Genomic DNA, 141,173 nt, shown 5'->3' with positions numbered 1-141,173 from the left:
TCACAGCACCCTGTATGTTAATGTTAATGCCTCCTCTTATCAGTTAACCAATAGCTTGATATATGAATTTATCGTATCCAAAGTAGGTTTGTTTTCCAGATAAGTAAATTAGTGGTTTATGAGCTGAAGTGAATTGTTGGCATGTCCTTTGCATCTGTACTTGCGTGCTGGACTCTGTGGTTGTGTCTTTCAGGGCATCAGTTGAAGAGAGGTACGCCAAGGATCTGCTTGGCTTGTCCAAGAAGGTGTGTGGACACAATGAGATGAAGTAAGCAACCTCTGTGCTGCGATGCTGTTATTATGTGTTTGAACAGCTCTATTTCCACAAGGCCCCTGCTAATTAAATGCATGAGTGTGTTTTAGCAGAGCTGACGTGGTGCCTCGTAGTCTGGATTCAGGTGCAATGCAGACAGCTCCACCAAACGTGGGATTATTTTGACTGTCATGTTCCCAAATCAAAAGTGAAAATGATGGTTAACACTGTTACATAGTCTACTGTGTCCTAATGATGCGACTCTAGTCTGTCGTATTAAATGTGTCAGTACATAGTTGTTTCTTCCCCAGCAAATTTAGTTCCTGTTTAGTCAATGATCACACGATCAGGTATTTGATTGCGTCCTATGCCAGGAATCGCCTGTGTGCGTTTTTCGCCTCTAATTGTATCACAGACCCTCACTGGTAAACCTCACAGGGTACTTGTACTGTTAACCGTCCTCTTTTGGGACGTCTTGACTCACAGAAAGGCGCTTTAGTTTTTGTTCATCCACAAGTTCATGAACTAAATGTGTTGCAGCAAACTGACCCACCGTGATTGTTGCTCCAGTTCAAAGTTTAGCCATCAAGGTTCAACTAAAATTCAACAGATTAGGCAATGGTAGTTCAGTTTCTTCGGATTAGCAGGCAACACACTTCTCTTTTTTGCTTTGCACATGGCTACTTCATATTTAGAATGGATTTAGAATCAACTGGCATTTGGTTCATGCTCTGGATCATGTATTTTAGGCTTTGAAGCAACCTGTTTTTGCGTGTTGTTTATTTCTTAACAAAATGCCGACTTATTCCCCCTTACTGCTATGCATTTTAGAGCCCTTGATGAGCTCTACCTTTCTGCAAATGTTTGTGTGTAAAATAATTGGTAATCAACTGGTCTTCTTTTTTTCTTCAAGCACATTAAAAAGATCCCTGGACGTGCTCAAATTACGTAAGAACATAACATCTTTTGTTCTATTACTGCCATATTTACTTGTGAGCTCATAATTTCATCGTAGGTTGCTAATTTTACCCTCCAGAGACTGAACAGGTGAGTCTATCACACTTGCAACTGGCACAGAGCATGAGGGAGGAGGCCAAGAAACTGGAAGAATTCAAAGAAAAACAGAAAGAAGCTAGGAAAAAGGTTTGTGTTTTCACCACCGCTGTGATGCGCTGAAGTTACGACACCATCTTTTTAACATAATAATTTGATAACGACACACTCTGCATTTTTAGATAGAACAACACATGGACGCCGTCCACAAACAGAAGTCCTCGCAGTTCAAGAAGACAATGGATGTAAGGAGAGATTTTTCCTGCAATGTGTTAATTAAAAGCTGAGCCAATTAGTATGTGTAATCATATGCATATCAAAGCCAAAATTATCCTTTATCTACATATAAGGACACAAAAGTTGCAGTCCTCTGCTTGTTTTCTAACTCATGTTGTTCTACCTCTAAAGTGAAATGGAAAACAGAAGTATTTGCACGAGGCACCTATCCATTTTTGAGTCATGTCAGCGGAGTTTCAGTTAAATGCCATTCGAATCCTATCTGTTCTTCCTCTTTGCTGGAGGAAGTTGTGTTGACCAGTCTTAGAAGTAAATTAGAGCGTGGAAATCTTCACCAAAAGAAGAAGTCGCGCATAGATGAGATGACTTAGAAATAAGAACAATGGCACAATCCCAGTAAACGGATATCTTCTGTTTTTTAAATGGTTTCCTTTTTCACAGTAACACACCGTTTATAATGACGTACCAGAATGAATGGTTGCTCACTGTGTTCCCCCCCCCCCAAGTCCAAGAAGACGTACGAGCAGAAGTGTCGAGACAAAGAAGAAGCAGAGCAGAACATGAACCGAAACACCAATACCAACAACACCAAGCACATGGATAAGGTACAGACAAAACAGGGCCCTCTCCACATGTCAAAGCTTAATGTTTTACCGACAATGTTAAACCTTGGAGCGTTTACTTTCCCTAACTTTGAACCAAGAACTGTTCGCGATTCATTTTGGTGTAGAGTTAACACATGTCAATCCACAAACATGAGAAGCGGAAACGTAAAAATTTCACTGGCTTGAGGATCTTACATTTTGTCCCAATTTGATTGACCTGAATGATCTATTCCTTTTTCAAAACATAATGAAATGTGTTAGCGTCAGCCCTGAAGAAAGCGTAAATCCTGTGACGTCTAAAAACAAGAACATGATAGGTTTGGCAAAAATGTACCCCCTGATGTTGTACAGAGTACAGAAAGTTGGATATCCAAATACATTTTCATGAGAGTCATGGATCTTTTCCTGTCTTGTTTGTCTAACACAGATTTGATCTGACGCTCATTCAACTTTTGTTGTATTAGCCAAGTAAAAGTATAACCCCCATTTCCACAGAAGTTGGGAAGTTTAATAAAATGCAACAAAATCTAAAATCTGCAATTTGTTTATTTGTTTCAACCTTTATGTGACTTTGTATCATACATCATAAAGAGAAGAATTTGTGGACTGGCCGATCATGCACACATATTCTGTGTCTAAGAACCCAGGCTGCTAGAAGTTGGGCAAAACAACGTCTGGCACTGCCCAGCTGAAATAACCACTTACTTCCCTGTAAAAATGCTCTGCCTTCATTCAAATGTAGCAAATGTCTTCTAAAAGTCCAGAAATATACTTCTTGATTAATGGTACCTTCACACATTTGCAAGCCACCCATGACATACTGTGGCATGACATTTTTTGTTGTACAAAGTTCATCCAAGTGTGGTTTCAGTCCTTGACCTTTAACAACTTAAAAGCCTTTTTAAACATACCTCTCAAGCTGGGCCTGGTGCAGCTTCACTGCACATCAGTGTCATGTGTGAAAGTGGCGAGGTGAAGTGTGAAAGACAGAGCATTATGTAACACACCATTCTAACCAACGACGCTGTCGCCACGAGGCTCTTCGATTCTGCACTGAGTCGGCTCTGTTAAGCATGTGTGAGTTAAACATGTGAGGAGTAACAGCGGCGGGTTAATGAGGACATCTTTTTTGATTTGTGAAAAGGGCTTCAGATTTCTCCCCACTCTCAGGATCTCTGCACTGCAGATGTTAAAAGACTTTAAAAGTTCTTTGCATTTCTGCATTTGGCACAAAGGGAATGCTCATTTCCCAATCCTGACATCCCCAGAGGTCACCAATTTATCTGCTGATTGTAGAAACTCAGAGAGCAGTGTGACTTGTATATTGCATTTTCTTTCTTTCTTTGCCCCATCTCCTAACTCTTTTTTTTTGTGTGTTGCTGACATCAAATTCTATATTTGTTTATATTTTCCAAACACAATTAATTTGGTCAGTAAAAACATTCAAAATGCTTCTTACATGCTTGTGTCAGTTAAACAAAGGTTCAGACAAATGAGCAAATAACAGCTTTAGATTGTTGTTGCATTTTGGAGAACTTGCCTCTTGCTCTGAAAATTGGGTTTGAAAATAAATTGTTACCCATCCCCCCCCCCCCCCGACTGCCATGTGTTTAAACTCATTTCAGAGAGGTACCAGAGAAACCATATTGAGAAAACATAGTTTATTTTGTGTGATGTGTTTTCTCATGTGAGCGTTATTTTCTTTCAGTTACACTCAAAAGCACAGCAGGCAAAGCAGAATGCAGAAGAAGCAGGTAAATAACCAACAATGCACTGCTTTGCTGCTTTCGAGCCTCTACACACAGACAGCATGCTATTGTACAGTGCAACTATTGCCTGTAAGCAAGAGATGGATGCAGCCTCTGGATCTGACAAGTAAATCCAAAGTGACTTTCTAATGGCCAAGATTTCTGTATGTGAAAAAGAATTACACTCATTCTCGCTTGATTTATTACCATATACAGTTTCCTATTAAGTATATGGTATTATTAACTAAGGTAAAGTCTTTTTTTCAATAAACAATTATGTTGTTTCTGTAAATTAGGAACAGATTTAGAGTAAAATAGAGAAATGAATGACAAGTTGCCACTGTATGGCTGTGCATTGTGTCCATACAGGTCCTCAATCAGATCACCTGCTGATCACTTGTCATATGGAAGTAAACGAACCATTTAATGTCATTGTGGCGACAATAACTTTTAGTTCAATGTTTTCCCCACTGACACTTCAGTATGTCTTGTTCATTCTAGCCATTTACTTTGGATGGAAATATTTCTATACCCTCTGAATTTGTAACACGTGTAGATGCACCTTACATCCAATCCGTCTCATTGTTGGTTGAATTAATTCTCTCGTTTGGTTTACAACCAAATATATTTAAAACTAAAGTCCTTGTTAGCATGCATGGTGGGAAATACAGTTATTGTATCTGCTAAGCAGCATGGACATCCTTGTGAGAACGTTAGCGTCCAGACAAGTTTAAAAATGTGCGGCTGATTTATTTATTTTAATGACTTGTATAATGTTTTTAAAATGTTTTAATCTTTTTATGCTGTTTATCCTGTGTGCCATTTGCAGACAGATTATACCAGCAGAATGTGACGACACTGACCAAGATTAGCGAAGACTGGCTGAACGAGCATGTCAATGTGTGCGAGGTGAGACTGCGAATGACTCGTCGAGTCGTTTGAACAAAACACACATCATGTAAATGAGTTGATTGTCTTTATTATGTTTTGAACTAGGTGTTTGAGAAACAGTCAGTGGAGCGCATTAACTTCCTGAGGAACACTGTCTGGACTCATCTTAACCAGCTCTCCCAGCAATGCGTTAGCAGTGATGAGGTACATTTCCAAAACACCACACTGAAAAACGGGCTTTTCTTCTGTTTCTTGTCAACATCACTATGAAACACGTTTGCAAAATGCCCGACTAGTTATTCGTTTGGTTAGCCTGAAACAATCGACGAGCAGCTATCTGCACCCAAAGGGGCTTAAATGATTATGAGCTAAAATGGATTGTTTCAGATAGAAGTGGACTAGGGATGCTTCAGCAGTATACAGCATGAGAAAAATATTTGATGTTTTGAATTCAAAGCATGCAAACCTCTTCTTGCAGACTCCTAAAATGAAATTATGAAGATGTAAATGAGCACAATATTGGCTCTTTAAAGCTGGTATGGTCAATATTTTTTATGTTGATAATGGATCAAATGAGTTTGAATAATGAGAGTCACTTCTAACTTTCGTCCTTTTTGTTCTACTGCATTTCCATTGCCTGAAAAACTTGCAGTGGTGACATTTCTGGTCAATGGACAAAAATGTTCCTCGCCTGTACGTCTTCACCTCTGTCGACCTAGTACAGTCCGGACAGTGCTGGAAGAGTTCCATGAGGTTCTTCTCAAAAACAATGTATTTTTTGTCCGTGTGTCCAGTTGGAGATGATGAGTTGTCACTATTACAGATAAAATGACAAATCAAAAGATATATATATATATAGAGAGAGAGAGACAAGATTAGTTTGACAATAAATCGATCAAAACAAATGTGAGTATTAATATTTGATGAGATAACATGCCGAAGCACATACGAAAGCTGTGATGATTCTGTTAGCGTGGTCCTCGACTGTGCAGGGTCATATGTGGAGTCAAGAGGATCAGGTATTGAGAGGGTGTCAGTGACGTTGGCGGCGGATGTGGATGCGGCGGCGGTAGCCTCCTCCTCTAACCGAGGTCTTTTAGATGGCCGATGGTGAACGGGCCTGATGGGTGTGGAGGACTGAGAGCCCCATGGTGCATCAGAAGTGCCTACTCTTCTACTTTCATACATTTTTGTGTCTCTGACACAATCAAATTGGACACCTAAAGTCAATAAAATGTGTGTTACTGTCAGTAGACACTACACAATTTCACCTAATGCAATGACACAACATACAGAAAGGAGAGGCATGTAGCATAGCAAGTACAAGTGGCCACAAATTCTGGAATAGCATTTTTGCTTCACTACATAATGATCTGTCTCACAAGAAATGAAATATCCAGTAACTGGCACAAAAGAAATGTAATGTATAAACTACAAACCTTTGCTTCTCATGTGAGGACCTAATGTACCCATGGAAACCTGTGTGGTTCGAGTTGAACATCGAGGTGGGTCTGTCTGAGTGGCAACATGGTTTAAGGGTAGTGTCAATAGCGCCTGGGATGTGCTCTGGAAGACAGAAAGAAAACAAGTAGGGCCTACACATGAATAGGAATAACAATGTAGAGTGTAAACGGCAATAACAACACCTAGATGAGCTGTAGTGGTCGTTTTGGAACAGTTCAAACACAGGTTTAGAAAGGGTACACGTGTGTTATTTGGAAATGACCATCCTTGAGATGAAAACCACCGCGTCCGTCTCTGAGGCGGTAGTGCTATGCGGCCATGTTGAAAGCATTGGCCTTCTAAAGTGCATCAGTTAATGTTCTGTCGTTGTACAGCAGACTAAAGCCAATCACCCAAGTAGCCCAAATGCCCACACTAACCAAAGCTTTGCCACTATTTTGTTAAATCGAACCATAAACGAAAGGAGGGGGTAAACATTCTAAGTAAGTAAGTAAGACATGTTAGAGAGAGCAAGCAACACTTGCAAAGACAAAGTGAATAACAATAAGACGAAAAATAAACCTAATTGTTGTATTTGAAAAGACCATTAGCCTAATAGACTAGTGCATGGAGTTATCGGGGTGCAGTTGCACAAAGTTCGGTAAAGTTGGAAAGATATTGGAAGATTCGGACTTCCGGGATCAATAACTCAGAAGTGAGACGTTGTTAAAACACAAAACAAGAATATTTTCAACCGTAGTAAGACAGACAAGGAGCTACAACCTAACTTTCATCAAAACGAGCCATCCTCGGAGCCACACCAATAACATTAAGGGACACTCCACCCATTTGCATTAGGCTTTGCATTGTTAGAAACCCAGTCATACTTTTGAATGGTCATGCAACACTCTCTCATTTCCCCCTGAGACGGGAGAAATCCGTATTCACCTCTTTACACTTCCTCCTACAATGACGCAAAAATCGTCATTTTGCGTCATTGCAGGAGGAAGAGGTTGGACCTAATGCACTAACAGACCTATCACAGATCAGTGCCAGTGCTTTAGAAGTCACTGGCAGAGAGCTGCAGCTAACATGGTCGAAGGTACCGAATACTCAGACGGATGCCATGCGGAGGACTGGGATTTTGAAGATGATATGGTAGAAACGGATGTTCGTGGCTATCTTTTTGAGCCACAATATAGCGACGTCGTTTTAGTCTGAAATGTCATACGTTCAATAACGTTAAAAACATTTGAATAACGTCAGACTAACACAGTAAAACATGGTGGATTTACATCGCTAACAACGAACTTATTTAGATCTACATAGCAAAGTGTCTAACGTTACATTGCTAACTTTGCTGACGAGTGGAGTTAGCGAGGCAGACACACTAGACAACAAGCGACCAAAACATACAAGATATTTACTTTGTAAACAGCCAAATCATAAGAGATGTGCTGCTTTACAGCAGACGACTATATCAGTGTGTGTTCTCAGTAGCCGCTAGAGTCGAGTTAGAAAAAAAACCTTACCTCCAGGCAAATGCGTTTAGCACTGCTAGCAGTTCCAGAAGTTCCTGGCTGTTCGTCGACATCATCTGGCAATATCGACGGAATTGCGGTTTTCACAAGCGCGGGCCTCTTCACTCCTAAGGGGTTGGGTTCGAAGTCTTCTGGCTTGAAATGTAGACTGCACACCGTCAGATTTTTTAGTGCTTCAATGGCCGTGTCCTCTGCGAACTTCGGGTTATTGATGGCCCGTAGCCACTTTTTGCACAAGTCCAACTCTTTGGGTAATCTATGAAAACTTACTCCGTGTATTTTCCTTGTGCTGGCTGAACATCCCGGTACCATGCAAGTGCACACCATTTCGAAACACAAACGAGGAGTAATTCACTAATGATTTCGCAAAATAACTCCTCACTAGACTGTGACATGATTCCAGGTAGCGTAGAGTACACTCTCGGGGGAGTGGCCTGCGGATCTTGAGCATTGCAATGCACTGTGGGGATTGTTGTCTGCAATCCACAAGCACAAAAAAGTCATTTTCTGCCTTTTCTCGGTCAATAAGGCACCAAATTATACATTTATGCTACTATTCTACTACATATATGGCCCACTTTCAATACATATTCATGTCTCCACTGGTGGAATGTCCCTCTTAGTGTTTATGTGCAGCCGGCTGTGAGAGCAGCGATCAGGGACCGTCTACAAAGTGCAACCGAAGAGAGACATTACAAATTATGATAACTGAATTTCTTTCAAACCAAGAGTTGTAGTGTAATCTGTAGGAGACCAGTGAAGCGTGTAATGAGTTTGGTGACACTACACTGTATCCTAGTGAAGTTATTGAATATTTATTGATTCTTTTTTGTAATGTCTCTCTTCGGTTGCACTTTGTAGACGGTCCCTGCTCGCTGCCCTCACAGCCGGCTGCACATAAACACTAATGTTGGTGTGGCTCCGAGGATGGCTCGTTTTGATGAAAGTTAGGTTGTAGCTCCTTGTCTGTCTTACTACGGTTGAAAATATTCTTGTTTTGTGTTTTAACAACGTCTCACTTCTAAGTTATTGATCCCGGAAGTCCGAATCTACCAATATCTTTCCAACTTTACCGAACTGTTGCACAAAAACACTCGTTTTTTTCTCTTTTTTTTCTTAACCTAGCTTTGTAAAACAACTAGCAGGCTGGTGTAAACATACACACCAGTCACTGTGGCTGTGATAGCCATCTGTACCCATAACACTGGCTGCCACGGAATGAAATTAACATGCTGTGTTTGTAACAAAAACTTGGATGCAAAAGTTAACAACCAACGACTTACCGCCTGTGGGCTGGGGCCTGTTCTTTGTGATGGTACAGACCCAGGTCGTAGAAACAGCTTTGTAGCAAAACCCCTGCTGTACTCGCCCAAGTTTGTGAAGTCGCTGTCCAGGAAATGTGTGGAACACAACACTAGCGTCTTGTTATACTTCGCTAGTTGTGATCTTCCGTAGATGAACTCCAGCCATCTCTTCCTATCATCCTCATTCTTGGGCAACATATGCATCGACGATGCTTTATTGCCACAGATCCCACACGAACGAGTATGTTCCGCCATGCTAATAAACAGTTAGCTGATTAGCTTCTCAACTCGGCAGGCAGCGGAGGGGGGCGGGTTTCCCATGGGCGGGCATAATCCCAAATGGGCAACGCCTTTTTTCAGAGTGACGTAAATTGTACAGGCTCTTTCTGATTCGCTCCTGGCTCTGCATTGCTGAGGTGAGCCTGTGGAGGTGACGCACCACTTGGAATCCTGGTATGTGTATGTAACTAGGGGTGACCCTCCCTTTTTCAGAAGGAGCGAGTAAAACCGGTTTTTAGTGAAAGTTGGCCTTTAAGAGTCAGACATTTCCAAACAAGAGATTAAAGATACACTTCCATCGTTATTTCATTTACAAATATACATATTACTGTGGTCACAATTGTGATTGAATGCATTGTGCATCGTTTCTGTCAAAAATATCGTCCTTGTCTCCTTGTTTCAAGCTGTTTTGTGTGAGCTAGAATTGGCCTGTGTGGCAAACGACTGGCTTTTCCGTTTTTCCTCATGAATATCCGCGACGTGACAATAAGGCACCTCTGATTGGTTTCTAAAAAGAAAAGAAAAAACGTCACGGAGCACACCCCCTAGACCTCCAGCTGAGCTGCGCCACTGCCAGCCGCAGCGCGCTATGTTTGAACTGTGCCCGGAGTTTCTTGCTGCACTGCAACGATTGGCAATCATTGCTGTGAATTTGTGAAAGTTGGCGGATAAAATGATGACTTCGGAGATACAATCCTACATTTACGACCCTGAATCGGACGAGCATGAAATTGCAATTAATTAATTGTAACGATCACATTTCACTTACCGCTTGTGAAGTGGTGGTTGATCTTACAGACGGTGATGATCCAGACTTTATCAACAGCTTCGCCGCAAAACCACTGTTGTAAGCACCCAGATTGGCGAAGTCGCTGTCCTGGAAATGTTTGGCACACACAACTAATGACTTGGGGTATGAGGCTGGTTGTGACCCAAAGATAAATCCCAGCCATTTCTTCTTCAGGTCTTCATCCTTGGGCAAGTGGTACATCGAAGATGTTTTACCTCCACAAATAAAACACGAGCGTGCTTGTTCTGCCATGGTTTCTTCTTCGCTAAGTTGTTAGCCTTTGGTAGCAAAAAATCTCTCAGCTGGCTTTCTCAAGTTCTTGTTGGCCGTTGTGTGGGCGGGTGTGAGCCAGTGGGCGGAGATTAGCTGTGGCCATGCCATACAAGGCTATGGGCGAGGCTTACGACCGAGGCTTACGACCGAGTGACGAATCAAAGTTTCGCCTTCTCTCACGCGCTCATTTGTCTGTGTCTGGGTTGACCCTTCAATGACCAGTGCAGCCCAAGTAGATCGAATTACACTTTGGCGCGGCGCATACTCATATGAGTGACTTGTTGTGACCTCACCTACCACATTTTAAAATGAGTGACACAAAAGTGGTTTCCAGCGAAAGAGGCTGGTCTTATTGGCCCTGCAAATGGCCAGAAAAACCATAGGTTCAAAGTTGTCACCAGTCTCACCGTTCTAATCTTGTGCCAAGCAGGGATTTCTTTTGGACTCTGTTTACTTTGTGTGTGTTTTGCGAATAGCTGTATGAGGAAGTGAGGAAGTCACTAGAGCAGTGCGACATCCAGGAGGACATTGAACACTTTGTAAACCTCAGACGGACCGGAGGCAAACCACCAGGTATTAATGCAGTTGTCACTGACAATACTGAGTCATTAACAATTAACCAGTGTTGGATTGGAAATAAAGGGAACCAGTAATAACGTCTTTGGTTCCACATTTTGAACTGTGTCTGTATCTAAAACAGCTCCAGTTGTGTATGAGAACTTCTACAATGGTCAGAAGTCTCCAACTGCAACTCCAACTGCAGCGTCAACCTATCGAGTGCCTCCACCGCCCAGGTAAAAAAGTCCAGAGATGCTGCCGCTTGTTCGGTCGCTTCTCTTCTCTTTGTTTTGATTTGATTTGATGTCTCAAACCTGTTTCTAGTTGTAAAAAAAAAAGACGCCCGCATGGCCCTTGTGGTTTATCTTGTGTTTTGTGAATTTGCAGGAGAGGGCCATTGCCTGAGCCGACAAATAAAAGTAGGGGTATGTTTTATTTTTTCTTAAAGTCTACACTCATTGCAGGATTATCAAATAGTAAAGGCAGGAATAAAACAGCAAATCACCCATGTCAGTATGACTCAACCAAAATAAAATGTAGACTGACCTTATTTATTTATTTTTTTTATCCATATAAGAAAAAAGGTTTTTTTTTTTAAACAAAAAATATTCATCTACTTACCCAAAAAACTGAAACATGCAGCTAAACATGCTGCTTTTGTGATGTAATAAGGCAGCAACAAAGTATCATTTCCATTATAAGTAACTTAATTGTTTGTTTGTTTTTATTTATTGCTTGGTCTTTTGAATACTTTAGCACAAATGTGATCAAGTAAAACAACCCCTTCCAGGTTCAGTTTTGCCCCACATTTGGAAAGTTTTTTTGTCCAAACCCGTACTTTATTTTTTTAATAATCCTCCTAACAAATAAGCAATCATGAGCGCTCCTTGAGCGCATTCCTCCACAAAGGCCAATAGTGAGTTGAAAACTAACCTCTTATTTCTTCCCCCACGCTCCAATAATTGCTTCATTCTCATCTTGTTTATTTGAAATGAAAGTAATGTGGCTTTATGATAAAGTAAATATATACTCTTTTCCTACTTTAATTGCAGATGATTCACACTACTCTGTGGTGCAGGATGAAGGATACAGCGTTATCCAATACTAACACACAGACCTCCTGCAGCTTCATGATGGGCATCTTCCTCTCATGTCTCATCTCTTCCTCTCTTGTGACTTCCTGTGATCACACCCTCATGCCACGTGAAAAGTTGATGTCAGCTGTGTGGCAAACAAAGTTTCAGCTTGGGTTGTATGTTTCCTTTTTTTTTGCCCTTATCGTTTTGTCATTAAAAAAAAAAAGTTAAAAATCTTTATTTGATTTTAGGGTTCTGTTTTATTTAACATTATTCAGGCGGATTTTTATTGTGCCGTATTTGACGTAAGTTGACAGAGGTGATGCGTCAAAACACATAAACAGTGACATATATGGGGAGTAATTACAGCATAAACTGAAAATAGTACCCAGCGTCAAGACATAAAGCCTTTGGTGATAAAATGAGGTTGTCACGCAGGGCTCTTTCTCCTACATAACTGCAACGTAGTTTATCGTCTGCTTTATATTTATTTGTAAATGTTTCAATGCTTCGAACAGAGATTATTACAGAGATCACGTGTCATTTGTTTACTTGTTTTCATTTCCTCTTGGATGTGAAAGTAGGTAACGGCTACTTATAGACAGGAAAGGCTTTTGCTCTCATAAAACACCCTGATTTTAAAACCTTTCAAAGCCCTTTCCTTTGTTACACACCTGCACATGGCGTCCATTGTTTTATACTCTATAATCAACATTCCTGCAATTAAATTCCAAGTGTGATGATGAATATGTTCTGCATACTGGAGCTGGATTGTTTTTGCACTTCGATTGTGCTTTATTTTTTCCTGAAAACACATTGCTGGCTCAAAATGCTACAAAATGTGCCTGATTGTGAGATGAGCAGGGGAAAAAAATGGATTAAATGGCATTTCATTCACAAACTTATCGGGTTGCTGGTTTTCTTTTGAAAATATTGTCCTTCACTGCACTTCTTCAGACCTTTCTTTCCACATTTTACCGAGCGTTATTGGCAGAATTACCCCGTTTACGCACAGCATAAACCTTTGTTGACACCAGTACAATGGAAGGTTTCCTTTTTCAGTCCTCTTAGGGGTAATATTTACAGAAACATAAGGAAAATTGATTTTTTCAGTCATTTATTCACAAAAATGAAATTGAAGTTAGAATCTATTTTTTTGGAAATGTAAACAAACCCTTGGCCTCAGAAGCCAGTTTTGTCCAGGTTTGCAGTAATAACGTCTTGTACTTGTTTTAAACCAGATCAGAAATCAGATCTGGACTTCGACTTTCCATAACCCTTCATTCTTCTTTCAAATAAATTTCCTAATGAATCGGCTCGTGTGCTGAAAGGCCCACTTCCTGGTCCTCCCCGGGCTGATGGCCTCTCTTTACTTTCACACCGATTTGACAGTATCAAATCAATCACAAGCCATTCAGTTTCTGATGCGGCGAAGCGATCCCAAGCCATAACAGTTACACCTCCATGCTTTATGGTTGGCATCAGATTCCTACTATTAAAGGCTCAAAGTCTCAAAGATCCTCATTTTTTCTTGCCAGACTCACGGGAATCTAGAGTATTTTTTTCTGGAGCCTTTTTTTTTTTTAGAAAACTTTTTAGATTATAGGATAATGACACCAGGTCTTAAAAATACATGTTCCCCTTTTCAGTCTCCGGATACATTTTAAATCACTGGCACTTAGAGCGGGACTCCTGATGGATAGGAGCTACTGACTTTTGCTATGTGCCGCTTAACAAAAATCCTTTTACAAAAGCTAAAACCAAAGAGGATGTGTTTTCATTTCTTTCAGTGAAATGTTAATAAACATTTTATTTTGATGGTCAACCATGATACAACAAGCATCTAAAATAAAAACTGCTCTATTTCAATAAATGTGGAAAAGAACTATTGTTCAAATTTCTGCACGTCTTTCTGCATTTCATATTGTACAGTCCTCCTCAATGTGAGTCGAGCATTCTGGGTAACCGTCTCATGTTATATACCCCCAAATCTGGTCAGAAGATGGCATGTGTGTGTGTACGGGGTTCGTCCCGGATAATGAAGATCTTCGGGACGACTAGAGCTTGAGGCCTGATGGTGTCAGAAGAGGTGCGCAAGTTGTCCAGAGGCAACCGGTTTGAAGCTACATGGTGTGCTCTGACTTGATCAGATCCAGAATCACCTGGATGGTTGTTTCACCTAAATAAAGACAGACAGGAACAAATCACATACAGCAGACTATAAGTACGGTATCTGTTCTTACCTAATCTGCTGATCTTAAACTGGATCTTAGGAATGGCTGGCGTTGTACCACAAATCCAATAAAGAGATCAAAGCATTTATTTTATGAAAAGCCTAAAACAGCAGCAAGACTGCCTAGATAGTGAGCAGAAATGTGTGATCTAATTTTATTTAGCTTTAAGAGAAAACAGTCAATGTTGTACTGTGGTGCCTGGGTTTACCTTCAAGATTCATTCTGGGGTTGCCCAGCTTCTTTTCAAGCAAAGAATCCATCAGTTTTCTCAGATGTTTGAAGATCACACCGATGCGTACCGGAGCCTTAATGGTGGAAAAGGCAGCTTTTAATTAAAAGCAGCGACACACGCAAAAACAAAAGAGTTTTCTGAAAGTCTGTTTCAGATATAGCTATGATAAAAAAAACCAGGTCCTTCTCTGTGTTCAATGATGGGGACTAAACCGTTTAGTGCTTTAATAAACTAACAGCAGTATTTTAACATCAGTTTCTTTGCAGTTAAAAGAAGAGAAAACTGAACAGATGTGATCTTCCCATCTCACAGATGAAGAATTATTTCATTCATGATATAATCTAAAGAAGAACGCAGATAAAATTCAGCAAACATTTAAGACTTTGCAATCTGTTACCCTACAAAAGGGAGATTTCTACACTAACAACTGCACCAATCCCCGAGCAAACCCTGTGACCTCTGACCTGAAAGTGGATCCATCCATCTAAAGTGATGAGCTTCTCTCTGTGCTGAATGTCGATGTCGCCTCCGAACAGCAGCATGGGGAAAGGAGATATCAGAGTGGTGTCTCGCAGGTAGATCTTGGCGTATTTCACCTACGGAGGAACGTTTATGAAGTTAACTGTATATTACTGATGAAAAAAAAAAAAAAACAACACATAGGACACACACGTCATGCATACCTTCTCCTGGTACAGCAGCCAGCCGTGCGTCTGCAGGCTGCGGTTAACAGATGATGGGTGGACCTGAGCTTTGCCCTGAGGCGTCTCCACTGTGCAGGCCACTCGCTCCAACACATCCACGGAAGGGGTGCACAGGACCCGGGCCACGTTGTCGTACAGCCCTGCCGTCAGTGCCGCGTTCAAGACGGGGATCTGTTGCTTGGACAGCGATGTCACCTGCTGCTTCAGACGAGACGACGCTGGGGAGCGAGATGACCAGAAACCGACCTGCTCCATCATCTTCATCAGCTCGTGCTTCACATCCTGCAAGGAGGATAGAGAGAGGCGCGTGGGATCAAGCAGGAGCAGGGACTGGACGCGTGAGCAGAAATACGTGAAGGGAAGCCCTCACGTTACCTCTATTGTAATGAGGGCCGTTCGATTGAGAAAGTTTTTCCTGCAGTAGGACATCTCTCCTCTCAGTCCCTCACTCTGGGAGTTTTTCCACCTAACACCGTTAAAGATGAGAGAAGAGGTCACAAGAATGAAAAAAATGAAAACAATCATTTCTATTCACCACGGAAGTTTTTTCAAGCGCTGCTGCAGGATTAATGGCCTTGTCCTTCCTCTCCTCTTATTATAACCAACAAAAAATTATTTGTCTATCGTCGTGGTAACCATGATAGAGATCGTGACGGACAAGTTTTTTTTTTTTTTTTTCACAACAGAATGCTGATAAATTATTTTGCCATCATTCACAATGACGCTGCTCAACTGAGCAGAACAATGAGTCCTGCTATTAAATGAAATAAATGAGAGGGAAGTAGTAGATAATAGATTTGCATAGCAGCCGATATAGAAAAAAAAAAATAAAAAAATCAAGTTCCCCAGCTGCTGTGACCGTCAGGAGTAACAGTGTGTGCTACAGAAGCAGGGAGCAGCTTCTGTAAGCTATGCTGAACTTTTGGAAAGATCCAAATTCAGCGCTTGGAATGATTAACCTGGGCCAAGAGAAACTTATTCTCCTCACCCTCCATTACAGAGCACTATGTTTAAGATGGCAGGATACTGAGAGCAAATATTGCTTTCGGTCACCACATTAAAAACATCTCTGCGGCAAATCTGAAAAGGCTCTAAATAGTCTCAGCAGACCTCGTTAAGGGGGAGTTATTGAATCATCCAAAAGTGTGTTTTATACATTTCCCTTCATGCTCTTCCATTAGTATATAGTAGAATGTCCTCAAGTCAAAGAAAGAAAAGATAAAGATGTAAAGGAGATTCCCGAGGAAAAGACAACTGCACTGCACAGAGAAACCAGTCTAATAATGCAAATACAGCTCAAAAGCCTATGAAAAAAAACACTACTTCATTAGAAAAGTTTGAATTTTTATTAAAAAAAAAAAAAAGATGGACATTACTGTGAAAAATTAGCCAGGAAATCTTGTCATCTATCTTAAAGTGGTCTTAAAAAACACCCAACTCAAGAAATGTTGTGTCTACACCTAACAGACAACTACACAAAAAAACTATATCAAATTGTATCTTTAGGCACTTTGTTACTAGCCACCCATTGTGATGACACATAACTTGTTCCCATTACTTGAGCTGCACCTAGCGAAAATGCAAAAGACTTAGTGATTTGATAAATCTTAGTTTAGTGTGCAGTGCGCCCTAAAAGTTTTGTGAAAACTGGAAAAGTGAAAGACAAAAGAAGAATTAGCAGGTCTAAAAGAACCATCTCCAGCAGATGAGCAGTATCTGTAAGTGATGTCCTTTAGAAATAGGAAGAAATCCAACGAGAGACCCGACACAGCTCCTGAGAGATGCATCTGGACCTTCAGCTGACGCATCAACTGTTCACCAAAGCCTCAAGAGAAAAGGTCTACATGGAAGGGTGGCTGTCAAGAAGCCGTTCTTGAAAAGGACAAACGGGGAGAAAAAGCTGAGGTATGTCAAATGACACAAGAACTGGACTGAAATCAGTGGCAACAGGTCTTATGGAGGAATAAATCCTCCCTAAAGCCCAGACTTCAACATTACTGAAGCGGTGTGGGATCATCTTTTAAAGGGAACGGGACAAAAGGCAGCCAACATCCAAAGAAGAGCTTTGGGATGTGCTTCAAGCTCGCTGGAATTGTACAAATGCTGTTATTTACAAACTGTATTTCCATTTATGTTTGCACATGTTTCAATAAACTGTTGTACCCATCTCCTATTTTCTTAGGAAAATATACAGAGGAAAGAATTTAGCACAGAACTGTATAATCAAATCAATCAATAGGAATGTAGAAAAAAATAACAGTAGTGCAACATTATTGTCCTAGCCTACGTCTTTTCACAGCATTAAGGAAAATCTATCAGATGATGGTCGACATGATGCCGCAAACGTTATTAGTCTTTTTCCTGTAAGAAAAAGAAATGTTCAAACTAGTCCATACCCCAGATATGCATTGTATATCGTCAGGTGATCAGAGTTGACTAATGCCAGTGCAGCTTTGGCCAGGTTGGCTTCATCTTTTCTGTTCATTGGTGTGGAGAAAGGAGACTTCTCTGTGATAGCTGCCGCGATAGTTGCCTGAAACAAATCTTTTGTTAATAAACCCCAAATAGAAAAAATATGAATAAATAAATAAATAAATATGGTGCTATCATTCGAAGATATATAAGGGGTTTAGTTGACATACTATGGGCTCCAAGCAGCCGAGAATGGCTCCATAGATGAGCATCTTGCCGATCTTCACGTTGACCGGCAGACTTGCCAAGTGGTGTCCCAGAGGGGTGAGAGCGTGATCATTGAGGTGACACGCACCGATCTTCCTCAGCAGATTGACGGCGTTACTGACCGACTGGGGCAGAGGAGGATCCAGGGCCCGGCTCAGAAAGTCTTCCGGGGAGCCGTACTGACATTTCTACCAGAGAAGACAAAAGCTGGGTTATTTCTTTGAGATCTTCTGTTTCTAAGGGACAGAGAATGATTCCTTTTACCATTATGTGAAGACACAGCTCCTCCAGTGGGACTCGCAAGATCTCTGGAATGGAGTAATCCATGAAAGCATCGAACCTGAGGTCAAACAGGTCAAATAAGAGCATAAAAAAAAAAAAAAAAAAAAAAAAAAAAAAAAAAAAAAAAAAAAATCAGAACATGACCTAAAACAGTCAAAAGAGTTTGGTTTTTAGTCTTTTTTTTTTTCTTAAACAGAAATAGAAAAAAGAAATCTGACATATTTTATGAGGTCTAATATTCAAAATCATTTGCAGTATGCCTTAATTTCATCCACATTTCTAATTTGGGAATTAAAGGTGCACTCTGAAAGCACAAGTCTTACATTCAATTCAATTACATTTATTCAATTACCCCATCTCAAACTTATAAGGAAGATGCTCCTGATCCCTTCCATCAATGTGAGAGCCAAGGACTGATATCCTCCGTACCTGAATTTGGGGTAGAGTCTGAAGCAGAAGCCGTTTCGGACACGTCCTGCTCTCCCCTGCCTCTGGAGGGCGCTGGCTTTGGAAACAAATGTTTCCACCAGAGAACTCATCTGGCTGCTCTCGTGGTACCTGAACAACACAGCGGAGTACATTTACATCTGTCTGACGTTGTGCTTCTCGATCATATGACAGAAGACGCAAGCAGCCTGATCAATTCTGAAGAGCAGGGGGATAAACTGTTTGCGCAGATTCAGCCAAATGCAGCAAAGCTGGTCGCACCCTGCTCTGAAGTCCAGATGAACACTGACCGAGAACATACTGCAAAAGAATCTAACTCGCTGAAGATGTAAATAAAGAGTCACAAAGAACAACTGTAGGCAGCTGCTGTAAAGGTCGTTTTACTGCAAAGGATTCTCATAAAAGAACATTTTGTTTATGGTCGGGTTTATTTTTATCCAAATACATGCGAGTCCCTGTAAATAAGGTGCCATTTATACTAATCTGTTTCTATATCGTTTCTATCGCGGATGCACTGTCCATTTACATTAAAATACTGGAATACGACTTCATAGGTGGAAGGATTCAAAGACGCCGGAGTCCACGTAAGCATTCGCATATGATGCTGATTTTAGCAGTTGTAAACGGCGAGAAACGAGGATCCGCAGTGCTGAGCTCTAGCTACTGCGGACGTACTCCTCCCTGATTCGCTAGGCTGGTATCGTTGGTCATGTGACTTGAGTGCTGGGAAACTAAAAACAAACAGGCGTGCTTCACTTCAGTTACACACTTCCTTTCTATTCGTGTCATCGAGAAGAATATGGAAATCATGGACAACCACGATCAGCATGGGAGCCTGCTCCATGTCCTACTGCTGGTAGTACGCTGCGCACAACAATACGTGGCAAGGAGGCACCAGATTCAACAAGCTTTTATAATGAGAACCCAGCCACTGCAGCAACGCAAGCCGTACATGGAGCGCCACTTTTGGGTTAGACCGGGAAGAAGCAGCGCATGGTGGGACAATTTCTAGGACCAAGTTGTTGTCAAGAATAAATAATAAAGAATAAATAATAAAGCATAATAAATAATAAAGCGAGGGCGATCATGTGATGTGATGGCTGATTAGTCATGTGACTAGCGAATCAGCCGATCCCCGTTTCAGAGTAAACAGTTAGGCTTTTATTGAGAGGACAGCAACTTTGTGTGTAAATGTAAATAGTTTGCAAGACGCCGACACGAAGAAATGGTGAAATGAATTAATGTAAACAGAGCCTCATCAGTTCCTCATATCAGCAACAGCTCGTCTCTTAACACCTCTACCCCGCTGTTTCACACCTACTTCCAACTTCAACCGTTCTTCTGACACTTTTTTTAGAATCTTGAACGTTGTTTCTCACTTGTAAGTGAGCTTGAACAAAACCATACCATAAAAGACTAAATGCAAAGTAATGAGCTGTAATTCACCAAACTTCCTCAATTTAAATGTAAAAATAACTTCATTAAAGCTGAGTCTGCACTTTAAGCTCAGAATTATAATTTGACTGACTCAGCAAACGGCTAAAATAGCAAGAACTGTCACAAATCTCACTCTGCAACATTGTCCGGGTGAGTTGTAACAGCTGTAGTAATGATGCCATCTGACGGCACCACTGGGTATAACTTTTTTTATAAATACCCACAAAACTAAACTAAAATCAAGTTCTTGTTGCTTCTTAGTATCCAAACCAAGATGCCAAACAGGTCAAACTTAAACCTGAAGACATTCAGTCAAATCCCTCTTCAATCAATTTACCTGGCAAACATAAGGATAAAGCAACACCTGAAGCAACAAATTCGATCCAATAAGAACAGAAGATAATTAAGTGACAATTTAACAATATTGTTCATAATCGCTTACTTATTTTCTTTGGTCTTCCCAGTGTCAATCACAAACACAACGTCAGGGATCGTAACACCAGTCTCAGCGATGTTGGTTGACAACACAATCTAAAAAAGGCACATGTGCATGGCGTGGGTCAGTTTAAATTGGAGATACAGAAACACAACTTCAGTTCAAGCAAAAGTACCTTTCTAACTCCAGTAGGGGGCACTGTGAAGGCAGCAGCCTGGTCTTTTGATGAAAGAGTTGAATGTAGGGCAACAGTCCTGTACCTTTTAGACAAAACAAAAAGAGACAGATGGTACAGGTAAAGTTAAAAGTGATCACTGAGGTGTTTTGATAAGTTCTCCTGATGCGAAACTGTTTTAATACTGATTTGAAGTGTAGTATAGCACCTGTTTTTGTCCCTGAACCTCTTGTCCGAGGAGATGAGATCGTACAGCTGCTGGATGTGAGCCAGACCGGGAAGGAAGACGAGAATGGCTCCAACCGCATCTGCAAATTGAGGGGATTTGTCTGGCAGAGAAAACAAAAACCACATAAGTTTAATTCACACAACAAGACCAAAAAAAAAAAAAAAAAAAAAAAAAACTATGATCACAGTGTTGCCCGCGACAATGCAGTTGATGTGCCGCACCTAAGTAGTCCACGAGATCCATGAGCAAGTCCATGTTGATCTTATTAGGGTTCATAAACTGCAGCACCTGCCGAGTCCTGGTGCTGAAGTGGTCGAGGTCCGGGCCCAGGTCCCAGCCAGAGGAGGAGTCCCTCAATATGAACTCCTGGAACAATGAGGACCACACAGACTAACTCACCAGAAACAAAGTCAGGTCAGACGTGAAGCCCATGTATCAACCAAACAATAAGCACTCAAGTACATTAGTAACTGTGTAATTTGGAACTGAGCATGTCATCTAAAGTAGCCATAAAGAATATTCTAAAGATTTAAAGGACGTTGGACAGATGCAGTGGCAGTAGGGTGACCAACCGTCCCACGTAGCGCGTGCGCGTACAGCGTTCGAGGCCAAAATAGTCCGTCCCGCAAATTCAGAGTTTGTCCCGCATAATTGATTCTTGCTGGGGTTGTCACTTTCCCCGCGCCACCCAGATAGCGAAACGAGCGTTACTTGACATTTCAGAACAGCACAGTCGCCGCAGACTGTAGAGCTACAACAGATCCACACAGGCGCGCACACACACACCCCTTGCAGTCGCATCTGACAGGCTGGCTGTTATCAAATATTTGTTGTTGCCATGACAATTGACTCAACGTTCGCAGTGATGATGAACGTCAATTCACGCGCCTCATCACTAGGCACTTCAGTCAGTCAGTTGGCGCGGCATACTTGGCTAGAACTAGTTGTGGATTGTGGTTTGTGGATAAAAAAAAAAAAAAACACAGGGGAAAATGGCAGTGTAGATGGTAGTGTGTGTCATTGAATGTTCAAAATATTGTTATCATTATTATTGTTATATATTACATCACCAATAACAGAGGAATCACTATATATATATATATATATATATATATATATATATATATATATATATATATATATAAAAAAAATTGATATACCATGTAAGGTAGTATGTGCTAGAAATGGGTAAACCACTAAGAGTCTGGCGGCGGGGCGGCGTCCCCCCTTGTCCCCCATAAACATACCCCTTGTCCCCCCTTGTCCCCCATAAACATACCCCTTGTCCCCCCTTTGGCTTATGAGCAGGTGGTCACCCTAAGTGGCAGAGCAGAGACTAACCACCTGAGTCACAATCATCCTTTGACTTCAGCGAAGATAAAAACAAAAGGAGAAAGTATGGGCCTGTGCTCAAAGGCAAAATCTAGGGCTGAGTGAAATAAATTCAGGTTTAATCCAGGGGTTTTATTTGATGGGTTTCAATTCACTGATTAAATCTATAGCATCTTTTTTTTTTTTTTAAAACGCTGCAAAAAAGAAATGTGAATCTGACAAGTTTTGAAGAAAATGAAGAAGGCTGCGTTCACAAAGATGGTTCACTACTTAATTTAATTCTGCTTATTTATATTACGCCAATTCACAACATATGCCATCTCAAGGCACTTTAAATATAATGCAAACAAGTTAAATATAGTTCCACTTACATCCAATAATAATCCAGTTCACTTTAACTGCATTTCTTACTATCATACGCGGTAATGGACATTAACGAAATATAAGATGAACAAGAATAAAATAAAAAAAAATCATGCTATTTGGTCAGAACCAGTCAGATCTGTTTGTTTCCTTAAAGGATAAGACCGGTTTTTTGACATTGGGCCCTTGATTTCACATTATAGCATGATGTTCTACTCACCCCTGCTTGTTGTTTGTCATTTGGAGCTGTTCCGAAGATATTCGCGAGGCGTCTGGCTGCTCTCTTGAGATATTCGGCCATGAAACGGTTTCCTATGGGCAAGCTCATACAGGCACAAACTATGCTGTTTATAATTTATTAATTACTCTACACTAGCACTGATAACGTGGAGGTGCGTCGCTTACTTAAAAAAATCCGGGTTATTGTAATTTTGATTTTTTTGTCGTAAAGTGGGTGTTACTGACGTCATCGTCGTGCTACTGCCACAGGCAGCCCACAGACCTGCTGCCTATTTATTCATTCGGCTAAAATTCAAAATTAGTAACCCGGATTTTTTTAAGTAAGCGACGCACCTCCACGTTATCAGTGCTGGTGTAGAGTAATTAATAAATTATAAACAGCATAGTTTGTACCTGTATAAGCTTGCCCATAGGAAACCGTTTCATGGCCGAATATCTCAAGAGAGCAGCCGGACGCCTCGCGAATATCTTCGGAACAGCTCCAAATGACCAACAACAAGCAGGGGTGAGTAGAACATCATGTTATAATGTGAAATCAAGGGCCCAATGTCAAAAAACCGGTCTTATCCTTTAACTATCAACTTACACATAAACAATGTGAATACATTTAAACAAACAAAAAAAAAAAAACTTAGTACATATTTTAAACATTACTTCAAATGAATTTGTTCCTCTGTTAACAAATCTTCCTCTCAAGAGCTGATCATGTTTGTATCTGGTCATCTGATGTCAACAAAGCCCCATTTTACACGATCAGAGTTGGGAAACCTGGGTTGAGTTACTATCCATGTGACACCTCTCAGTGCGATTTCAATCACTGGAGTTTACCAGATCCAGATAACACAGAGATACACTGAGTATGCTGAACATGCTTCACAGTACAGGCCTGTGTTACCAGCAGACATAGAACTACTAAAAGAGAGCCAACATTACCTGGTGCTGCGTTGTTTTGCCACCTTTCTGTGTGACAGAGACGGAAACTTCCTCTTCTTCTTCTAGAATTTTCTGGCAGTACTCCGAGTCCTTCTCCAGGATGTAACCTGTCTGCTCCACTATGTCCTCTAAATGATACACCTATAAACAAAACCACAGAGGCTTGAAAAAAAAAAAATGTCCACTTTAAAAACCATTTAAAGTGAGACGGATTACATTCCGTGTACAACAAACTACTACTCTTACCTCCACTGGAAACGTCCTGCCTGGAATGCTGATCACAGGGCAGCGGTTGAAGTAGTTGGAGAACTTGCCACAGTCCACTGTGGCACTCATGAGGATCAGTTGCAGGTCGGACCTCCTCATCACCACATCTTTCAGGATGGTTAGCAGGAAGTCTGACTGGACGCTGCGCTCATGGACCTGAGAGAATGGAGGCAAAGTGACAGGGACGGAGTTTAATATTCTAGCCTGAAGGTAGAAAAGATAATAATCGAACAGCGTGTTTAATGAGGATCTGCTAGTACCTCATCCACTATGATGTGCGTCAGCGAGCTGAGGTGTCTGTCATGTTGGAGCTTTCTGAGCAGAACTCCAGTTGTGCAGTACAACAGGCGGGTCCACTCCCCGGACTGATTTTCCATCCGGATCTGATACCCGCACAGCGATGACTGAATTCAACAAGAAACAATAGCCATTAAAGTGGTTAACAGTGCAACTGATCTGCCTACACCGACACGCATAAAAGAGATCAAAGTGTTTAACCCCGCAGGCCCGAACATGCAGAAAATGTAAAGTCACCTTGGATCCTGGTCCGTCCTCGCAGCCCAGCTCCTGGCTGACTCTGCTGGCCAGGCTCATGGCTGATATCCTGCGCGGCTGAGTCACCACGATGTTGCAGGACTGAGCAGCTTTGCCCCCAGTCAACAGCTCTTCCAGGAGGAACTGAGGGATCTGAGTGCTCTTGCCACTGCCCGTCTCACCAGCCACTACCACCACAGGGTGGCGCTGAAGAGCCTCCAGGACTCGGTGCCGGTGTTGAAAGACTGGAAGCTGCTCTCGCTCTGCCTTGGAGGTCGGACACTCGTTGAATTACATGGATTTATGTCGTGTGAAAATGACCAATGTAGAAAAGTTCGGGTGTATTTACCTTCAGTTTTTGGGCGAGAGGAGACTTTTTCAGCTTTAGTAGGAGCTCTCTGGCCGCCTCAAGTGCTGCTGCTCCTTCTCTCCTCCCTCCGCTTATCTCACTCTTGTCTTTCGCATCTTCTCCTCTTTCTCCAATATCAAGACCAGCCAAGTTCTCCCAGGATTCTTCAGGCTCCTCTTTGTCAGCACTGCTCAGCTCCGGCTGGCTTTGGGATGAATGCTGTTGCTCTTGACTCTGGTTCTGCTGCTGCTGTTTGAGTCTGGTCAGGAGTCGGGAGATGAACTGGTCTCGAGGTTTATTGGCAGCGGTGCGGCTCTCTTCCTGCTGCTGCTGCTCGCTGTCCCTCCACTCCAGCCACACATCTCTGTAGGTTGGAGGAAGGAGCTGATGCACTGACTGACAGAATGAGAGGAGAAAAAAAAAGAAAAATAATTCACTGCAGGCAGAAAGACGGATGAAGCCAAAAAATTCACAGAAAAAATGTGACATCAAAAGACAAAACCATTGCATTCTGGACTTGCTGAAAGATATCACCTGTCCTTTAACTAGGATGTACAGTGCCTGTGTGGCAGCCAGATGCTGAGCCTGCATGCTGTCCTCAGTAAGTATGGTTGGACAAACTTCCAGGACATCATCTGCTCTCTGAACACGCACCCTAATGCATACAAAAACATCATGGGAATAAAACAAACATCTAACTGTACTTACATGACTCTCAAGTATCCCTACAATCTATCGATGCTAATATCAGCAGTCAAAGTGGAATTTTACGATGTAAAAACTATCTTTTTTTTTTTTTAAACTTACAAATGTACCTCTATGTCTTCATAGATGGGGACCAGACATACACACTCACTTGGATCTCCAGTATCTACCAGCAGGAACCTTGTGAAAAGCCGGCGGTGGACTTTTAGGAATGTTCTTTCGGACCCAGTCGATGAGGAACTGCTTGGGAGACTTTCCTGTCCAGCTGCGAGCTGTGTAGTCAAAGTTACGAATGTCCTTGGGCTCATTTTTTTTCACAACTGCAAAGAAAAAGGGAACAAAAGGTCAGCATTTCGGACTCTTACAGAGGCCTCCGATGTCCTCGAAGGGTTCGGAAAACATGGCTGGGTCTTAAATGGTTTTTCCAGCTATAAGATCCGTTAATGTTGCACACCTTTGTGATGCATGACAGTTGTTAAGTTTATAGTTCTCATTTAATTTTCTCAGATGAGCACATTGGCCCACACGAGTCTAGTTGAGCACATACAAGCAGGAATGATCCCTCCCCAAACTGATTATCAGGGTGTGTTAGTCCAGAATTGAGAAGCTCGATTTTGTACAGTTTCAGTCAGACTAACGTGTTAACATGCATTTTTAAAAACCTTATTTTTGCTGGACGAACACAATAATTCTTTTTTTCCGTTGTCTAGGACCATATGTGCACTTTTACTCTGGATTTACTCTGGATTTACTCTGGAAATGTTATGGATTAGGCCCGAACACGTGAGGGAAGGCTATAAAGCGCATTTTAAGCAGCATTTCAGAGTAGCACAAAAAGGAGCTCTGGAAATGCCTGCATTCCTATAATGTAGATAAGCTGCCATTTCTGTGTTTCGTGGATGTGACTTTTGATGCGCATAGTATCACAGCGGTACCATAACGTATAAAGAACTTGAACCATATTGTTAGAACCGAAGGCGACAGTTTCTTTGAACTTGCAGTAGATTAATGAATGTCCCTTTGCTGAGAAGGTGTCAGATGTACCTTTCTCTGTTGGAGGCTCCTTCTCTGCTTGTTCAAACAAATGGAAGCTGAGGTCTCCTTTGTCCTCACTTACAGGAAGCGTCTTCTTTGCCTTCTGAGGTGCATCCACCACTTTTAGGGCTGGATTGAATACGGGGTGAGATTCCAGTTGTTTCATTTCTGTGAAGAAAAAACACTGTTGCTTTCAGAACTCTCTTGAAACTTCCTTTAATTTTGTTCGGTTTAAATGTAATGCTGTTGTAAGGGCTGGCTGCTGAAATTTTGCAAAAATCAAAAGAAAAGTAAAGGGAAGCACATTTGACGAATATGAATCAAAAGTCACGCTCACCTTGCTGTATGATACGTATTCTGTCCTGCGCCATCCTCTGACCCGCCTTGTCTCCTTTGGTCTTAGCAACAGCTGCCATTTCTTTAGCGTCATACAGTTGAGCAGTAAGGATCAAATATCTGTCATTCTACGAAAAAAGAAAAAGATAATTCGGTTTATTTGAGGGCAACTATAGACATTCATCATTGTAGGACTGAGCAGTCGTAACTGTTTCATGTGGGAGAAAATGATGCCATAATGCCGGGCTGTGCATAAACATGGAAAAATATGCTTTTGTTCAGTATCAGTTTATTACAGAAGATTAGAGCATTAGTTGCTCACGAGTTGCACCGTAAAACACGACTGGATGTTGCTGGGCTGCAGGCTGGATAAATCAAGTCAAACTTGCAGTGAAATTTGTTAAATCTTTTTACACTTCCTTAACATCTTTAAAAGTACCATTCTGACCTCACTATTCCCAGTACAGAAGAGGCTCTAGTTAAGATAGTGATAGGTGTGATACGTGTATGAATTAGCTTTCTGTTTAGGTATAACTCGACTGAAGTGCAGCATTTGAAATAGTCGAGGCCTCTATTCATCTTTTCTGCCTCTAGTGTCTCCTCATTCCACAGATTTATTAGATCTAAATATGGCAGCATTTCCACGGGCTGGTGATGAGGTAGGATGATGGTGGGAGCTGGGAGGTTTTGGATTTGATGTTGATTTCAATTTAACTTTTGAACTCAGTACGTAAATCACAAAAAGTAAAGTGCAAAGCAAATAAAGAATAACTCATTGAGGAGACTTTGAGATACCTTTTCACTTATATGTCAAGGACAGTACATTTCCCATGACTGCGTTATTCATTAGGCAGCAGCAATTCGTGTGTTAGCTCCGTTTAGCTTACGGTGAAGACTGGGGGACAAAAGCTCACCATTTAATAACACATTATTTCAACAAAAGCCAAAAAAAGCAACTCTAATCTCAGAGCTGATAAACAACTGTCCCCCAAACAGGAGTTAAATTACTTTAAGTCTACTTACTGGATCAAACTTTTCATCCAGTTCAGCATTGCGTGTCTTCTTCCCTCCTTCTTCTTCCTCCTCCTCCTCCTCTTCATCCTCACTGCTTTGCTCAGCGTACCTTAAGATCCAATCCTTCATGCTTGCAGCCTCATCCTTCTCTGTGACCTGACAGACACCACACACAAACTTAAAGCTTCGTTACGGAACACATCTCGCCTCGCCAACTCGTCCCAAAGTGAACTCAACACACAAACCTTGGTGGTCTCTTTGGGGGTGTTGTCGGGCACTTTGGGGCTCTGAGCTGCAGGCTTCGGCAGGGGAGGAGGCTGAAATTTAGGCCGACTCTTTTGGCTCTCCTCCTGCAGCTGCTGGCTGAAACCATCTGGCAGCTCCTCTGGTTAAATAGATAGCAGATACAGAGACTCAGGTACAGGAATTCTTTCAGAAGTTTTGCTCGAATGACTACCGATGGTCTATTACCATCTTGAAGGTTGAGACAAAGCCAGTCGAGAGCAGAGTGGAGATCGCCTCCATACAAGACACTACTCTTCATTGCTTCTTCGATGTGTTCTCTCTTGAAGTTGAACTTCTCCAGAGCTGTGTACAGGTCCTGCAAGCACATGAGAATAGAATTAATCTAAACACCAAATCTGTATATGCATTAAAAAAAAAAAAAAAAAAAAAGTGTCAGAGGGATAGTTTTGTTTTTACCAACAATTTCTTGCTTGTAAGTCTGCCTGATATGGGCCCTTTGTCTCCATTTTCCTGTCTGAAGTCATTGATCAGCTTGATGATCTTCCTCTCCAGGTCAGCTTGGATATACACCTTTTTTCACAGGTTAAATATAATCGGTTATCTGCATTTTTCAGTGTGAACACATTTGAAAATGAACAACGTTTATCAGACACAGATATACTAGACTTACTTTAAGAATTGACTTGTCTGAAACCCCACCTGTGTCCACCTGGGCTGTATTAGTAAGACTGTAGGTCTTTGGAGCTGTGGGTGGACAAACAGAAACATACACCTTGTCACTGCTGGGCTACTCTTCATCTAAGTCCAGTTATCACCTTCTCTTACACAGATTTGAGAACAAACACTGTCTAATCAGCTTGTCTGGATAATGTTCAACTCACACAAATATCAAGGACGATACTAAATGATGTTTAAAAAAATCTGTAAAGCTTCCTTATGGGAAATGTGAGGAAGTACAAAAAAGACAACAAATGGACATGTTCTAGCAGGGATCATCAGAAAGTAAATATACTAATGCCAAAGCATAATGCCGGCCTCCCAACAACAGACTGGAAAAGGCCATGTGAATTCCATAGGAGGTTTTTTTAACAACTGAGACGTCAGACGTACAGAAGTATTCTTCAGTCTTTGACACGAAATACCATGAAAAGAAACATGAGTGACATGACACTTCAGCGTTGTCAGATGTTATCACCTTTAGACTTGCTCTCTTTGGCTGGTTTGGTCGGTTTGTTGCTGGCTGCCTGTTTCTTCGATTCCTCCGCCGCACCGGTCCCTGCTGCAGCGGCACCACTCCTGCCCGCTGCTGCCGTGACTACCGGAGCAGCTTGAGCTGCCGATTTCTTCTTCTTTCCACCCATTAGATCGAAACCCTTAGCTGGCTGTGACTCCTACTAGTAAAATAGGTTGAAAGACATCAGAGAAGGTTTGAATAGACGAGTAACGACCCTGCTGAGACGTGTTTCTTCTACTTATGGACCAAACGGCTTCCGTAGCGGAACTGTCGACACAACCTCGTGCTGTATTGTGGGAAATTTGCCCCTAACAAACATGGCAGACCCTTTTGGAGACGGATTGTTCAGCGTGTTTGACGATGAACAACAAAGTTCTGTCAGCAAAAAGATACCCACAGGTGTGGCTACAGAAACAGGGTAAGTGAATTTTGTGAAGCAAATTCTTCTATGTGAAATTAGCTGGTTATCTTGTCTAGGAAGTGTAAACGTAGCCCCACGCGTCCTCCAGCAAGCGAGAAACTGTCCAAACCGGTCAATAAGCTAGCTGTTTGGCTCCTCAAATTAAACACGAATAAAGTGTCCAGTTGTGCTTATACGTGTTAAATGTTATCTTTGTTGCACTATACTAAGATTATAAGACCCTTTCAGCAAGACTGTGCAGTTTTTAACCGTGTGAATTACACTACGTTTTTATCTCAACTCCCAACGTGTTTATCTGTTTTACAGGAAATCCGCAGGTAAAAACGGCACTGACAAGGATGCAGGTCCGTCTGTTCGGGTCAAGAGAGAGGCTGACGGTGACGGCGGGGAGGAGGTGGTATTTGGGAAGAAACCTCGACATGAGACAGTCTCGGCTAATGACCTAAAGTAAGAGAAGTTACAGATTTTTGAAGTGCATAATGCAAACGACACCTGATGATACGCAGCACACTTACAAGTTTAATGAGCAAAAACAGTTTAAATTAATTTCCATTTTATGCTGCTGTATCACCTCCTTTCAAAGGAAAATGCTGTACATCTTTAAACCATATTTATTTTAGAGCTTCAGTTTCAAGAGACCTATCACAGGTGTTGTTATTATACGTCATACATGTTATTATTCATCCAGTCATCACGTTGGACACATTTTGATTTTGAGCCAAATGAAAGTGGAGATGACAAACTTGCAGGAGACTATTTCTTGGTTGTTTGACAAGAAGGTGGGAGTCAAATGCACTACCACAAATCTAAAAACTAAACCTGGCATAAGATAAAGGGCCAATCCAATTCACAGAAGAAGACAGTCCTAAGCATTCTTCAGTACACAGTGCAGTTAAAACTGCTTCTTCATTTGCTGTTATAGTTGGCTGTTAATACTTGTATACTCTCTTGGGCTATTATTATAGTTTCTCACAGCTCACAGTTACATCACTGATTGCAGTCTTGTTTTGTCTGAAGAAATGTTCAGAAGGAAAGAAATGGTCATCAAGTGTGAAGGATCTGTGTGCTCTTTACCCCACATGGTGATCACAAAGTTTGATATAACCAATCTTAACCTCGTGATGGTTCACCTTTATTAACATTCAGTGTTTGTTCATATTGGGGAGCGGGGGGCTGTGGTTTGTGATGTTTTTAAATAGTGTATTGTTCGAGAGGTCTTTCTCATGGTGAGACTCTCTATGCCCTCAATATCATGTATTGTTTTGGCTGGAATTATGTTTAAAAAAAAAAACAACAGGTTCTCAACCTTTACATGTCTGCTTTCAATAAGTTCTAGTAATGTGAATTTGAATGAATGAGTGTTGGCTTGTGAACTAACATGTGAGATACTACAGATTGTGTTGTAGAATTACATTTTCCTTTGTTTACTTCAGTGTTGCAGAATTCATGCCTCAAGTGAAGGTGGAGCAGGTGGAAACAGTGGAAGGATGCTCACATGAGGTGAGTTATACAAACTTGTGTTTTCTGCATCAATTTTCTTTCTTAAATATGTCATCTGTCTGATTTCTATGATTTGAAATGTCCAAACCTTTAATTGTCAAAAATTGTGTCCTCACCCAACAGGTTGCACTACCCTCTGATGAAGAATATAACCCCCTGAAACCAAGAGTGGGAAAAGCAGCTAAGGTATAACGCAATGTCTCGAGTACAGTATGTGGACCTAATCTCACCTGTAAAACGGCGTCCTTTGTTAATTCCTGGGGAGATTATTGAATTGTGTTTTTCACATTTATCTTTTTTTTTTTGTCCTTTTCGGTCATACGTCTTAATTGTGTTGCAGGAGTACCCTTTTATACTCGATCCTTTCCAGCGTGAGGCCATCTTATGTATCGACAACAACCAGTCTGTGCTAGTGTCTGCACACACCTCTGCTGGCAAGACTGTTTGTGCTGAGTGAGTATAATCAGTGCAGAGTACTGTTTAAGAACTCACTTTTACCAAGATACTAAGCACCTTAAGCTCCAGAGTTGAATTGGGAGTGCGCTTTTCATCTTGTCAAAAACATAAATCTGAGGTACAGGGGGACAGCAATTGCAATTATTTAGTTGAATCGTGGAATTATTTAATCTGTCTGATGTGGTTTCACTTAATTGATTATAGTGCTAACAGATTTAAACTGTTGAACTCCTCGTGTAGATATGCCATTGCGCTCGCTCTCAGAGAGAAGCAGAGGGTCATCTTCACCAGTCCCATCAAGGCCCTCTCCAACCAGAAGTACAGAGAGATGTATGAAGAGTTCCAGGATGTGGGACTCATGACTGGTGACGTCACCATCAACCCCACTGCCTCCTGCCTCGTCATGACAACGGAGGTTGGAATCACTTTTTTGTCTGGACTGGAGGCATAATCGCAGATGTCAAATCTCACCTTTGCTAGAAGGTGGTCTCAAAGAAGTGTGTTGCAGTGTGACTTTGGTTTGACATGACAAACTTACTTTCTCTCCTAGATCCTGAGGAGCATGCTGTACCGGGGCTCTGAGATCATGAGGGAAGTAGCGTGGGTCGTCTTTGATGAGATCCATTACATGAGAGATGCAGGTGTGTATGATACTTTAGAAAAAAGGAAAAAAAGGAATGGTAAAGACAAGCTGTTGAGTAATTCATGTTCAGCCTCATGCAAGAATCACTCAAATAAACACTTTTTTTTATTTTTTGGAGATTGAACAAATGCGTGTGCAGAGCTAAACAACAGGTTAACTATACGGTGTTGGAAATGTTCTTGCATTTGGCCCAATGTTGGCAATCGAGCTTCTGCTTTCTGTGTATTTCAGAGCGTGGTGTGGTTTGGGAGGAGACAATCATCCTTCTTCCTGACAATGTGCATTATGTATTTCTGTCTGCCACCATCCCCAATGCCAAACAGTTCGCTGAGTGGATCTGCCACTTACACAAGCAGGTGGGAAACTGTCAGGGCTTATATTTATTAGGAATGCTTACTTCGTCTGTCCTTATGTATGTGAACTGAAGAGGCGTCAGCTTTCCAGCTTCCAGTATTAGGAAGTCAGCCTAATGCTTCTTTTAGTTTTTCTATTTAATTTGCATTTTAATCAAGTTTGTCTAATGTTCCTTCAGCCATGCCATGTGGTCTACACGGAGTACCGCCCCACTCCTCTGCAACACTACGTCTTTCCAGCAGGGGGTGATGGACTCCACCTTGTGGTTGATGAGAATGTAAGGACATAAGTAAATTACGATGAAAATTCTGTCATCAGTTTATTTTTGTGGTCTCATTAGGCCAATGAATGTGAATACATCTTTAAGTAGTCTTTACGTAGAATTTGACATCTATATATATATTGATATATATCTATATATACATATATGTGTGTGTGTGCTGTCCCTCAGGGGGACTTCAGAGAAGACAATTTCAACACAGCCATGCAGGTGCTGAGAGATATTGGGGATTCTGGGGGCAGCAGTGGAGGTGGCAAGTGGGACCCAAGGCGAAAAGGAGGCACTAGAGGTCTGTATTTAAAGTAAAAAGCTTTAAATCCCTTTTAAAAAAAAAAGTAACACGCCTCATAACTTGTGTTTATATACTCCTGTTAGGGCCATCTAGTGTCTTCAAGATAGTGAAGATGATCATGGAGAGGAACTTTCAGCCAGTCATCATTTTCAGCTTCAGTAAGAAGGAGTGTGAGGCCTACGCCCTGCAGGTGGCCAAACTGGACTTCAATGGTGGTATGTGCATTCGTGGTGATTCCGTTTACATTTTCACTTTTTCTCTACCTTTTATTAGGTTAAGTTATTTAGTTGGATATCTCCAGTCTTTGACACGCTTACACATAGCACAATGCCAGCCACTCAAACCCCTTTTTGGTCAGACTAACGTGTTTACATGTTTTTGAAAAGGTCTAATTAGTTCGAATGACATGAAAATGTGATGACACGTTGAGAACAGCAACATGAGTAATAATTTAGACTGTTTTAAATACTTGAATGCAGTTTTTCTAGAGAAGATAATTGTTTTGTATATGGGATTATCGTCCATCGACTCTTTTGGGCTTTCACATGCGCAAGCATACAACCAGCCGGTGAGTTACATGCTGTTTATAAAGTTGTTTTGTAACGTCCCCATGCCAGTAATGTGAGAACCATGCATATGGTTTTGATGGTAAGGCTTGTGACTTTATTGTCGGATGGTTTATAAAGTGGTGTGACGTTTCTGCAGTGTGCAAGTTGTTGTTTTACGTGGAAGGGTTAGCATTTGCCCCTTAGCCACCACGTATTAGCCTCGCATGACACGCTGTGCGAACAGCGCGATCTCCACACAGGGAGCGCAGATTTGCACCGGTCTGTGTCCTACTATCAGTATTTGACAACCTCTAGCAATGGAAACGCGCTTCAAATGCCCCGGAGTTCCCCTTTAAGATGCAGTCAAACAAAGTACGGCTTCTGGTGATTTAACTGCAACAAGATCGTTTAAAACATTCTTTTATTTATTTATTTTTGAGAATTCTATGATTGAATACATTCTGGCACTGACGTTCACCCAATACAGTAAGATTTATTTCTGCTTTATAATAATAAAACAGGTGCTTGACTTAAGATGACTCTATCTAAGAGCATCTGTTCAACACTCTTACTATCCAAGTGTATCTTTGAGCATCATCTGGTTTAATAGGTCTTGGTTTAATCGATAATTGGCACATTTTGAGTTAGTTGTCCAGTTGGTGAACAGATTGTCTCTTCACACTTAAATGTCATAACAAATATTTTTGAGACAAACTGGGGAGGGAGTTGAAATGAAGTAATCGGAGCCGTTCACCAAAATGCCAAATTGTTGGCAAGCTGAGCTGTTTGAACCGTCCCCACTGAATGAGTGCCAGGAATATGGCTTATTGTTCTTGCACACTTGGACCTGGCTCAGTGGATAAGCAGAGGAGTTGTTTCATGAAGATAAATTCTGTTTGGAGATGATCCAGCTGTAGAGTGAGCTTAGCTCGGATTCACTTGCTTCAGGCTTTTTGCCATGAAGTAAAAACATTCCTATGAAGTGTTATCAGGAAATAATGTCCTTCCTTGTCTTGATTTGTTTTTCCTGGATTGTGACATTATTATGGATGAGGTTTGTTTGAATGCTGAGCTCCTTCAGCACTGAAAACCGTCACTCTGTGAAAGCTGCCAGTTTTTTTTTTTATTTTTTAATCAACATTGGAAAAAAAAAAACTAAAACAAATGGGAAAAATTCTGCCAAAGAAAATTCCAAGAGTTTCGTGTGTTTTGATAACTTTCTTGGAATAGAAGACTTTCTTAGAAAACTATTAAATAGTTCCAACAAAAATAGGCAGGTAATTTCATTACACCGAAAGATATTCCTTTTGATCCAGAAGATTGAGAAAAAGAATAAATACATTATTTACATTAAATGATCCTGTGTGTTGGTGTTTTTAGAGTTGAAGCAATAATTAGCTTTCACTACTTTATAATTAGCTATTATAAACTCCTAATGACCATTTCTCTTGAACAAACATTAGAGAAGCAGCGTTGTTTGAGCGGTGTGTGGACTGTATGCACTCAGATTCTTCTGTTTGTGTGTGGAGGTGAGTTATGATGAGGAGATGGAGCCACGTGGCTGTTCTGCTTTAATCTCTCCCAGTCAGCTGCTCCCCTTCCTCTCCTTAAGTTTCTTACTCTGAGTTTTCTTTTCTCCCTGCACACATCTGCCTCCTTCTCTTTAAACCCGGAAGGCGCTGCACTGTGCTGTGTAACAGGGTTTCTGATCAGTGTTGGTGGAGTGAAAGGGTTGCGTTGGAGTTACAGGACCAGCCGGTGCAGAAACAAATACCAGCTGACCCCTTTCAGACAAGTTACAGAAGTTTTTTGCTGGCTTATTTAAAGACAGATAGACTTAGATATAAATCTGCTCCAGGGTGTTGTGATGCTGCGCTCTTGGCTGTACGGCAGCAGTACAGATATTTTTGCTACTTCTGGCTCAGGTAGATGAAGTCTCCAAATCCAGCTTTTTCATCCAAGATCAAATATTTCAGAAGGTGATAGTCGCATAGCTGTCAGTTTAAAAAAATTCTTGGTCCGCAGAGGACGATTCTTCTGAGTTTTGTTGTTTCCACTGAAATTTTGCTCACAGTTGTGCAGCTTCTGAGGGATTGGTTCTGAAATGGCCGATTAGAACTGGTGCACACTGGTTTGGTTCTCTGCTGCTATGAATTAAACCTTTTGGTAGCATTTTTTATTTTTTTTTATCCTTTCACTTTTAAATTTGACAACTGTGCAGATTGGCGTGATAAAAGTGGAGCCTGTACTGCACAAATGTATGTATCTGAGTATGAACAAGGTTTCTAAAGCCTGAGCAGCGTTTGAAAACGGCTTACAAATGTCTTCATAAAGAAACTATAGCTATGAAATAAAGGGAACAAATAAATACATTTGAAGGGTTAGACTTTGACCTTTTAGATTATTGCTCCCTCTGTTTATCGGTATTTTAAAAATGACAAATGATAAACTGACACATGGCTTCAAGCATGTAAGGTAAAAGGTCACAAAGATTGTTTATTGTATGTACATACTTTATTGTATGTATGCATACCTACTGTGTGTACATACTGTAGATGTTGAGTAAATCCAGAGCTACCCCTAAAATTTGATATTTTGCTTCCAAACAGTCAGACTTTCTTGTGACCTTTTTTAAAGTGGAGCGATAGTTCTCCAGGCTCTCTGAAGGTCTTTTTCTTTTGGACATCAGCTTTTTGTATTTTCAATTCAGTCCCTCTACATGACCAGTTTCAGAAAGATGTGTTTTTTTTTCTGAAGCCACTTAAACTGACCTATGAATCATTCAAGCATAAAAATGGCACCTAACTCAATGAATGAACCAGCGTTGTCTACACATAACAGACAGCATGGCAAAGAAGATTTTCTTGGCAGTATATGAAGAAATGAGGGATGTCACAGTACTGTTTGATGCATCAGGCCTGAATGGATAAAGATGAATCAAGATATTTTGGTTGCAGGTGACCCCCCCCCCCTTTTTTTTAATTTATTTATTTAATTTAATTTTTTTTTTTTTTGTATTAGTCTGTATTTCAGGGTGTAAGGAACTCTGCAGCCTGCAGAACACTGATTAGATCTCAAGCAAAGAAGATTAAGCCCTTGTTGAATGACTCTATAACCCTGTTTTGTAGATAAAAGATTTTCTTTTTTCCCCCTTATCAGATTGCTCTACTAAATCAGAGACTTTTTGGGGGCTTACATTGATTTTTATTTTGGCGCACCCGTGTGTTTGCCTGTGGCGTTGTTTTGTTATTAAACACATCAAATAAGGCTCAGTCACACCAAATCATCAGACTTTATGGAACTCCAATTTCCCAGAATGGATTAGATTCAACAAGGTTGGACATGGACAAAGACTGTCGGCATGCCACTGCAATACGAGTTACATTATAAGGTACTGGTTGCAGTGGCATGTCCATAACAGATCTGACATCAGCTGGTCATTTTCCAGATGACGTTTATTTTTGTAATGAAGTTTTAATCCGTGGCAAAAAAAACACAATCATCAGTTGGACAGTGTTAGCATTCTTAAATATTTCTGCAGAATGACACAAGTTTCAAAATAATTTGTTAGAATATATTACAGCAAATCAGATAAAATCCAGACTTGAGACTTACTCAACTCTTAAAGGTTAATGTTTCCCAGGGGACAACCCCACGCATTGTTCCACTTTAACGACACATGGCAAGAGAAAGTGAATGACATTTTAAAATGAGCCAAAATTGGAATGGTCGAGGATGTGAGAATGCTTTTGTGTTAACATTTAGAAAACTGAGATGCCGTGAGAGGATTCTAAGAAGTGCACATTTTGTTTGTTCCAGATGATGAGAAACGTCTGGTGGAAGAAGTATTCAGCAATGCTGTGGACTGTCTTTCAGATGAGGATAAGAAACTGCCTCAGGTAAGCCGGACTGGTGCGTCCCACATGTGCTCTCAAACTGTTTCCTCACATGCTGGGATGCTTCCTTGACTCTTTTTCTATACAGATGGTACAGAACACAGAGCTTAATGATACAAACTCTGAGTTCCTGATGTTTTTTTATTTATTTTTTATCTCTGTTGAGTTATGGTATAAAAGCCATCCATGTTGCGGTTGTAGCCAAGACCGCTACAGCCCGAGCACTGGCAAAGCCAACCATACTATTTTCCACTGCGAGGGTTGCTTTTCCACTCCCTTCTTCTTAGGTTTTAATGGCTGGATTCAAACTGTCACTAATCGAGTGGTTCAACATTAAAGGTTCTCTGGTGTCTTGCAGGTCGAGCATGTGCTGCCACTGTTGAAGAGGGGGATAGGAATCCATCATGGAGGCCTGCTGCCCATCCTGAAAGAGACCATAGAGATTCTTTTCTCTGAGGGCCTGCTCAAGGTACCTCCATCTGCGTGATGAGATGCTCCTCCAACCACACTGACCAGTTTCTGACTGCATTTGTTTACATATAATTACTCTTAAGTGAAGAGGCCCCCTGCTGGGTCTTTTCATAGCACCAGCATCTGGGCAAACAAAATGGCACATGAGCACACAGCAGAAACGACTAACTGCTGGCTAATAGAAACTGGAAGGCCATCTATTTAAAAAGAAAATGGAAAGAGAGAGAGAAAAAGCAAACCTAATGGTGTGTGCTTTGTGTTTTTTGATAATGTCTTGCAGAGCTGGTCTCTTTTGAATGATGATTACTGGCCGGTGTTCAGTTTCTTCTCTCCATTTGGTCATGCTGTTTTGAAAGTGTTGTTTTTCCCTAAAAAAAACAGAGCCAGTCAAGAAATCAAGATAAGAGCTTGTGTGTATTATGTCAAGTTAGCCGCTGGCTTTCTTTCATCACTGGCACCTACTTTCTTGAGCACTAATTTTTCATCCTGAATAGCCAATTAGATTGAACTCTCTCACTGACAGATGAGACGCAGATAGTCGACCCCTACGTAGTCCGGCAATGGCACGCACCAAAAATGCGTGATCCAGACATTCACTGATGCTCCAGATGTGGCTGAAATTCTGCTTAGTGTATCAGTCCCCCAAATCATGAAGAAGTTGACTTTGCCATTAAGAATACATACACAAATTTACTTGAATAATTGGAAATGTAATGTTAGACCCTTTACTAATTGCAGGACTTAATAACAGGCCCATATACCTCATCTATTTGCACACAAAAACATTTGGAAAGCCAAATCTGGAAGGAAAGAAACCTCAAGGACACGCACACAAACGCTGTGTTTTGCTGAGTAACCGCATATTTTCTGTTAAAAAGAAAACAGAAATCCATGGGCAGCTTGGTTGTTGAATTGAAAATGAAATTGTTATTAACTCTTTCGGTGCCATTGACGTCTATAGACGTCAATTTTAAAAAAAAAGTTCACTGCCAAAGACGTCTATAGACGTCAATTGCATTTTTAACGGAGCGGGCTGGGGGACAATCTAGCGGAGTTTGTCACTAAATCTTAGGCTTGTAAACACTAAACAGAGAATATACTGGCAAAATTACCCGCTAGGTGGCAGCAGTGCCACTATGCACAAAAAAAAGAGCTCGTTTTCTCAATTTTTTTGGGTCAAACAGCTGTTTTTGGTGAAACCAACCTATGTTCTACTGTCTATTACTAAAAGACTGAAAATGGTAGAAACAAACTTTTTTTTCCTGATCAAAGAAGAGAGTCTACTCTTTCTTTTGGTAATTTCGGTGTGTACATAGTCATAAGACACACTTTTCTCTGGGTCTTGGAAAATCAGTCAAAATACTGAAAAACACTTGGCAGTATGGGTGGCTCTGAACTGAAAATGGCTGGCAGCCAATGAGTTAAGATGACAGCATGTTAATGCCTTGCTTTTTCATTCCAGGCCTTGTTTGCCACAGAGACATTCGCCATGGGCATCAACATGCCAGCTCGGACTGTGCTTTTCACCAGTGCACGCAAGTTTGATGGCAAGAGTCACCGCTTTGTAAGAGAACTCACAGCCGCACTTACTTCCTTTCTGCATATGACCTTTTCAAGAGGAAATTATCTGTGCTGCTTCACCTGATTTGTTCCGCAAATAATATTTTTGTACTCCAGTTTTTGTAGCTGAGGCCTCGCATAAGCAGGAAAATGAGCTTATAAAAACACTGTATGTAATGTTAACCAGGCATTCGTCTTTGGAAAAGTCAAACATCCTGAAAGAAAGTGATCTGTACCTTCACTAAGAGGTTGGATAAAAGTGAACCTTCCCATAAACAGGGCTGCACTGTAAAACAGCCCTGGCCTGTGTTTGGTGTGCAGTTGTTACACAGCGTGTTGCTCTGAAAGCCTTTATAAGGTCTTCAAGCACTGCAGCTCACATCGCCACATAAACAGCCACGTATTGTTTATAAGAGCTGGGGGCCGTGTGTGAAGCTGCCGTCACACATGCACACACGGCAAGGCTAGAGGAGAATGAGAGGGAGAGGAAAACTGCCCTCCAAGAAGTTCATCAGGAACATCTGGTGCCTCTGACGGAGCCAAAGCTCCACGCAGGCACTCGCACTTCAAAACACACAAGTCGCTTTCATGAAAAAACACATTGTTTCAGATCAAAATCTATCACTGTGTCTGCAATGAAGATCAGATCATTGCAGCTCTAGATAATCTTTTCTACCTTTCTTTGCAAAAAAACCCCGATCATTGATACATAGGTTTTCAACAGAATAGATGCATTATCTATATTCCTTATTCTCTGCTTGTCTGTATTTGTCAGACAAATACAGTTTATATTGCTGGTACAAAGACAAATTCTTCAACTTTCCTTAAGATATTGATTCCTTTCTCACTGTCTAGATTACATCAGGTGAGTACATCCAGATGTCTGGACGTGCTGGGAGGAGAGGAATGGACGACAGGGGAATTGTCATTTTCATGGTGGACGAGAAAATGAGTCCAGCTGTGGGCAAACAGCTACTGAAGGTACTGCTAGTCTGGCTCCTACAAAGCTTCACTCTTATCATTGCGAATATCTTGACAGTGGCCTACATGTTATTTGAAAAATCGTCCCATTATGCCATCAGTTAAAGACACTTCCCTGCCGTTCTGCTAAGATTCTTGAGACTTTAGAAAATTGAGAATCATCTGGCCATTTAGTGCTCTTTCAAACTAAAAAACACCATCATAAAGAAGCCAGAGTCTTAGTCATTTGCCTTCCATTTGACTTATTTATAGCCACACTGCCATTAATGTACATGTTTGTGGGTTTGAAACAGGTTATGTTATTGTATAACTGTTTAAGTCACTGCCCTAGGACTCATTTCCTAGGGCAGTCTTGTACAAAAGTCGTCGCACATAATCAGTGGTTGTGATAATGAAATCTTCCTCAGGGTTTTATATCTTAAGAAAATAACTTAAGCCAGCATTTATTTCTTGGAACCTTAAGTAGAATATTGAAATGTTAATGAAAACTTTTGTACGTTTTATTTTTACAGTAAAACCATAGTTTTGTTTTTTTGTGCTGTGCAGGGCTCAGCGGACCCTTTGAACAGCGCCTTCCACCTGACCTACAACATGGTTCTCAACCTGTTGCGCGTGGAGGAAATCAACCCAGAATACATGCTGGAGAAGTCATTCTATCAGTTCCAACACTACAGGGCTTTGCCTGGTGTGGTGGAGAGTAAGCTGTCTCCATATGTGACCTCTGCACACTCCTGACTGGATTACATTAAATAGTAGCAGGTGGACAAACCCCACTGGCTGTTGTAGGTTGAATTAAATCAAATTTCTTATTATTTGTGTGCAGAAATAACGAAGTTGGAGGAGCAGTACCACACCATTGAGATTCCCAATGAAGAGAGTGTGGTAACCTATTTTAAGATAAGGCAGCAGTTGGCCAAACTGGGTAAAGAGATACAAGAGTTCATCCACAAACCCAAATACTGCCTCCCCTTCTTGCAGCCTGGGCGCCTTGTCAGGGTATGTCCTCACTCACTCCCAGTTTGGCAAGAATTATAGAAATTCACATGTCACAAAGACTGACCTCTTTGTTTTGATGCAACAGGTAAAAAATGAGGATGCGGACTTTGGCTGGGGAGTTGTTGTAAACTTTTGCAAGAAGTCTAATGTGAAGGTAGGTTTCTTTGATTTTGTCAGACGTACAGTAATTCATTAACATGTTGCTGTGAATAATTCCCTTTCCCCCACTTAGGCCAGCACAGAGTTTGAGCCGCTGTATGTGGTGGAAGTTTTGCTCCATTGTAGTAAAGACAGTGTAAAAAACTCTGCAACTGAGGCTGCCAAACCTGCCACACCAGGGGAGACTGGAGAGATGCAGGTTGGTCAAACAAGCATCAAAACACATTTGCATCCCTGCCATAAATGTAACTGTAATCCCAATGAGTGTGATGGGTCTTTCTGTCCAGGTGGTCCCAATAATGCTCCATCTACTCACTTCAATCAGCTCAGTTCGTCTTTACATCCCCAAAGACCTGAGGCCTTTTGATAACAGACAGCTCATGCTCAAGTCCATACAGGTACAAACAGCCGCCATCTAGGAGAAAAAGAAGATATCGAACCGCTAACAGAAATTCTCACGGAATCTTTTTTGCCTCCCCACCAATGACTTTGTCCTCAGGAGGTGCAGAAACGTTTCCCAGATGGCGTGCCTCTGCTCGACCCCGTTGATGACATGGGCATCAAAGACTCCGGACTGAAGAAGGTTATTCAGAAGGTGGAGGCCTTCGAACACCGAATGTACACCCACTCGCTGCACAGTGACCCCAACTTGGAATCTGTCTATTCGCTCTGTGAGAAGAAGGCTCTGGTGAGAAACTGTTCTTGAGAATTAAATGTCAAACCTCAGGCAGCCCTGTTTAAAGGCTGTAAGCCAGCCTTTAAACGGCAGTCGGGTATTGTTGCTCCTAAAATATATTTAAGCGTACCTATTTGTACACATGAGGTATGTTTTGTTGATTACAATCAATGACCTTTTTTTGTCTTCAGGTTTCCACTTCTGCGTATATATTGTATAGTCATACAGACAAAGACGGGGAGTTTTGTGCGTTTCCTTTCTTGACTGCATTGAACAATGATGCAGGCAATTTATATAGATGGACTTCTGAATAGTAAAGGAAAGTAGCAGGATAAAAGCAAAGATTGCCGTTCATAATATATTTCATAATGAACAATTTCAGAAAGCAAAGCTTGCAGAAATGCTTCATATATAGTTGCTTTGTGTCACAACGCCAATAATGAAAGGGAACACCAGCTCTAGAACAAACGCAGTCATACAAAAATGTGTCAGCAAATTTGGTCTGAACACCAATACACGTGTCTCCGTGTTTTAGATCGCGGCAGATGTTCGAACTGCCAAACAAGAGCTGAAGAAAGCTCGGACCATCCTGCAGATGGACGAGCTGAAGTGCCGCAAGAGAGTTCTGCGCAGACTCGGCTTCGCCAGTCCCTCGGATGTCATCGAGATGAAAGGGCGAGTCGCTTGTGAAATCAGCAGGTAAGGGTGACATTGCGCTCTTGAGCGACTTTGCAGTCATTGCTCCCCCGAACATCTCCGAGTGAAATCTGATTAGTAACCACACAGACCTACAACACGAGGGAATGTGTGCGAAATGTGGAAGTTGAACTGTTTCTAAACATTGGTGCAACCACTACGGAGGTTGTGGAGCACAGGAAATCAACAGAAACTAGCTTGTGTTTTGACAAGTTTCACAAGCTCTCCCCTTATAACCATAATAATGTCATTTTTAGAAATAATAGTGTCATTTTTTTAAATAATCTCTAATTGGCGGTTCTTTGTTTGTGCGCTGCTCAGGATGCGATCAAAACCAAGATTTAATGATACTGCAGACAACAGCTTTTAATGTTGGGGTTTTTTTATGTTGTTTTTCTTATTTTATTGTCGTAACACCTGATTACAGACGTAATTCCGTCGTGCCACAGATGTCTCAAAATCCTCACTTTTATCCAACTTTTATTGCACGCTTATGGAAGGGTTTACAAGTGCGGTTTCACCACAGTAATGACAGCTCGTCTGGCACTGACGCTGACAGCCTGGCTTCTTGCATTTCTTGCATCGGTTGAAATACTCAACTTTGAGTTTCTGTGTTCTGTTTTCGGTGTAGTTTTGAGCAGGTCAGGGCGGTCAGGGCCAGCAGCACAAAGTTTCATAATTTAAATACAGTTTGATTACAATGTTGATTACAATTACAATTTGTTGTTGCTTCTCTGCTGGTTCCACTTCCTCCAGTGCAGCAAAAATAGATTACAGCTTTTGTCCGATCAGATTTTTACCTGCGCTGTGTCCAAAATAAAATGATCTGCCCTGAGGCCTGCAGAAGTTCTGTAGAAACAAGTGTTAACAACATTCTTTAGTGTTTAAACCAGTCAGATTTTAAATTGGTCATATTAGGTGTATTCTTAAACTGCTTCCATCTGTTTATTATCTAATGGATTAGCCAGCAACCTAAAAAGAGTATTATTACTCCTTAGATTTTTCTTTTTAAATTTTCATTTAGCTTTTTCATGTGAACACTCAGCGACTGATGGAGGAAAAGAAATGGGAGCACATGTTCTCACTTTAAATCTTCGTGTAGCGGAACGCCAGGTCCCATGTATCTGCAGTTGCTCCAACGCTCACACCACATTTCCTCGGGTTACTGTTTCAATACAACAATAAATAAGTGTGTATCCTGTCTGATAAAGTTTTAACGATGTGCACAAATCTTTCCAGTGCTGATGAGCTCCTGCTGACGGATATGGTTTTTAACGGTCTCTTCAACAACCTGACGGTTGAACAAGCCACCGCCCTGCTGTCCTGCTTCGTCTTCCAGGAGAATGTATGAAGAAAAACACACAAACACTCATGAGTCCTTTAATTCTTTGTACAAACATTAACATGAACATCTGATTCTCATTCACACACATTTGAGTTTAAATAGCTTCTTTTTTTTTTATTTTTGGGGCTCTTTGCCTGCTTTGAAAGCTAAACAGTAACTTGAGGTCAGTGTGAGTTTGTCTTGTATATGGAAGCCTGTTGGTACAGTGAGGCAGTCCAGCATCAGAGGTTTGACAGTTTCTCCGGCTTTCCCTCAGCTCAGACCTCTCAACGGGGGGGGGGGGGATAACGGCCTAAACTCAGTCGTGTCTCCCATCTTCTCTGACTTCCTCAAATGCTTCTTCAGTGGAACGATGGCGAGCAGCTGTCCTGTTTGTTACACAAGAGCCGTGTGTGTGTGTGTGTGTGTGTGTGTGTGTGTGTGTGTGTGTGTGTGTGTGTGTGTGTGTGTGTGTGTGTGTGTGTGTGTGTGTGTGTGTGTGTGTGTGTGTGTGCGTGCACAGCTGTCGTCTGTCATTAAGGACCACCTGCTGCTAGTTTATTCTGAGATGATGGCACACCATTCAATCTGTGTGCTTCTCATTTGCACATATATTCTCCAACTCTTATGATGATTACGTTCTCTGTAAGTAACTCATCCTGTGGTCTAATTGAGGACCGAGAGGGAATAATTAAGCTTTTATTGTTTCTGGTCTTAATTTTGCAGTAAATTTCATTAGTTTGCATTAAATCAATGAAATGCTGTTCGGTGCCCGTCTTTGTGACAGAGGCCTGTTTTGATCAGTCAAATCTTGCATGACGCAGAACAGTCTGCGGCGCGCCGTGGGTCAAACACACGGTGGGATCATTTGTTCTGTGGCTCCAAAATCAAGGTTGTGGCGAGTAGTGACAGTTTTGTCTATTTATTTATTTTTTTAAATATTTTTGGGGGCTTTTTTTATGCCTTAAATCGATAGACAGTGTGAGAGAGACAGGAAGCAGGGGGCAGAGAGATGGGGAAGACATGCAGCAAAGGGCTGTCCGGTGCGGGACTCGAACCGGGGCCCGCTGCAACAAAGACTGTAGCCTCTGTACATGGGGCGGCTGCTTAACCCACTACGCCACCGACCGCCCCAGTTTTGTCTATTTTTAAAAAATCTTAATTTTTTTTTAGAAAAGTCAGAGGTTTTATGACTTTAAAGCAATGTTTTGACTTTAGGACACATTTTTAAAGAAAGCTAGAGGTCCAAGTGGGTCAAAGGCTCAGAGTGGAACTGACGAGAGGAAGCTCGAGGCTGTGAAAATATTTCTCAGCAAAATCTTCCCTTTCACAGTCAGCTAGCTGTTAATGTAAAAACAACTGACTGCTGGAGTGGCTGCATGTAACCAGGAGCTTTTGAAGCAGACTCAAACAAGTGACAGTCAATCCACGCTGGTCTCATTCCACCTTTTTAATTTCGTGTTCAGAAACATATGCAAAAGGAGCAGCGTCAGTTGTTCCTAAAACACTCATAAAAGGCCGATAACGGCAGCAAATTTAGTTTGTGCTTACGTTGTGCTTTCTGACTGTTAATGAAGTCATTCCAACCTCCAGGCCAGCGAGATGCCCAAACTAACTGAACAGCTGGCTGCACCGCTCAGACAGATGCAGGTGAGGTGATGGAATCCCAAACTGTCATGAGTAGTTTGAATAGTGGTGGACAATGTGAATAATTCTGTTGTTGTTGTTGCATTCAGGAGTGTGCGAAGCGCATTGCCAAAGTGTCTGCAGATGCCAAGCTGGAGGTGGACGAGGAGACGTATCTTAACCAGTTTAAACCCCACCTGATGGATGTGGTGTTTGCCTGGGCCAACGGGGCCACGTTTGCTCAGATCTGCAAAATGACTGATGTCTTTGAAGGTTCGTTGTTGATGTGTATCAACTTAAGGTTTCTTCACTATCTGTATGCAGATCACAATCTGATTTGTGTCTATTCATTCTCCAAATAGTTTGTGTGTGCCGTCAGTGATATCGGATGATGTCATGGCAAGGAAGTAAATCTGAGCTGGGGAAACTTGAGGGAGGATTATGAGCTTGTGTGCGTTTTGTCAACAGTGACAGAATTGAGAAGCTTCCAAAATGTTTCAGTTGTGCTGATTTGACCTGCAAATGACCCTTAATTCTGTGTTTTCATTCAAATGTCGCACATACCGCACTGTCTTTGTCTGTTTGTGTAGGAAGCATCATCCGCTGCATGCGTCGTCTGGAGGAAGTACTGCGACAGATGTGCTCTGCAGCCAAAGCCATCGGCAACACTGAGCTGGAGAACAAGTTTGCAGAAGGTAAAAAACATATATTGTTGCGTTATTGAAGCTGCGATGATTAGTTGTCTGATCTTTCTTGGATTTAGATAGAATGACAGCAGAGATAAGTAAATTATCAGCTCACAAAACCAGTAAATCTTTGCTAATGTTATTCTCACCTTATTTAGAACTACAAATCAAAGAAAAAAAGGGGGTAGAGGTTCAGTTTTAATACAGATGTGAGCCTCTATTGAGGTGCACATAATTTAGACTTTAATCCCCTCAAAATACAGATGTGTAAAACTTCTACATTTAGAAAATAATATACATCAGATATTAAAGTCCAGGTTTATACGGGGACATTCATTTAATAATTGACATCAAGTGCTACGTACACATTTTGAAAAGGTTATTTCCCCAGATAGATAACAGAGAAAGTCATGCTTATTTATGATGATTCAATAAGATTATATTAGAAAGTTGATCTACAGGACTATAAATGAGCAGAATTCCTGAGAGATTGAATGTATACCATTTTGAAAACATTTCCACCATAAAGTGATACAACATGGTGCATAAAAACTATCCAAAGCCTTTATCAGTCTCAAACATTTTAACTTCACTTGGCCTTTCTCTCCATTTGTAACCTAATCATTATACCATCTGAGGATATCTTTTCGCACTTTAAACCCACAGCATGTAGCTTTATAACAGCTCATTGTCTTTGCATCATCTACCGGGGCTTTATTTGGACGGCAAAGTATTTCAGGATGACGCCCTGAGCCCAGCATGCCTGTTTAGAAATGTGCGACAGTATCTTTCTGTGAATAATTTCCTTATTTATATTTTGTCTGCAGGTATAACAAAGATCAAGAGAGACATCATCTTTGCTGCTAGTCTCTATTTATAGTGTCTTGTGGGTATTGTGGCGCTTTTTTTTTTTTCCTCACTCAGAACGTTTTGTCGTTTATTCCCAGATTGACTGAGTTTGAAAAATTCACTTTTTTTTCTTAATCTTATCTAAACTTTAATGTCCTGTTTATTTTAAATATGTTGAATGCATAAATGTGGCAAGAAAACAGTGAACATTTGGGTTTTATTTAGCGTTTTGCTTACATAGGCAAAGTGGTGCATAATACGATTATACAAACATGTTTCATTCATGGTAATGAGTAAAATGGCTTTATTTTTCCTTATTTTAGACATTTGTACATATTTGTTACATTGTTTTTCAATAAACTTTTTTTTTTTTTTTAAACATACAGATTATACAAAAGCACACAGTTGTCTATTCTTTTGTTTACATTAGAAACACAGGGAGCTGGTATAGCAGCTGCAGCGGTCCACCAAAGGCAACACAGGACTTAAACTGACTACTCTGCAACACTAACCAAACATGATGGGTCAGGCAGCTGGAGAGGAAGACAGCAATGGCCTGGAGTCAGCAGTTACAGATGTGCAGTATCGCTGCCCTCTGCTTTAGGATCAGCTTTATTCTCCAGCACGTTTGAGCCAAGAGACGGTCCTTCCTGTTTTACCTAGCCCTTTGATGAACACTGGCCCTGAGGCAGCAAAGTTTAAAGGCTCACCTCTGAGTGCTGGAGACAGAAAACTGACACCAAATCAGATCCTGGAGCATGCCGACTCCAGGCCAGGAGAAGCAATAAGCAGGGTTACATTCACAGGTTTCTAACCTTCTTTCCCAGCAGTGGTCAGACCCTTAAGTGTGTGCATGCCGGTAAGTCTTCCCACCGCCTCAGTAGATCATGCTAAATGATTACAGTCCTTTCAGAATTTGTAGCTCCTAACTTCGATCTTTGTCAGTCTCTTCAGTTGTCTCACCACTTTCCCCTCCACATGGAGGTTTTGGTCGACAGGACAGCAACTTATATATCGTCTTGAAATCTGGATAGGCCTTATGTGGTTTAAAGAGTTCCTTTAGTTCAGCTTACTTTAAGTATAATCAGGTAGTTCACACTGGATGTCCATGCAGGGTATCAAAAGAGAAATTTGCACGAGATGAAAGGTTTGAGAGCTTGGATCCTGGGTGGCGTTTGGACAGGGCATCGGCCTCTGCCGCTTCGCTTAGTTGGGACTCTCAAAGTGGTTTCCATTTGTGGGCGTGTCTTGCAGAGTCGTGTGAGGGATGTCTACCTCTTTACGGGAATCTTCATGTGGCTTGAAAAAGTCAGACACAAAGAAGACCTGCAGGACACACAATTTAAAAAAAAAAAAAAAACACGATTTATAGTGTACTCCCATACAACCACTGAAAGTTAGCAGCCTTATTTCGGGTTATGTTTGTAAGCGATTTCTAGGAAACCAACTAATCAACCTGCTCAGTAAGAAATTATTTTAGGTCAAGTTCAGTTTACTTTAAGTGAAAGCATGATGAGCACAGCACTTACCACCAGCAGAGCCATCAGCGCACCCTGCAGCAGACCCATCAGCACATCGCTCCAGTGATGTTTGTAATCCGACACCCTTGACAATCCTGTATACACTGAGGCAGCGATCAGGAAAAACTGACTGGTTGGCCTCAGCAGCCGCGCCCACTTTACCTGAAGTCGAGCCTGCAGGTAGAGCTGAGAAACGCACAAAATGTGCTTTTAAAAACATAGATCAGCAGTATGAACATAATCATTACTGTGGCAGGCAGAACTCCTTCCTGAGAGGTGGGAAAAAAGGCTGCAGATAACTCGGCACAACAGAGCCAAAACTATCATCAAGGAAAGTGTTTGGCACCCTTCCCTTAGTACTTCTGCAGGTTAGAAAAACTTACCTTTTAATAGAATATGTTAACTGATTAAAATAATCAGTGACGCAGGCTGTTAAAGGTATTACATACCACACTACCTCTGAAGCAGGATGACCTGCTGAACATTGTGTTTTACATCATAAACCAGACGTCTTTTGTGTTGAAAACAGGGCGAGTCCCTCTTTCATTATTTGTATCAAGGATACAAAGCTTAACCTTTACCCACTCTCGTGGTTTGTCCCTTTTTGCGCTTAGTCTTTAATGCTAAAGTTTAAAAAGGTAGTCGTTACTCATGTTTTAAGTTCCACTCCTCTCAGGGGGAATGGTTCTTATTGCTGGAACGAGGACTTTGTCCCCATGTCTATTTATAGCTGCTTGTACCGAATGAATCAGCAGCTCAAAGTTTATCCGGGCTGCGCAGTAAAACGGCTCAGAACAATCAAAACAAAGTGCTACTGATGCCAATCAAAGGTTACCAAAAAGGTGCACCTAGGTGATCTTGAAGCACTATAGATTAAGACTTTAGTCAATAATATCTCCTGTATGTTCACAGCCAGGAAACCACTAAATCAGCATTGATAATAATTAGCATTATTACCTCTATTCTATTAGATGAACAGTCAATAAGTCGCAATGTAGTTAAAATGATTGGAACCCAATGTGTCATTATTAGTCATGTAATGTATATCTGATTGGTCCTTTTCAATTTAAAACCCTGTTTCATTGACCCTGCCCAAACAAATTAAATGGAAATGTAACCCTGCCCAAATTCAACTTCAAAGCAATCATGATGGCTGGAATTCAATATAGGCTACACCATTTGAACATAAGACTTAGACTGTCGTTTTGTATTGGCCACAGTGTACAACGGAACAAAATTGTTTCAGTGGCTCCGGGAACAGTGCAATGAAAATCAAAATATATAGCGATCGGACAGGATAACCCTGTTCTGCAGGCTGTGGCAAGGCAAACAATCAGCACATCTAAAAGACTACTTCCATTGCTTGTGTTGATTTTAGCAGATTGACTGGTAGCCTCATATTTACTGGCTTTAAATGCAAAAACCAACAAGCCATAGCTTTAAATGGAGTTATAGGAATGTTAATGCACCGCCCTGAAACGTTCCAAAGTGAAACGTCTCATAAACCACTGAATTTACATTTCAGGTTTTGGTTTCTAGATTAAACACTGGACAGAGTCAGGGCAGCACTTCCCCATTTTTATTCTTAACAATAAGCTAACTTGATCTATCTAAATCTTGATGATGCACAAACTTTTTTTTTTTGGGAACACTGTTCCAGTATAAATGGAAAAGCTCAGTATGAAGTTGGTCGAGGTACTTACAGCGAGGAACAGCATGCAGTACATGGAGAAAGACGAGTGGCCGGAGTAGAAGGACAGCCTGCAACAGAGGGAGACGGGAGCGAGACTCAACACTTTCCTTTGTGCTTTATCAGTTCACAAAAAGTTTTTAAACAAATGAGAGGACAAATAGACATTCTGTTGTTATCAGGATCAGTCAGTGAGTTCTGGCACACCTCTACCTGTTTGTTGCTTCATTTTTTTTTTTAGGAGAAGCGACACCTGAGAGGGATGTTGAGGTCAACAGCAGCCGGCTGCTCTCCCCAACAGCCCCGCACCCCACCTGCTTTACTTCCCCTTTAGAACTAGAATCCAAACTGGGTGGATACAGTCATGTGCTATTCCGCTCCTCTAGCGCTTTGGGAAGTGTTGGCAATTCAGAAGTCTGAACAGAAAAGTGGACTAACAACTGGCTCCTTGACCCAAGAGGCACATTAGCTTTTGTACATTTGCGGCCAACTCAAAGAAGCATCTTCACCGTACAAAGACACAGAACAGTAAATGTGCTGATAGAGCTTGTTTAACCATAGCATCAGACAGTTTCTGTCGACAATCCACCGCCAAAAGACATTGAATTAAAACAAGAGTTGAGCAAACAATCCTCGATCTATCACCAACACTTAATCAACTACCACTGTTTTCAGCAGTGATTTTGAGTCAACACCTCAGGTGACAAAACTGGCCTCTGCAACAAAACCCAGCTGGAAAATGCAATAACAATGCTGACCTGAACGTGGCATTAAAACTGCATGGCTGAAGAGCCCTGCGAGTCACGCTTGTTGGTCATTAGAGGTATCCCCCAGGATGCAGACCGTTTCTGGAAGAAACACCCTCTATGAAATAAACCCTTTTCATTTAGCCATACTGCGAACAAAGCGCTTTGACTGTAGACCTCATCTCTCCTGGTGACGTTAAACTAAGCTGAAGTGGAGTCCTGTTACTGATGCTGGGCAGGCCACCCTGACCTGCTCTCTCCTCTCCTGCTGGACTTTATTAGGTCTATTAGCATTTAGCAGACCATCTCAAACACACACACCAGCTGGAAATATGCATCCTGACATCAATCTTAAAAGCTTTGGTTATCTGCCTCAAATCACCAGATCTTTCTTTTGGACCACTGATAAAGGTTTGCTGCCTCAAAAAAAATATTTTTAAAAAAAAAGCAGTCTGCAGATAAGTAATGGGGTTCCAGGAAATGTCAACAATCGTATACCACACCCCTGTAAGTGTAGTGAGCACATGTGCATTCGACTTCTAACACCAAATAGGCCTAATCGACAAAGCAAAGGGAGTGTTAAGGTTAAGCGTAAATAGACCAAAGCAAAAAGGCCTTCGCGTCCCGTATTAAAACCTACACTCTTATTACTCCTCTGTGGTTATGCCTACATCAGAATGAGAAGAGGAAATCCTCTCCTCCCATCATTCTCCCCTCTGCTATGAGCTGATAACGGACACAGACCTAAATGAAAACATGCTTTACATTCTTGCGATATTACTCAATCCGAGTATCTCTGCTCGTGTGCTGGAACTGGTTTGCACTGCCACACATAATGCATCCATTACCGACTGGAAAGTAAATGTTGCACCGAAACGTCATTTAAAAACTCTCCCCACGCCCACAGATCTTTCATAAAGTTTAGCTCATAATTTTGAAGACGCTTCCGTTAATAATGTGAAGGAGATGTGGCGATTCTTTACTAAGTAACACCTCGGCCCTGGGAGTTTAGATCATGTGCTCACTGAGACCATTCTGTTCGCCCCTGTCGTACAGTCAGTCCTAACATGTTTGTCTCTTACAGGAGAAAATTAAAACTTGATTTATTGTGATCAGACTGAACAAAGGAAATAATGAGACCATTGTTCAAAAGGTTGCTTAGTGACACACATGACCCTTTGTACTTGCAACATGGAGCAGGTTACAAAACAGCCCAGAGGTTCAGGGATTTTATTTATTTATTTATTTCCAGATTTAAGTAATCGCCAGGGGAAAACTCTTATTCTCTCTCACTCTTACTCATAATATGGCGTGTGATCTTCAGCTAAGTCCCAACTCTGACCTAACACTTTTCCTCATACTTTCCTTGTCTGTACTGAACATGTTGAGGAATCAAAGTCCAGACAAGACAAATGAAGAAAATTCTTGAATTAAGAAACTCATCTAACCTCATTTCCTGTCGCTGATCGTGAGACTTAACCAATGATGTTGGAAGTCAGGAGTTTAGAGCCAGGCGTCTTACGCAACACCTAACCAGGGTCCTTTTTATAATGAACACATGAACAAAAAGTCGAGATCATCCTTGACCTCTTTCAGGAATCTCTTGAAGTGATCTTTGCAGGATGCCCACTCCAAGCAGCAGTCCTGAATTCCCTCCATTTAGAGGTGGTAACTCCTATTTTGGTTTGATGAACATAAAGATTCTTCAGAAATGTTTTAGTAGCATTTTCAAGCTTTGTTTGTCTCTGTAATTCTTTCAAAAAGCTCCGTTGACAGTTGTGATCGAGGCATTTCTCGCACGTTTCCTGAACTGAGCAGGCTTTGCATGCTGACGGTTTAGACAGACTTCGATGATAAGACCACATACCATCTAAAGGGTTCACAAGCCTTATCATGCAACTGTATATCATGCAAGGCTGCAACAAACCACAGAATTTCCTGTTGGATCAATTGGCCGAATATAAATAATGATACATATCTGATCTGAACACATACCTGCCCTCATTGACCATCGTTGGGTCTCCACTGCAAGTAAAGTCCTCGATATAACCCCCTGTTGAGCAGTTGATTTGGTCCCAGTCAGGTTTGCACACATCCAGGAAGTGGGGCCTGAGCCGGCCGATTGAATACTTGGCGATGTCCGTCAGAGACTGACTCATCGTTGCACCAAAAAGAAAGGTACCGACGGCTTTGTAAACACAGGCAACATAGCTGCCGAAGGACGACTTGGATTTGAGGCGGTTCAGATAAACTAAAAGGCACTCGCCAAAAATCATCTGCAAGGGGAGGAAAGGATAGAGTTAAAGGTTTGTATGGGAATATAAGAAAATGGTCAAATTCCAATTAAAGATGAATAACAGAAAGATCCCTAATCTTAATATCACACACACAGGGACAAAAATAATCAATCGTATACAGAGAAGTGATGAGAAAAGTCATTGCTCTGCACAGTCAATAACCAGATCAGCAGCTTTCTTATCATGAAGACTGAAAATAACCAGCTTGGTTCTGATGTGATGCAAAAGTGATTTTTAAGATAGTTTTTGTATTGATTAACAGGGAGGCTGTTTTACTTCTTCCACGTCATAATCAAGCTAAATCTTCATATTTAATGTAATGAAATGAGGGTGGTATGGATTTTCACATGCAATTCTCTATTATAAAGCAAATACTACCAAGAATCTAATCAGAGCAAAGCTCATTCAATAACACAGGCACAGTTCCAGGGTTTCATCGTTTTAAGGAATAATCTTGAACAAAGGAGGAATGTCCACTTGTATAATAAACGGTTTAAATTAAAACATGCTCCTGCGTCATATGTGTGTGCATTTCAGCTTGTGAGGACAAGTTCACACATCAAATCGACACTGAATGTGTGACTCATGTTGTGGTTTAAGTGTTTGAATGTGTTTTGCAACATCGGGAGAAGGTTACAGGCCCAGAGGGCTTGAACTCTTAAAATACAAGAGGACAGGTTTATATTAATATCCATCTCATAATGTTGAGAATTTCAAAGGAGGAACTTAAATAGATGTGTTGTTATCATTACAAAGTATAGAATATAAGTTGGTTCTCAGCTTTATGAAGAAAAGAAATCTAGACTAGAAGCTTGTTTTTTTTTCCTTTTAATAAAAAAAGTACAGCATCTTTTTTCAGTCCATTCAGTAGCAACTGGCTAAAATTCTTGTGAAGAGTTTCACATCTGCCATCCATATCTGATGTCTTTCTGTAAACCGTTGCTGCAAATTCAGTTAGGACGGATACGATTCTCAATAAAAGTCTTAGTCCTTCCGTTTTATCTGCATCAGCTGGAGGTGAAACATTTCCTGCACGACTTGCTGTTAGTTGATTAGTGGTCGTTAATGAAAAAAATAAATAAATAAAAACAGACATGCTTACAACATTAAAAAAAATAATAATAGACATGAACGAAGGTAAATGTAAAAGTGGATGAGGGTAAACGGAAAGTATAAAATGGAAGTCGAGTTGAATATCAAAAGTATAGAAGGGAACCATTAGCAGAAACATAAAAAAAGCAGATGCACTTACAATGAGTACTGTGAAGGGAATCATAACGCCTCCTAACAACTGATAGGAAATGGTCTCCTCTTTAAGGGGGAACTTGATTGTATCATCATTACAGAAAAAGCCTCGGCGGAAAGGCCGGTGCTGCAAATTGAGTATTGCAAATGGGAGTCCAGCTAGCAGAGAAGCAACGAGAGAGAAAGAAAATACAGGTTATAAGTGGGATCCAGACCCATCTTCCCATCATGCAACAGTGTGCGCCTGTGTAAAGCAGGAGACGGCAGCCAGGTGAGAGGCTCTCACAAAACGCTGCATCCTCTGAAGGCAGGCAGGGTCCTCGCCAACTTTCAGGAACAATATTAATGGTTAAAGTATTGGCATGGCAACAGACACTTAAATGCTGTTAAAAGAGCGTGTGTTAATGGAAAAATAAAGTGTCAAACTAAAAGCAAAAAGAAGAAAAGAACCACCGACGAGTGCATCTATTGGTTTCTTCTTTGAGCTGTGTCCTGAGCAGTGGGGAGGATTGTGTTTCTAGACACTCACATTACACCTACTCTTCAGCTCCAGTAAAAATACACCAACTGTTACTTTTCTGTCCATCGGTAGTGCAAGTACCTCTCATTCAGAGCTAATTTTTTCTCACATACTCCACCCCCACAGCTTCTATTAACAGACACAAAACAATGAAGTAAACCGCTGAAAATCACTAGAAGATAAAGCAAATAAAAAGTATTCAGGTTATGATTACTCATCATTATATATCAGAGACTTAAAGAATTAAATCACCAACACCACTAAAGTAGCAACACACACACACACGGCCCTTCCTGCTTCCGTAAGTCTTCATAAACAACCGCTCTGTTCCAGGAAGCATTCCAGCTATTTTGAGGAAGAGAGAACGTAGCCTCCATGTCTGTCGCGCTGATTAACAACAGCAATGGAAAGTTCCCCCAACAGATGGACTTTGAAATAAAACAATTGAATGAAAAGCCCAAAAACGTTTGGCCTTCACTTGTGTTCCACACTCAGAATTGTAGATTTATTTGTGGTTTGGGCCTGTTCTACTAGCTGTAAGTTTGTGTGATTTGCCGGGCCAAATGTTTATAACTTTTCTTTGACAATTAAAAATAACTTAGAAAAAAAAAACTAAACACCAACTTACTGGATGACTAGAATAACTATGAACATTTTAAAATGCAAGCTTCGTAATTACTGCTGCTGTCACATTGTGAGAAAAATCCTTCTTAGACAGAACTAATTTAGAATCTACCTCTAATGGATTAGATTTGGAATCTGCTGTTTGTAAGTGGACATCCTCCTTTGCTTTTAGCTCTCTGTGGAGCACAGTCAGCCATCTATTTGAAATGCACCGTACATTTAGGCTGCGGACATCTGTACTTAAACCCGCTGCTTTATCAGTTCCCACAGACCTCTCTCACAGTGGATATTTTGACTTGCCAGTGCAGGAACAGGACAAGTGTACCTGATAACGATAGCAATGGAAACTCTCCATTCAGGTGTGGCAGGAAAACAGCATGCATCATACCAGAGACAACGCCCCCTGGCACACCTTTGGAAATCATGTGCTATACCAGTTTTTGACAAGTCAACATATGTGCCATGAGACAGGCTGCGTTAGTATAAACCTGCCATGAGTAACCCCTACTTACGCAGCTAATGGGCAGGGTGAAGCCCACTGTGTAGAGCACCGTGGAGGTGACCGTACTGTGATGAAAAGGGTACTTGATGCTGTCGTCATTACAGAAAAAGCCCCTTTGGTAAGGGCGGATTTTACCCAGGTTAAAGGCTGCCAGAGGCAGACCTCCTGTGAAGGAAGAGATCAGGATGAGTACCCACAGGAAGAAGACAGTGGTTTAGGAAAAAAAAAAAAAAAAAAAAAAAAAAGTGGACACACAGCAGGCTTTGGGTCTTTCAAGGGACAAGCTAATGTTGCTATTTGCATAAAACAAAATGCAGAAATGTAAAGACATGCTGCGATTTAATACAAACTAAAAATAAAAGCTATCTAGCAGTCCAAACAGATGATTCTGTGGTCATCAATTTAACAAAAACAAAACAATGTGTTTTCCTTTTTCCTGACACAAAGCCCTCTGAATTGCCATTAAATAAATAATGCGATGAGCTTGTCTTAAAACCTGCTCACTTTATTTTCCAACCTGGGTGATAAGATGACCGTTTGTGGCGACACATGCTGAGTATCAGTATCTCTAATAGTGAACAGACGCATTTCAGAGACCAACTTCTGCCACAGATTATTACAAATTAGGACTATTAGCGACCATTCAGGAGGGGGTAAAGTATGTCAGGCTTTGGCAACACAAGAAATGCTAATCGGATCACTTCATTGCTAGTTGTTCTTTTCATGAGCTTACTTCTTTATGAGGAAATGTCTTTCAAGTTAAAACCACAGAAACGGTTCATTATTGAGCTCACTCAAAGAAAACACAACCAGTGAAATAAGCCCCATAAACGTGTATTCTAAAAGTAGATATCTGAAAAGCCTGAGAGACTTTTGTCTCAGCTGCACTAGTGTGAAAAAAGATGAGGACATAGCACAAGCTTTTATCGTGTTTTATCTATAGGGAGTGCTTGGCTAATTGCTTTTGACAGTCCAAAGTCTGCTTGTAATGCTGCTGTCATCTCTCTGGCTGCAAGGCCTGTTTAACCCATTGTGTAGCAGAGAAAAGACAGTCACTCATTCATTCAGCTGAAAGTCAGGGTCAGTTACTGAGCTGCAATAATGCACAATAACAAGGCAAAAGCAAGAGAACACACACACGGACTTAAAACGTCACATGAAGATACAAATCCATTCCCAAACCTCTTTATTTCTGCTTTGTGTTGCGTTTCTGCAGCTGTTGACACCCTGAGCTGTGCCATACTAAGCTGAAGGGCTACAACAGCTGGAAGTGCAAGACACTCTGAAGCCTTTGACATGGCCCACAAAGTCAGCAATGTGTTCTCGTCAGTGTAAATCTGAAGCCAAAGAGCTTCCCAACACAACCACACAAAGAAAGAAAAATTCTATTATGAATACACACGTATCCTTTGATCATTAATCTCACCGCCAACTTGCAGTAACTGCAACATAACCAAATAAAATGAACCATGAAGGCTAAACAAGATAAGCTCCTGCTCCTTGCTAATCAAATACTTAAAGAAACCCTCGTCTTAAACTTGCATTTATCATGCTAAACTCTGATCCTTCCTACATTTGTGCCCTTGTTTGGCAGCATGCAGCGGTGCTGCAACAGCCTCAAAACAGGTGCTCACAGATGCCTGGTTATAATCCAATAGGATGGTTCACTTGTAGGAATAAATCCAATCCGCACACCAAGATTGTTGTGTACAGTTTAACTGTTAAGACTCCCACAGATTGAAAGGGAGTGAAATAAACATGTAGCCTTGTTAGAAATAAACATAAAAAAACAACAAAGAGACATTTTAACCAGAAGACTTAGCAGTTATTACCAATCAAAATGCAATTGACATGGGTTGAAGGTAAATATTAAAAGATGGACCATTACATCCACCCTGACCTGGGTTATAATCAAGTTGCACTTTCACGGATTTCTTTTTTTTTTTTTTTTTCAGTGAGGCAGAATGTGCCGTTTAACTAAATAAACTGACTTTTTAAAATTGAAAAGCTACATCACTCAGTGTTTGGGGCCAACCAGAGTAAGTCTACACAATTACAGCAAGCATCCATAAAACAAATGGCCCTAAGAAGTCTATGAGTCATGGTTCAAATCAATCATAATCAGATTTTAGAGGCACAAAACCCCCCAGAGACGATATCCGTCCCAGTGAAACGCTGCAGTATTGAAGGCGCATTCATTCCTATATGCAAAAACTCGTTAGCAATGCAACGTGAGAAGTGAGCATTCAAATATCTGGCTGTGGGTGGAACATAATGACTGTACATACAGTCAACATTCAGATGCGTGACATTCATTTCAGAGCCTCAACAAAGACTTGTGTGGTCAGATCTGCCAGGAAACTTGAGTCCAAAGGCAGTAAAGCACTCAGTGACAACTCCTCAGCAGCACCTCAGTTGAACTGTCAAACAAATGCACGTGTTATTAGAGGCTATGATACAGTTCATAGACATTCAAACTGTATCAGGCAATGAGCCACAGGTTATGGAACAATCAGCTATGGAAATATGGTATAAAGGGGAAATATATGCCATGTTACAAGTTTAGTGTCATTCTGCATCTCGAGACCCATTTCATGCTGTTGGATTTGAAAGAACACCAGTTAATAATTGTCTGAGACTCCAACAAAAGGAAAACAACCGTTTTATATGTGACATAAATCTGTTACTTGATCAGAAGTAAGTATCAACGCGGGTTAAAATAAAGTCTCAGTGAGGCACGCTGTCCTGGACATTCACCACTCCCTTCACGTGATGGCAAGCAACTAAATACCCCAACAGGAGGATTACATCAGCTCACAAATCGGATTTTAATCAGCAAAGCGACGGACAGTCCACAGCAGTGAGTTGAAGGTATTTAAACACGTACCCAGAATCAGGCAGGCTATGTCCAGCAGGACAAAGGGGATTCCTCTCGCCTCAAACATGTTGACTCCTCTCTGTCTCAGTCCCGATCTGCTGGGGCGTAATAAACCTCAGGGGGATGCTCCTCCTCGGAACGCCGTGGCTGATTCCGACTGAATCAGAGCCGAAATTCACCGTAGCAGCAAATGAGGGGTGGGGGCGAGCACAATAAACGACAACGCCTAAATAGGAGAGCAGCTACTTATCAAGAGGATGCGTCTTGCTGTTGTTGGTCGTGTTGGGCGGCGGTGAACAACAGCAAAGCGTGTGAGCTTCATGTTTAATTCACAGCTATTCGAGGCTTCTAAGCGAAACAAACGCTCACTCCCGCCGTGACCCGGTTATTTGGACGGACACCTGTGCCCTGTAGGTGTTTGCAGGCGGTGAAACACGAGCCGAAACACGAGCCGAAAGCGGAGCCGAAAAACTCCGAAGCTGCAGGCCTCGTGTTGCTTTCAGTGCCAACAGAAATGTCGTAAATGAGACATAGTTTTTGGGTGCATTCGCGTAATGGCGGCGGAGTATGGAAAATACAACTGTTCAAATGTGGTTAGCACCAGGACTCACCTCGTAATCACCAGGTGAAAAACCTCAACTGGATTTTTTTTTTTTTGTGCTACATGTTGCGGCAGTTAATGTGGTGCACAGCATCGGTTTCTGCATAAATTAGCAAATTCAATTTACAGATGTGTAGCCTAAATTGAAGCAAACACACCGTTTTTAAATCTGGCTTTTATATTTAATAAATAAAATAATTTCAAAAAGACACCTATTGGCCAGAGCAAGCTAGTTTTAATTGCATTTCTAGTCTATATAGTGCATGAATTATTTTTCAGACTTTTGACAAAGCAAATTTGTTTTTTTGAAAAAAATATCAGGATTTTTACATGGTAATTGTAAGATTTTAAACTTAGAATTCCCACGCAGTAGTACCAAGTGCTGATTTATGGGAAATATCAAAGCATTCTGCCAAAGATCAATCATCAAATCTAAGGAAAATTTGCAGAACAAATAGGCAATTTTGAAAACTACCCACAGATCGGACAGGACGCAGCCAAATGAGGGTGCTTTTTACCTGCCGCTTACACACCATTCTCAGCAACATTTTTGAGATATGCTGGTGTTTTAAGGATTTTGAGTGATCTCCACTTGATGAGTTGTTACATAGAGTTAGTATTTTGTTCTAGAATTGCAAATAGCTGTAATATGTTCAGGGTAATTGTCAGAAATCGACTGAACAAAATTACAGGATTTGTCACATAACTGCTCCCATCAAAATTAAATTTATTCTACATCTTAGAGCAGGGATGTCCAAAGTCGGTCCTCGAGGGCCACTGTTCTGCAGGTTTTAGATGTTTCCCTGCTTCAACACACCAATTCAGGTGAAACGGATCTCTTCAAAAGATTATTAAGTTCTGCACAAGCCGTTTAATGATGCATTGATCTGATTCAGGATTAATATATCTTTGCTATATTCATTTCAGGAACAGAGTATACTAAGCTCACTGACCCCATCTAGAGCCCTGAAGGTAAAGATACACTCACAGTACACATCACAGAAACAGAAGAAAACAAAATGTGCATATAGGTCCAGGCCTCCAGTGAAATTTCTCTTTAAAGCCCATCGCTGTTCACATCACATTTAATCATGTTTTAGCTTGAGTCGTTACACTACTGACAGATTACAAATGGAATCAAAATCTTTTAAACAGAATTTACTGATTTAAACTTCTGTTCAGCACTAATCAAACTTATTCCACATGAATTACCCTCTTCACCAAGTGCCCTCAGAGAGACTGACTGTGTGGTGGATTAATGACCTCTGTGGCTGATTTACTCGCTCACATTGTGGCCTTTTATCTTATAACTGAAATATAATAAAATCACTGACATTTTACATGTTAATCTTGAATCTGTCTTGAGTGCCAAAGAGAAACAACTACGGGGGAGCTGGCGGTTAATTGCAGGTGAAATTCATTTACATTTATTCTGACTGATGATTCAGCTTGAGTTCACAAAAGGCACATTAAAACTTGGTGGTCTTACCTTAACAAGTAAAGATAAGCTGCCTCTAGAATTCCATAGTACTCCTACGGTGGCATTTGAGGCTAACATTAGAGGATGAATTATAAAGGTGCTAAGCTTTGACAGACTTTAAAAAAAATAAATAATAATAATAATTTAGATATTTTTAAAGTTGTGTCAGGAGTCAAATATGAAAACAAACTAGTTTTGTCTTCAAACTTGTGAGAGTTAGACATCAGATGCAGCCCCCGCAGCTTAGAGAAAATCTAATTAGAAAGTGAAAACACCTGTGGATGAACCCACCTCAAAAGCCTAAACATACAGTAAGTGTTTGGACTTCAGCTATACGGTTACACCAGCAACTACTTTCACTAGTTCCAAAAGTATCTTCTGCTACTGCAAAAAGAAAAAAAAACTTTCTTGGTATTTCTTAATGTTGCCGCAATAGTGTCACATGACCTGGTGTTATGGCTTCAAATTCCAATCAGTTTCCAATGGTAACGACTTGATTTCCTTCCTCATCAGACCCCTTTGCACACGGTACCCGTTCCAAATTTTGCATCATCCATCTTTAAATAAAATCTGGGCCCTGACAACATCACAAAGCCCAACAAGAGCTTACATTTAGTTTTCAGACAAACTCAGTTTTGGTAGAAAAACTCAGCTTTGAACGATGCTCAGGAACCAGACCTGAACTTATCCTACGCTGCAAGAAAAATAATCAATGAGAACATTTGAGAAAAATTTTACTTGTAAAATGAGATATTGTGTGTATAAATTAGTCATATTTGTAATTCCATTAGTTTCATACTTACTAAAACTATTCGATGTCCAGATGATTGCTATTTAAAGCGTTGCTAACAGTAAAGCTAAGCTAAATGACAACACACTTTATCATAGTTCTGAGTTAATGTATCAAAATGGGCAAAAGTAACTAATTCTGTTCAGTTCTGTTCAAAGTCCACCTTTTAGTTGAATGAGATCATAATCAGAAAACATCTCCTTTCAATATATTCAGAATGCACAAATATGTTTATTTAACACACAAAAGTAAAAAAGACAAATAGACATTCATCTTATGTTTACAGGGATGCTTTCATGGCTAACATTAAAAACACAAGTAAATAAGTGCCTCGGTCATCCACCATCAACAGCTCACTTAGATCTCATCTAAGTACTGAAGAAGTGCTGGAATGAGAATTCAAGACAGAGAAAAATCTTTTTGGGCAGTCATCTACAGCATTTTTAAACACAATGACTGCTCACAAATACACGTCACAGTTTTTCCTTCATTATTGCACAAAGGATCATTTTGTCTGCATATTTTAGGAGTCACACTTGATTGCCTTGAGATATATAAAAAAAACAAAAAAATAAGATCTGGTTCGGACTTGTTAAGTCGTCGTTAGTTTCAATAATTTTACTGAATTTTATCCATATCACTATATGTCAACGAATTAGCTAAGAGAAAAAGAAAACAAAGCAGTGTACCTGTTCACCGGTATTACAATAAGTCTTTAAAAAAATTTAACTTACCTTTCGTGAGATTGTAACCATAAACACAAATGTTTTAAATTGAAAGACTTTTAGGAAAAAGCCGTGAAGATAATTTAAAATTTGACACTACATTCTTTTCTTCAACAACTCTCACTTCATTGCCCAGTTGTGATGAATGTCCTGCTCATAATACTGTCCAGGCAATAAGTGAAATAAAAATCCTAAAACTGGTAGAAAGGTAATAAAACATAAATAAAGCAACGACTTCTGATTAATAATTTATGTAAAAAAAAGTTTTACAAGACAGTTCAGGGCTTTGAAAGGGTCCTTCACGATTGTTCACCAGCATGCTATTCACTCTCCTTCCACCAGATGGCTCCGTTTCCCTACATATAAAACCTGTTGGGAGGTCCAGTTTTCACCTGCCATCCAAATAAAACAGCGCTTGGGTTTTATTCACGTAAGGCACATTGTTCGAAGATGCGTTGTAGCTCAAAATTAGGCAACAAGTTTTCATTTTGAAAAGCCTTAAAAGGACCATAGTTACCGGCACATCTGCTGAATAATAATTTCCACCACAGTTGTTTGGATCCGTCCTCAGGCAGCTCTCTTCTTTTTTTTTTTTTTAAACAATTTGTGTCCTTAAAAAAGTAAAAAAGTCCTTACTTTTTAGTCACTCAACAGATCTCACATCTTGGGAACTACATCACTACATTTAGCCGAGAGTTAGATGAGAAGACTGACACCAGTCTTACATGTGTAAGCCAAATGTGAAGCCATAGTGAGGAGACAGCTGTTTTTTTCTTCTTCTGTCAAGTACCCTAACCATCCTCTGCCTGTAGCTTCAGTTTAGTGTGCGGATACGAGAGGGAGATCTGTGCATCTGGTTCTGAGCAGCAAGGCCAATAAAGCCTGCTTTCCGACATATTCATTAAAAATATGATGGACTTAAGACAGACTGAATTCCCCTGCTCTGTTTTAAGCAGTTGCTTTGTCCTCAGTCAATAATAATCCAACTAGCTCTGAGTCTTCATGTCTTTTTGGAGTTCTGCTGTTGTTTCTGCTTGCGGAGATGGGCTTCGATCTCAGGCCTGAAGAAGAGCATCCCCAGCTGGCCATGTGAGGCCTCGTTCATGGCCTTTGACTGCATGCACATGCGGTACTGGTCCGGAGGGAGCTCGTCGGCGCAGTGCTTCTCATGCCACAGGTGGAATAAGCCACGCGACGGGGCTCGAACCACCAGAAGGTTGCTGTGGAGGTACTTTCTGTAGAGGTGGACATCTTCGCCTCCCCAGCCTTTAATGTCGATGTCAAAACCTCCTGAGAGAAATAAAATTGAGGATATCATGTCAATCATTTCTAACTGTATATCACCACAGGATGTGTTATTTTCAGCTGTGTGCCTACTTATTCAGAGGGTTTGAGGTATATGATTATAATCACTTTTGCTTTTTCTCTATTCAAACTAACGAGAAAAAAACGGAAATTTGAGCACAAGAGATGAATTGCTATTTGTTTTTGTACGTGCAGTCATAACAGAAAACACATTTCAAGTGTGGAGCGAGAAATGAAGGAACTCGTTTAAAGAATCATTTTGAGACAAGCAAGCCTCCGTGCCTCAAAAATAAAGCCTACGCTGATGTACTGGGAACCAGACTACTCTTGTAAAAGTCTGTGAGAAAATGCCCCGGATACTCACATAATTTTTTTTAACCCAGTAAGAACTTTGCCAGTTAGTTTATGATCTAAATCTGTTTAAATTCTTTTCAATACACGGCCATTTTGGTAGTTTTTGGTCTCACTCTAAGTAAAATAGGCAATAAAGATGAGTATACTTTAGGGTTGAGCTATGTTGTGATTGACTTATCTTTGCTGTATGGGTGTTTGTAGTTTCCACAGTTCTTAGTCAGATCTACTGCTGACTTGTAATTCCTTTTTCAATAGACCAAGATGTAGAAATGCTGAACTCCATGCCTCACGACAAGAATTCACAAAGCTATGGTTGCATCATGGTGGCTACACCTCCGTATTTTGGTAAAACCTGTTGTCTCTTCAAGCTAAACAATTTCTGCACAGGAATATGGGTGGAATCAACATTCTATTCATTTAGTAATATGGATTTATCAAATACTCCTGGGGCCTGTGCTTTGAAGTAGAATTAGCGACTTTGCGAGATAACTTCAGGTTGGGCTCCTGATTTTCAGTGTATTGAAGCTACTTACACTGGAAAACTAACCTGCTCAGGAGGTCGGTTTCGAGGTAAGAGATCGACATAGGTAAAAGCACCGCCTCCTGACCAATCAATTCTCTTAGAAAATGAAAAAAAAAACCTCAGATATGTGCATGGACATTGAACTTAAGCATTCAAGGGTTAGTTAAGCCAGACAACCAGAGTCGAACCGGCTTCATAGTACAGGCCCCTGGAATCTAATTATGCAGACATATGCAGACACATGTTCTAACATAGGGGTTTTAGAACATGTCTTTATGATGTTTTGGGTGTTTTATTTGGATCTTAACGCATAACCACTGTGAAAATATTTGAGATTAAGATTTCATTGCTCTGATTGCACTGGTTTTATGCCACAATCGGAGCAATTCTTCACATTCTGGAGCTGGCTCCAGCAGCTGAACCGCTGCGTCCTCTTGGCAGTGTCTCACTCTGCAGTGGAAACACGAGGAAGTGCTTATCAGCTTCATTCACTTAAAACCTCTCAACATTATACATGTCAGCAGGTTCTTAGATGTATTTATTTGTGCCTTAAAGCAGAACTGCAGTGAAAAACAAAAAAAAATAAAATAAAAATCAGAGATTAGAATTCCTTTGTTTTATTGTCACAATCTAAGATCTGCCTCCTCATTCACTCTGGAGCTCCCAAAATGAATGTCTGAGTTTCAGTGCTGTGTTTACCACGAGGAATTACTGAGAATATTCAACCAAACACAAATATTTAGAACTGTAAGCCCTACCAAACAGGTTCAGTGTAATTAGTGTAAGTTCTACTCTACATCAGGGAGCTTTTAGGGGCAGAGATTTCTGCCCCAGAAAACTCTTCAGCCCCATGTATCTGAAACCAGGGTGAAACTAGGTGGCTGAGGAAAGAGCCCCTTAAAAGATCCTGGTTCCTGGAAAAGGTGCCTGTGGTGCGCTTGCACACATATGGCTTGAAACCGACTAAGAATATGTGCATGCCTGTGAGTTTGCACGTGTTCGTGCGAATGTGTTTGGGTCGAACACAATAAAAGGCATAGCTGAATTCCACTGCAGCCTCTAATTGATTTCACTTTGGAGGGAAACAAAACTGATATAAATCTGTCTGGAGAGCCAATATTCCTCGCCCAGCGTACAGATGGGGATGGAGATGCAGGGAGATGCTAATATATGCTGCTGCTGCTGCTGCTGCTCTGAGCCATTTTCATGCAGAGTGATATAATAAAATCTCTTCCCTGTTAGGAACAGTAATGTAATACTGAGTCAGTTGTGGCCTGATGAGTTTCACGTCCATTAAGCTGCAGCACCATTAGCACTGTGCATTTTTTTGTTTCAATTTGGGAAGCCCATTTTACAGTGTTATGTTACGCCTTTACACAGATAATCAACCCTACGGATCAAATGTTCATGAATTCCTGCAGTGCTGCGATGTTACAATGAGTATGGCTGCAGTGCATGTCCTCCTTTGCCAGTGTTGTTGGTGTGTATACCTATGTTGATGAAGTCAGATCTGTATTGGCAAGTCATGCCGAAACCAAAGTCCCTCCAGAAGCCAGTGTCCTTCTTTATCACCTACAGGAAAAAGTGGATTATTTCAACACACACACACATACAAATGGGATTTGTGAAACATATTTCTAAACCTCTCAGTGTAAAAGTGCCTCAACAATTTTCAACAAGTGGCTTGTGCAGTGAGGAGGAAGACAGATTTGATTGTTGCGCGTTACCAGTTGTTGTTCCACTGGTGGAATGTGCTCAGGACTTCCATAAATCAGAGTTGGGTTGTACTGGCTGAATAAAACTGGGTAGAACACCTTTTTACCTGTGGAGACACAGCATTCAGTATTTAATCATCTCACATCACATTTTAGACATCTATAAATACAGCTTGATTAGTCATCTTAATGATATGATCACAATTTTATATATTTGGTGATGTAGGAATCATTGTAAAGTTAAATATAATTATTGATGGGATTCTATAATTACTGCAATGCAAATTTTAATCTATTATCTCTCTGATCACGCTTTAACATATCAAAACTCAAATTTCAGATATCTACAAACCTTTTTTACAGCACTGCTTTTATCTAAAGCAACTTAGCTTGAATGTTGCTCCTCACCTTTAGTACAGTAAAAAAAAAAACCTGGTGGAACCATAAAGATCGACGTCTGTTTCTAATGACAAACATGCAGAACAGGTGCAGAAGTGTGAAGTAACCGCCAATTAGGCATGTTGGCGTGTTAGAGGTGTCAGAAGAGGAGGTGTTCTCTGAGGAGATGAGTCACTTCACCTCTGATGTACAGCACAGCAACAGCATCACTAAAAAGGGGCCCCTGACCTACAGGCCTTCGTAAAGTTCTATTTTCTCATCACATGAAGAAGACTTTAAGACGGCTGAATACGCCTCCATTAAGAACAGACTCTCCCGCTCAACCGAAAAAGAGCATGTCATTCTTTTCCAGCAGAAAGCCATCGCATATTGGGATACGTTGATTTAAATTTGAGCCGCATCATTTTCAGACACAAACCATTTAAGTGAGCATAGGGGGGCTTCGTGCAATAGTGGCAGAAGAACACCGTTTAAAAAAATTAGAGATATGGCCTCTAAAGTCCTTTGTTAATTTAGCACATTTAAAGGATCTCGGTAACTTTTTGTCTTATGTGTAGTCCTATGAATATATAAACATACATTTTTATATATCCAGTGTCAGTCATTACTCTTATGTATGGACTGAGAGGCATCTTAATCTAAAGTTTTGTCCAATCGTTAATGCATTCCACAATTCTTTAAACGTAAATGCTCGTTCTTTTATACCTTAAAGGTGTTTGTGCTTGTGTGTGCAGCGTCTCACCAGGCTGTGTGTTGAGTCGGCAGGTGCTGAGGAAGTCAGCTGTGAAGTAGATGTCCACGTCGCAGAAGAAAAGCAGCACGTTGCCTCCCTTCCAAGCTCGAGCCCCGACGTCTAGACCCCGTCCCCGCGAAAACTCCTCGTCTAGTTGAAGCAGGGTGTAGTTCCTAAAATTCCCCTCCCTGTAAATGCAAAAATGGCCATGAGAGGGAATGAAAAGCCTGAAACTTTGGCTTTGATAGTAGAATACCCAACTCGTTTTGGTTAAACTATGACAATACAAAACTGTTTAAACAGATGAATAATGAATAATAAAAAAAAATGACAAATTATCTTCCCAGTACTTGATGAATTTGATTCAATTAGTGTATATCACTCCTGTTTACATTTACATTGTGTGTAGAATTGATTGTCTCTTCTGTTCCTTTGCTTGATTAATATCTAAACTGAATAGAAATGCCCTCACTGATCTTCTGACAGCTTATCATAGCAACATGACAGTGTCTATGTGCACAAATGGGCAATATAATGTGAACGGAAAATATGAGGGCCAGAAGTGGTTGAATGTTGAAGTCAACAAAACTCTTTTTTTGGGTCTTCTGTTTCTCAGCCAAACATTAAAACATAATGCACAAATATTCATCCGAGAGTTAAAAAGTCAGTCCAAACTCTCACAGTTCCCACTCCAACTCTGGTCTAGATTGAAGAGGAACCGCAAATTAGGAACACAGGAAAACAAAGTTTCCCTCTATCCCATGCTTTTCAGGGCTGTGGTTTAAATAAAGAGAAACATCTGGATCCAGATCTACACAGCTGTGGCTTTTTCATCAGCCATAACAATTCACACGGTTAGTGACTAATCCTTTACTCATGCACGGGCCTGCATAGAAACATGCATGTTTTAAGGCACACATCAAGGAAAAACTGGTTGACATGTCTCAACATGAGACAGAACAAACAGGATAACACTTCATGACTCACTGATGTGAGTGTGGGTGACACGACTCATGGAAAACAGCAGGTAGAGAGCAGGTAGACAGAGGCGGACACATAGTTTTGTTGGAGGAAACCAGGATGACCAGAGGAAACATTTCGCCTGAGACGACTTGAATCATACCCTCTCTCTGCTATGTGTGTGTTTTTGTCCATGAATAGTTTGTATCAGCATATTCATTCATGTGTGGTGCTCTGTAAAACCCTTTGTCTCACTCCCATCCATTCAGCCTTTCCCATAAATAAGAAAGGTTGTAACCTTCTGATTCTGAGCAGCTCCCAGAGACACATAAACATGACGCCAGTTACAAGCATCTTATTTGTCTGTGTGACAAACAGCTCCAGTGAGACGGCAAAAACAATGTCTTCACATCCCCAAAACGCCTGGTGACTTCTGAAGCTTTTTGATCGAAAATGTCTACTTTTACAGAACCTGTCCATATCTGCTGATGTGCAGTCAGTCAGTCAGTCAATATGTCGAGAGTCCAGAGCATAGTGTTTACGTCTGTTTGCGCCACATGAATCCACACAGAGTTGAAATGTCTCACTGTCTACCCAAAGTCCCAGGAGAGGTGGTCCCTGCCGCTGGCACTAAACTGTCCACAGCTAGCAAATCCAGAACAATGGCTCTGTTTGTCTCAACATTTAGTCTAGTGCTAAACCAGCTAAACACGTTGATTCAGTCTTAGCTTTAATTGGGCAACTCTTTTGTCAACATTAACAGAAAATGTTAAGACTACCTGAATTACTTAAAACTGCTTATAACTTGCAGACAGAGAGGTTTTAGGAAGTTTTATATGGCAGGAAACATTATGTCCACCTTCTGTTTTTGTTTCTCTGTTGTAAAGAGCTCCTCCCAGGAACGTGACGGGTCATTGTCTCATTATATTATACCATGAGAAAAAACAAAAAAAACACTCAAACAGCATCATGGTTGAGTATTTGCACCTTGTAAATGTAGTGAACTGATGGCAGGTTGACAAAATTGATGAAAGATTTAAAGATTTAAAAAAGGTTTTTAATATTTGATCAAACTAAGGACGATCCCATCAACTTGAAAGGTGGTTCTTGTCAGAGGAAGTGATCAGTAACAATGCTTATTAGCAGCAGTATCGTATCATTATAGTTTAATAAGACATCAAGTTGCATTGTTTGAGCTGAGTCTAAGATGAGCAGCTGCAGCCAAGTGAGCAATGGAGACAGAGTTAGGGATGATTTGCATAATTCAAAGAAGTGCGCATGAGGGAAACTCATGATCGGTTTGTGGTCCAACACTACTGCTGTGGGTGGCTCTCACACTTTTATACCATGTATCACCTGTGTGGCTCTCAGGTGATCCCATTATCACTCACGTTGAAAACAGTTCTATACCAAAGTGAATGTAACGTCGCTGCCCACGCACAAACATCCAGGGAATGTAAAAATATCAAAAACAACAACTGCACCCCAATGACAGATTCAAAAATGTTTAAGCTACAATTTAAACCACATTTTAGAGTTAATCTGAAACAGCAAAAATGTATCCTGCATACCACTAGAGGGGGCTAACCCTACCGCTACGTACCACAGTTTGAGAACAGTAGATGTGTAGCTAGTAGGGTGTTAGTAGCCAAGACTGAACGCTGTTTTTGCAAACAGTAATTGCTTAGTTTACCTTTGAGTTTTCTTTTTTAGGTTTTAAAATTTCAAACAAATTATATAGACACGATTTTACGCAGTGATTAAAGAGCTTTATAGACACAAGTGGGCAGATTCTTTCTTTGTACAGAGCATCTTACCCAATGACAATCTTTGTGATACCTGCTTCCTGTGTTTATTTACCGATCAAAGAGACATGAAATTAATAATGATTTATTAGTACCATTTTTGGAGGTGAGAAAAAATCTTGTACATCAATATCATTCAGTGGAGAAATGCAACTGACCCCATAAAGCCAAACATAAAGCTTTTAATTTATCTTGATAAGTGGAGGACGTGAGTCTGCGTTTCTTTTTTTTTTTCCCTTTTTTTTTTTCCTCCTCTTGGGGTCTATGAACTGACTGCACACTGTGGGAACCAAAAGTGCTCACAAATCCGGAGGGCTTTTTTTGAGGGTCAAGGGTTGGTTTTAGGGTTAGAAATAGATAATGCTTCGGCTAAATGTTAGGCTGACACTTTCAGTTGTCAGGGGCAAGAAAATGCATTATGCCCATGATGAGTCCACACAGGGACGTGTAAGAAAATGTTGATGGATGCTGGTTTGAGCACATTATCTATTTAAATAGGCTCCCAGGATTTGTGGGTGACTCGTTAATGCAAGCCTATAAACATGGACGCAGGCATTACTGTTGTGTGCCAAATGGAAAAATCAGCTTAATCCTGCAAAATCCTTGTTTTATAAATTGCTTTTTATATACTGTGTTTTTTTTTCCCCTCCCTCATGCCCACAGACATCAGCCTCCTTCTTATGCCCTTAAATAGTCAATTTGTTTACTGTGGGCGCGATGGCTTGTACCTTGTAGCATCTAAAATGGTTGAAATTGTGTCAGAGTGAGGAGCCTGCAAAGAGCTATCTTGTTGTGTCTCAGCAGTAGGTCTGATCCTGTTAGTTATGCTCAGTGAAGACAGGGAGGGGAAGACCCACAGCAAACATGCTGCTTTTTGTTAAATATACAGACTTGACTCTAAGCTCCAAATCTGTGGTAAAGTTCACTTTTTGTAAGTTACCAAAGAGGCATGCTTGCTTTTTAGTCAAGCTATCTGTATTAGTCAGCCCGCAACTTTGGTCCAAACTGATATCTAAACACTTTGGATGGATTACGAAGTGCTGCCATTCCCAGAGAACTTATTTTCTTGAACCTCTCTGGGGGTTTGCAGAGCACTGCTTAAGTTGAAACTTTGGATGCGTTTTGAAGGCAGCAGTGAATACAAAAGATCTGACTGAGAACACAAAGACTTTATCCTTTGAGTAGCAACCGCGGCACTTAAGGGTCACTTAAAACAATGGCTGCAAACCTTTTTTTTTCCTGGAAGGCTGCTTTTATTGTGAGCAAAGTCTTGGTAGCTTTTTTGCTCAGACTTTTACGCCCAATAATCTTGTTGCAATATAAGTACATCGAAACAAAATAAACTTAGCTGCTTTCATTTACACACCATTGTTTAATATTTTCTGATGTAGCAATGGAAACTAGCAGCTTTCTTCTGCTTGAGATTTGTTTTATTCCTGCTGTGAATTCTAAATGGCTTATATTTTATGTTTGGCTGTCTTGCTCTTAATAGAGCATAGGAGGCTGGTGCTATGGACAGACAAAAAAAACCTTTTTAGTGAGTTGGGGAATTAGCAGTCTATGTGTGTAATGGAGAGGTGCAAACTATTAAAAATGTAGAATTGTTGCGCTCTCTCTTTGGCAGAGGCCTCAGGCAAAACAGCTACATGAGTTAATAAAACTGAGTAATTTCCACAATGGGTGTGCATGAGATTTGTAAAGGGGCATGCTAACATGCTTTTTCAAGAATTAATTAAATTCAGCTTTTCAAACTCAGCTATATTTTGGATATCATTCCAAACACTCAGAATCTTGCCAAAATCAACTCTGCTCAATATTTTCCTTCTCCCCCTCGAGGCTCCTCAAAGAAGCTACCCATCGGTGAACTGACTAAAAAGAACCACAGATTATGAAATGCAAGTTGCTAACAGCGAACAATAACAGCGGAAGTTAAGTTTAAAGGAGAGACAGAGCAATCTCCTTCCTTGTTTCTTTTATCTTTGTTCAGTTCCTGCACAGTCCTTGATGATAGTCTTCAATCCTTGAGAATTTTCCAATATTTGTATTCCAATTTTATCTGCACACTTCTCCCCTAACATCCTCTTGTACTATTTTCTCCTCAGCCAACAGCTCTCCCCTGAGCAACACAGTCATTATTAATATGTATCGACAGGTATCTAGTTAAAACGATCACTCTTTTTTTCTCCCTCTTTTTGCACAGCTTTCTCCCTTCTCTTTGTTTCGTGTTGTTGTGAATCGCTATTCTTAGGCCTGTAAGGTACAGAAACATACAGCCCCCGCCCCCAAGAGTGACTCTGAGTTTGAAGCTTTGAAATGTAGATTTGTAAGAATAGAATTTGAAAATACAATTGTCAATTCTCTATTTTAAAACACATCCCTGGTGTCTGGTGGAAAGTTTGAGAATACTGAGGTCCTGAATTTTAACATAACTTCCAATTGTCTGTATTGTGTTACATTCAGCACTTTATATATACTTCCAAATAATTCTGATCTGCTAAAAATCCTGTAGTGGGTTTGACAGGGGTTAAAAAACTGGTGGGAATCCAGGACAGTCTAGATCTTGTTACAGAATTATGGGAAATTTCAGGTAGTCTACACTGGCTGTTGATATTCGTATAAATGCCTCTGGGAAGATAGTGCTAGTGCTGTGCTGCTCCAAAGCAGAGAAGATGACTCAAATGTAATTTTCAAAGAAAAAAAACAAGACCAAGAGCTGGAGGTCATTTGTGAGCTGGCACAAACTAAAGCAGTTAGTGGAGGTAAATTGAATTTCTTGGAAGGGCCGTGCAGAATCTGATTGATCTGAGCCACTAATGATGCCGACACTGCTGCTAGGAAATTGACGTTTGAAAATGAAGATGTATGCATGTGTACTTCATTCTGAGCTGAAACTTTTGAGTGAACCAGTTTTGTTTTACATATTCAGAATAGGTCATGTCCTGAGAAGGTACGACTCGGTGAATTCGCAAAACAATGAAGTTCATTGACTCGAAAATCGTTTAAGCCCCTATGAGTCAGCATTACTGGGTGTAAAAAAGAGCATCTCAGAGAAGCTGTGTTTTTCAGAAGTAAAGGTGGGGAAGGGTTCAACACTCTGTGATAAACGGAAATAAGGCTTATTTTATGAAAAAAAGTGAATAAAATGAGCATTTACCTGTATTTGCATTCATGGGTGAGACAATGCATTAGTAACGTGAAGAAATTGTTGCAACAGATTCATGCTCCAAGTTTTCATTCGGTAATTAGGACTGGTTTGTGCTTTAAATATTTCCATGTGCATTCATCCACCCCTCCTTGGGAGCCTGTGTGTATCTGTGAGTTTACTGGTAGTGTGTGTCTGACTGAGGTCGCAGATAATGGGACCACAGGTCGTTATCTTCCAGAGATGATTCCCATTAATTTCAACCACAGGCTGAAAGCAACATAGAATAAAAGGAGTACTGAGTTGATTACAAGCAGCGATTCACACCCAGATACGCGGGTACGTAACCGATGAATGCACTGTTAAACTGAGAGCAGCTCTGAGCTGAAAGAGTTTGAGTTCCTGCTGTTCAGGACAGAGACTTCCATTTAACACCCTTCTTTCACTGATTGCACCTTCACTTCAACTCCAACTGTTCTCCCTTCTGTATGTTTTCTTCTCCAAATCCTCTGTTTCAGTCCTCCTACATTAGAGGCAATAACATTTTAGGTTTTTTGTCTTCTTGTCTTCTTTCCATATTCACAGCTTTGGAATTTGCCTTCTTTACACTTTATGTGAAGCTTCAATTTTAGAGTATGCAACGTGGCCTTTTTCAGCAAGACAAAGACGCTGTGTGATACTGGAGATAGTCGGACCGATTCAAGGCCCCACACAGACCTTCGAGGCTGGAAAATTGACAAGCATCACCATAGCAACCCCTCAGGGAATCTGAGGCTCAATCCACTGACCTGACTCCTGATCAGCCAATAGCGATCGTCTCCCGAGCTGGTGTAGGTGTCGAGATCCATGAGAGAGGGCAGAGTGAGACAGGGATGATCACACGCTTTTTGTAATAAATCGGTGCTGGCTCGGAGCTTTTAAGCTCTTCAGCATGGATGGCATGCTGCTCCATTATTCATGGGATAGATGGCTGGCTGTGGCAGGACGCCTAGCCAGGAAAGGGGGGGGGGGGGGTGCGTTTGGCGTGTCGTGAAAAAGACAGTGAAAATGACATGTTTCTGGTGCACGTGTGGGAATGACATCTGCGTCTGCGATTGGGCGCATAACTGAGACTGGTTTGGTTTCATGTCAAAAACTGCATTACATGCTCTACATTTAGCCCCTACATTTAGCTGATTGTTGGCTGCAATTCAAACCCACCTGGATGTGTTCTCCAGAGTGTTGCGAACTTCGCTCATCTGCTCTTTCCCAAAATACACCACTGTCAGATGTACCCGACCGTCCTGACGCACGCAGACTTCCCTGTATATACACACAAACACACAAAGGAAGGGACATTAGGAATGAAAGTGTTATGTAAACTGAGCAGAGGGGACTGGAGGAAGGAAGAGAACCAGATCACATGATGCATTTTCAGGGAAGGTACTGGCTTGGAGGTTTTATTCTTGTAGTGCTGAAGCAGTTAGTCCAAGAGCAACCAAAGGATCAGACTGTTTTCTTTCTGTTTTATGCAATAGTATGTATGGGATTTCTTTGGACTGTGGACCAAGATTTGGACAATAAAAAGGCAATAGTATTTTTTACAGAGAATTCAAATGCTGTCTTCTGTTTCACACAACATTAATGCACAAAGGAAAAGAGTAACAGAGAGACAAGGTGGAGATGCCCCTGTTATCTCACATGCTGTAGATAATTCAGCTTCCCCACATGACACACAGATGTGCACACAGAAATTTGTCAGAATTTTCCTGTGACACTTGGGTTTATGCATGCTTTAAAATCCACTCAGCCTTTGTGCAAACCTTGCAGTTTATTCTGCCCTTTACCATAAAAATGCTGGTATTTCACACTCTATGAATATCGAATTTTTGATTAAAAAAAAAAAGAAGAAAAAAAACGACGTTATCATCTCTTTACATCCACAAATATAGCTTCTCCTATTGCACCTTTAATATGGATGAGGGGAAAGTGTTTGCTCAGCGACCCGCCAAGTCTTTCAAGTGAGTATACTTCTTGCCATGCTGTATATCAAATACTGCAGGTCTGCCCAGGGGGACATTTTAATGGGCTGCTACACTTCTACTAAGCAGGATTTACCATGTAAAAAGAGCTGTGATAAGCAGCAGCAGCACAATAAATCACAGACGTTACGCAGGACATTTCCACTTATGAGGGTGGCGGAATGCAGAGCTGAAACAAACATGTTTTGCTGTTAGTTGATAAGTTTTGTCTGCCTCTCCAAATAGGACTGTGCATCTTACAAAAATGACAGTAGTTATTCCTTTCATTTGCACTTTGCAGGGCTGCAAAGAAATTTAGACCTTTCTACTGTTTGGTTTATTGTGAAATTTCAATGGTTTTGTCTCCTATATGTACAAGGTAAGATCTACTTGTTAGACATTATGTATTCTTATTCTGTATTTTTCTAATAAGCTTATGTTCCTATTTTGTACTTGTCCACTCTGCTCCTACAACACAGTGGCCCTCATTTATCAAACTTGTGTAAGACGAAAAACATGCGTAGGTCGTGTGTACGTTCTTTTCTGCGCAAAGGTTGGCATTTATCAAATCCATCGTGAGCGCAGGAAAGATGAAATCGCCACGACAGGTCTGAAGCCGTGTACGCACTTTTCCATTTTGACTTGCGGTGACTGCAATAGCATACATAAACAGCAGCGTTAGTGCTTGCCTCATGAGTCGCAATAAATCCCTAGGTTAAAATTACAGACTTATCACTTCAAAGAAGGCCCATGTTTTATTTGACTTCAACATAAATATAAACATAAACGCAAATTAAATAAATAAAAAAATTAAACAAGTACAACTCCGTAATTGGAAGAGTGATGGCTCATTATTCAACCGCCTATTTAAGAGGTGATTCTAGCGGCGCGGTAATGGCGAAACTGTGGCAGATCTGGCTTTGTAAAGCCTGATTCTTACTCAGCGCAACCTCGCTTTGACCCATTCTTACTAGCTGGTCGCAAATGGCGCAAACGGTCACGTGACCCAAAATTCCGCCACGCCCCCCGTCGCAAGCTAAAAAATCCTCGCGCGTCGCAAGGGCGCGCACACAACTTTTTCTCTGACTTCGCGCGAGCTCAACCGGAAACAGCTGACCAAGAGAAAGGAAACATGAACACTGCAGAGACCGCGGTGACCGAGAGGGTGCGCCTCTACAAACATCTGTACGACACGTCTATGAAGTTACACTGGGACAATATTGTCCCAAAGCCAGGACAACGTTTGACAACGTTTGACAAAGTTCGTCTTGTTGCAAAGGACGAACATTCCACCTTCTCTTCTGTTTTTGCCGCAGCCGCTTAGCTCTGAGATACATATACAGTTCTACACCCAGAGTAAATTCATTCCGCATCAGATGTGCCAGCCTCTGCTGACGTGACACCACAGGTGGCATTGTGTATGCTTTCTTCGTATGCTTTTCAGCTTGTTTCCTCAACAGTGACGCCCGCTGGTCTGGAGAGAACTGCAAATGTGACGCATACTCGGCGCAAACTGCGCTTATGAGCTGAAGGAACTGTGAAGGGGCTGGCGCTTTCGATGACGTCATTAATGGTTCTCGAGCCAGAACAGTTGCGCGGTTGCGCAGAGTAAGAATCAGGCTTCAGGCTTTAGAGGACCTGAACGCGCGCATCAGGCGCGAGAGAGTGTTCCGGGACCGGCAGGATTTCTTTCGGGAAAATGATGAGTGGCTTATGAGCAGTACAGGAGAGGCGCTTTAACACTGCGCATAGTACACTTGCCACTGTGGAGAGGTGTACAGGGCTCCTAAAGGGCAGGTGGATCTGTCTCTCGGCTGCGGGGGGAACCCTTCTATATACGCCCGAAAAGGTATGCAATATTATTATTGCATGCGGAGTGCCATTTCCAGATGTACATCCAGAGGACCCCATACCCAGAGATCCCTACCACCAGCCTGCACAGCCAAGAGCGCTCAGGAGGAGAGAGGAACTTATTCAGCGATTCTGACTTTTGGTAAGCATTCTGTTATTCAAGGAAAAAAGACGTAGCTCCGATCAGGCCAGCCACCCTCTCCTCCAAGGCACTCAAATCTAAACCTGGATCGGAGCCCCCCCCCGCCCCCCCGTTTGTGACATGCTGCGTCGGAGAGCTCTGCGACCTTCTTTGGTGGCAAATTTCATATCGGACCACTTCTTCCTGATCTTATTGGAGAAAAAGTAAAACATCATTCGATTTTAGATTTCATTTAATCTGGAGTTTATCATATCTTATTGACCATCACAGTAGGGGAAAATACATAACTCGTCCGGTCTGCGATTTACATCGCCAACGCTGTTGACAGCCGTCCCAGCTGTCAACAGTGTTGACAGCGTTTCTTTGCCGCCTTTCGTCAATCCATGTCGCAAATTCTAGAGGTGCGGCCTTTTGTAGAAGGCGTGGTTAGGATCATTACGATGGATTTCAGCCACCGGATTTATCAACAGCCGCTCGGTCTTACGATAGGATTGGTGTGGTACGCATGTTCTGTAAATCTCACTTGAGCCTCTGCGTACGACGAGTTCTCCGCTCATATCAACGATGCTTTCTACGACGGCTTGATAAATGAGGGCCAATGTGTGTCCCTGAATGGTCCAAGGCTTTAAGATAGCATAACTGGTGAGAACTGGACTGAATAACAGGGACAGATGAAGCTGCTCTATCTTGTCAGATAGGTCTGTTACATTAGATACACGCCTAAAAGCAACCCCCACACACGCACACACACACACACACACACACACACACACACACACACACACACACGTTGTTTAGCACATCCCAAGAGAACATGACGTGGACAGTGGTTGGCCTGTTCATGTCACTAGTAACAGGACAATTACATTCGGTTGCGTGTAAGTCCAATCTCTGTACGGGGCAGACCCAGCCCAAGAAGATAAGAGTGAAGAAGATAAATAGGAACAATTTCCAGAGATCAGGGCTCGTTCTGACGGAGGCCCTGCGAGAGCTCTTTCACTTCGAGCCCAGCGCTGCCATACTTGGACAGCAAAGATGAACTGAAGATTTCTCCGGTTTGTTCTTGGGCTTCCAACATAAGATTCGGGCTAACACACTTAGCATTACTAGATCTGTATATTTTATGTCTGAGATGCATGCCAGCTATGCGTATAATAAATATGTATGAAACTTGCAGGGAGCTCTTCCAACTCTCTTTAGTGAAATTCTGCGATAGCTTTTCATACAATCTTACGGACAAACAGAAAGACAAATGGCACCTATCACATAATCTGCGTTTGCCTTGACAGAGAAATTTATCCCTGGGGCCTAGTGTTGAGTCGACAGATAAAAACTGAGCTGAAATCTGTGTGAAGCCGACAACTTTATTCTATTTGCTTATTTGTTTGTCTGGTTATGTCTGCCAGCTCCAAATTAATTAACCGATAATGCCACAAATGCAGTTTTAAAGTGCTAATTACCTACTCCTTCACAGAGAAACTATAGCCTCTCTCATGTTATTTTTCATTTTTCTAATCTTCCCCTGTCTTTGTCACAGTACGCCTGCTTGATGGCCAATTTTTTATGTGAAACTTGAATTGGGTTTTAATAACACTGAGCATCACATTTTCCTGAGTCGTGACACTCGTGTGATAAAGAGAGCCATTATGATTGATTTATTGCGTTTCTGCAATCTTCGTCCTATATCTCCATACGTCTCTCATAGGGATCAAGTCCAAGTTCCACGAAAAAAAAGGGAGGGGAGACAGAAACTAGAAGTGTTTGTGAGATCAAACACAGGAGATCGCTGCTTTGTCACCCAATACTTTTTTCCCTTGTCTGAGGGTGAGGCATTAAAGGTGCTCTTTGAAGAAACAAAAGGTTAAAACATAAATTCAACTAAGAATTGTCTACAGGATTCGAATAAGCAATGCATAGCATTATATAGAATATGCCTATTTAGTGTGCAGCTGAGATATACAACTCTGATCCTGCGGGGAATGAGAAGATTTTACGGTCATAGGAGTTTACGCCACAAGATAAGACGCAAGTCACCACAGTGTCTAGTCTGCACTGGAGCTGTAGGCGGACTGGTAGTAGCAAACAAACAAACCGGTGAACAGATCACAGAGAAAGTCAACTCAATCGATTACTGGTATTCCTTTTTTCACTGTAAAGCACTGAAATCTAATGGAAAACTTGCAAGATAGATCCAGGTAGATCCTGGTCCAGATCTGGAACGGTAAGTAAAAAGCTTGCGTTGCTAACATTATGGATGCAGCCTGCGCTCTATGTATAACTCGTCTCATCTGATTCCACGATTCCGTCTTGTGTGCCTGTAAGGACACATAATTGTAGCCTATGTTTGGTATGTGTCAATTATCCAAGAGGAACAGTGGCGGGTTAACAAGGACGTCTTTTCTTCACTGATAAGGCAGAAACCATACATGAAAAGGGCGACAGTGTTAATGTGTTTGTGATAAAAACCAAGGAACTTGTACGATGTAATCTCTACATGTCTCTCTACATGTAGCTATGTTATAATGACTGACAGAATAGAAATGGGAGCATACACTTTTTTTTTTAAAATAAAACTCTGCCCTCTGATGGTGATCATTTTTGAAGAGTAATGCTACAAAATCCACCTTTAAACGTACAGTTACGTCTACACGTCCGCAAGGATAAACGATCACAAAAATGTACATGGTTGCAGCTGACACGTTTTCATAAAAATGCATTGCAATGTTTTTCAAATGTAAGTAGTCTATTAAACGTTTCCTGGTGAAACAGAACTGGTTGTTGGCCCGTCTTGAAAATCTGTGAGGACATAAAGAATTCAATAAAAGTTCATTCACCTAAAGTTGTGCATGAACTGTTTGAACTTGTCCGTGCGTCCGGAAAGCGGGACGATGATGTTGATCAGGACATTGGCCGTGTCCACCCTCTCGTTTTGCACCTTCATAAGGGGTCCAAAGGGCCGGAAGAGGACCAGGCGTCTGAATTCATTAGTCGACTCCCCTCTGAAGGTAAGCTCGTAGAGAGTGCCTTTGTCTTTCTCTGTTCGAGTGATACCTGATGGGTGAGACACAGACATGAATGAATGACCAAACAAACTTATACAAAGTGGCACCGCTAACAGTCTCCTGGCTCTAGCTCTATATTTACACTGCAGATATGAACTCTGTATCAGTCCTCTCATTTTAGCATCAACAATAAAGCCACAAAAGGGAAACTTTCTGAAATGTGCATACTTTTGGGACATGAAAGTGAAAATGAACATGTTATGGACATGTATGAACGAACTGGAAGGTGTGAAGTTTTGCTGTGTATAATCAGTTTTGGAAGTCAGGTTTTAGTTTCCGTGCCTCCAGTTTTCTGTTTTCCTTTGTCGCAGTGGGTGTTTTAAAAAAAAATAAAAAAATTGTTTTGGTTTCTGCAGGGTGTGGCTTTTGTTTGAAAAACCCATGAGATTTCTGTGTGCCAAGGATCATGTTTTTCAATTTTTAACATCTAATTTTGAAAGTTGGGCACAAAATATAAACACTTCGAAAGAACACTGTTTTCAACACAAGTGTCAGCATTATCTTTTTGTGTATTTGTCATCAGTTTGTTGACAGACTGATACGGTTTTGGTGGGAAATGAAAGCAAATGAGGCCACATGAGACTTTGTCCATGCACTCTGCTGCTGTTGGGCCCAGAGCCATAACCATACATGTAACACACAGACACACTCACAGAAAGAAAGGCTATTCAAGTCATCCAGAAGAATTTTCTTGTTGACGGCCCTACGTCAGCTTGTTTCCCAAGAGAAAAATTGTTTTCCAATAACACTTTCATTACTAAGATTCTTACTTGCCAGCTGACCCGGTGAGGTCGCTGCGCAAAGAGAAAGAAAAAAAAAGGAAACTCGATGCAGAAAGTGAGAAATGATACCAGAGGGAAGCGATAGGGAGCAAGAGAGAGAGAGAGCATTTAAGAGGCATGTGATCTTTGAAGACAGACTGGAGACAGAGATAAAGCAGACAGACAGATGGAGGAGAGTCAGAAGATGACAGATAAAAAGAAGAGAGAGACTGAGGTTTCTGTGGTCAAAGATTAACAGGCTGATAGCAGCTCGAATTAAAGTCTTCCTCTCAAATTGGCCAGCTTCCTGTGATGGAAGGCTTAATTTCTAAGAGGGACACGGTGAGCTTCCATTTTGCAAAAATGCTGAACAATTTTGACTAAGTGCCCTCACTTCCTGTTCCAGTCTTTCTAACTACAAATCTCTGTCTCTTTATGAGGACTCAGTGGCTGGCAAGCTCATTTTGCGTACCCTCAGTGTTTGTACATAGCTTTTAACTCACCAGCTTGTTAATGCAGCCCTGAAACTCCACAAAAAAATGCTTATGTCAGTCCCCTTATCCTGACTCACTTGGATAAAAAACTGCTTGTTTGAGATATAAATGAAAAATGAATGTCCGTTAAGGAGAATTAAAATATGAGTAGGACGTGGTTGCTTATTCACTAAGAGCAAGATGCACTCTCCTGCTTTCTATCTGAGGAAGAGTAGTGGCAATTCATATGAATACACACAGATACACACAAATGTAGGTCCATTTATCAAATCAGACCCACATAAACACACTCACTTTAGGTCAAACAAGACCACACACAAGTACACGTGACCTGCAGTCATTGCAGCCAGGCCAGGTGCCTCCGTTGCTCACTTTCAAACCTCCACCTACTCACACACACTGAAGACAGTGACCTTCAAACACACACACACACACACACACAAAAATTCCACTTTTGAGGAGATGCTGCATGGTGAATGTGTAGCAGCTGTGTTCATTTCCTGAGGTTTTGATCTCAGCTAAGCAGAACAAACCAGGAGGATATCCTGGCTGTAGTTGTACAAAAACATACTAATGCCTCTGACCCTCCGTGGACGTTCAAAACAAAAAGACAAAAGTAAAGCGTGGTAGAAGAAGTATAAAGTGTTCTGATGAAGAAAACTTTTGATAAAGACAAATGGAGTAAGCATTTGGTAAACTGAGCTACAAATCTAGCAACATATCTGTGGATAATACCATCATTACTTCATTTAATAAATGTTATTTGGTGCATTTTTAATTACTTTTACTTGCACTGAACTCAAATGTCATGTAATTTTGTTTATTTCTTGTGATTTATGTTCCACATGTCTGCGAGCTGATAGCACTTCAGCCAAGGAAACATTCCTCATTCTCCAACATAAACATCTCAGATGGCTGAGTGTTAAATAATGTGACCAAAGCGGCAACTAAAGAACAAAGAACAGAAAATTAAAGAGGCAAAACTTTTTATTCTCTTGTTGCAAATTATTAATAACCTGGCAAACATTAGGAATGTTATTTTTATATAACCCACCTGAATGCACCACCTCAACAAGCTTTCACAATAATGAAATGCTAACAAAAATGTCAAATATAATCATGTATGAACCACAGGGGACATTTTACCGCTCAATCTGTCTTTTCATTTTCCACACATTTTGGTGGTAACAAATGTGTAATTTTTACTTTCTAATCTTAAGCAGAACCTGGAGAATTCTTGCTACTTCTAACACTCACGTTTATCTGCACTCAGGGCTGCGTTCAGCCTAACACGAACATCTTTATTTTTTTCTCAGATTCTACACCAGAGGTTAAGCTTCTACACAACAACCATAATTATAGCATGGATTATATTTACAGGTCAACCTGATTAGCAGGCAGAGTGAAGGCTTAAACACTAAAGTCAAGAGTTTTCTCCCTGAACCATGTGTGGTTTTATGTAGGAAACAAAAGCCCTTGGGGATCAGCGGAATATGATTTGAATTCAGTTAATTTGGATGTCATTTCAAAGGAAAATAGCAGAAAACCCAATCCATGTAAACCAATTCTTTTACACACCCATATGCAAAACTCTACCCACAATTCTGTGTTCATAATCCACCATCTCCTTAGATACATGGAAGATGAATTAAATTCCTGCCTGCCTTTCCAAGCTGAGGGCATGTCGGCCACTACTGTCTGTAATACTGACAGTGATGTAATAATAGCCCTTTGGTTACAATGGGCTTTAATTCACTGCAGTGGATTGAAGGACAAACGAAAATGAAAAGAAAAACAATGCAAGATTGTTCAACTTGCCACCCAAATGCAAATAGCCGGTTTGCTTGCACCTTCATCATAATAGCATAAAGTCTGTATAAATGTGAAAGAATACACTGTTTCAAAGAAGTTGCATATAAAGGTATTTTCAACGAGTCAGGATAGTTCTCACCTTCTATGAAGTCAGATGGTTTATAGACTTTAGTTGGTTGGATATTTTCACCCCTTCTGTCCTGCTGCGATGAGGGTGTGTTCAGGCTGTGCAGAGCCATCTCCAGAACCTCCCCCAGCTCATCTCTTTTGTCCTTCCTCACGGGCTTCTCCTCGGGATGACGTGTGAGCCCCATCTCTAGTTGGTACACCCTTTGCAGGGTGAAGCTCTCGAAAGGCACAACGGCGTATTCGCTGGGCAACCTGGTGCCAGCGGCCACCTCAGCCTTTGACAGCTGGCTCCTCAGGAACTCTTGGAGGTCAGATTGCTGGCTCTTGGCACCCTGAACTTCTCCAAGGCCACCTCCCTGCGATTCAGCACCCCCCTCCTGGCCGTCTCCAGGCCCACCAGCAGCTCTTTTCAGGCTCTCCTGCACTCTTTTCAGCTGCTGGCTGCGCTCCTGCAAGTCCTCCTTCAGCTGAGCTATCTCCTTCTTCAAGGAGGAGATGTAGAGGTGGTGCTGGTCCTCACGCTCTTGGAGGAGCATTTGGTAAGTGTGGACTCCTGGTGAGCCACCGCTTTGGGCAGCAGCTCCGGCTCCTCCTGTCCCACCGGCCCCGGCTCCAATTACTGGCCCTGTACCTCCCAGGCTGGGGTGACTGGATCCAGCATGGGGTAAAACATGGCTCAATGGAGGGTTGTCAGAATGTGGAGGGCTGCATGTCATTAAATAGAGCAGTGACAGAGAGCAGCAGAGGAGGACCAGAATGCCCCCAATGCGGGACACCCAAGTCAGCAGTCCACGCCGCAACATTTCTGTCTGTAGCATCAAAACTTACTCAAACAGAAATCTCATGTAACCTCACACACCCCTGCCTCAATGATAGGAGTCCATTTGCCATTATGTTCCATTACCCAATGAAGAGGCGGGCTACTTATCAGAGTGAGGTTATTTATTCTGAATTAGGTCATTGCCTCTCAGCTGCCTGAGACTGTAACTTGTTTTCTCATTGGCAACATAAATGAATGAGTCAAAGGCTTGAGAAAAAGACACTCTCCCCGATTCTGTTGGTCCACTAAGCTTCATGTTCTGCCGGAGGACCCTGCTCTAAACATTTGTTACATCATCACTCACATGCGACTCATCTGTTTGCATGAGCTCTGACTCTCTCAGTCAGTCCACATTGTCTGCTTCCTGTCTGCCTGCCTGTGTCTTGGAATGACAGAACATTCAGCCACATCAGCCATGGCAAAGCTGGTACAGAGAAAATGTGAAACAAATTCAGTCAGAAAGCAGATCCTCTGCGGTCAGTGGTGGTTCTTCGTGTTGTCTTCCTGACAGAAGAGACAAAAAACAGACACAGAAGTCTGTCATCAGAAACACGACCAGCCAGTTGTATCTAGACATTTACACTGTAACAAATCATAGTAATGCTTAGCCATTTTGACACATTGGTTTTAGAGTGGCAAAGAGCTAAATTGCCTTCGCCAAACCCAGCATTCTTTCTGGGCATCTGCTCCTGGACAGTAAAGTTGTCTCTGACATGTGAGCTTATGAGGCAGTATGCAAGGAGGGTGCTGTATACGCACCGAAGTGTAGAAATTATACTGCATGTTATTGTGAGTATGAGTTCAGTAACTGGGATATATCTACATATTTATCTATTTATACCTGCTGTCATTATAATACAATGTGCCAAAAACAAATAGACGATAATGTCATACTGTCATAATTCTGTTTATTCATTTAGCAACTTTTCACCACATCTGTTGTGATTTTTGATCTATTCTGAAAGATAATGCCCGTTTGAAATAATTACATCAGTGCTATAGCATTCTTGTTTTACCCAATGAGAGCACGGTCTGGTGCATACAAATGTTAGTTGGTTGGTTCATCTGTCGGATTCCAACTACTATTTAGGGGATTCCTGACTAATTCTGTATCGACAAAATTTGGTACAAACACTCATGTTTCTCTCAGAGTAGATTGAAATGGTTTTGATGACTCACTGGCTTTTTATCTCACAGCCACATCGGTTTAGCCAGCTTCAGCTTTGTAGTTAGGGCTAATCCACAAATGATGCTTTGCTAAAACTCTGAACTAAGTGTAAAGTGTAAATAAAAAGAATGCAATGACTTGCAAATTTCACAAACCAATCTTTATACTCACAGCAGAACGTATATCAAATGTTGAAAGTAAAACGTACGATTTTCATGAAAGCATTAGCTCAACTTCAATTTGATCTTGAATTTGATGGCAGCTCAAAATGAGTCTCAAAAAAGTGGGGGCCAGAAAAGAGTGAAAAAGTATGTCGTACTAAAATAAACATCTGGAGGAACATCTAAACCGAATTAGGTAGCCACACAGTGGTTGGTATAACCGTGTCCCAACTTTTTATGAATAGTTTTCTATTAAAGGCTACATTAAGAGATTTTTAACAGAAATTAATGGTTATAATGGTAACGAGAGCTTAATGTGGTTGTTGCATGGCTGATTCAATAGCACCATTTACATGACACTCTTTTAGATGGTTTAGATACTGCAGTCAAACTGAAAGTATGCATATATAAAAATAAAAATATTCAGTGTGGATTCTATATCATCCATATGGAAGAAATAGAGCAAGTAAGGTGTGTATTGTAAGCAATAGTAAGGTGCATTTGGAAGTGTGAATGTGGGTTTTTTGTGCTAATACGTAAATATATTTTTGCTGGAATGTGTTTGTGTGTTTGAGTTACTGTACGCATCCGTAAATGTATCTCTGTGTATCAGTGTATCTCTGTCTCTGCTGACTCCCCCACACAGTCAGCTCTTTGAGCGGACAGCCTGAAGTCGAGGCAAATGAAAGGATTATTATATGGCAGAAGTGAATACTGAACTGTGCCCTAACACACAGCTGGATCAGGAGACACACAGCCTCTCTCCAGCTGGACCTCCCCTGCTGATTCCTAAATGTTTGAGAAGAAGGTGCTCAGGGAGAAGTGGGTGAGTCGGTTCTGGCAGAGAGTGGTTACTGAGAAGTATCATCATCAGTTAGAGAAAACCACTATGATGTCATCATGGAGCCATAAAATCTATAGAAATATGTGGTATGACATTACCAAGGCAGCTTAATCTGTTGTGTCGTTTGGTTCACAAGTGGCTCTCCATAGTTTTGTATTCTGGGAACTTTCTCATTTTACTTTTATGTTTTCATGATTACCTGGAAGACTGAACCATACTCGTACTAGTGCCAGTAAGAGTGATCACAAGCCAAAATCAAAGCATGTATTCAAACAGTGAAGGTCAATTGGCAGTTTCATTGATGAACAAATACCTTTTCCACTTAGCATTTTTAACTAAAACAAGTCACTATAGTCACAGACACTTTAAGCGAAGGTTTAATATATCAAACATTCTAACACCAAAAGGTTTTCAATCATTGATACCAAATCTTAAAATATTTACATTTAAGAGGATAAAACTGGTGATTTCTTTCTAGCAAAAAAATACGTTTTCCAAAAACCTTTCGGTCTTAATAAAAAGCCTAATTTGAGAAATGAATTACGGTCAGACATCAGACAAATACAAAAATGACATAAAACCTGCTATATCTCAAAAACATGCTGCTTCAAATCTTTGCACATCACAAACACAATAGAAGCACATATCACCTGGAGCGCAGCAATCATTCCCCGTTCTAAAGTTATGAGAGAAAGATTCATCGGTGGAAGGGGGTGGCTGGTGTGATTGAGATTTACGAGCAGAGACCCACAGTCAGACCACTGAGTCTCTCTGGAATGAATGAGTTGATTCAGCCCTAGTTATTTGACTCCCCATGGGGACAGGCATGGCTGCAACACAGGAACACTGGCAGCTAAATAATCATGTTTGATTTTATTGGTGGCAGGGTGCCTGAACAGGCGTTTGTAATTTCCTGTTACCATAGCTGTATCCACGTAATGCTTATCCTCATGGTATCTATCTACAGAACATTGTGTGTGAAGCATTCACGCTGAACTGCTTCAGTACGATATACATGGTAAACATAACAGAGTTGGGACCTGAAATATTTGGACACAGACACAATTAGCTTATGTGTTGAACTTGATTTTTCTGGTGCTCAAATGGAAGAAAACAAGGCATTTAGTTCATCCATGGAGTGGCATATGCATTATTTTACCTTTCAAGCCTGGAGCGACACACACATTACATCAACATTTTCAAGAAGATGATGATGAGGGCAAAGTGTGTCATTCACAAAAGCTGAAGTTTTTTTTTATTTATTTTATGTTTCAAGTGTCTTCAGAGGTTGAAAAAATAACATTTTAGTTAATATCTACAAGTTTTAGGAGGCCGTTTAAAATGAAGGCGTTGCTGTAAATGGATTAAAAGCTATTTCACGGTTAAGGCGGATACTATTCCTTTGTTATTTCTTCATCAATTATACACGTAAGAGGTTTAGAGTGTAACATTGGCATTTGGAAACTGTTGCAATGAACTAACAACTTATGGTGAGAGGAGCTTTCAGTGAGAAAAGCAGAACACACTGAGCTCGGCGACATAAAAAGGCCTGGATGTCAACAAAAAAGACGGGTGTATGATTGCAGAACCATTTCCATGGAAAAGAAAGCCCTCTCACAATGTGAAGGAGAGTAAAGAACTCTCTCCAAGAGATTTACATATCACTACAAAGTCTACCATAATGAGAGGATTTCAAAAAGGGAAATACAGAAGGTTCAGCACAAGTTGCAATCTGTTCAAAATCCAAGAAATGTCAGATTAGGCTGGTTCAAATGAGATCAACCTGGACAACAAGGACAGGAAGGAAAAAATATGGACAAAGTTTAAACGACCAATAATCTCAAGCATATGCCATCGTCGTGTTTGGAGTTAAGGTGGTGGACTATTATACCACGGTTGATCAATTGCCTGATCTCAACCCTATCAAGCTGCATTTCACTCACCGAAGACAAATCTGAAGTCAGAGAGACACACAAACATTTAACAGAAGACGTGCGAATAAACCCACCATTGTCAGTTACAGCTTATGTGAAAGCTGGTGATACAATTCAAGTTCAGTCCCAACTCAGCCTTAGATATCTGTTAGTGTGGCTGTAGACTCCCCACTCTGGTAATATTTTCCCAAAGACACTTGATTAACAGTTTATCTTACTGTTATCAGGAAACTCGGAATACTTCAAAGACCCTGGAACCAAGGATTTTCAGCACAGGCGTTTTTCAGTGAGGAAATTACATCACTTCAGCAAACGACTTCTACAACAACACCCTGTCCTGACTACATCCAAAACAACTTTTACCATATTTATACAATCCTTTCAGAGCATATTCTCAACGTGTGCCCATTTCAACAGCAACAAAACCCACAACGAGCCCTACGTGAAATTTACCACAACAGTTCCTGTTTTCTCGCTTTGCAGAGCTGTGAATTCCATCTCTTAAACTGTGCCTGGCAAGACTGACTACTGATAACAGTTTCCTTCAGTCAAAAACAGCCCATGTCAAAATCCACACAGTGCTGCATCTAAAATATTCTCTACTACATCAACAAAACCAATAAATCAACATTCTACATACACACAGGTTTGTTTACGCACACAGCAACAAGACGGAGGACACGTTTCTTGCATTTCCTGAGATTGCAGAACTGATTTATGTGTTCTCCCCTTATCAAATATTTCATTTTCTTTGCAGAAAATATACACAGAGAACGAGAGAGGAAGTGGGTCAGGGGGAGATGTGAAACAAAGAAAAGAGAATAAGAGATGAGAAGAAATAATTCAGTAGTCGGTGACCAGTGATGCTTCGAGCAGCAGAGACTCACTTCCTACCCCCAAGCTGCAGCTACCTACCCGCAAAGAGTTTACACATATACCTATCTGACATAATTCATATTGGCACACATATCAGTGTTCTCTCAGTCTCAGTGCCTGTTAAAAAGAACGTGCTTATCTTTGTGAAAGTGAGCCAGGCAGGAAACGCGGTGAGCAAACAGAGATAGTTGAGTGACAAGCCGGTGCTGTAGGGCTTTGCTGTCGGAAAACATAAAGAGCGAATTTCTTCTCAGTCCTTTGCCCCCATTACTGTTTGACAGTAACATTGGTACAGCAGAAATAACACACAGGTGACAGGTTGTCTCTATCTGCGCGCTCCTCTCTGTGCAACAGCTTACACAGACCAACCTTTGAATGCCTGAGGCACCTGAGAGGCAACCTCGTGACCCACTCAGTCGTGACAAATGTAGCACCTCAGTCCTGCTGTTGGGTATAAAGAACAAAGAATCTATTTGCTCTCTGCTGGTATTGAAAATGGCTCTTAATAATAATAATAATGTATGCACTGGGAACACTCTGTATATGGTCTTTTTCAAAGTGTGTGAGTGTAAAAGGGAGTGGGAGTGATGAAAATGTATCTATAGAGCAGGAACATATACAGTAGATCTGCTTTTAAGAAAATTATATCTGTTTGCAATGTTTGGTCTTTCACTGTGGACTCACAGAGAGTGGAGCTATGGTTAGAGTTCAACGTGGGAGTTTAATTTGACCACCGTCCGTGTCCCAGACCCTGTGGAGAATGTGTGAGAAAAATGTTTCAAACGTTCAGATCCTCGGACACGTAGGCACAGCCAAATATCACAGCACAGGTGTTGCCTTTAAGTTACTTGAATGTTGATTTTTCTCAGATGTTGCTGCAGTTGTAAATTAATTTCAATTCATTTATTAAAGCAGAGCAACAATCTGGTCAATCTTTAAGTGACCGTGAGTTGACACGTAGTCTTAAAGAGCTGCTTTTCAGACAATTTCTGACACGTTTAGCCATGACTGACAAAATAAATAAAGACAATATGTGAATGAGAGCAGCTTTATTGGGAATTCAGCTATATTAATATACGCTTACGCTTTACTGTTTTGTAGAAAAAGATGGTGAAAATGGAACTCCACTGGAATGGAGCATGTGCAGAGGGCTTCTGATTGCTTCTGATGCTGGTCTATAAAGCTCTGAATGGTCTATAGACCAAAATACATCAGTGACCTCCTGACCCAGTAGGAACCTTCCAGACCCCTCAGGTCATCTGGATCCGGTCTTTTATCAGTTCCCAGAGTCAGAACCAGACATGGAGAAGCTGCATTCAGCTTCTATGCTCCACATGTCTGGAACAAACTCCCAGAAAGCCTGAGATCAGCTGAAACACTCGGTGTGTTTAAGTCCAGGTTGAAGACACACCTATTTTCAGCTGCATTTGAAAAAAGCTCCAAATCTGAAGCTTGAGTATCAAAACTTAATCACATTTTAACTACTGATTTTATCGGATTTTATCTATTGTTCTTATTTCTTTCTTTTTTGTTTAAAATTTAAATCGTGCTTTTTATTTCTACTGTTTTAATGTATCTGTAAAGCACTTTGAATCGCCTTGTTGTTGAATTGTGCTATACAAATAAACTTGCCTTGCCTATTCCCATTTAAGTCCAGTTGAGCGCATACATGCAGGAGTTCATTTGAGCTCCAATCACATTATCTGAGTGTATTAGTTCAGCTTTGAGAAGATTGATTTTGTACAATTTTGGGCAGACTGACATGTTTAACTGCTAAGTGTCACATAAACATTCTCTGTGACACATTCTAATACAGCATCTGGTAGCTCCCTTTTTTTTTTTTTTTTTAATTCAATTTTCTATTTTTCCACTGCTTTGTTATTGAAGCATTGCTAAAGACAGAAATACGCTCATCAACACTGGAAAAGGTAGAGCAGGGATTTGGATTAAGCAAAGTCTGCCTTACAGCTCTCAGTACAATCCGAGTAAACATCACTTGCGAGTGGAGTTTCTGACTCAGAAAGAGAAAGGAGACGGAGCAGAAAATGCAGGAAAAGGAAGTATATGAGGTGTGGACTCACAGATTGTCTGAGCCCACAACTGAAGTTCGGATGAAAAAACAGAAGGCGTTTTTTTTTTTTTTTTATCATATATTGTGTTTTTAAACAAAGTGAACAGTTTCACATATAGTGCAACCGTATGTTAACATCCCCTACAGAGGAAGAAATATCCTGGACATTTCTGGCAGCAAAACACACTTTTGTCCTAATTCTCATCTATCACACCATAATTCCATGATATGATGTGTTGGTTTTTTTTCTCTATACAGAGCAGATACGCTATATCCTGCATTTTTTACATAATATAAAAAATAAACTGAACCTTGAATCAAGTTTTTCAGATTTGTCAAATCATTTTTCTTCTCTTCTTGGCAACCATTGATTTCTATTCATTTTTGCTGTTGTTTTTTTTTGGTCTGCAGCATGAAAGAAAATGCAAATGCAATCACACCACAAGACATTCCAACAAACAAAGAGGATTTGTGGAAAGGTGTAGGTGTAGACTCGAACCAAAGTTGATTGTGCCTATGTTTCTACTTCCCCCATTACACTGTTTCCTTATATAATCTACTTCATATTCAAAGAAAAGAAAATCTTTAGAAGACAATAATTGGGGCTTGAGAAAGATTACTACAGAAGTGGTTCAGAATTTGCTTATGCTTATGAGACAGTAGAGTTGGATTTATAGTGACATAGCTTAAGACCCTGCTGTATAAATCTATATGTATATCTAACGACTATAAATCCAGATTATAACAACCTGATATTTTGTATTGTCACACTTGAAGAATACCGAGTCCTGCACTGAACATAATGCTGACATGTATTTGTTTTTCCCACACAATCAAAACAGAAAATCTGTCAAATTCCTACACTCCAACATGTTGTAACTCATGCCTTCTGAAAGACATGTTGGATGGATTCTTGGTGAAGTCATCACAGAGGATTCCTCCTGAGTCATGGAGAACACTACACGCCTGACTAAAATGTATCATAACTTCCCCTTTAGGTCTGAATAATGAAAACATAACAGTCATCCCCGCATTGACCTGTCACTTCCCCATTTATGATGTTACTTTAATGTAGTTTACTTGTCTATTGTGTCATTCAATGTCGGGCTCCCTTGTTTTGAATGTTTTCATGCATTTATTGTGTGTTTGTGACTGTATTTTAAACTGACATTTATGTATTTTAAGTTGAGTTTTTTGTGGCTTAAAAGGCCCATCCGGGGATGAGAATTACAAATTAGCTCAAGCTGTTGTGTGCAACATTTATCAATGCTAAACACTCGCCCAAACACATATAGATAGTTCTAAAAAAACCTTGTCTCCAAAATGCATTAGGCTTGTTTAGACGTTCCTTAGCAAACCTCAGTCTTTTTTTTCATGATAGACCTCCACTAATGCTGTTAACTGCCATTTCCTAATTACATAATGACCTGAGGAAATGATTTCCTGAAAGCTCCCTGCTACCATTTTCTCATAGTCTTCCACATGCTTTGTGGCCATCAGTTGTTTCAATTTTCAGAGTGCTAGTCAGCTTATTGTGGCGAAAAAGAGCCAGATTGAGATTTTACATTTATGTTACATGGCACTTTGTAATAACGACAGTGAACAATCCAAAGTTCTTGGTAAAAGTTCTTTGACAACTCATATCTTATTGGATGCTCAAACTTTGGCATTATGCGCCTTTACTTTATATAATTTTCAGAAGAAATTGTGCAGAAAAGGACAAAACGCTACTATTGCTTAAAATGCTGGCAAAACACGTTGCATCTTCAACTTTCGGCCTTTTTGGTAATGAATTCATCTGCTCACTTAAATATTTGCAGCAGCAGTTCAGACCAGAGCGCCACAACTTCAACATGTACTGTACAAAAGGGTTGACAGTTCAAAACGAGTGTTATTATCCTTTGAGGCAAAAAAGAAAAAAGAAGAAAAGCCAAGTCTGTTTTCCCTTTAATCTCATAGTTTCACATTAAAAGTGCTCACATGTCTATATGCGGGTGCATTAATCTTTTAAACATCCCCCTTCTTCCCTCATCCCTCTCCTCCCATACACGTCCACTGTGATCATTACAAACAACCCAATAAACCGCAGGATTATGCATGTTTCAGCCTCGCTGCACACTGTCTGTCTCTGTCTCTCTGTAGCCCCTTGTGAGTTGTGTATTTGTTACAGGTCAAGGATGTTAACATGTTTGTGTGCCTGTTCGCCTCAGTAAGTGTCAGAGTTTCCTCTAAGACAGCTCTGTCTGAACATGCCCTCGGGCTATCTCTCTGAAAAAAAAAAAAGAAGAATTTCCTCTCAAGAGGAGAGGAGATGAGAGGTTAATTGATAGGATTTAAAAAGGAGAAGGAAAAGGAGGCTGGTAGGAACGTCAGCGATCCACAGATCAATAAATGGGAACGATTAAGAGAGCAGATGAGATACATGGTGCGAGGAGAAAATGAAGAGCAGAGACAAGTCAGTATAAAGTTAGCATGTAGGAGGGGAAAGCAAGAGAAAAGTTTCTTTTGATGTCTCTTGTACCCCTCAGGTGATTCTCCCTCTCATTCATTAGGAGCCGGTTTCCCCGGAACCTTCTTCTCAACATGCCATCTGGAAGGCCCTTAAAAACATCCACTACACTCCTCTACATTACTGCGAGTGTGTGCAGTTAACATACGGAATCCAAACCCCTCCAACCATCTCCCTTTCTCTCCTGGTCCTCAAAGTGTTCAACGTCTTCACAGTAAGGACAGACTGTAGCTGATTAAACTTTAATGGTCCCTGGGAGGAAATGGGTCATTGCAGCAGAGAATGCAGCCAACTACGGAATGAATGTTTTTTCTTAAATAAAAGAAGTACATGTTTATTTAATGTAAGAAAATCTTTTTTTTTTCTTCCCCCCATTTGTTATTGCTGTAAAATGTATATTTTGCTACACTGACATATAACAAACAAAAGATAATGAGCATAAACATTAACTCCATTCATATCGTACACTCATACTGTACAGGTGTGACCCTTCAGCTCACTTTACTGGCTCTGATTACAGTAAACCTGCAAATGATGCGCTGCTTTAGCCTCTGTCCACAGCTGGGACACCTGTAAACAGCTGTGTCATCTAGGAAATGAAGGCATGTGAAAAGCCAACACAGTAAAACATGAAGGTCAAACATTTTTTTACTGATATGCATCCCAAAATACATTTTCCATTGCCTTTTCCTGCTGCTTTACATGAAAAAAAAACAAACAAAAAAAAACTGCACAGACACTTTAAAATGGCATTAAAAAAGACTATTTGCTTAAGGTTAGGAAAACATTGTTTGTGATGTAATAGACACCGTAATTGCATATCACATGAATATATCCTTTTCCTGAATTACTGGCTGCTAGGTCCTGCCTCCTTTACTAAACACACAAAACATGTTGCACACACACACACACACACACACAAGTGGAATCCTGTACACTACTTTAGAAGTTGTGCTGAACGGCGGGAAAAAGAATAAACATTATAAGCATTCCCATTTCTGTTCAGGGATTGTTTTACATTTTTCGGTGACGTTGCTGCTGGAATATAAGCCCGCCGATGAGACATTTGGGAACGTCATATTTCTCTGCACTGTGGTGGTAAATGTGGTAAATAACATCCCAGTTATTTGAGCTATGGTACATTGACAGAAAATAATAAAAAATAAATAAATAAAAACGTGGAACAAAACATGAAGAGCTGCAAGACGTTTTGGTGCTGTAGATATTGCGGGACGCTTTTCCAGTTTTAGCTTCAGACTCATCTTGGAGTTCCCTCCATTAAATTAAGAATAATGAGTCTTCGTGGTCAACATCTTGTGTTAACAATGTTCTTTTGGAACTGCAAATGAATTTACACCGATGGAATAAACAGAGTCTCCCCCTCCACTTCAAATAAGTGCAACACCTGCGCCACCACCCAGCAGCAACTGTCACCTCCAAATCAAGTGCAAAATTTAAGAGCTCCTTTCTTTTTGGCTGCAAATAATGGGGAAATCAGCTGTCAATTGTGTAGCCCAAAGTTTGCCAAATCAGTTTGCATGAAACAATTAAATGCTCCACTCCTATCCTTTGAAAAAAAAAAAAAAAATTACAAAAAAAAACAAAAAAAAAAAAACCCCTTGACTGCACGAAGAAAGCCATCTAATAAAGTCTTAAGTGAACTTCGAGCACTCGGCTGAACCAGGCAGAAACACATGGAACCAGCTGGTAAATGGGAGCTGCCACTGTTTATTGTTGTCACACCAGAACCCACCCATAGCTATCAATACAGGATGCTGATTGGTCCAAACTTACACGCTGCAGCCAAAAACAGATAGCTTGGAGCCTGGAAAGAAGGATTCTCTTGTGATCACCCTGCCACGTGAAATGATGTAAATACTGGTCTTTAGCTCGTACAAATTTCAGGATGGCTCAGAGTGGCAGCAGCAGAAGAAGCACCATTGGAGACAAGCTAACAAAGAATTGTACTTACGCAGCTTCTCTTGGCTCTGTAAAGCTTTTAAGCATCTTTGAGTTTGTGTTGTTTTAAGCAGAAAGTGGCAGTTTTAATTGGAAAGTCACATCAAGTACATCTTCTTCGTATAGTCCAAAATCACAATTCACAAATTTGCCTTTAAGGCTTTTTAGACCAGTTCAAAAGCTTTAAAGTACATTTCAAAGTGAAGCACTTAACAGCTAAAGAGACAGCTACTACCCCCAGGAGTTAGAACGAAACAGATCTGTGATACTAACCACAAAACCTGAACTTGAACATTATATTCAAATATTAATTGTTGTGTCTTCCTCAAATATCCAGTATCATTTGAGTAATGGAAATAAAATTACATTTCAGCCAGTGTAAATAAGTCGCTCTGAAATGAGCACAGCTTAAAACACACAAACACAAACATTGATTTTGATGCCTGTAGAGATCCAAAACTATTTCTGACACGCCAACGATTGATCCATCTCATAAAATCAATACCAAAATCCCAGCTATCATCCAGTTCAAAAATGTGCCAAATATACAGTACATGTAGCTGAAAGGGGCCCTAACTCAGTCATAAAGACCCAAATGACAAGCCACAACCCAGTTCTGATAGGACACAGCTCAAGTCTGCATAATTATGGTGCAGAATGATAAATCTCAGTTTGCACAGTGAGGCACTCCCTGTGTCATGTACTTCTTAGTCATTGACAGTGTTTTACCAGCGGAAAGTTATGAATAGCCGATAAAAGAGGCGGCAAGAGAGCAAACAAGAAAAGTTGACACAAGATAAATAAATTCGGTGTGTCAACAAATCTGTTCACCTCAGCCATCAACCTGCAACTCATGCCACTTGAGCAGTCCAGTGGAATATTGCATGGGTATGTTCGGCAAGCTCTTTACTTCCCTGTTCTCCCCGTCCTGTAAACCTTCCAACAGACATCAACTTGAGGCTGTGCTGCTGCATTACCCAACTGTAGCATGCAATAGCGGTTTAGTGTTTAGAGGTTACAACAGGTTTTTGGAAACTGTTACTATAGTGAACCTGTAGGCCCCTGGAGGCAATACACCACAGAGAGCAACTGATAGGATCTCCACTTAATTCAATAGATTTTAATAAACTGGCATCAGCAAAACAAGCAAGGTCACATTTTAAAATCAGGAATAACATGCAAATTTCCTGCAGAGAGGTCACATCAGTCGAAATGTCACTGGTTAGGTTTCCATTACGACGCGGTGATCTGATCTGTGAAACATGAGAACGCACACAGTCTGCAAGACAAGAGAACACGACAATACAAACATTCCCAGACTCACAACAAGCCCAAAACACATGCTTATGGCACTCACACATTCAGGGGACTTCAAATGGAGCAACTTTATCTTCAGGGCAGAGGAAGCACATTTATGTAATGTATTACATCCTCAATTTCACATACAGACACGGTAATTTCCCATTAGAATAAACCATGTGTACACTGCTTCAGTGTTTCTGCTCTCTGCTCACTAAACAACCCCAAATACCATATAATCTCCACTTCCGTTCTTCCAATATGAGAAAAACAACCCTGCCTGCTTGCAAACCAAATATTTCAGGATGCTAGGTGCTTGTTAGTGAGAGCACTAAGCAGGATTAGAGCAATTTTCCTGATAAAACCCCCAGCTTGCAAAGTATGCTGTATTCTTGTGTGTTGGAGTGAGATGGAGAGGAGCACTGTTGAAAAGAAGCACGCACTTAAAATTGACTGCATGTCATTTTATCTTCTGGCTCTACTCACCAGAAATTGTTGGGGGCAATGATTTAATTCCTCCGTGTGATTTGAGTTTCCAGTGACATTTAACATTTACAGTTTAATTTGTAGTTGAGAAAAGTGTGTATGGACTTAGGTCTGCGTTGGTAGTGAGGAGCCCTTGATTTAATTACTGTTTAATTTCCCTGATTGAGCACAAAAACTAGGACATGTCTTCCAACTATAAACCTGAAGTTTTTATGAGGATGGACATAATAGCCACACTCACAGGCACATGATGAAGATGTCACTGTTATTTTACATTACAGCTGTCTACAGTCTGTACACGTAGTTAAGCAGCGTGAACATGCCTCGCCATCAAACTTACCTTTCCTTTCCCCAGTCACTGGTTCCGTCCGTCCTGAGAGCAGCTTTTTGTTTGGTCCCGGCGCGGCGGGCTCATCCTGCAGCCCTGCATCGGTCTAGAGTCGAGTCCTGGGAAGTCAAGAAGCGGGTGTGAGCGTCTGTGCAGCGGAGAAACGTGAAGTCAGACCTGCACCGGAACATGAGAGCAGCGGACTTCAAAATAAACTGGCAAGAAATCTGAAATCAAGGGCCGTTAGGCCGGGTGCAGCTCTGAATGGTTTCAGCCCTGGACCTCGAGACAGAAGATATATTAAAGCACAGAGTTGGTTCAATGATGCCTTGAACTTCGTTTAATTGCAATTATGTTCAGGTGAGGCTGGATGTGACCGGCGTATTTGGATAAGTTGTGTCCTGTGCTGCAACAGCTTCAGCTTCTTCATTCGGATGTCAGTGGTTCTGATTCTTTTTTGAGGGCACACACACCATTTACAAAAGCAAGGCACACCTTTTACAAATGATTACTGAAGATAGACTTCATCTCAAACTGGTAAATGTTATGTTACAGCAGATGAATCAACTGCAAATCACTAAAAACTGAATGAAAATGGCTATAAATAAATAAAAAAAGCTCACAATAAACAAACGAGCCTCATATGATAGTTTGGAAATCACAATATGTAAAGCTTAACCAACAGCGGGTTATCCTACGACTGTAACCTGTTTAAGAGCAGGACTGAACAAATGGAAGAGAACAGGACGACCAGAGGAAATGAAATGAGTTTAACCGACTGATGGGGCACCTTGAGCTGTGGTCAGGAGAAGAAGAGGAGGGCATCAGCTCAACAAAGCGTGCCACAGTTAATGAGCTACTTGTGTCACACAACAGGAGCTGAAACTCTGAAACATGAGTTGGTCATTTTATATTTAAAAATAAAAAATGTAAGCAACACAACATGGTATGGCTGTTCTCCGCATCATGGCTCAAATTTTTTTGTTGCATTGATGATGAAATAAAATTGAAAAAAAACAACAACATGATATTGAGTGAATGCTCACATTTTTTACTAATTTTGCTTTGTTTTCACGCTTTAACAGCCATACTATGGCTCACATACGATTAGGGACACATTCGAGTATTATTTTGAAGGCTATGAGCGGAAGTTCCCTTTTTTTAAAATGCTGAACTTGATGACGGGACTCTCTCAGTGCAGGTTCGCCGGTCCACCCTGCTCTCCACGTCCCTCCCTTCTTGCTTTCACATAAAGACAGCCTTGTTAGCGGACTAACTCAAGACATCGTTGCAGCAGCAGGAAACACTACTGCCTTTCATTTGTAAAAGCCAACAAGAAGTCTAAATGTGAAGGCGACATCTTAATCTAAAGGGAGCTGAGGGGTTCCCGGGGGTCCTCGTCAGGCTGCAGGTGGTAGGCAAAACTTCACTTAGGTGGAGGAGAAGTGCTCATTTTACTTGTAATCAGGTTCTGCATTCAGAATTTGTAACGCACTTTAAGAAGTACCAGAGCCCGTCTACATTAGACATTCTCTGGAAGTACGCACATGCAGGCTGGCTTTATTCAGAATACGGTGAAGGCGCCATCCAATCATATCCCAATTTAAGCAATGGCCACGCCCCTGAGCAATCTCACTTTATCTAAGATTAAAAAAACAAAAAGAAAAGGTAATGCATTACATTTGTATCACCTATCAACCACTGCATCACTTTTAAGTTGACAAACAGAGAGCTTCTGCACTATATTGGAAAATGAAGCACTCAAACCCAGAGACATGTTATCAAAGCTAAACTGAGCACACCTGTGATTACCTTTGAGCTAAACTGCATGACAATGATTAGAAAAAAAAAATATATATATATATATATATATATATATATATTGTGAACACCAGAACGGTCTCAATTTTGGACCTATGGCCAGTGTCTCTGCCCGTCTCCAGTGAGGTTGCACATGAAGACGAAAGACAGGAAATTATGAATCCGATTACCAAACTTTACAGAGATAAGCATCATGGGAAGATTTATGACCAGTTACCATTCAAAGCAGAGGTGCGCCTGTAATCAGGGAATATAGAGGAATCCTCATTACCACAAATCAGAGCTGACATAGTGCTCGCACTAAAATGACATCTCAAGCACCGTGCTACTTATACAATTTGATTAATACAATGCTGAATTCCTGGAGAAGACGCTCTTATTCACCATTTCTGTTATTTTGTCAGAAGGCTCACAAACTACAGTTTGAGAGCAAACTACAGTTGCTTAAAGCATTTCCAGACTGCCGCTCTGTGGTGTCATCTGAGAAAGAGCACCATTCAAGTAGCTTAAAGACATCTGTGCAGTGAATTTGGCCAAACTTGCATGTATCATGATCTCCCACAGAGAAAGTTGGAGGCAGCAGAATCTCATGAACGTTTTCCTCACATAGTCCACAGCATTGGAAAAACGTGTATGCACATGTATACATGCACAGTGGTCCAGTTAAAATGGCCAAGTCGAGCTGTAACTGTAGTTCTACTTAGATACAACACTGCTGACTGACCTTGCTGGATTAATTTAGGAATTAAGGCTACAATGTGAACCAGAGTTACGGTAAAATAAGGGTTAAACCGGAACTGGAAAGTGTTAAGATTAGAGTTTAGACTAGGTAAGGACGTATAGGATAAATGAAAGTCAATACGTTGTCTTAATCAGGAAAGTTGCACAAATACACTGCTCAAAAAATTATAAAGGGAACACTAACTAGATCTCAATGAATGAAATATTCCAGTTGAAAATTGTTATTCATTACATAATGAAATGCGTTGAGAACAAAAATGATCAATGTAAATCAAAATTATTATTCCATGGAGGTCTGGATTTGGAATCATACTCAAAATAAAAGTGGAAAATCACATTACAGGCTGATCCAACTTCAGTGGAAATTCCTCAAGACAAGTCAAATGAGGCTCAGTAGTGTGTGTGGCCTCCACATGCCTGTATGACCTCCCTACAACGCCTGGGCATGCTCCTGATTATGCGGCGGATGTTTTCCTGAGGGATATCCTCCCAGACCTGGATTAAAGCATCAGTCAACTCCCGGACAGTCTGTGGTGCAACCTGGCGTTGGTGGATGGAACGAGACATAATGTCCCAGATGGGCTGGATTGGATTCAGGTCTGGGGAACGGGCAGGCCGGTCCATACCATCAATGCGTTCATCATGCAGGAACTGCTGACATTCAGACACATGAGGCCTAGCATTGTCATGCAGCAGAAGGACCCCAGGGCCCACTGCACCATTATATGGTCTCACAATGGAACTTCTGTGGGTTGTAGACACCGCATCGTGATCACCTCTAAGGGTGAGTGCAATGACAAACTGCAAAAGTGACCAAAACATCAACCAGAAAGGATAAGAACAGAAAAAAAAAAAATGGTCTGTGGTCACCCCCTGCAGAAACACTCCTTTATAGGGGTTGTCTTGCTAATTGCCTCTCATTTCCACCTGTTGTCTGTTCCATCTGCACAACAGCAGGTGAAATTGATTCCCAATCAGTGTTGCTTCCTAACTGGGACAGGTTGGTTTCACAGAAGTGTGATTGGGTGTTTAGGTGTTCCCTTTATTTTTTCGAGCGGTGCATATGTGTGTATGTTGCCTTCAAATAGTCTGCCGACCCTGTGGAGTTGGTGAAGTGAACACATGTCAATTTGGCTTCTCAGCTACCGCCACTGCTAGCTCAGAGGCGCATAAACCATTCATCGTTTGTACTTTACAGAGTGAAGAATGGAGAACAATGAAGAGCCAACATTTGAGAAAGGACAGTTATAGCTTGCATCATTTTTATACCCATTTATATGCTGTAATACTGGCTGACAAGATGACTCCATGTCTGCAAGTCTGAGGCGTGTCCGTGAAGGAATTATTCCGGTTTGATAATGATCGAAAGGACGCTGCCAAAACCACACAAGAGTTTGAAGAAGTGAAAACTGCATCCGTCAAACACCGAAACTGTCTTAGAATATTTAGGTGAACATGCTGAGAAAAGAAAGAAAGATTTAAACCACATAGAATAAAAACATAATTTATTTGCTTTGAGTCCAAACTAGGTTTTTAATAACAAATACCCACATGTGCCACTTAGAAGTAATCCAGTAACTTATTGGAGACTTAATTAGGCAACAAAACCCAGTGGTATGTACTCACCTCTGTTGTGTGATGTATCAAATACCTTTGAAATAATATTTATTATTTTCACAACATGTTGTAGTGAAGTAAAATGTACAATATGTATTGATGAGCTTGGGGTAGAAGAACGAAGTGCAAGAACCTCAAAACTATATTTTTAGCATAGTATTTGAGAGTCACTGCCACAAGTTAACGCAATATTTGAGTAACTACATCTCATAAATGATTCAGTGTGCATTTTCCTTCTCATCTTATGTCAGCTTGCATATACATTTTGTAAAAGAATAAACGAGTTGCATTTTATGCGTTTGCTGTTATCTCATTGCCCTCTCCCTCACGGGACTGTAACACATCCCAAAGACAGTGTAACTATATCACACTGCTTCCTTTAGTGGTCATCAGCTCTAATTATTCTTTGATGAATCAACTAATGGATACAAGATACCTTACACTTTACTGAAAAGGTAATGCACCAGCAGATACATATGAAAACAAGTGTTTACATACCAGAGTCTGCACAGTGAAAGCAAAATTAGAACACATTTGTGAGGGAAGTTTACTTTACAGTAGATTTCTTTAGCTTGTCCCTACGAATCTAGTTAAAAACATTCACACTCTGCTCACCTCAGGGGCGATTGTGCAAATGCAAGATCATAAACGTTTTTTCATACATGGCACCACAGTGCCCCCACAAGGCAGACCGCAGAACTGCAACTCCCACAGACTTGCCTCAGAGAAATGATGATGTAAACTGGATAAACTTAAAAAGGTTCTACTGGATGCCATAACACCTAACTTCACTTTGAAGTGCAGCAGATGTGTGTGGGTTTGTCAACGGTCTTTCCAACATGCCAATTTGAGTCTTGCACTTACTTTACTTCAAGGAGTTTCATCATTTTACCCAGTAAGATCTAAGCAGGCTCTTTTTACTACACAGTCCTCAGAGACAGGCCCCGTGATGTAGGGCAGCACGAACGCGCTTGGTCCGACTCGTGGATAAGCGCCGTCCTCCTCCAAATATATTTTCCTCAACGAAGCATCAGCGAATTAATGGCCGTGAATTCTTTGAAGACTTTCAAAGCGGACACAGCTGGAGGGACCAGCCTGTGCAGAGGCATAAAGTCATCACGTCGTTTGGATGTTAATTGTTCTAACTGAGAATAGCAGTGTCAGCACAAACAAGGAAAACAGGCAATTAGGCCGATGGATGTCAATGTGCCAGCATACTTGAAACGCATCCTGTGGGATTTCTGCCATTTAATGAGACCAAAAGGGAATCAGTTTGTTTGTTCTTCTTGACACAAAAACACATGATAAATCCAGTAAAAAAAAAAAAAAAAAAAAAAAAAAAAAAAAAAAAATCACAGCAAAATGTTTAGACTTCTTTTTTATTACCAAGTCATAAAAAACAAAAATATAAAAATATACAGGCAGCTCCAAATATTACTACAAGCCTTTTTTTTTTGGTAATATACAAAAGCATCTATTTAATATGGGGATGGTGGTGTAGCTGAATGTTCATCTGGTGCACTGGCTTCTATGGAACATAAATCAAGGCTCTTTAAAATAACCTGAGAAACTACAGCAGCTGTTAATCACACTAAACACACACTTTCCCTAATGAATATGCCTGAGATTTTTTCTTAAATGCATAGGATGTTTAGGAAATGTCTGCAACTAAAGCAGTTTCTTAGGTGTCTCTTTACAAGTGTGTCATAGGCCCATGACTTGTCAGCAGCTGAACCAAAGTTAGACTTTTTTTTGCCCCCTCAGAATGCTTCAGTTTAAGGGGATAAAACATCCAATCTCTCAAAGGAAAAAAAAAATAATGAATTCATGGAAAATAATAAATAAATTATAAATGATGAATTACTAATTATTCTGCAATCCTTCAGACTCAAACGGAAGCAAGTATAGAATCATTTTAGAGGCTTTGCTCAGCTCTCCTTTGTCGGGTTCATGCTCGTTTTTTAGCCCTTGAAGTTCTGAAAGATCTCCGCGGCATCCAGCCAGGACCTGAAGCAGGCCAAGCCTCGGTCTCGGATCTGTTTCCTGCCCTTGTCGGTGATCACGTCGCCGTTCTCCTTCACGATCACCAGTTTGGGAACTGCTGTGATTTTGTAGCGCTGTTTCAACTCACTGGAAAAAGAAAAGAGAAGCAGAATTGAGCTTGGAAGGAAAGGAGTCTTCTTCCACTTGGCATTGGCATCTACTCAATACCATCCATATATTCAACATATGGAACGACAGAATTAAAATGCTGCATCTGTGTTAAGGTTGCAACTTTTTGGATCATCAGCTAATCATTTTAAGTCATCTTCCAAGCGTTTTTAAGCTTTTCGACTGTTCATCACATTAAATACAAAACCAAATGATGTTGATTCAACGTTTTCTGACTCAGCATTTTTTTAAATTATATTATTTCTATATTCTATATCTATATATTATTTTCATATTTCTTTAAGAAAACTGTCAGCTGGAGAATCCTTCATTAAAACCCAGTAATTTAAGACTGTTAAATTGATACAGAATTTCTGAAAAAACAGGAAAACGATTATTTTATTTCTAACACAAATCTGTACGCGAATTCAAACGTTTATATTCAGTTTTGTCATTAGTAACCAGCAGAACGTAAGATAGAAAAGAGGAAACGACAACGCGACTTTTAATAAATACTTTCAACTCGGAGGAGGGACGTCTGCTCCACATCTGAACCTAATCCCCGACAGGGTGACCCCTTTGGCATCTTACATAAACTGGAGCCTTCTAAGCTTGGCAGGCTCCAGTGTTTAAACCTAATTGGATGTAAACGCACCTAAATGCTCCTGTAATGTCGCATTGATTCGAAACTGTTAAAGAGAAAACTTCGCAAAGCAATATTTTTCCTGACACTCACTTCTTATAATCATCCGTCCAGGGCAGAGCGAGCCAGTCTCCGTGCATGTCATGATAATACTCAACCATGTCATCGGCTGATTTATCAGAGGACACAAAAACTATCTCAAACTGAGCGGGAGGGTCGTTCTCCTCAACCAGCTCCGTGTAAAAATCACACAGGATGGGGGTGAAGTCCCGACACGGCGGACACCAGCCTGCAGAAAAGTAGATCCCCACCACTTTGTTCCTCAGCGCCTCCTCAGGGTCGACGAAATCCCCGTCTTTATTCAGGAGAGTCCGCCCGGAAAACACTTCCACCATGTCTGCTGGTCTCTCAAACAGGCCTCAACATGAGAGGTGTGAACGTTCAAAGTCTAGCTTTAGCTCATAGTGGTTCAGTTTGATTACCTCGACGACGGTCCGAGGAGCTGCTGTGGCTAAAAGAAATGATAGTTCTCGCACTGTTTACCCTTCCGCAAAAGCTACTTACAGCCAATCCCGATAATCACCTGCGGACCAATAAGAAGGCCAGAATACCGTGTTGTGTTTGCGTTAATTATCCACGTGCGTTTTAGACAAAGCCGCATGCTACCAGCGTCTTCCGCATCAGCGGCAACAGCTGCACGACGACGGATAACGGTTTTCGGCAGCCCAACCAACGCATGCGCAATAAAGGATTTATTTATCTTTTAAATATTTATTGTATAAAGATGTTGAATCGATATAAAACACACTCGGAGGTTCCTAATGGCTGTAAAATATTTAAAAAATGTACTTGTAAAATTAAATAAATCAACATAATATATAATGCATGCATACAACTGATTAAAAAAAAGTTCAATAATTAATCTAATGACACAATTAAAACAGTTTATTGGAAAAAATAGGTCCATAAAAGACAGTGGTATGGAAATTACATGGAAAAACCACAGCAAAGAAGAAATGTGGGCATTACTCAATTTAAACTATTTATTACCATGTCGTGTGTTGCCATGGTGTTGACATTTATCTGTATGTTTACCTATTTGTATTTGACATAATTAACAAGAACATTAACCTCATAAGAGAAGAGATATCTTGTGCTAGATTTAGCCACAAGCTAATTTCCGTTTGTGATCCCTGTGCAGATAAACACATTGAGCAGTTTCATACAAATGCAAAGTTGATTAATATACCAACAACACCACTCTCCTACTCTATGTACCTAGCTGTGTAAGACACCCGAAACTGAAAAAAATATACATACATGTTAATATTTCGTTATGAAAATACATCAAATGATCAAAATTACGAGGGCTGAAGTGAAAATAATACTCACTGTATTAATATTTTGGCATTTTAATATATAATTTAATAAACAAGCTAATTAAGAAAATTGTTAATTTGTCATATTAACCTCTAATATTAATTTATTTTTAGCGATTTTTCTCTTTATTTGATTGTAATGTCAACGAAGTACATGTGGAGGTCAGTGTGCCTCTATCTCTCCTTGTTTCTTCAGTGGAGTGCACTGAGGTCATATGGAAAGAAACCCGGCCATTCTTCTCTTGCCCAGTCTTTGCTGTCCATTAGTGGAGCCGACTGCTTGTGTCTAGAGACTGAGGAGGTTCTTCTTTTTTAAAAGGACTTTTCTCCACTGAAGCAATTCCTGCCAACATGACTTCTAATTCCAGTTTATCCAACATGCGACGCTTGGTAGAGCAACTGAAGCTTGAGGCCAGTGTGGAAAGAATCAAGGTAAAAGAGAATCCTTTAAAGCCCACATCTTTAAAGAATGTGGGAGTTTATCGGTTGTTTTTCATTTATTTGGTTGTAATATGTTTTCAAAGTGTGACCAATTAATCTACACTAATATGTACAGCGTAATATTTTGCTTTTATGCTATAATAGATATTACTTGTGTTGTGTCAGCATGATAATTCATGTCTCCAAACCAACATATAATGAATATTTTCATTTAATCCAAAATGTTTCACTTCCAGCTTCTCTAATGGGAACGTTTGCTGGTTTTCCTTTTTAGATATTTTAATCGTTTCAATTCACTTTTTTTTTTTACCCACCAACGCTTTTAAGCTTTTAAAGTTGCCCCTTTTGGCCGTGGGACCTAGCTGTAATATTACTTACTATGCATCCATCCATATTTCTTACTTTTTAGTGAGTTTTTCACAAACAAATCAAGTGATTAATTAGGGAACTAAGTAAACGTTCGATTTGCAAAACTGAATACTTATCTTCAACTATAAAATGCTGTATACACGTCAGTGTATCACTTATAATTATGCAGATCTATAATTTGCAGATGCCTGATTATTTAAGGTAACAATGGAGTATTTTTGCATGATGATAGCCATGCTTTTACTTAAGTAAATGAGCTTAATACTTGAGTTTCTTGCAACAGGCTTTGTTTATGAAACGTTTCCTCAGCTAAGTTTCCAATAAGCTCTCATCAAAACTTCTTCAACCATGTGCAGTTGGAATAGTTAGAATATGATCAGCCGAGTCTACTGTCGACCGCAGATGTTGATAAGCTGTTTATAAACAACCTTTTTGTTGTCAAAAAAGTAAACATGCTAAAATTAAAAAAAAAAGATCAAGAATGTAATGAGAGTTTTGCACAACTTGGGAGCTCAACAGCATCAATTAGTTTCTGTAAAGTCTTTTTAGTGTAGAAATGTGTCTGGAGGTTGTGTCGTATAGATGTTTTTTTCTGACTGTGTTGCCAGGTGTCCCAGGCAGCTGCAGAGCTTCAACAGTATTGTCTGCAGAATGCAGGCAAAGACGCCCTGCTGGTTGGAGTCCCTACAGGCAGCAACCCCTTCAGAGAGCCACGCTCCTGTGCTGTGGTATGAAGGTCAGAGTCCACTCTTTTTCCTTTTTTTCCCCCTTTTGTGAGTTGAGACCTGTTACGACGGCTGAGCTTTGTATGAAAACTAAAAAGATTTTCACCTTTTTCAGAGTAAGAAGACATGGACACATTGGCATCTCACTCAGAGAAGAGGAACTTTATTCTGCTTTTTTTTTTTAATTTTTTTTTGTTAACCAGATATGGAGGCTTAGAGCGGCCTGCTTGTAGTTATGTATTTTGATGATGTTGTTTTCTCAAGATCACAAGTTGATTATTCTGTTATCTCCAGATAACAAAGTTTTTTTTTTTGCTCGGTAGCAAGTTAATTTATGCAGTTTTCTCATGAAATCTGTCTTTTGTTTTCTTGGTAACACAACATATAACCTGTTATCATGAGAAAACCAATTTATCGAGATCACAAGTCCATTATGGTGAGCCTAAAAACAGATTACTCTTGGGTTGATACCATATTTAATTTCATTTTCATTATCGCTGTCAGGACAGTTCAGGAGGATCTATAGCATTAAGTCAAGGGATGTGTGTGTAATTCTGTTCGCTGATGTTTGGCACATGTCTGCTCTTGAGCACAGACAGAGATATCCTTGGGCATAAACGAGAGTTTAACTGGCTCCACTGCACTTCAGCCAGTAGCTGCCTTTCAGGCAATCTCACTATTTGCACTGACAGGAAAATTAACTTTACTAGACCAAACAAAATTAACCCATTAACGCTACTAAATCATTATCTCATGAGATAACAACATTAATAAGTCTGTCATCATGACAAAACAATCCTTGTTATCTTGAGATAATGTAAGATAATGACAGTTAAGTTGTGATCTCAAGATTATGATATATTAAAAAAAGAATGTTTCACACATGGCTGCACTCGGCTTCCACAGCCAGATTTATAAGATTTTATCTTCATATTTTCACAAGAAAAATACACCAAAGTTAAATTTTTAGGACATGTGATTTGAAATTATTGTTGTGTTTGACTACTTTACAGCCAAATAAATGTGTTAAGAAAAGATTAAAGGGCATTATGTAAACCAGATTCATCTCAGTTTTTACTTAAATGTGTTACTTAAAGTGCGATCTCGTGTTGTACAGTGGACACTGGCAGAGCCGGGCTGCTATTATCTCTGAAATGTACGAAGCGGATGTTTTTTGCCCAGCTCTAAGCGACACTTTGGAATCTAATGGCGTCTGAGCTTCCTGATGTTCAGTCTAACTTAGGAACACAGCCAGAGAGAGGAAACCGAGTCTTCCTGTTCCAAACTGCAAAGACACAGTGTAACATTTCCCTCAGCCTTTGAGCTTTTTTGGCTTATTCATGCGCCTAAAGATATAATGAAATTAAAATTAAAACATGAATCATAGTGTGTAATTGAAAGCAGATCACATGTAGTGCATGAATCCTGTGATTCATCATGTATCAAATTCCTTAATCATGTAAAACAGTGTCTGTTTATCCAATTCAATTCTATACATTCATATAAAATGATAATTCTATTTTAGATGTATGTAATGATTCCAGAAAGGGTCCACTTTAGCCCAAAACTGTCCAGCCAGTCATGAGACAGCTATCTCAGCTCTCTTCCTTATCACTTCCTTTTCCCCTCAGTGTGTTTTTCAGGGGCGAGTCTCAATAGTTATCTCACTTTGATGCCTCCTTTATTAACAACCTTTGCTCCTAACATGCACAACACTGAGGGGAAAAGTTGTTCCTCCTTTTAGATAACCCTTTGTTTTGTAATTAGCAAAGAATATATCTATTTAATTTAAAGTTGAACTGAGTGCTGAAAGTAAATCTCTTAACTATCAAGCCGTTAGAATACATGTGAAACAAGGGAACAAAGTGAAGCTGGTTTATATAACCATATCAGTTCTTTAACCAAGTTTAATTAGCAAAATTGATAAAGAGCGATATTCAAATACAATTTTGTGTTAAAAGAGTGAAAAAGTTCATTTTCAAAACTTTTTCTTAATAGAAAGCACATTTGTCAACGTATGTTCCATTTTATATTCTAACTTAAAGTAATACTATGTAACATTTCTACCTTAAAATAACAGCTTGAAAAAAATTGTGCGGCTAGAATGAGTTTTAATATTACGATTGGCCTGTCTCCTATGCCCTTCGGGGGTCTGAGTTGGAAAAACTGCGCTATGTAACTTTGCTGGACCGGCCCGGGAGCTGAGCGGAAGTACTTCGACTTGCTTTCTGGCACACCTACCGCAAAAACAAATAGACCGCTCTCACGCTCCCAGGTACATTTGATTACTCTTACCTTCTCGGTTGACATAGCTTGCACCTTCTGACTCCTCGCCGGTTCGTCAACAAACGTGAAAGCGAAAGGGTGTTGTATTTATGACAGTGTAACCGTACATTACCTCCAAGCCTGTAGGGGGAGCTCCATAGTTGGCTTTTTGAGAAGTTACATTGTATTGCTTTAAATATGCGATGCATCTTAAATGTTAGGATACAGATGAAGTTATTGAAACTATAAACATACAAACCAAAAATAAAACTAAGAGGATTTTATACCATTCAAATCTGTGCCAAGTGTATTTCTACATGAGCATCATGACTGTCATTCATGTCTCTTACTACTTTAAGAATTGTTCTGTTCTGGAAAGACCCTACATTTCACTATAATGTCTAAATACTTTTATACTTTTAATTATACTCTTCCCACTTTCAAGGTCCTTGTGCTCTGATCAGGTCCTGTCTGCCATTCGTATAAACCTGCCAAGAAGGCCACATTTAGTACAAAGGCCATCTAGTGGACCTACTTGTATGTCTAGTAGGTATTGGGTGTAGTATTGTTGGGCTTAATTTCTGTTGGACCATATTAGGTGGAGTTATAGTTGAGAGTTTGTAGAACAGGTTCCATAAAATTAGTGCCAATGACTCACCATTATAAAGCTGTTATTGCCTCTACATTATTGTTTTGTTTCAGCACAAATGTAAAAGTAACTCCATCTCGATGCTGAGAACAGAAAGATTATTATTGTATTTTCCAAGAGTCTCCTATCTCCAAAACATATAGTTGTTCACGTTGCCTTGACATTTGTAGGGCTTGCTTAATTTGGGGAACATTTTCTACAGAGGAAATTTGCAAAAACAGATTAGCCTAATTAGTGTGTGCTCAGCCAGCATTTTATGCCCAAGGGACTGAAAAGCCCATGAAATTAAAAATGGACTTAACACCAGCAGTAAAAAGCACCGATTCACTGACTTATCTCATTGAAGTCTGGTTAGATTGTTAACTTATTCTATGGTGATTAGGGAATTTATTATTTCTATCCACATGTAATTTTACTCTGGGATATAATGGGCTACTTCTTAAGGGGGAAGCAGGAGCAGTTGCCAGGCAACAAGTGCAGACCACAGAAAACATCCAAGAGATGCTTTGTAAAATGTTCAATTATTATAATAATGTAATTATATTTCATACTTGTATAATTGATGTTGCAGTTATCAAATGTTCTTATTTTTTAAGACTTGGACTGGTTAGCCAATTTATCAAACATATTTATGGTCATAAAAGCATTCAACCTGGGTCTTAGCCTCTGTCAGAAATGAATGCCCTAAACCTCATACCTAAACCTAACCAAACCATGAAGGCAAGAACTGCAAGTCAGTCAGAGGCAGACACTGGTTAGTGTGATGCATGACAATGTATCATATCGATGATAAATGTGGGTATTCTCTGCATCAAACCACCGGATGCAATTGATCTATCGTTGAACAAAATCCCATCTTCTCCTAATTGTACTTTGTCATAACTTTACTACAACATGCAAAAAGATTAAAACAAAAATTATCACAAAACAGTCAAATATGTAGCCTGATTAGCCGACAGTGCAAATACATTATGATGCATTGCGGCCAGTAGTCATTCAGTCTTCCTAGAAAAAGGCAAATATCATATAACATGTGTATAAGGCTGTGAAGAAACAAAAACTAAAGCTACATAGATCCATCCAGGTTATTACTGCTTTTGGTATGATGACTTAAGTCCAGTGAATTCTTCCACACCTCTGTTCTTTGTCAAAAGATTCACCTGTAGACGTAATCAAAGGAAAGGAACAGGAGAGGGTGGTTGAAGAATGAGCAAAATGATAATACCAACTATAATGTGAGCAACCATACAGAGATATAGTTTAAAGCATAGCTAGGTGATGTGAAGTTATCAGATTGTGAACATATCATTTGTGGATACAATTCCTGACGTTTATTAGACAAAAATATTTATTTACAAATGCTTTCTATTGTGAGAAGTGTCAAATTGCACCATCTCCTGGCCAAGTTTACAAAAACATAAACTGTTCAGACCATTGTTGCATCAAGTTTCTCCAGTGTAACACAACACTTCAGAAGGCGTTCACTACAACTAGTATAAACATTCACTTCGTCTTCAATTCAAGACATTTGGTAAAGTATAGGCCAATTTCAATGATACATTTTCATACATAACGCCATGACTGCATCATCAATGGTCTTATAATTTACAAGCAACATAAAATTGTTGCAATTTGATAAAGTAGAGCTGTTGGTAAAATGTACCATTGCAAAGTGATCAATGTCATAAAATACATGCAGTGGAGACAAAATTACAACGTTTTCATTCATAGCCAACTGAATTGAAACTTTTCACCACTTTCTTCAAATTCTGACGGATTTGGTCAATGCCTAGGAGATGTCTTGATGTTGCAGCAGAGTGTTTTGTCAGTACTATGTTGATCCATTAAGCCAGCAAAACTCTAGACAATACAACAGAAAGTATAAATAGACTCTGAAGTTCTTGGCTGATAAACTGGTTGCGCTTTGTTGTTGATGAATGCTCCACCTGTCATTTCATGCTTAAAGAAAAAAAGAAGCATCAGGTATAAAGGCACTCTTGTTCTTTGAAGAGGAAAAAACCTGAATACCTTGAATAGAGTTGTCTTCTCCTTTAAAGGTGTGGGCGGAGATCTGAGAGCAGAGTTGGGTTTCAGTGCCACCCCCCTTTACTAGTCTCACAAACTGCAATCCATCCCAGTTCCAGTCCAGAGAGCTGCTTTGTGCTGCGTGTGTGTATATGCTAGCGCTTTGACTATAGCCTCAAGCTTTCCAGACTGACTATGAACATAGCCGCCATCAATGAAGAACCACAATACGACACACCACTGGGGAACTTCCACAGCTCTTCCACACCTTTCTGCAAGGTCATTGACCTCTGAAAAAGGATTGATCCAGTTTGAGTTCTATTTGTCAATGACAGTGAATTTTCATGAAACAGATGAGCATTGTAATCAATTGAGGAGATGGCAAAAGTATACACACTCTATACAGGAATATTAACAGGTAAGATTCACTGTTGTTTTATACATTTGCTTGAATCAGTGGTCACCTTCTCTTCTCACTAATGTATTTTAGTTTGGAAATCTCAGGAGATATGGCAGTTACACATCTAAGTGATGCTAACAAATAATTCTCAGTTCTACCTTATGTTGCCAGTGAAAGATTTCTCATGAAAGGATGTATAAAGTGTCCAAAGCTGAGTGAACAGTACATAGCTTTGATTGTTTGTGCAGCCAATAAGGCATGGCAGCATGACAGCAGTGTTTTCCCTTCTAAACACGATATGTACAGCAAGTTTCACTGTTGGTTAATGATTGAATGAAGAGCCCAATATATCCTCTGTGATCACAAACGGTTGTCAAAACAGCGCTCACTTTGTATGACATTTAGAAACTCACAGTGATATTATCCTGTCTATAGGTTAACACAGTCAGTCGTAAATAATTACATATTCTAAGTCAGATGGAGTAACAATACAACCTGTGTTTATAGTAGTAAAAGTCTTGTCATCTTTCATGCAGATCCAACAATTAGAATGTGGCCAAATTTATTTGGCTAAAATATTTGCGCAATGCACGTGCACACATATTTATTGTGTTTTATTGGCTTTTTGTTTGTGGTCCTTGCTTCAGCACTGGCCTTATGCAAATACTGCCTGGCAGAATGGAATTCCACTGACGAGTCTGCCAATCGAACTGTGTCCCCGTGTCATCTCCATGGCAACCAAAACAACTGCACAGGTAGATATGGACCGGACGCCAGGGGGTGAATCTCTCATTGGTGCCATAAATTCTTGGTTGCTTTGAGGTTTGGAGGTTTAATGGATAAAAGGTCAGCGCACAGGTGCAGATATATATGCTAACACACCGTGGGCATGGACAAGTTTATGAAGGGCAAAATAAAAAGGAAACATGAGATAATTAGAAAGAACATTTTTTAAGGAGTTATCACAAAAAAATAAATCAACTCTAACTGTGGAGAAGCTGGATGCTGGCTGAGTTTTGTTTCATTCTCTGTCAAGATGATCCCACACAGCCTCAGTAATGTTGTGGTCTGGGCTCTGGAGAGGATTCATCCCTCCATAAGACCTGTTGTCACTGATTTTCAGTCCAGTTCTTGAATCATTTGGCATACCTCAGCCTTTTTTCCCTGTTTCTCTGGCTTGAGAATGCCTTCCTGACAGCAAGCCCTCCATGGACACCATTTCTGATGAGACTTCAGTAGATGGATCAACTGAAGATCCAGATGCATCTCTGCAGTCTTCCTATTTCTTAAGGACATCATATTCAGATACTGGTCATCAGCTGGAGATAGTGTTTTAGGCCTGACACTTCTTCTTTTGTCCTCCATTTGCCCAGTTTCCTCAAAACATTTAAGGGCAAAATGTATACCATGCTGAGATGTGCCAAGCTGTTAGCTATTCGCTCTTTAAGAATCACCTTATTGGTGCAGAAATACTCTTTTATGTCTGTCAAACTGTGTTAACATTTTTCATAACAGCAAAAAATCTGTTTCTTTACAGCAGGTCACTAGTAACAAAGTGCCTAAAGATATCATTTAATATGGTCCTTGGCTTATTTTTCACTTATTTGTAGACACAACATTAGTTTATTTCTTAGGTAAGGATCCTTTTTTATGCTTGAATGATTCATAGGTCAGCATTAAATGGCTGAACAAACAGAAAGACACATTCCTTTGAAAATGGTGTGGTACAGGGACTGGATTACAAAGAAGTCCAGTCCCAAAGAAATTCTTTGAAAAACCTCCAGAAAGCCTGGAGAGCTTCTACTCCAGACCACTTTACAACACAGTCTAGTTCCTTGAAAGCTAAGAAAAGATAAATGAATTCAGAGAAGTAAATATGACAATGATATGCTGGTCAGCTTCAGAGGCACGAAAAACATTATTAGGAATCGGATCAAAGCCAGGCTAGCCTATTACCCCAGTTTACCCAACAGTCTTTTTTTTAGGCTAAGCTGCTAGTAGAAGCTTCATAGCTATATAACATCACATAGATATTCATTTTCTCATCTTTGCTAATTGTCGACAAGACTGCATGTTCTTGCACCTCTAAAACTAGCTCATTAAACCTTGTAACTGGAGATCTTTCCTTTCAACACTGAGGTCATGGCAGCAAGCTGGTTCTCATGTTTCAGTTAACAAATGCAGAGCCGTCATTGATGTCACCTGGACAGCAGTATTGTTTTACAAGCTCACTTTGAAAGATAATTTCATTGGAGTAGGTTGTAAAGACAGCGGCAGCTTTGTAAGAAGTGCTACGTGAAACTGGTGGTCAGAAGTTCAGCAGCTGTTTAGGGTGTGTTTTGTGGGTAAGCCTACATAAAAAAAGAGCTGAGGACATTGGAGGGAAGGTGGGAATCCCAACTATCTGCCTTTAAATTAGCAAAGAATTGCACTAATTGAGACATGTGATTGATGGGACTTTGATGACATCAGGCTTTTTCTGGCACTCATCATCAGGCTTCCTCTCTGGATCTCATATTGCCAACACTCTATTTTTAAACCAGGTCATGCCAGAGGGTGAGGGTGTACGTTTAAAGAGACAAGCTAACGAAACGTGACATAGTTACAGAAATAGAGATAAGAAGAAAAGTTTTGTCATTTAGATGGTGACTCTCATGTTTGTAGAATGACTTGAGATTAGCAACCCAAGAGAAGCAGCAAATGCTAAGCAAAGACCTTAGTGGCTGAAGTTAGATGAATCTTATCAACAAGATGGAAATCGTGTGACGTTGTCATATGCTATCATATAAGTTATGATTCTAACAACTAAATATGATGGTCATATAAAAAGCTCTTAACTGTCAACATTTAATGTCATTGTTCTTCAGTTCCTACGCCAACCAGCCACAAAAGTAAAACAGCCTGCCCAGTGTTGTGTACAGTGGATCTCTTTCTTTTACCTGTTTTGGTATGGAGATTGTTTTATTGTGTAGAGCACCTGAATGTTGAGTCCTATAAGTTGATGTGGGAGGCAGCTATTGACCAGACTTGTTCTATGAAAAAGACTTGTTGTGGCAGTTCCTGTTAACACTTGATAAGATGAGAATCTGGATATTTGGAACCCAAGTTTACAGCTTGAGATCTTTTTTTTTATTTTGTTTACGGTGCAGTAACAGCAAAAACTGTCACCTGTTACATTTGATAAATTGCCTTTAGACCATGTTCATCCAAAAGAAATGATGTCTCTCAACACAAATCGATGGATTATATTTTTTGTGCTGGTGTTGGTGTGAAATTGAACATTCACATGAATCCGAGGGGGGCTGATTTCCCAGCAGAACTTGTAACAAAAAAAAACAGTATTATTGACTCTAACCGTTTGGTGTTTGAATGTGGTGACTGATCAGTGAACTACACAAGATAAAATCTAATGAAATGCTGCTCTTTTCTGAAACTAATTTCTGCTCTTTTTATTTGATTTCTATGGGAGACCCAATAGATACAGGACAGTGGACCGGCCACTTCTCAAAATGTCCAAAGGAGCTGACGCATTATTGTGTCCATGGAGAGTGTCGTTACATTAAGGAGCAGAAAGCACCATCCTGCAGGTGAGAGACGGCTACAAAAAGAGGTTGATTTGAGGAGTATATACAGAAAGATGAAAAATAGAAGCCTGACTGCAAATAGTGTTCTGAAAATAGAACAGATGGGAGATGATCTGTAGAGGTGTATCATGTTCCTGCAGAATGGATTTCCAATGATAAGATAGACAGACAAGATACACCGATCAGCCACAGCATTAAAAGAAAACACTGATGTGTAAAGTGAGATAAAAGTGCTCCCTTTGCATCCTGGCATTCATAAAGATGTTGCTTTGACACTTAGGTGCCACATGGCAACAGCACTCCCCTGCAATAGCAGTAGGCTCCCACAGAAACTGCTGAAGAAGTGCTCAAAGAGCCTTAGTTGTTCATTCAGCTTCATAACTCGACAGATACCAGACTGATGCAGACTAATGACATATCTGGAAAATAAACATCTCAATAACGCACAGAGCTGAAAGACTCTTTTACTAACCTCTCGGTACCAGACACTCCAGGACATCTTCAGATGTTCTTTGTCCATGCCCTTACTGTCAAAGTCTTTTTGATGGCAAAGAAGGGACCTAAATATCAAGTGAGTGATCATAATGTTATGGCTGTTTGGTGTATAATAAGAGAAGTAGACAAGTCAATGGCTGTAGGGAAAACTATCAATAATGTGAAAACGGAAACTAGGGACACCTTTGTTTTTTTTGTCTCAGGTGCCAGAGCGGTTACATCGGTTCCAGGTGTGAATATGTGGACCTGGACTGGCAGATAGGAGAGAAACGACAAATCATAATAGGCTGCGTCGTTGCAGGGCTTGTACTCCTCATGGTTGTCATTGTTTTCATCTGCATCTGTCCACAGTAAGATGAAAAGTGTTTTGTCAATTTGTAAAATGCATTTAAAGGAACAGTTTGGTATTCTCATGTAGTCCCTCCTGAAACTGTTCAGTTTAGGCTTTGTTGACTTCTTATTTCAAATTTTATTTATTTTATAACCTTTGCCAAATGTTAGAAAGACTTTCCAGGGGAGAGGACTGAATGCAAACTTCTACATTATGCTGAATGGCTTAGACACATACCCATAGCTACATGCAAATTTTAGGTATGACTCTGCTTACAGATGAGGATGAATGAAGAATGACTTTCTTCCCCTAACTTGCTTTGGCAAGAGTGTGATTTACCAACTGGACCAGCTGGAATGGATTTGTTGATCAGACTGTTAAGTTTACCCTTTATGAACAGAAATATACTTAGTCAAAGCCCTGAGCAGGTATTTTTCCAAACACTTTTCGATGATTCATCGAGAGGTTTTGTTAAACCACCTGATGGTCAGGTCATATCTGCACAGGAAAAGGCAGAATAAAGACCACCTCAGAGTCCACAATGCACACACAGTCGTATTTTTGGCTTTATATATGTATAAACTGGCATTGGCAGTTTGTTGCATTTCTTTACATAGAAACCCAATGAACTGAAGATAGACAAATGATGAAAGCAGAAACATACACTTTTCAAGAATGCAGAAAAAAAGCTAATTTCCCCTTATTCATGCTCTTAGAATTATAGGTTCACATACACATAAACACACACACAGTTATTAATTGTGAGGAATGTTTTGAGTTAGTTTGGAATGTGTAATATTGCATTTTCTGTCTAGATTTGCCTTTGCTGGATATTTGCATGCAGCAAAGGTCTGTCTGGTCTGCAGCCAAATGAGAGATTCAATTTTTTCCCCATCTGGTCGAATGGTTGCAACTGTTCCTTGAAGATGAAAGTGTAATTAATGAACAGCTGTGATGTGTGAATATCTGCCATTCATGGCGTCCATATCAACTGTGGTTGTTTCTCTTTCAGTCGCAGGTGCAGATTATGTTGGCGGAGGGGAAGACGACGGGAAGAACCAAGGAATGGGACAGAGAAACTTAGTATGATGGACACAGGTGCAACACACACATCCTTAACAGCAGATTCTACTGAAACAACGCTTACCAACTCGGTATGAGAACTTTGTGGGAGGAACTGAGCATCACAAATCTGAGAATTATTCATACACGTGGGGAAGTTGCTGGCTTTTGTCTCACAGTGATGCCAAGGAGCTACAGGATGTCTCTGGGCAGCATTGAGGCCTGAAAGGAAAAACACTTCAAGATGAAATGTCTCTTGCTGTGCTCGAAAGGCAGGAGTTTGCTCCCCTCCTTTTCAAGAAAGGTTTTGTTTGATACTTCAAAGAGGCTTGTGAAAAAGAAGATGCCCTCGTGGATTTATGACAAAAAAAAGTTGGGCAGGAGGGTTCGGATGCTTGTGTGCTGGCAAGGAGGGTTTTTTTTTTTTTCAAAATCTGTGGAATAACAGATGTGTGTGACCTGCCGCTGAGTGCTGCTGACTGCACAGCACTAAATAAATTGTTGCTATGTTGGAAAAAGCTGTGACACCAGCTGCCAGACAGTGATAACAGTCAATCAGGTTGACCTGTTATTGGCTTGTGCAGGAGACACATTTACACTGCCAAATAAGAGGAGAGGGAGTGTGTGAAGATGCTACACTCAATGTTCATTTTAGAGAACTAAAGTTATAGAAATATGCAACCTTACAAGAACAAGCAGCAGCTGTATGGTGTCTGTGTCATTTTGTATTGTTTCTATGTTGTTTACTGCTGGTTTAGCTTCAGTGTCATCTCACAATATTTCATTATCTGCACCACAAAATCAGCAGTTATCATCACTTACTCCTCACTCCGAAGCCACGTCTCCATTTTAACTGACACAGAATATTGTTACTCACGTATATTGCCGATGCAAGGGGAGCCCTACATAAAACTAAAAGTTGCAGTTGACTGCAGGGTTAGAGGAGAACAAGGAGGACTTATGCTGGAGGCTTTTTTGATCTGTATATTTGGAACCGAGCAGCCTCGGAGCTACAGACTCAGAACAGCTGAGCTTGTGTGTACAGGCTGAAAGTGCTCCTCTGTATGAGACAGTTTCTCGACGGCCAACCATTTGCTGGGGTTTTAATGTGTATCTCTATATGCATTAACTCAGAGTCAGTTAATTCTGCTCCAGCTGTTTATATTACCCATCAATAAATATGAAAACTGCATTTGTACTGTGTATTTATATGGCTTTTAATTACTTGTACCCTTTTGTGGAGCTAGTACAAATTGTCTTGTTGTCTGTTAACAGGATAATGCAAAAAAATCCTAAGTTGATTTTCTTGAAACTTCAGAGAGCTGAGAGTCAGAGAGCTGGATCAAGGACAAAAAGTCAGAGTTGCATTTGTTCATGTAACTTTCAACCGTATCACTGATTTTCATAAATTAGGTTTCGTTGGATTCCTTGGATCAAACAGATTTCAAAGTTATTTCCGTCAAAAACGTCTGCCAACTGCAACTCTTTCATCTATCAGATCCAAAGATGACACATGGACTTGTGACCCAATTTCAGGGCAAGAAAGCGTCGCAATAAGCAAAATTGCGATTTGCCTGATAGATATTAATGTCTTTCCACTTTATAAATAATTCTTCTGTCTTTTTATGCCATCACTTCTCATGTCAGACGTAGATTAAGGCCACATTTACACAGAGCCGGGTATTTAGAGAAACGAATATTTCCCCCCCTCCGTTTTCAATAATAACATCGTGCACACAACATCGTTTTAAAAAAACTTGTCATTTACATCAACCTACATACAATTACGTCAATTACATAAATACGCCGTTTTCTGTGATAAAAACGGGGTTTTGGTGTAAATGAGAGGCCAAACCGCAGGAAAATATCAGCGTCTTCCTATCGTGGAAACAGGGCCTAAGTCAGACCTCTCGGGCTTAAACTATAATGTCCAGTTTACCTTTTAGTTTTAGTTTCTCACAAGCCAATCAGTGAGTGTTCTCCACAACAAAACTCATATCACTAATTCTACAACCACCCCTCTACCTCCGTGCAGACTTTGTGGGTAATTGATAAAGAGAAATTTGCTTCCGATATCAAATCTTGCAGTGGCCAATGTGTCATTGCACACAGAACAGGGGACAACTTGTGCATACTGTACTTCATTGAAACCACAGACTTTGTTGAATTAAACAATAAAAGCTTTTCTTGGAAAAGGGAATTGTGCCCTCAGATTGCAACCAATTATGATTTCACAATTGGGCTGACTTGCAACCCCAGAGATCAATGGGCCCCATGCAAGAACCACTTGTACGAACAGATTTGTTTCTAAGTCGTGCGTACGAGTGATTTAAGAGAACTTGCGCATTAACCAATTTTTTCCTATTTTAAGTTTTCTTTCAGGTACGCACAGAATTTATGAGTGATCCAGACCTGTCGTAGGAGTCACGTAAAATAGTCCGCTGTTATTCGAATCAAGTTTGCTTGACTAGTGGATTGTATATTTAATTACTTTGAATACATTATAAATAAATATATACATTATACCCCATAACGATGCCGACATTATTCTATTTGACTTAAATTATGCACTGATTGAAGGTTAATTTGACTCTGTATATAACAAGGTCAATGGGAAGTGTAACCAGCTGCATCATGACTTGCTACTTTTGGATGCCTTAGTGCGTCAGGCTCTTGGAAGAGAGTGTGTGTTCTGAGACCATGTAGATATCCTTGCGAAGACAGACGAATGGCTGACATCGCAATTTAGATTGCCAAGGACTGTGCTGCTGCAAATATGCTGCTTGCTAGAGCCACAACTCCAAAGAGAAACACGCTGATCAAACCCAATTCCACCACATGTTCAGGTTCTCACCACCCTTGGATTTTTGGCTACAGAAACCTTTCAGAGGGAGATTGGAGGCAGATCGGGTCTGTCCCAGTCCTTTGTGCTCCCCTTAGTCAACAAAACTCTCATCAGTTTAACACCCATGTTACATCAAATTCCCATACACCGCTGTCGGACAAGTACAAATTAAGAGGGACTTTCATGCCATGGCTGGACTGCCAAACATAATCGGAGCACTAGACTGCACACATCAAAGGATAGAAAATTAACAGCACTCCTAATTGCTTCCCATTTCTTCGCTTTAGCAGGTCCCGTAATTCCACTGCTGACACTGCTTAAAATGACAGATTTTCCTTTTTGGATCTCTGAAAGCAGAATTTCAATCTCAGTGCCCGTTGTTCTTTTTTGCGCCTTGATGCAATTATCATGACTCAACACTCAACACTTCCTGGCACAGGAGAGAGGAAGCGTGGCCTATATGGTATTATTTTGGGCGTGGAGAATACACTTTTACTATCCTCGTGCATGTGCACTTAAATATGCACAGGTGGCATTCATTATTTACACAGGTCGTTTACACACTTTTAAGAGCGTTTGTTGAATCTGACGTAGCATGTTCGTACGAGACCTTCATTCGAAAAAAAGTGAGAGAAATTTAGAATAAGAATATGAAAATGTTCCTGCGTGAGGTACAAGATTTTCCTCAATGGTCCATGCCTTTCTGAGTTCCTTGATCCAGATGAGCAGGATGAAAATATTACTGAACATCTGCCATAGACTGTGTTCATGATGAAAATAAACAAGTAAGACTTATGAAGAGCAAGGTGATTAAACTTTATAGTTTTACTGTGTTATGTTGCTATGCAACAATAACATCAGCTTGAGTCTGCACTGTATGCCAACAAATCCCAGTGTCACACAGTGCTCATAACACATTATGGTCTGACATATGGGACTTAATCCTTCCAGCAGTAAAGGCTTATCTAGTGTCTGAATCCTTAATACTAACTTTGCTTCTCATGTTGATTTTAAAATTGCACCGTATTGTTCGTCTTTGTTCTCCATATGACTCTTTTCAACTGCTGTATTCATGCCAAGAGTCAAATCCATTATTTTCTCTATTTTGATATTTTAGTACGCACAAGATGTCTTTTATAAGACTATGAGGTCCAAAATATACATTTAAGCCTTCATTTGACTACACCTGGTCTGCTGGAAATTAATTAGGTATTTCCTTGGCTTCTAGTTCTACAGTGAGGAACCTTGGAGTTATTTTTGACCAGAACTTATCATTTGACTCGCATATAAAACAGGTTTCTAGGACTGCCTTCTTTCATCTTCGTAATATTGTTAAAATCAGGAATATCTTGTCTCAGAGTGATGCAGAAAAACTAATTCATGCATTTGTTACTTCAAGATTGGACTACTGTAATTCTTTATTATTGGGCTGTCCCACATATACTCTGAAAAGCCTTCAGCTGATCCAAAATGCTGCAGCCAGAGTTTTGATGAGAACTAACAGGAGAGATCATATTTCTCCAGTTTTAGCTTCTCTTCATTGGCTCCCTGTTAAATTCAGAATAGAATTTAAGATTCTTCTCCTTACATATAAAGCTCTTAATGACCGAGCTCCATCATATCTTAAAGATCTCATTGTAAGATATTTTCCTAACAGAGCACTTCGTTCCCAAACTGCAGGTTTACTTGAGGTTCCCAGAGTTTCTAAAAGTAGAATGGGAGGCAGAGCCTTCAGTTATCAGGCCCCTCTATTGTGGAATAAGCTGCCAGTAAATGTCCGGGAAGCAGACACCCTTTCCACTTTTAAGACCAGGCTTAAAACTTTCCTTTTTTATAAAGCTTATAGTTAGGTCTGTTGAATCTGATAGTGTGTCTGCTAGTGTGTCTTGTCCTGCCTCCACCTCTGGCACCCTCTATACTTTCATTACCCCCTACCCGAACCAGGGTTTGAATCCCATTCCCGCTTATCTTACCTCTTTTATTTCTCCCCCTACCCGAACCAGGGTTTGCATCCCCACCCCGCTGTGACTGGTGTGCAGTTGGTGAGAGGCTGAGGTAGCTTGTGGCTGTAAAAAGATGGTTGTTGCGGTGTGAGGAGCAGATCTATATAGGGAGTATAGGGAATTACTCACTGAGTCTGGTCCTTTATTTTATTATTTATTTTTTCGTTAGCACAAGTTTCTTGTGTTTACCTTGAATAGGGATGGCTCAGGTAATCCTGAAACATCCCATAGTTAAGCTGCTATAGGCCTAGACTGCTGGGGGGCCTCATCTGTCACACCTTTCCTCACTTTACTCTCTTTATGTATATGTGACATTATTGTGGTCATTAACTGGTGTTTCCCTGTTCCAACAGATATCCTTTGAATGGTGTTACAGTGCCGCCATCGCCGCCCCCCCCCCCCCCCCCCTCTGTCTTCTCAAACCCCAGCTGGTCGAGGCGGATGGCCACCCTTCCTGACTCTGGTTCTGCCAGAGGTTTCTTCCTGTTAAAAGGGAGTCGTTTCTCTCCACAGTCGCCTCAGGCACGCTCAGGCCGGGAGATTGGACCGAAAAACAAAAAGTTTTCAGTGCAATCTGTTGGTTTTCTTAGCTAGGAAATTGTTTTTGAATTGGCTTTATATGAACGAATTGGATTATTTTATGAATTATGATTATTATTTATTAATTGAATTCCAATTGGCTTGAATTGGACTTACTATCAAAGTGCCTTGAGATGACATTTGTTGTATTTGGCGCTATATAAATAAAAATGAATTGAATTGAATTGAATTAATGGCCAATTTGCATTTAAACAGAAGTCTAGAAATACACAAAATACTTGAAATGTGTTCAAACCCCTTAGAATATATTAGCACAGAATTATTTTGGTCACCTGCTTATATTTTGTTTAGGTTCAGTTAAGTTATCTATTCTCTGCTCTGTTTACATTGACATAGTTTGGAACATTGGCCTGCTCTCAGTTGGTCTGCATGCCGACTAAAACTTGACAGCTGTGGTATGCTGCAGTTTCGTTGTGAGGGGCGTGCCTGTGGGAAATTAGACTGATAACAAAGACAGATACCAGCAAGACTGCTGTAGATCTGCAGTGGAAAAGCAGAGTATCCTCCACACAGCAGTTTTGCAATTTTCAACCATCTTACATAGATGTATGCTTCAGCTTGCCTCTGGTCAACATTAGAGCATGGGCGAAACTCAGTGCAGATTTCACCCTGACTGCAAACAGCTCCAACTGTTCTCCTCTGGCATGTGTGCGAACAGGTGACTCCAACAGCTGTGTAGTGACTGCCAAACAGTTGGGAGATATTGCAGCGAATGGAGCGCCACATACCGCAGACCAACACTGGAAGAGGACATAGAAAGTTCTTCAGGAAAAAAAAAAAAGAAACGTCTCCTCTCCTTTCCAGCCAATTTTTGCAGTTTTTGTAGTTTGTACATATGCCACTGGAGGTCAGTAGAACATAAAAGCCTTTAAAAGTACTCAAAAAAAAAAAAAAAAAGAGATTTACACTTAATTATTGATGGAACACAAGTACAAAATTGAAATGCTTGCACTCTACTTCTTTAATTTCCATCATACACTGGTTTATAGTTGTTCTGGATCCCATTTGAGTCCAAAACACTCGTATCTCAACTCATCTTTCTTCACACTTTGATCTACTTGAATAAGAATTTCAGAATTTATTAGAAATCCTTATCAGGGAAATATATGACAGATATTAGAATACATAAAGAACAACACAATTTACATTACTGAACAAAAGTCTTAAGCCACCCCTTATTTCTTTTTTACATTTTTCTTCCAGGACGCCAGACTTTCTTGGAATCTTTTAAAATGGTTTTGAACAATAGTTCTCCTGGCATTTTGAAGGTATTCAAAGATTTCCTTGGGCATTGGCTACTTTTACCCTCATTGTCAGTCCAGAAATTGCCCAAAACTGTTTTCAGGGGAATGTGTTTTATATTTGTTAAGTCACTTACCGTAAAACTAACCTATAAATCATTCAAGCATAAAAATACACCTAACTCAAAGGATATCAGGCCACTTAACAAAGACCCAATTTTAAGTTGTATCTTAGTTATTTTGTTACTAGCAAAGTAACTAAAATACCAAAGAAACAGAGAAAAAAAAAAACACATTATTTTTGTACCAACAAGATGATTCCCAGGAAACTTGGCACATCTCTGCATGACTTACACTATGTCCTTATAAGAAATGATAAAACTGTACAAGTGGAGGACAAAAGAAGCATCATATCTACAGCAGATCATTTGAAAATGATCTCCTTCAGACACAGGAAAAAAATCCATTCAAGACTTGACAGGAGCTGAGAGAGGCATCTGGCCATGTTGTTGATCCATCTACTGTTCAGCATGGCCTCATATTAAATGTTGTCTATAGAAGAGTGGCTGTCAAGAATCCATTATCAAGGAAGAGAAACAGGGACAAAAGGCTGAAGAATCCCAAATAAATCAAGACCGTGGCTCAAAATGATTGGCAATGGGTCTCATGGAGAGATAAATTATGTATCACTTATGGATTATGGGGAGTTGGTGAGTGTTGCTAGGGAAAGGGATGTCTGGGTATTCCTCCGGACCTGTTGCTTCCGTGACACTACCCCAAATAAGATAATAGATAATAGATGGGTGGATGAATCCTCCTCAATATCATTGAAGCAGTGTGGGATAATCTGGGCAGGGAACAAAATAATAGCCAACATCCAAAGAAGAGCTTTGGAATCTCCATCAAGAAGCCTGGAGAACTATTCCTGAGGACTACTTAAGGAAACATAAGGAATGTAGGATTTGAAGTTGATAAAAATATTCCTTCCATTATCATTTGATAAGTGCTATTCTCACATCTTCTTGTTGTAAAAACTAAATTGTTAGAGTTATACCTTTTTCAATATATTTGTATATTTGAGGCATTGCTTTTAGATTAAATGTTGTTTTTTTTGCAGAGATAGCCAAAGGATATGCAAATAATAAGCTTCGTGTGACCTGAATCCCTTTCTGGAAAAGGGACATTTCACAGAGCTTATAAGAGGTTTGAGGTCTATTACGTTGAGAGACAGCAGCTATCACTCTTCCTACTCATATTCATTCAGCTGTCATGTGAAGATAACCTACAAAAGTTGGAAGATAAGGCAACCATTAGTGTGATGACAGGTTTCTGTGGTCAATAGCTGTGATATCAGAATTTTTTTCTGCTACACAGCTTTCCCAGGATTTTCCCTCAGAACTGTTGAGAATCTGACAGATGCCCACAGAAGGTTTTGGTTTAGAAGCAAAGGGCAAATGTTGGTTAAAGAACATTACTTGTGCCCAGGCTTTCTTTTCTGTGACTTTGATCCCATACTAATATAAAAACGATCCTTTTCAGCTGACTTTATTGATAATAAATGGAATTCGGTTTCCATTGATGGTACTTCATTTCACCTGCATGACTGAACCAGTCAAATCAAATTAAACTATAGCAGGATGGCTTATTGGAAGATTCCCTGTACAAACATTATATGTTGACACAAACCCAAATTTAGTACTGAAGAACTGACATCTATGTCTTGCTGAATTCTAACTTTAATTTTAGATGATGACATATCATCACAGCTTTACCCAATCCACCCACGTAAAACTTTTGTCTTAGATTTTGTTGAAATTCTACTGAGGGGTGTCTGCAGACGACTTTGATATTAATCTCATGGTCAGAATTAAATAATAAGAACTCATGAAGCCATAAAAAGGTGCTGTGACTAACTCTTCCTCCAGCTGTATGAGTTACTTAAACGGCAGGGGCACTAAAGCTCAGACATCAGATCAAGCAACACCTACTGACAAGCTCAACAAGCATGTCAACAGCTTGTCAGGCAGAGATGAAGATGAGCAAATTTGTAAAGATTTCAAACCACAAATAAACTGGTGTAAAATACTAAATATACCCAGCATCTAACACAGAATGTACCTGATAGTCATTCAAGTGTATTTTTCTAAGACTCTGTATCCCCATCATAGAACGTTTTCAATGAGTTTTTCTGCAGCCTGAAATTTTAAAGCTACGGAGGATCTCATCTGTTTTTTCTCACTCCTCTTCAGCCCAACCTGCTAAAACCATACAGACAGAAAACAATGCATTTCTTTCTTGCAATTCCCCGTTTTCTTTCTTGCTATTCTGAGTACAAGCCTAATCAGAAAAAAAGTTGGGACACTCTAAAATGTAAAATGGATGGAAATCTTGAGCCAATATTTAATTCACAAGAGAACATAAATGCTGAAAGTTTGATATTTGACTGTTTCATGAAAATTATCATCTCATCCAAAACATTTGATGGCAGCAAACCATCTGAAACGTTAGGATGGGGCAACTAGAGGCTGGAAAAATAAGTGGTAATAGAAAAAAAGCTGGAGGGACATGTTACAGCTGATTAAGTTGATTGATAACAGGTCAGTCAGCGACTGGGGATAGAAACAGGCACCTTAGAGAGGCAGAGTCTTTCAGTAGTTTCATTTAGCAAAAAACTGTCTAAAAATTGTTGAGCAATATCAAAATAATATCCCTGAAAATAAAACTGCGAAGATGTTGAATGTTCTTCAATCACCTGCAGTTCATAATATCAGAGACAGCTCTGTGTGCAAGGGACACAGCCAAAAAAAAAAAAAAATCAATCTTGAATGCATATGCACTTCAGGCCCCTCGCGCAGCACTGCATAACAAACAGTCATGATTAATATTATTCTAACATGGAAATCTTTGCATGGGCTCAGAAACACTTCCAGCGATCATCGTCTGTGAACACAATTTGCTATGCCATCCACAAATGCAAGTTAAAGCTCTATCATGCAAAAAAGCTGCCAGAATGTAATCCAAGCACTTTGATGCTTTTTACACCATGTACCCAACATTTTTGGAACTGGGGTTGCAATATTACATTTAATCAATTTATCTTAATAATGTGAGCCAGCCATGTGGAGAAGGCCACAGCTGCTAATTGTTGGGAAAAATTTTAAAGGGTTAGTGCTCATAAAGCTTTAAACTTGACATCACCTGGCCTATCTCAATGAAAATTCTAAGAAAGCCACGGTTTGAGATTCTTTAGGTGGGTTAACAGTACAATTGTATCATAGAATAGAATAGAAAATGTCAGTTTGGGTGGTGTGAAAAGGACACGGATGCGGATATTCAAAAAAGCAAACTTGATTTATTTACAAAAACACAAAGTTCAAACAAAAGCGCGGCTGAGCAGGATTCAAAAAACCTAAACTGTGGGATAATTACTGAACAAAACAAAACACTTGACATAGCATGGAGAAAACCACTTATCTTGGTCGTGGCATGGCATGGAGGATGTTGACGGGTAACGCTAGTCGTCCATTGTTCCGTCAACGCAAGCCGTATCCAACGCATTCAGTTAATTTTCAATGAAATCCGGCCGATCGTTGTCACCGTGCTCGCAAAGCATGCTGGGATTCCGGCACGGCGAGCGGGGGACCTGCGGCACGTCAAAAAGTTGGGCTCGCTCAAAGTTTATGCAAATTTGCCACGGCAGACGTAGTGCGTTACCCAATGACAGTAGATCATGTAGTTTTTTTTCCCTTTGTTTATTCACCCCTGAACGTTTCGGGTATTGCTCATGTCATTGCTATTGCGGGCAAAATGAACAGCAGCAGTGGCCAGAATGGCTGTGCTAAAACGATTGTAGGCGAATAAACACACCTAAAACATCAGGCAATTGTGAGCATCTCCACTTTTGCAGTAAAGTAATGACCATCAAGGAATAGAGGTTCAATCCAGAGCATCAAATTCTTTCATGGGCAGAGGTGGAGTAGTGGATTAAACGTTATCAATAATTGTGATAGGCATTCATTTCAACAAAAGAACCAAATCACAAACATGGCCATGTTTTCACAAGATGTCTTGTTCATGTTTCATTTTCAAATCAGAGAAAAGGTGCATGTGTGAATTAATAAAAACTTAATGTAACTTTGGTGGAGGAGACAATGTATAAGCTCTGATTTAAAAATCAAGATATGATAGAAATATTTTTGCACTGTATTATAGTCTTGGCAGGCCTAGTATCTAATACTAACATCGCATGTTAAATGGAACTCTAATGATGATAGATATCCCAGGCATCTTTAGATTTAATCACAACCTTATGTCTATTTATGGCCCTTATCTACCCCTGAGATAAACTGGTACACACTTTTGAATTATTTCCGGTTACACTTTACTGCTCAGAATCTACAGAGATCACTGGTCCATATTTTATTGTTACCTTATTCATACAACCAAATTACCTTCTCAACTCGTCCGCTATGAAGAGTTAATTTCCATCTGTGCCATTAAGGCAGACCTGGAAAAATTGATGAAACAACAGGCAACCAGGTATCATTCAATCTAAAGTGTAATTTTACTTAAGTAAAAGCAGTAAAACACAATTCAGACACAAACACACGCACACACAAAAGAGTAAAAGTTCTACACCACAAACTTTAAGTCATACTTTGTAAGTACTTTCAGCAAATTAGTACTTAAAGGAATACAACCAATTCCAAAACAGTTGGGACAATATGTAAATCTAAATAAGAACTGGAGACAATTATTTGCAAATCTTATAAAGAAATAGTTCATTCACAACTGCCTTTCCAGATGTGCAAGTTTCTAGTTCCATAGGCACTAATGAGGACATGGCGTCCACGATTTTCAAAAAACAATTTCAAATTTTGATTCGTCTGACCAACGGTTTTCTGCTTAACCTCAGTCCATTTTAAATTCGCTTTGGGACAGAGGAGACGGTGATGTTTTGGGATCATGTTCATGTGTATCTTCTTTTCAAGATAGAGCTTTGACCGGCATTAGTAGAGCACAGAGTGAACTGTGTTCCCAGACAATGACATCTTGAAGTGTTCCTGAGCCCACAGATATGTCTCCAGATTCACTGAATAGTTTGACGATATCATGTTCTGTAAACGAGGTAATATTCAAAACATTTGCAATTGAACATTGAGAAACTTTATTCTGAAACTGCTCCACAATTTGGAGATGCAGTTTCTGCATACTGCTGAACCCCTTCCCATCTGTACTTCTGAAAGACTCTGCCTCACTAAGGTGCTCTTTTTATACCCAGTCATGTTACTGACCTGTTGCCAGTTAATATAATTAGTTTTTTGAAGTGTGCTGCTGCCCCAAATTTATTTTTCTAAAAAGTGAAAAAAAAAATTGTGAAATAGTAAAACATGTTATATTCTTAAGTGAGCGATATTGGTTTATGAAATTTGGTAATCATTGCTTTCTGGGTTTTATTGATCAATTAAATCTTTTAAATTTAACGCAGCATCTTTTTTTTTTTTTTGATTTGGGGTTGTACAGGAAGGGTTTCTTTGGTTATTTGTAATAACATCAATGCATAAAAGATAACGTGCAGTTAGCTTTTAATTTTTGTTTTCTAATTTAATTCTTATCAAATACTGTACATACAAACCCAATTCCCCAAAGAAGTTAGGAAGTTTTTCAAAATCCAACCAAAGCATGAATCTGTAATTTGTTCACAGGGGCAAAGGAACTGGTTTTCAGCGGTTCTCTGTATATTGATTGCAAATGCTTAAATATATCTCACATATAACAGAAGGACAGATTTAAATCCACTGACTTGTTTTTACTTTGTTACCGAATTCCACCTCAGTTGTCACAGAAATGCTGTGGAATAAAAAGTACAATGTTTCCTTCTGAAATATATTGATGAAAATATTGAAGCAGAGAGTAGCATAAAATTGATATAGGCCTCATTTAAAGTACAATATCCTTAGGCTGCTTGCAGTAAGTGAAATTGTTTGCTTCACACCACTGGTTCAATCAATAAATAACACTCCTAAAGTATGGAGGGTGAAGAGTGTCAATTTACAATAAATAAATAACTCGTGAAATAATTATCTAAATGTGTCATTCATCTAACAAAACTGGAGATAAATACACATGTAATTTATGAAATATAGAATTAATTATATGTGCCTCAAATAAATAGATTGATTACATTTTAAAAAGCATATGTAATTAGTTCACGATTTAACAAATTATTTAATTTTCCTGTGTTGAAGCACATCATGAATTTATTTTATGTCACAAAGTCAGGGGGCGGGGCTTAGACCAATCGAGTAAAGGCCTCGGTATGCTACTCCGTAGCCATTCGCCAATCCGACTCAATGGTCACGCAGAGGCTATTAAACCTTTCGAAGTTCTCCATCGCGATGTTGGATACGCAAGGCAATTCACCTCCCGATCAGTAGGCGTCGCTACGCTAGACGACCTAATCTCGCGACGTCTACCGTGAAAGTCGTTGATTGATTGTTTTTTTGCCGACACACGCAAGCAACGGAGAGCGTCTCCGGGAGGGTTTCCGACGACGGAGAGGGCTCTCCGTGGCTCCTTCTGGATGACTATAAATCAGGCTTAAGGATGGTTTCTCTAGTCTGAAGTGGAAACATGGCGGCGCCCAATGCGGAGAAAATGTGTGAAGTTTCTAATGAGTTGAAGGGAGATATTTTGAACCTGGCTGGACAATTAGAAGCGGGAGACACTCTTCCGGATTATGTGGCTGGAAAAATTTAAGAAATTTTAGATGTTCTTGGAGTTATTTTTGCTTTTTTGGACCAAGATGTTGAACAGAGAGTAATTACCATGTTGAAAGAAGCTCTCCAACCCAGCAACACACACACGGTCCAGGATGGCTGACTTTTGATTTCCCGCCTGTTGTTCTGGAGGATTGTGTGCTCTCTGGACTTCGGGCTCCCGAAATAGTGACGAGGTTTGGTGTCCCAACGAGGACCATCAGGCGTCAACTGAGAGAAACTGGGCCTGAGGCATTTTTCATTCACTGCTCTTTGTTACAGCTGGCGACTATTGTGAGTTATTCTGTAAAGTTCATTAGTAAAGTTTAATATAACTTTTTTTATGTCCACATAGAAAAACAGATCACAGGTGGAGATTTAAAAGTAAACTATTATAGACAAAAACATAGTGAATTAGCAAGTCACATGCTATATACAGCAATACACTCCTTCAGCAAAAAAAAAAAAAATACAAAAAATGTAAACGCAATATGGCAGACTTCTTCCAAAATATACAACTCTTAAAATAATTTAGAATCCATAATGGTCTATGCCATTTTGCATAGACCCAGATCTTTTTTAAAGCTATTTTTTTCGGCCTCTCTATTGCTGAGCTAGATTAATAAAAAAAGAAACACACACACACACACACACACACACACACACACACACACACACACACAGGGAAAACAAATATTCAGTCTACAAAAAAAAGAGCTGACATAAACGAGCAATTTCACTTTGATGCAAAATGCATCTACCCTAATCAAAAATAAATGATTTACATGTAATTGCTTTTTTAAAATTATTTTAGAATTCATCTATGCTGCATGTGTTCTTTCTACCGTTTACTCATCTGTACAGACATCTGTACAGACATATATATATATACATATGTAATGCCTTAATTCAGCCTTGTTGGGGTGATACCAACCATTGTCAAATTTGTCATGATCAACTCTTCACTGTAAGCAACTACTGTCAGTACACTACTTTCTTGCTTCTGATGTTTCAGGCCTCACTGAAACACTGTCACTCATTCCGGTTGGCTTTCTACTTTTTTCACCATGGTCCCTCAATTCATCTGATTCCTGCACGATTGTCCTTCAAGATGAACACAATGAACATTCTTTCTGATTTTACTGCACAAAATTCTATGACCCATTTTTGTTTTAAGAACTGAATATTACAAGTTCAATAGTTTTTAAGTAACTACATACCCATTTTCGGCTGACTCTGTGCAGTTTCATTTTAGAAAAAGGAACTTCTTTTTCCGACAGGTAATACAGGAGACATTTGGTCTAGATGGGCAACCTGAATGCTCCTACAAAGAACAAAATTAAAAAGAAGAAAATAAACATTCTTGTCGCACTTGCATCACATGTGATATGGGATTATATGTATAGTTTCTCTTTGTGTAAATGTAATTACACAATCTAGCTCCACGTCCTACTGAAGTGGAAGTATGTAGACTGTAGCCTGCCCAATCATTGGAGATGGATCTTTCAGATAGGCAAGGGTGTATCCAGAGCTGGGACACTGAAGCAAAGCAAGATTTCGACTGCGAGTAGATCCTATAATATCCATTTGTATTAGATTACAGATCTAAAACTAAACCTGAGAATGTCAGATTTTGCTCTCCAAGACCAGAAGCAAGAAGTTCTGATTTGAGCACAACACTTGGAAATGTATCAGCATTGTGGTCAGCTAAACAGTCGAAAGTGTGTGTGTAGCTCCTCCGACTTATCTGGCTCTGTGATGATCGCCACATTAAATTCCTTCGATTGTGTTGAAGAGTCACAGTAACAGTTTAAATAAATTCATGATGCACAGGAACATGAAATAGTTTATTAAATCGTGAAATGATTGTGCTTTTTAAAATTGAATCAGTATATTTATTTGATCGATTATGATTGATATTTGACCTCCCCGTGAGCTGTCACCTTATCGTGGTGGGGGGGTTGAGTCTGGGAGCTATGTTGTCTGGGGCTTTAAGCCCCTGGTAGGGTCACCCATGGCAAACAGATCCTAGATGAGGGACCAGACAAAGAACAGCTCACAAGACCTCTATGATGGATGAAACTATTGGACACCGTGTTCCTTTGCCCGGGCGTGGGTTACCGGGGCCCCCCCCTGGAGCCAGGCCCAGGGGTGGGGCCCGCTGGCGAGCGCCTGGTGGCCGGGTCAGTGCCCGTGGGGCTCGGTCGGGCACAGCCCGAAGAAACGGTACGGGTCCCCCTTCCCACGGGCTCACCACCCGTGGGAGGGGCCATGGGGGTCGGGTGCAGTGTGAGCTGGGCGGCAGCCGAAGGCGGGGACCTTGGCGGTCTGATCCTCGGCTACTGAAGCTGGCTCTTGGGACGTGGAACGTCACCTCTCTGCCGGGGAAGGAGCCTGAGCTGGTGCGCGAGGCTGAGCGGTTCCGGCTAGATATAGTTGGACTCACCTCGACACATGGCTTGGGCTCCGGAACCAGCCTCCTCGAGAGGGGTTGGACTCTCTTCCACTCTGGAGTTGCCCGTGGTGAGAGACGTAGAGCAGGTGTGGGCATACTTATTGCCCCCCGGCTGTGCGAGGAACGGCCCCCCCGATCTGAATCAGAGTGGTGTTTTGTTGTTGGACTTCTGTGCTCGTCACGGACTGTCCATAACGAACACCATGTTCAGGCATAAGGGTGTCCATATGTGCACCTGGCACCAGGACACCCTAGGCCTCAGCTCGATGATCGACTTTGTGGTTGTATCGTCGGACTTGCGGCCGTATGTCCTGGACACTCGGGTGAAGAGAGGGGCGGAGCTGTCAACTGATCACCACCTGGTGGTGAGTTGGCTCCGCTGGTGGGGGAGGAAGCCGGTCAGACCTGGCAGGCCCAAACGTATTGTGAGGGTCTGTTGGGAACGGCTGGCGGAATCCCCTGTAAGGAGGAGTTTCAACTCCCACCTCCGGCAGAGCTTCAACCATGTCCCGAGGGAGGTGGGGGACATTGAGCTCGAATGGGCCATGTTCCGTGCCTCCATTGTTGAGGCGGCCGACCGGAGCTGTGGCCGTAAGGTGGTTGGTGCCTGTCGTGGCGGCAATCCCCGAACCCGCTGGTGGACACCAGTGGTGAGGGAGGCCGTCAAGCTGAAGAAGGAGTCCTATCGGGCCTTTTTGGCCAGTGGGACTCTGGAAGCAGCTGATGGGTACCGACAGGCCAAGCGGAACGCAGCCTCGGCGGTTGCTGAGGCAAAAACTCGGGCTTGGGAAGAGTTCGGGGAGGCCATGGAGAACGACTTCCGGACGGCCTCGAGGAGATTCTGGTCCGCCATCCGGCGGCTCAGGGGGGGGAAGCGGTGCACCGTCAACACCGTGTATGGTGAGGGCGGGGCTCTGCTGACTTCTACAAGGGACGTCGTGAGTCGGTGGGGGGAATACTTTGAGGGCCTCCTCAATCCTACCGACACGCCTTCCGATGAGGAAGCAGAGTTGGGGAGCTCGGACGTGGGACCTCCCATCTCTGGGGCTGAGGTCGCCGAGGTGGTCAAAAAACTCCTCGGTGGCAGGGCCCCGGGGGTGGATGAGGTCCGTCCTGAGTTCCTCAAGGCTCTGGATGTTGTGGGGCTGTCTTGGTTGACACGCCTCTGCAGCATCGCGTGGACATCGGGGGCAGTGCCTCTGGACTGGCAGATTGGGGTGGTGGTCCCCCTCTTTAAAAAGGGGGACCGGAGGGTGTGTTCCAACTATAGGGGGATCACACTCCTCAGCCTCCCTGGTAAGGTCTATTCGGGGGTACTGGAGAGGAGGATCCGACGGATAGTCGAATCTCGGATTCAGGAGGTGCAGTGTGGTTTTCGTCCTGGCCGTGGAACAGTGGACCAGCTCTATACCCTCCGCAGGGTCCTGGAGGGTGCATGGGAGTTCGCCCAACCGGTCTACATGTGTTTTGTGGACTTGGAGAAGGCGTTCGACCGTGTCCCTCGGGGACTCTTGTGGGGGGTGCTCCGGGAGTATGGAGTGCCGGACTCTTTGATACAGGCTGTTCGGTCCCTGTATGACCGGTGTCAGAGTTTGGTCCGCATTGCCGGCAGTAAGTCGGACATGTTTCCTGTGAGGGTTGGACTCCGTCAGGGCTGCCCTTTGTCACCGATTCTGTTCATAATTTTTATGGACAGAATTTCTAGGCGCAGCCAGGGCGTTGAGGGGGTCCGGTTTGGCGACCTCAGAATCGGGTCTCTGCTCTTTGCGGACGATGTGGTTCTGTTGGCGTCCTCAGGCCGTGACCTGCAGCTCTCACTGGAGCGGTTCGCAGCCGAATGTGAAGCGGTTGGGATGAGAATCAGCACCTCCAAATCCGAGACCATGGTCTTCGGCCGGAAAAGGGTGGAATGCCCTCTCCGGGTCGGGAATGAGATCCTTCCCCAAGTGGAGGAGTTCAAGTATCTCGGGGTCTTGTTCACGAGTGAGGGACGAATGGAGCAGGAGATTGACAGACGGATCGGTGCGGTGTCTGCAGTGATGCGGGCTTTGCACCGGCCCATCGTGGTGAAGAAGGAGCTGAGCCAGAAGGCGAAGCTCTCGATTTACCGGTCAATCTATGTTCCTACCCTCACCTATGGTCACGAGCTGTGGGTAGTGACCGAAAGAACGAGATCGCGAATACAAGCGGCCGAAATGAGTTTCCTCCGCAGGGTGTCTGGGCTCTCCCTTAGAGATAGGGTGAGAAGCTCGGTCATCCGGGAGAGGCTCGGAGTAGAACCGCTGCTCCTCCGCATCGAGAGGAGTCAGATGAGGTGGCTCGGGCATCTAGTGAGAATGCCTCCTGGACGCCTCCCCGGTGAGGTGTTCCGGGCCCGTCCCACTGGGAGGAGGCCCCGGGGAAGACCCAGGACACGTTGGAGAGACTATGTCTCTCGGCTGGCCTGGGAACGCCTCGGGGTCCCCCCAGAAGAGCTGGAGGAAGTGGCCGGGGACAGGGACGTCTGGGTCTCTTTGCTCAAGCTGCTGCCCCCGCGACCCGATCCCCGGACCAGCGGAAGATGATGGATGGATGGATGGATGGATGGATGGATGGATGGATGGATATTTATTTGAGGCACATGTAATTAATTCTATATTTCATCAATTATTTGTGTATTTATTTCAAGTTTTATTAAATTAATGATACATTTGAATCATTATTTTATGAGTTCTTTATTTATTGTAATTTGGCATTCTTCACCCTCCATACTAAAGTAGGTCTGAGTTCGCAGTAAAGCTCCAACAAAATCTTCCACTGGCTGACACACCGTTCACATGTAGAATATAACTTACAGGTTTACAGCCACATATATGTGTGTGTAGGTCATTGTGAGAGTGAGCGCGTGTGCGTGCACCTGTACGCTTAAACCAGAGAGAGAGAGAGAGAGAGTGAGAGAGCCAGCAAGTGCGTGTCTGGACATATAGTTCCTCTGTGTGAAATTGTGTAATAAATGTGCCAACATGATAGCCGTCGATTTTATTACTTTCGTCCGCATGAAATTAGTTTAAGAGGGGATTTTTGTGCCCTCGCGGGATCTAATCAGAACCAAGGACAGCGCCAGATTGCGCCTGAACGCTGCGTCAGGACGCTTTTCCTACAGTTGGAGAGCTGAGGCACACTGAGAAATTCTCAGAGCAACACTACAACCCGATGATCAGCTCTGTCACCTACCCAGTAACATTTTTGCCAGTTTGGTCTTTACGATTTGCAGACAACGAACACTTTCCATTCACATTTTTAGATATCTAACCAACATGGAGTCTGGCGCCTGAACCCAGATTTAAGGATTTTATTTTTCCAAGACGTGGACCAGGACGATCAGGGTATGACTTTGCTAAACATTCTCGGGGATTAAAGGTAAAATGTCTGGAGAATTTATCAACACTAATGAAGAGGGCTCAGTTGGGATAGTCCATGATGCATCCCTCAACTCCACCTGTATTTTCAACGCGACCAACTGCTCTCAGAGTGACTTTCACATGTCAGACTTTGGCAAAGCTGATTTTGTGGGAGATGGCGCTGCTGCTGTAAGGATAACAATTTCTGTCATTTACTCTCTGGTTTGTGCGCTTGGTCTAGTGGGGAACTTATTGGTCTTGTACCTTATGAAGTCCAAACACGTGTGGAGAAAATCTTCCATCAACCTTTTCGTAACAAGTTTGGCAGTGACTGACTTTCAGTTCGTACTGACTCTGCCTTTCTGGGCGGTAGAAAACGTGCTAGACTTCACTTGGCCTTTCGGCAAAGCAATGTGCAAAATAGTTTCCTATGTGACAGCTATGAATATGTACGCAAGTGTGTTTTTCCTGACGGCGATGAGCGTGGCGAGGTACTGGTCCCTAGCCTCTGCGCTCAAAGGCAGGCGGCGGCGGACTCACTGCTGCTCTGCGCGGTGCATCACAGTTTTCATCTGGTTTGCTGCGGTCTTCGCAGCTCTGCCGCACGCAGTTTTCTCAACGACCGCCACTGTTTCAGGTGAGGACCTTTGCCTCGTTAAATTCCCAGTTACCAATGCAACCGCGCAGTTTTGGCTGGGACTCTACCATTCACAAAAAGTGCTTCTCGGTTTTGTGGTGCCCCTGGGGATAATCTCAGCCTGTTACCTGCTCCTTTTGCGCTTCATCACCTCCAAAAACATCAACACCTCAAGCGCCAAACGACGCGCCAAGGTCACAAGGTCTGTCACCATTGTGGTTTTATCGTTTTTCCTCTGCTGGCTGCCCAACCAAGCGCTGACAGCATGGGGTATCCTTGTCAAACTCAACGTGGTTCATTTCAGTTATGAGTATTACACCATGCAAGTGTATGTGTTTCCCGTGTCCGTGTGCCTCGCGCACTCCAACAGCTGTCTGAATCCCATCCTGTATTGCCTGATGCGGCGGGAGTTCAGAAAAGCGCTGAAAAATCTCTTCTGGCGCATGGCTTCTCCGACCATGATCACCATAAGACCGATCACAGCCTCTACAAAGCCAGAGATGGACGAGCAGGGGCGTGTGCTGATCCCAGGCAACGCATCTGCTGCGCCCGCTGTGGTGTTTTTTCCTCCGGGAACTGTGGTTTACAATGACAGGCGAGACCTGCCGCAAAACAGCACCTAGTTTGATGTGACCAGTCAAGTTTTGATCATATATGATTGCTGTATTCATGTATACGTATTAATCGGTGCACTTCTAGACCCGCATGTTTCCAGGACGCGTAAGAAGTTCGAGCTGGATCTGCATTTTTTCCCCAAAGGCGAGTCAAACTCAAACAGGAATAAACCTGTCTGTCATCATGACTCATACTTTCCCACAGAAACCTCAACTGTGGTCTCGCAGATGTGGCAATTTTTTTCCGTCCACTTTCTATCACTTAAAGAACCAATGAGTGCATTCCAATTGTGTATAAAAAAAGACGTGGACATGTTTTGAATGTACTATGTTTATTCAAAGCTGTCAGAAATGTTTAATGTCCAAGTAAAGTGCTCCATCAAACTGTGAAATACTTACTGGTCCTTCTCTTTTTTTCCGAATGATATTTACTATTAAAGCACACACAGCAGTCTCATGTTCAAGTCTATCCAGCTACTGGGTAAATTATTAAAGGTGCCTTTGTATGCCAAGATGAGAGTAATGCCATGCAATCAGTCAGTTAAACCACATACGGAAGAAAAATGAGTTCAAATGTGAGCTTTTTGGTTGCAAGAACCAATGATTTTAAAACAAAAGCCCGATATCTATCACTAATGGTGGGAATCAAAGTAAAGGAAAATTAAGAGCGTTTTAAAATGATACACAAAGTTGCAGATGGTAAATTATTTCATGGAGAGAAGAAAAAGGTGAAATGATTCAAGGAAACAGGTGCAAATATATCTGAACTTATGG

General features: G+C 40.8%; 11 protein-coding genes across 16 annotated transcripts in view; 5 read left to right on the top strand and 6 right to left on the bottom strand.

Annotated features, from left to right (window-relative positions):
* Positions 1–10,504, bottom strand: part of pmaip1 (phorbol-12-myristate-13-acetate-induced protein 1) — a 20,573-nt gene extending 10,069 nt beyond the window's left edge. The window contains exon 1 of the mRNA XM_075456609.1: positions 10,124–10,504. Coding sequence (XP_075312724.1) covers positions 10,124–10,307 — 184 coding nt within the window. The 5' untranslated portion in view covers positions 10,308–10,504. The remainder of the gene's footprint in view (positions 1–10,123) is intronic.
* pstpip2 (proline-serine-threonine phosphatase interacting protein 2) overlaps positions 1–12,952 on the top strand; it is a 15,813-nt gene extending 2,861 nt beyond the window's left edge. The window contains exons 3-14 of one of the 2 annotated variants that reach the window (XM_075456603.1): positions 194–268; positions 1,167–1,201; positions 1,290–1,396; positions 1,489–1,551; positions 2,050–2,148; positions 3,857–3,902; positions 4,726–4,805; positions 4,893–4,991; positions 10,894–10,990; positions 11,118–11,211; positions 11,363–11,394; positions 12,028–12,952. In XM_075456603.1, coding sequence (XP_075312718.1) covers positions 194–268; positions 1,167–1,201; positions 1,290–1,396; positions 1,489–1,551; positions 2,050–2,148; positions 3,857–3,902; positions 4,726–4,805; positions 4,893–4,991; positions 10,894–10,990; positions 11,118–11,211; positions 11,363–11,394; positions 12,028–12,083 — 883 coding nt within the window. In that variant the 3' untranslated portion in view covers positions 12,084–12,952. Of the gene's footprint in view, positions 1–193; positions 269–1,166; positions 1,202–1,289; positions 1,397–1,488; positions 1,552–2,049; positions 2,149–3,856; positions 3,903–4,725; positions 4,806–4,892; positions 4,992–10,893; positions 10,991–11,117; positions 11,212–11,362; positions 11,401–12,027 lie in introns of both variants that reach the window. The other variant, XM_075456602.1, reaches the window with a different exon arrangement.
* Positions 4,856–10,115, bottom strand: LOC142373381 (uncharacterized). Of its 3 annotated transcripts, XM_075456604.1 has the most exons (5): positions 9,055–10,111; positions 7,763–8,247; positions 6,227–6,353; positions 5,737–6,007; positions 4,856–5,601 (listed from the first exon to the last, which is right to left on the bottom strand). In XM_075456604.1, exons 2-5 carry the CDS (start codon positions 8,096–8,098, stop codon positions 5,340–5,342), a joined length of 996 nt encoding a protein of 331 aa, XP_075312719.1. In that variant the 5' UTR covers positions 8,099–8,247; positions 9,055–10,111; the 3' UTR covers positions 4,856–5,339. The 3 variants fall into 3 exon arrangements, with proteins under 3 accessions (XP_075312719.1, XP_075312721.1, XP_075312720.1); XM_075456606.1 differs by lacking the exon at positions 7,763–8,247 and having other exon boundaries at positions 9,055–10,115; XM_075456605.1 differs by lacking the exon at positions 9,055–10,111 and having other exon boundaries at positions 7,763–8,622.
* Positions 12,953–13,040: 88 nt separating the features above from the next.
* dhx29 (DEAH (Asp-Glu-Ala-His) box polypeptide 29) lies at positions 13,041–29,751 on the bottom strand. Its single transcript, XM_075456600.1, has 28 exons — positions 29,456–29,751; positions 28,931–29,004; positions 28,717–28,830; positions 28,486–28,615; positions 28,260–28,399; positions 28,024–28,170; positions 27,002–27,128; positions 26,674–26,832; positions 25,781–25,949; positions 25,459–25,579; positions 24,925–25,320; positions 24,576–24,842; positions 24,302–24,445; positions 24,021–24,197; positions 23,775–23,915; positions 21,128–21,272; positions 20,886–21,006; positions 20,678–20,762; positions 20,509–20,597; positions 18,612–18,740; positions 18,165–18,240; positions 17,864–18,088; positions 17,618–17,754; positions 15,597–15,687; positions 15,201–15,503; positions 14,982–15,113; positions 14,494–14,590; positions 13,041–14,230 (listed from the first exon to the last, which is right to left on the bottom strand). The coding sequence occupies exons 1-28, from the start codon at positions 29,619–29,621 to the stop codon at positions 14,175–14,177; spliced, it is 4,158 nt and encodes a 1,385-aa protein (XP_075312715.1). The 5' UTR covers positions 29,622–29,751; the 3' UTR covers positions 13,041–14,174.
* Positions 29,719–48,308, top strand: mtrex (Mtr4 exosome RNA helicase). The gene is made up of 27 exons (XM_075456601.1): positions 29,719–29,912; positions 30,222–30,362; positions 31,349–31,415; positions 31,539–31,601; positions 31,756–31,868; positions 32,112–32,286; positions 32,422–32,512; positions 32,746–32,870; positions 33,047–33,145; positions 33,320–33,437; positions 33,524–33,655; positions 37,808–37,887; positions 38,243–38,353; positions 39,818–39,919; positions 40,771–40,896; positions 41,443–41,593; positions 41,720–41,892; positions 41,978–42,046; positions 42,125–42,250; positions 42,339–42,449; positions 42,551–42,739; positions 43,263–43,426; positions 44,663–44,768; positions 46,341–46,397; positions 46,484–46,646; positions 46,964–47,068; positions 47,887–48,308. The coding sequence occupies exons 1-27, from the start codon at positions 29,812–29,814 to the stop codon at positions 47,937–47,939; spliced, it is 3,111 nt and encodes a 1,036-aa protein (XP_075312716.1). The 5' UTR covers positions 29,719–29,811; the 3' UTR covers positions 47,940–48,308.
* Positions 48,107–60,427, bottom strand: plpp1a (phospholipid phosphatase 1a). Of its 2 annotated transcripts, none has more exons than XM_075456607.1 (6): positions 59,940–60,427; positions 57,063–57,217; positions 53,860–54,140; positions 51,132–51,189; positions 49,438–49,614; positions 48,107–49,234 (listed from the first exon to the last, which is right to left on the bottom strand). In XM_075456607.1, exons 1-6 carry the CDS (start codon positions 59,995–59,997, stop codon positions 49,115–49,117), a joined length of 849 nt encoding a protein of 282 aa, XP_075312722.1. In that variant the 5' UTR covers positions 59,998–60,427; the 3' UTR covers positions 48,107–49,114. The 2 variants fall into 2 exon arrangements, with proteins under 2 accessions (XP_075312722.1, XP_075312723.1); XM_075456608.1 differs by lacking the exon at positions 57,063–57,217 and adding an exon at positions 55,414–55,565.
* Positions 60,428–63,012: 2,585 nt separating this feature from the next.
* csgalnact1a (chondroitin sulfate N-acetylgalactosaminyltransferase 1a) lies at positions 63,013–99,314 on the bottom strand. Its single transcript, XM_075455617.1, has 8 exons — positions 99,181–99,314; positions 84,724–86,037; positions 81,290–81,506; positions 75,663–75,764; positions 68,565–68,743; positions 67,436–67,530; positions 67,199–67,280; positions 63,013–64,816 (listed from the first exon to the last, which is right to left on the bottom strand). Exons 2-8 carry the CDS (start codon positions 85,529–85,531, stop codon positions 64,527–64,529), a joined length of 1,773 nt encoding a protein of 590 aa, XP_075311732.1. The 5' UTR covers positions 85,532–86,037; positions 99,181–99,314; the 3' UTR covers positions 63,013–64,526.
* A 5,393-nt stretch (positions 99,315–104,707) lies between these two features.
* Positions 104,708–106,837, bottom strand: nxnl2 (nucleoredoxin like 2). The gene is made up of 2 exons (XM_075455567.1): positions 106,235–106,837; positions 104,708–105,477 (listed from the first exon to the last, which is right to left on the bottom strand). Exons 1-2 carry the CDS (start codon positions 106,534–106,536, stop codon positions 105,309–105,311), a joined length of 471 nt encoding a protein of 156 aa, XP_075311682.1. The 5' UTR covers positions 106,537–106,837; the 3' UTR covers positions 104,708–105,308.
* Positions 106,838–107,759: 922 nt separating this feature from the next.
* On the top strand, positions 107,760–110,116 carry gng10 (guanine nucleotide binding protein (G protein), gamma 10). The gene is made up of 3 exons (XM_075456062.1): positions 107,760–107,952; positions 108,939–109,066; positions 109,171–110,116. Exons 1-2 carry the CDS (start codon positions 107,872–107,874, stop codon positions 109,062–109,064), a joined length of 207 nt encoding a protein of 68 aa, XP_075312177.1. The 5' UTR covers positions 107,760–107,871; the 3' UTR covers positions 109,065–109,066; positions 109,171–110,116.
* Positions 110,117–114,052: 3,936 nt separating this feature from the next.
* Positions 114,053–122,359, top strand: btc (betacellulin, epidermal growth factor family member). 2 transcript variants are annotated; one of them, XM_075456202.1, is made up of 5 exons: positions 114,053–114,412; positions 115,042–115,149; positions 117,873–117,981; positions 118,677–118,823; positions 119,817–122,359. In XM_075456202.1, the coding sequence occupies exons 1-5, from the start codon at positions 114,373–114,375 to the stop codon at positions 119,962–119,964; spliced, it is 552 nt and encodes a 183-aa protein (XP_075312317.1). In that variant the 5' UTR covers positions 114,053–114,372; the 3' UTR covers positions 119,965–122,359. The 2 variants fall into 2 exon arrangements, with proteins under 2 accessions (XP_075312317.1, XP_075312316.1); XM_075456201.1 differs by having other exon boundaries at positions 117,864–117,981.
* A 16,527-nt stretch (positions 122,360–138,886) lies between these two features.
* rxfp3 (relaxin family peptide receptor 3) lies at positions 138,887–140,767 on the top strand. Its single transcript, XM_075455746.1, has one exon. It carries the CDS (start codon positions 139,173–139,175, stop codon positions 140,406–140,408), a length of 1,236 nt encoding a protein of 411 aa, XP_075311861.1. The 5' UTR covers positions 138,887–139,172; the 3' UTR covers positions 140,409–140,767.
* The last annotated feature ends 406 nt before the right edge of the window (positions 140,768–141,173 follow it).

This window comes from Odontesthes bonariensis, chromosome 22 (genome assembly GCF_027942865.1).
Source record: "Odontesthes bonariensis isolate fOdoBon6 chromosome 22, fOdoBon6.hap1, whole genome shotgun sequence".
In the NCBI taxonomy this organism is placed as follows: Eukaryota; Metazoa; Chordata; class Actinopteri; order Atheriniformes; family Atherinopsidae; genus Odontesthes; species Odontesthes bonariensis.
The sequence above is the reverse complement of the archived record's forward strand: the minus strand, read 5'-3'. Positions and strand labels throughout refer to the sequence as shown.

Coding starts and splice junctions, on each gene's coding strand:
- LOC142373381 (XM_075456604.1), bottom strand. CDS start 8,098: ATGGTGTGCACTTGCATGGTACCGGGATGTTCAGCCAGCACAAGGAAA. Junction 6,354..7,762: donor CTAAACGCATTTGCCTGGAG/GTAAGGTTTTTT, acceptor TCTGTCTTCCAG/AGCACATCCCAGGCGCTATT. Junction 5,602..5,736: donor ACAGAATCATCACAGCTTTC/GTATGTGCTTCG, acceptor TATCTGTAATAG/TGACAACTCATCATCTCCAA.
- dhx29 (XM_075456600.1), bottom strand. CDS start 29,621: ATGGGTGGAAAGAAGAAGAAATCGGCAGCTCAAGCTGCTCCGGTAGTC. Junction 28,831..28,930: donor CAGACAAGTCAATTCTTAAA/GTAAGTCTAGTA, acceptor CTGTGAAAAAAG/GTGTATATCCAAGCTGACCT. Junction 15,504..15,596: donor CGGCCCTCATTACAATAGAG/GTAACGTGAGGG, acceptor TCCTCCTTGCAG/GATGTGAAGCACGAGCTGAT.
- mtrex (XM_075456601.1), top strand. CDS start 29,812: ATGGCAGACCCTTTTGGAGACGGATTGTTCAGCGTGTTTGACGATGAA. Junction 42,047..42,124: donor GCAAGAAGTCTAATGTGAAG/GTAGGTTTCTTT, acceptor TCCCCCACTTAG/GCCAGCACAGAGTTTGAGCC. Junction 42,740..43,262: donor TCTGTGAGAAGAAGGCTCTG/GTGAGAAACTGT, acceptor TCCGTGTTTTAG/ATCGCGGCAGATGTTCGAAC.
- plpp1a (XM_075456607.1), bottom strand. CDS start 59,997: ATGTTTGAGGCGAGAGGAATCCCCTTTGTCCTGCTGGACATAGCCTGC. Junction 51,190..53,859: donor ACGATGGTCAATGAGGGCAG/GTATGTGTTCAG, acceptor CCTCTGTTGCAG/GCTGTCCTTCTACTCCGGCC. Junction 49,615..51,131: donor ACTGCATGCTGTTCCTCGCT/GTAAGTACCTCG, acceptor TGCGTTTCTCAG/CTCTACCTGCAGGCTCGACT.
- csgalnact1a (XM_075455617.1), bottom strand. CDS start 85,531: ATGCTACAGACAGAAATGTTGCGGCGTGGACTGCTGACTTGGGTGTCC. Junction 81,507..84,723: donor ACCATCTGACTTCATAGAAG/GTGAGAACTATC, acceptor CTCACCCATCAG/GTATCACTCGAACAGAGAAA. Junction 75,765..81,289: donor CAGTTCATGCACAACTTTAG/GTGAATGAACTT, acceptor GTGTATATACAG/GGAAGTCTGCGTGCGTCAGG.
- nxnl2 (XM_075455567.1), bottom strand. CDS start 106,536: ATGGTGGAAGTGTTTTCCGGGCGGACTCTCCTGAATAAAGACGGGGAT. Junction 105,478..106,234: donor TGGACGGATGATTATAAGAA/GTGAGTGTCAGG, acceptor TTCTTTTTCCAG/TGAGTTGAAACAGCGCTACA.
- gng10 (XM_075456062.1), top strand. CDS start 107,872: ATGACTTCTAATTCCAGTTTATCCAACATGCGACGCTTGGTAGAGCAA. Junction 107,953..108,938: donor CCAGTGTGGAAAGAATCAAG/GTAAAAGAGAAT, acceptor CTGTGTTGCCAG/GTGTCCCAGGCAGCTGCAGA.
- btc (XM_075456201.1), top strand. CDS start 114,373: ATGGCAAAAGTATACACACTCTATACAGGAATATTAACAG. Junction 115,150..117,863: donor CAACCAAAACAACTGCACAG/GTAGATATGGAC, acceptor TTTCTATGGGAG/ACCCAATAGATACAGGACAG. Junction 117,982..118,676: donor CAGAAAGCACCATCCTGCAG/GTGAGAGACGGC, acceptor TTTTTGTCTCAG/GTGCCAGAGCGGTTACATCG.
- rxfp3 (XM_075455746.1), top strand. CDS start 139,173: ATGTCTGGAGAATTTATCAACACTAATGAAGAGGGCTCAGTTGGGATA.